Source organism: Artemia franciscana, chromosome 4 (genome assembly GCF_032884065.1).
Source record: "Artemia franciscana chromosome 4, ASM3288406v1, whole genome shotgun sequence".
Classification (NCBI taxonomy): Eukaryota; Metazoa; Arthropoda; class Branchiopoda; order Anostraca; family Artemiidae; genus Artemia; species Artemia franciscana.
In genome coordinates this window covers 14,856,045-15,000,223 of record NC_088866.1, presented here as the reverse complement: position 1 = coordinate 15,000,223, position 144,179 = coordinate 14,856,045, and the positions used below count along the sequence as shown (strand labels likewise).

Genomic DNA, 144,179 nt, shown 5'->3' with positions numbered 1-144,179 from the left:
GTCTTTGGAAGCAGAAATTAAATCTAAAACAGCTAGTTAATTCCTCAAAACAAAAGGTGAGACAGCTCTGGACTGCATAGCTACTAATATGTCTCAGTTTTATAGGAAACCATCATCAGGCTGGTGACTTCACACTCGAGCTACAGCCTACAAGGTCATGTACACAACTAAAATAACAGCAAGTTGGCTAATCACAAATGATGGATTGTTTGGTTTTGGTAATTGGCTCATGACTGAAAACTGGGATGGCATAAATTCAACTGCAAATGCTGAGGAAATGGCCACTGCTTTTCAAAAAAATTTCTTGGCAAGTACAATTTCTATTTTCTTGAAAAAAAATTAACAAACATTTTTCAGCATATCGTCCATACATCATAAAAGAAATCAAAGCATTAAGCAGGAAAATGAACGACTTTTAAAAAAGAAACACAAACACAAAAAAAGCGACTACCCTGAAGAATAAAATCAGAGGAATTACCTTGCAGGGTATTACTAACGAAAGTAAGTATCTCATTTACTGGATTCTAAGCCTGGAGAATGGTACAAAAAGATAAAGCAAATGACAGTAAAACGCAAACTGAACTGGATTTTGGCTATAATGAGCATGATAAACAAACTGCAGATCGCCTAAACACTCGCTTGGCAGCAACTGTTCGGACGCTTCCAACATTAAACTTGGAGGATTTTCTATCTCCGTTTCCAGATTTTAAGGACTACCTAATCATCACAGAATCCTAAGTTTGTCTCAAAATGAAGAAACTGAAGAGGACCAGTATTACATCACTCAATATTCCCGTCCACCTCATTAAGGCCTATCCGGAATTTTGAGTGCTCTGGTAACTTCAATATTCAGCAAGATTAAAATAACAGGCAAGAACTACTTCTTGCCTGTTATTTTTAACGTTTACTACTTACTACTTACTTTTAAATCTACTTACGACGTTCTCATTTTGGATAAGATAAAATTCAGTTTCTCCTGTTTTTAGACTATTTTGTTCAATCCTAACTAGCTATCTATTTCTACGGCATCCAAAATACAATATCTAGACAGATGGAGATTTTTCTTATGGTCATCAGGGGCAAGGAGTGGCTAAGCGCTCTACCCCAACAATCAACAACGTTACCTCACTCTGAGTAAACGTTACCTCACTCCTTAGCAACGAAGAGAAACTCTACAGAATTTGGCTAATGTACTCGCCATTGAAAAATGCAGTATTTTGTTTTGCCTGCAAACAGTTCGGCAGAACAAACTCTTCTCTTGCTGGTGACCAATGTTATTCTGATTGGCAAAATTCGGCCAAGATATTGAACAAGCACAAGGAGTCCCGGCCCACAGAAAAAATTTTCAGTTTTGGCGAGAATTATTCCTACGCTTACGTTTGAACAAAACTATTGATAAAACGAATGAAAGAATTATTAGTGCTGAAACCGAACATTGGAACCAAGTTCTCAAACGTTTATTATGTATAATACAGTTTTTAGGAGTTCAAGGGCTTGCATTTCGAGGGGAAAATGATACTCTTTTCCAGCGTAATAATGGGAATTTTTTAAAGCTCGTAGAACACGTTGCAAAGTTCGATGGTTTTATGGCCGAACATATCAGAAGGATTAGTTCAAAAGAAACAAATATTCACTACTTAAGCAAAAATGTACAGAAGGAAATTCTTTATTTCCTTTCAAAAAAGATCCAATACCATATTTTTGAGCAGCAGTGGCATGCAAAATATTATTTTATAATATTAGACTCCCCTCCCGATGTCACTCACGCAGAGGAAATGACATTGGTGGTAAGAATATCCAAAATTGCAGTAAATGAGGATGTATTCATTAGAGAGCATTTCTTAGGCTTTGTTCCTATTGCCAATTTTTCTGGTGAAGGCCTCACAGAAGTATTACTAAAAGAGTTGCAAACACGAGGCATTACTTTAAAAAACATGAGAGGCCAGGGATATAATAATGGTTCTGCAATGAAAGGAAAGCATGTTGGAGATCAGAAGAGGATCTGTGATTTAAATCCTCGTGCTTTTTACATACCATATGGAAACCACTCACAGAACCTTGTAATTAACGATGCTGCTCTCTTTTGTAATGCTGCAGTAGACTCTTTCAGAACAATTTAAGAAATCGCCATTATTTCAAGTTCTACTCACAGATGAAGTATTTTGCTTAATAAGGTTTAGAATCTTACAGTAAAACCACTCTGTAACACATGATGAGAGAGTACCATTGAGGCCTTGTTGCCATTGAGGTACCATATTGAAGAAGCATATGATGCCTTCTATAAAGCTTCTCAAGACCAGAAACTCAATACATTTGGTAGTGACTCCGCATTGGGACTTGCTAAGAAACTATAAAGCTTCAAATTTCTGTGTTGTTTAGTAAAATGGCATGAGATCCTGTACAAAACAAATATGGTGAGTAAGTCATTGTAAATCTGTCAATCACGAATGATTTGCAAAGTTCGATGGATCTAATAAAAAGTGTGCAATTACTTCTAACCCAGATAAATCTAACGAAGTAGTAAACAACGTGATCACCAATGCTAAGGAGCTTGCAGAAAAGTCGATATTGTTTATTTTAAGAATTAACGACGCTTCTTGACTACTAAGGTCCCTGCGTCGGCCCTGCAGTGCATTCCTGCAGCGTGATTCGATCTCTGGGTCCCGTATTACCAATCTAAGGTCAAATCCACTGCGCCACCGCAGGACAGTCGACATTGTTCCTAAGTTTGAAAAAGAAACCACAGTCTACCAAAGGAAAATAAAAAACAATTTTAAATTGAGGGGGAAGATGAAACTGTAAATTCTGGAGAGCATTCATTTAAGGTCAATTTCTTCTTTGTCATGCCAGATACTGCAATATCTTCACTAAAGGAGAGATTTGAGCTAATGGAAAACCATAGTGAAAGCTTTAAATTTCTCCGCTACATTCAAAGCTTGCAGAATTTTGCGGATAAAGAAGAATTGACGAAAGCCTGTTAACATCTTCAAATCGTTTTAAGTGAGGGAGAAGACTGTGATGTGAACAGCAACGAGTTGTTTGAGGCGTTGCAAATTTTCGCAGAAATGCTGCCCTCTAAGAGTCCCCCAGCCAAAGCTTTGTTGTAGGCTATACAACAAAACATGGTTATATGGACACATTCCCAAAGGTTTTTATTGCACTGAGAATTCTATTTACGTTTCCAGTATCAGTTGCCTGCGGCGAAAGCAGTTTCTCCAAGTTAAAGTTAATACAAACTTAATTAAGATCTATGCTGAGTCAAGATTGACTGAGTAGGCTTGCATCCATGGCCATTGAAAATGACGAGCTAGGTAAATTCAATACGGACAGACTGCTCTATGAGTTTTCAAACATGAAAGCTAGGAAAATTTGTTTTTCATTATAAGAAGTTGTATACTGAATTGTTTTATAAGTAGTATGTTCAACCAATAAATTGTGAATCATATTTTAACTCCCCATTTTTTATAAATCACCTTGTTGTTTATTGACATACTACTTTTTAATATTTAAATTAGAATTATACTACACAATAAAAGTTTATTTATTTTTGTTGTTATAATTTTTACTTGAAAATCCTGCACACCTTACTTTAAGGCCGTATAATTATATTCCGATCTACCAGGGGAGAGGGGCGAAGAATAGTCCACTTACACAAAATAAAAATGTCTAGGGCCGGCCCTGCATGACAGGTCTATTAGCTATCTGAATTCTGACAAAATCATTAGACCTTAATTTACAGGTTTCAATATATTTTTCATTGACTTTAGTTTTTGGAAATGTAATTTCTTTTATCTCAGTACAAGTTCTAGCCATACAAGGGTTTTTTTTCCTAAATTTTAGAAATAGACTTATATATCTTTCATCTTCTAAACTGAGATTGAGCTAAGATACGAGGCTTAAAACATTTTTCTCATTTAAGCAGAAGATCTATCTTGCAAGGTTTCACTTTTATTAAAAAAAAAGGTTGTTAAGGGTCATAAAAGGTCAGTGCCCTCTATAGAGAGAAGTGAAGGTACATGTTTCAAAATACATTCCCAGGAGATCGTTAAGGCTCTGTAAGACATTCCTGAGAATTTCCTTCACATAAATTAACCACTTTCCAATATAGTAAAAATCTCTTAAACTAGAACTTTAGCCATATGCCCCACCCCCATATGTGTAACTATAAACCCTGAATTCTACAAGTGCATAGAATTGTCCATTATTTCGACAAAATTTTAAATCAATTTGAAGAAAAGATGGACTTACGGAGAATTTGATGCATATATACAACTCAGGGTACATATTTTCACATTAGAGGGGGGAGGGTACAATGATAGTAATACTTATGCTCAAAACTATTTAGAGTCCCAGTAGGACCTGCCTTCTGTTCCAATCTCCAACTTAATACGTCTACCCCCAAGCTCCCTATCGCCAGTGAATCAATTCAGATAATCCCCCTTAACCTTTCACCATGCCTACAGTCCTGATTAAACATGCTGTCATCAAAAAGTTTAATGTCCCAGTTATCCAAGACAGAACAAGTTTTGAAAGAAATGAGCCAGCACGATCTAGATATCCTCGCTTTGTCCGGGGAACAACGGCCATGTTCAGGCTTCGGAAAGTTGCCAAGTGGACACAGCATCATATTCAGTGGACCAGAGTCAAGGAAAGAACACAGAGTTGCCCTTATGATGACGAGAAAAACCAATCTATCCCTTTTAAAGTTGCAGCCATTTTTATCGAGAATTCTTACCATTAGGTTTGCCAGCCAGCATGCAAAATTGTCTGCGGTGGTCTGTTACGCACCCACAAAGGCAGCAAGCGATGATGTAAAAGAATTTTATAGAACCCTGCAATCAGTTGCCAGTGATATACCTAGACATGACATAGCTTGTTTTGTTGGTGATTTCAATGCAAAAATTGGCGGTGACCGCAAATATTGCCCCCAGTCTATTGGTTATCATGGCTTACCCAGATGGCATCACCAGAAACCAGATCGACCACTGCGTAGTCAGTCGCAAACGGCGCACTAGCCTCATGGAAGTACTTTCACATAGAGGATCTGATGTAGGGTCAGATCAAAACCTGATGATTGCAGAATTTCAAGTCAAACTGAAAAAAAATGTTAAACAAATACCCTATCCAAACCCACCTTTTGACTCGGATAGACTACTTCACAGCACAGTAAAAAGAAACTTCCGCGAGCGAACTTTTTAACAGATTAAATAAAAAAAACAAGTTTTTTTTAACTGCAAGTAAGGAGCGACATTAAAAACTTAAAACGAACAGAAATAATTTCGCAGACAAAAGGGGCTGTCCCCTCCTCAACACCCCATTCTTTACGCTAAATAGACTATTTCTCACAATTCTACTTTTTAAAAAAATAAAAGACTGTAGCGTAAAGAGCGAGGCGTTGGGGAGGGGACAGCCCCTTTCATATACGGAATAATTTCTGTTCGTTTTAAGCTTTGATATCGCTCCTTACTTGCAGTTAAAAAAAAACTTGTTTTTTTTTAAATGTAATTTCTAAACATTTTTTAATTAATGCATGTTTTGATTTTGGCTCACCGCAGACGAATAATTAAAACGAAATTTGTATTATTTTTTTTGGCAAAATGGCTTTCTCATAGTTTTGATTGGACAATTTTGATAAAAAAAAGCGGTGGGCGAGGAGGCCTAGTTGCCCTCCAATTTTTGGTTACTTAAAAATGCAACTAGATTTTTTCATTCTTTACGAACGTTTTTGTTAGTAATAAACATACGTACCTTACGAATTAAGTTACGTAACGAAATTTCTTTACACTAAAGCTTAAATTGTGTCCCAAATCTTTAAGAATGACCCCTGAATCACAAAGGCCGTAGAACAAATAGTTGAAATTACTAAAAATATTTTAGCGTAAAGAGCAAGGTATTGTGGAGGAGACAAACTCCCTTATATAGGTAATAGTTTATGTTCGTTTGAAGTTTTAATGCTGCACATTACTTCCGGTTAAAAAAATTATTTGTTTTCTTATTGTTTTTTTTTAAATAATGCTAAAAAATCCTCCACCCCCTTCATGGAAATTCTCTTAACTTATGAGAAATTCCTCCATGGAAAGATCCTCCCGAGAAAACATCGCTGACCCACCCCACCCCACCGCGAAGAAGTCCCCCTGAAAACGTCTGTACACTTCATAATTAACAATTACTATATGTAAACAATGGTCAAAGTTTGTAACTTGCAGCCCCTCCCCCGGGGACTGTGGGGATTAAGTCGTCCCCAAAGACATAGTTACTAGGTTTTCAACTAATCTGAACATAATGGCTATCTCAAAATTTTGATCCGGTGACTTTGGGGAAAAACTGTGCATGGGAGGGGACCTCGGTGTGCTCCAATTTTTTGGTCGCTTAAAAAGGGCACTAGAACTCTTTTTTCCGTTAGAATGAGCCCTCTCGCAATATTATAGGACAACTGGGTCAACACGATCACCCCTGGGGAAAAACTTTCCGTGAATCACTTGCCTATAAAACGTCCCCTGTCATTCCTCTCTTGAAAATCTTAATCAAGAACCAGAATTTCCGTTTTACCGTTTTTAACCATTTCCCTTGTTTGGCTGGTACACACCCAATGAAGTCCAAAAAATAATCTGAATCAATTTTCAACACAACGGCTTGAAAGGAAAAGACTATCAAAACAATTAAGTGCAGTCAAAAAACTCCTGATTGGATCAAACAGATCACATGACAGGACTAACACAGTGAACATAAAGTTGAACTTCTGGCGATTAGTGTTAGTCAAATCTGGCACGTTTGAAAAAATACACGGTTATTCTGAAACATGCGGGAGTGATGGAAAAATATTGAAAATATTTTTTTCCCTTGTTTGACTGGTACACACCCAACGAAGTTCAAAAAATAATCTGAACCAATTTTCAACACAACGGCTTGAAAGGAAAAGACTATCAAAACAATTAAGTGCAGTAAAAAAAAAATCCTGATTAAATCAAACAGATCACATGACAGGATTAACACAGTGCACATAGAGTTGAACTTCTAGCGATTGATGTTCAATCAAATCTGGCACGTTTGAAAAAATACAGTGTTATTCTGAAACATGTGGGAATGATGGAAAAATTTTGAAAATATTGTTTTCCCTTGTTTGGCTGGTACACACCCAACGAAGTCCAAAAAATATTCTGAACCAGTTTTCAACACGACGGCTTGAAAGGAAAAGACTATCAAAAAAAATTAAGTGCAGTCAAAAAACTCCTGATTGAATCAGACAGATCACATGACAGTATTAACACAGTGCACATACAATTGAACCTCTGGCGATTAGTGTTTAGTCAAATCTGGCACGTTTGAAGAAATACAGGGTTATTCTGAAACATGTCGGAATGGTGGAAAAAAACATTAAAAATAGAAAAATAAACTTTGGATTGGCTTTAAAACAGATAAAAAGTAATAAAGTAGTTCATTCCCTGATTTAATAAGTAAAAACCTTAGCAACAACAAAAAAACTCAAATTTAAAAGTAAGGAGTCAAGAGAGTCAATTGCAGACTTTTTTAATAAGAGAAATCAAAGCTCAATAAAAAGGAGCACCAAAAATCCACACTTTTGGCAGCTAGCTGAAGGTCGCTGGCTGTCAGTGTGTTGAAAGAAAAGAAGTCTGAAGTATGAAAATGAAGTCTTCATTCACACTTTGATAACATGTCTCGCCCTCGGCACTTTTACAAGGAAACTGCCTTAAGCTTTCAAGTTAAATTTCAGACGCACTATGAAAATGTATGGTATCTATATCCTTTGGCTGGTTTTCACTCAAGCAAGCCGCATGATGTGAAGTCAATTCAGATGGTCGGTAAACCTCCCCACAAACATATATTATAAAATCACGGGCCTGTAGCAAGCCCACTGATTCAGACGCATTCCATACGGCTGGTCAAACGCAGAATATTGCAGAAGTTGCAACCTATCTATTGCTAGCAGCAGTTTTTACACCATGAAGTGGCAAAAACCATGAGACTAAGTTAGAAATCTCCCGAGAAAAAAGGAATAAAACAAGAGCTAAGAGCTCATATGGCACTTGTGACGAGGTCGGAAGAGCCACATATGGTATGAGCTCTAGCAAAATTATAAGAATTAATAGATTAATTTAAAAGGAAAATCAGAGGCTTAATGCCGGTCGGGATTTAAAATAAGAGCTCTGAGACACAAAGTCCTTTTAAACATCAAAATTCATTAAGATCTGATCACCCACTCGCAAGTTAAAAATACTTCATTTTTCTAATTTTTTCTCTCCCTACAGCCCCCCAGATGTTCGAATAGGGAAAAAAACTTTATCAAGTCAATTTGTGCAGATCCCTGACATGCCTATCAATTTTCATCGTCCTAGCACGTCCAGAAGCACTGAACTTGCCAAAGCTCTGGACCCCCCTAACTCCCCCAAAGAGAGTGGATCTAGTCCAATTTCGTCAATCAAGTATCTACGACATTTGCTTATTCTACCCGCCAAGTTTCATCCCGATCTCTCCACTCTAAGCGTTTTCCAAGATTTCCGGCTTCCCCCTCCAAATTTCCCCCAATGACACCAGAACTGGTCAGGGTTTAAAATAAGAGCTCTGATACATGAGTTCCTTCTAAATATCAAATTCAAAATTAACTCACGGACGGTCACCCGCTCTTAAGTTAAAAATACCTCAATTTTTGTAATTTTTCCGAATTAACACCCCCAACCCAACTCCCCCAAAGAGAGCGGATCCGTTTCGGTTATATCAATCACGTATCTAGGACCTATGCTTATTCTTCCCATCAAGTTTCATCCTGATCTCTCCACTCTAAGCGTTTTCCAAGATTTCCGGTCCCCCCAAATCTCCCCAATGACACTGGATTCGGTCGGGATTCAAAACATGAGATCTGAGTTACGAGGTCATTCTAAATATGAAATTTCATCCAATGAAATTCAAGATCCGATCACACCTTCATAAGTTAAAAATAACTCATTTTTTCTAATGTTTCAGGATTAGCCCTCCCCCCAACTCCCCAAAATAGAGTGAATCCGTTCTGGTTATGTCAATCAAGTATCTAGGACTTGCGCTTATTTTCCCACTAAGTTTCATCCCGATCCCTCCACTCTAAGCATTTTCCAAGATTTTAGGTTTCCCCCTTCAACTCCCCCCAATAACACCTGATCTGGTTGGAATTTAAAATACGAACTCTGAGATATGATACTCCTCTAAATATCAAATTTAATTAAGATCCGATCACCTGTTCGTAAGTTAAAAATACTTCATTTTTTCTAATTTGTCCCAATTAACCGTCCCCCACTCCCCCCACATGTTCAAATCGGGGAAACAACAATCTCTAATTTAATCTGGTCTGGTCCCTGATACGCCTGACAAGTTTCATCGTCCTAGCTTATCTGGAAGTGCCTAAACTAGCAAAACCGGGACCAACAGACTGACAGAATTTGCGATCACTATATGTCACTTGGTAAATACCAAGTGCCTTACCAAGTAATTTTTCTCTGGGGATGGAATATTTGGTTGAAAGTTGGCTTCAGTATGTCTTTTTTTGGAAAAGTGTTATTTCCAGGCTTTGGGCAAGCCATGGGTGGAAGTAGTTATAGGCCCTACTAAATTGAAGGAAAACTCGACTTCTGTTAAAACTTGAAACCCCCTCCCCCGCACCCTATTTGAGATAGATTTTATGATATCAGAGCTCGATATGAGCCCTGATCCTAGTCATCTTTGGTCTAGCTTTCGTTTGGATTCGTTGCTCCATTCGTAAGTTATACTAAATTAAACAAAAAGCTTGACTTTTTTCATTACTTAAAACCAACTCCCCCTCGTTCTATTTGAGCTAGGGTTTTCATATAAAAACTTGATGCCTGTCATGGTCCTAGGCATAGTTGGTTCAATTTTCATTGCTATCCGTCACTCCATTCGCAAGTTACACTGATTTAAATGCCTCCTCCCCCTAATTAAGCTAGGGTCTTCATCTCCAAACATTATGTGTCTTATGGTTTTGGCATCTTTGGCTTGACTTTCATCGAGATCCATTACTTCATTCGCAAGTTAAACTGAGTCAAACAAAAACTCAACTTTTTTAAGCACTTAAAGCCCCCCCCCCCTCGCCCTAATTAAGCTTGGGTCTCCATCCCAGAACTCAATGCATATCATACTGTTAGGCATCTTTATTCAATTTTCATCGAAATTCATCTCTCCATTTGCAAGTTACACTGAATTAAATGAAAAACTCAATTTTTTTAACACTTAAAGCCCCCTCACCCTAATTAAGCTCAATTTTAATCCAAATAGTTCAATTATAGCACAAAGCTGACTGGCGGTTCTCCCGCTGTACTCGATTGCACAGACGGGCGGACAGACAGACAGAACTCAAAAACCTATCTTGATGGATATTTTCCACTATCCAAATAGGTAATGATGCCTGGATGATGAAATGCTATTCTTTTCCTTTTTTGGATCCAATGAGCCGACATGGCTACCTAAGACGTTGCAAAATCTGTCTATCCGTCTGTTTGTCTGTCCGTCCGTCTGTGTAATCAAGTATAGGGGGGAGAGCCGCTTGTCGGATTTGAATGAAAATTTGGTTAGCCGGAATTGGTGCAAAGGATCATGAGACACATAAAGTTGAAAGATGAAGACCCTAGCTCAAATAGAACAGGGGGAGAAGGCTTTACCTGCTAAAAACAGTCTTTCGTTTAATTCAGAGTAACTTGCGAATGGAGTGATGGATCTGAATGAAAATTGAATCAAAAAGGCCTGAAACCATGACACATATCAAGTTTTGAGATAAAGACCCTAGCTCAAATATAACAAGGGGGAGTGGGTTTTAATTCCTGAAAAAATTTAAGTTTTTTGTTTAATTTAGTATAACTTGCAAATGGAGTAACGGATCCGAATGAAAACTAAACCAAAGATGCCTAAGATCAGGGCTCATATTAAGTTCTGGTATCACAAACCCTATCTCAAATAGGGCGAGGGGGAGAGGGTTTTAAGTTTTAAGAAAGTTGAGTTTTCCTTTAATTTAGTAGGGCCTATAACTTGTCAATGGGGTGATAAGCCCAAATGGACTGCAATATGCAACATTTAGCACACATCAAGTGATTTTAGCTCACTGTCGACCAGTGAACTGTGAAGTAGTTTCAATTTTGAATGATATAACTTTTAAACAAAATTAAACCAAGTGTTAATCATACTATAATTTTTTTTCGTCAAAAACAAATACCTTATTTCACATCCAATAATAGGGCATGGAGCTATATTTGAGTTTACTCTAAATCTAAAAGTGATGTTTTCTTGCACATTGCCAAAGCACACACAAAAATTTTCGTGTCAAAGGTAAAGTATTTGAAAAAGAAGTACATTAAGAGTATCTTAAGTAATAAGTATTTCGTAATCTTACTTAAGTATCAAGTAATAAGTACACCCTAGAGTTTTTACTTAAGTACAAGTACAAGTAATGGAAAATTTTACTTAAGTAGTACTTCAAGTAAAAGTAATGCTTAGTATATTGTAAAACACATTAATTTGGTTAATAATATACCATATAAAACACCAAAATGAACATGCTGGAGTAGTCACTCGGTGAGAGCGGGTGTCAGAACGGAGAATGAAGGTCCCAGGTTCAAATCCTGGTTAGGCTAAAAAAGGTAAAAAACTAAAAACTAAAAAAAAAACTGAAAAAACTAAAAAAAGGCAAAAACTACAAAAAAAACTAAAAACTAATAAAAAAAATAAAAAAGCTAAAAAACTAAAAAAACTAAAAAAACTAAAAAAAAGTAAAAAACTAAAAAACTAAAAACTAAAAAAAACTAAAAAGAAGGAAAAAACTGAAAAATAAGCTAAAATAAAGGTAAAAACCAATAAAAAACTAAAAAGAAAAAAAGGAAAAAACTAAAAAAAATTTTCATCTAAAAAACTAAAAAAAAATAAAAAAGGTAAAAACTAAAAGAACTAAAAAAGAAAAAAATAAATGACGACACTCAAAGAGAAAGCGACCAGGACAAAAGGAATGTTCGATTAGCAATCAACAAAGCACCGGGACACAGGGAGTATAAATGACGACCAGGACATAAGTAAAAAAAAAAACTAACAAAACTAAAAAGAAGGTAAAAACTACAAAAAAACTAAAAAGAAAAAAAAACTAAAAACTAATAAAAAAACTAAAAAATCTAAAAATCTAAATAAACTAAAAAAGAAAAAAAAAGGAAAAAAAAATAAAGGAGAAAAACAAAACTAAAAAACGAATGTATATACAGACCGGGACACCGGGATACAAATGACGACCGGGACACAGGGAATATAAATGACGACCGGGACACAGGGACACAACTACAACGGGGACGCCGGGGGCACAGGGGGATATAAATGACGACCGGGACACCGGGACAGGGAATGGTCGATTAGCAATCACCATCAACAAAGCTCAAGGGCAATCATTAGAATCATGAGGTATAGATCTGAATACGGATTGTTTTCCCATGGACCATTATATGTTGCATGTTCAAGAGTCGGTAAACCTGACAATCTATTTATATGCACAGACAATGGGACAGCAAAGAATGTTGTATATTCGCAAGTTTTACGTAGTTAAAAACATATATATATATATATATATATATATATATATATATATATATATATATATATATATATATATATATATATATATATATATATATATATATATATATATATATATATATATATATCTATCTATATTCACAGGTGGGACATAGGGACACAACTACAATGGCGCGTAACTAATATGGCGCGTAACGACTTACGCGCGCGGGGGGGCTTGGGGGGGGGCGCGAAGCGCCCCCACCAACTAGGTGTTGGGGTGGCGCGAAGCGCCACCCCAACAGCTAGTATATATATATATATATATATATATATATATATATATATATATATATATATATATATATATATATATATATATATATATATGAAAAGAGAAATCACCAATGCAGCAGCACAAACACATAAAAAAAAAGACAGAAGGAGAAAAGAAAGACTGTTTTCCTACATTAGTGATTAATATAGATCAGCACTTGAATGAGGCCTTAACCCTACTCATCCATACAATCACATAGGTCAAACAGCATAGCCATACACAACCAACCATAAAGAATAATCCATGGACAGGCAGTCGTGTCGTCAGTAAGTATAATTCGTTATTTACCAAACATTAAAAAAAGGACAAATAATTCAGAGGCAACAACCCAACACAAGGGCTCATCAGGAGAATACACACTTGCCTATAGGGTTTCGGCACTTTAAATTCTCTACCCAGGCAAGTGGCGTGCCTACCATAAATTCCCTATGGTATCCCCGTGTTAGGTATCACCCCCAAAATATATGCCTATGAAAAAATAAGCAAATGTAGAACAACCAAGTAACACCAAAACAAGCTTATCCTACCTTAGTTCTGGCTCTCATGTATTTAAGTTACCAATTCACAATCTATATTAAAACTCAGTAACAAGGAAAATCAAAATTAACCAAAGATGTCGCTAAGTATTTCAAGATAATTCTTTTGGTATTTATTTAAAAGTTCGTTATAATGAAAACTAAAATTTTCAAATTGCCAAGTTAATTTATTTGCAGAAAAACCTCTTAAAATCAATTTTTGGCTTAAAATTTTACATCTATTTTTAAAATCAATATAATTACTACAAATCCTTGCATATCTAAGTAACTGTGAGAAAAATGCCAAATATGTGATATTTGAGTGTATATTATTTTCAGGGAACGGGAAATTAATCAATTCTAAAGTATCCTTCTTTTAGTAACTTCTTTTAGTATCCTTACTTCAATGAAATTCAACCAGAACTGATAAATAGAATGGAGGGAGATCATGTCCCTTTGTTCTATTTACCAGTCCTGGTTGAAGTAAGGATGCTAGAGCTGTTTTTAAAAAGTTTTTAAAAAACAATATTAGTTTTAATTTTCACATTTTAATGTAAGTTTGAATCATCAAACATTATATGCAGCTGATTGAAGGTGTATAAAGGAGGGCTACCAAGTGCATTTCTGGACTTGGCCAGAAACCATATAATGAAAGGCTATCTAACCTAAAACTCACACCTTTGACCTTCTGACGCAAGCACAGTGACATATTACCCATATATAAATTTGTCAAACAGCCCCAAAATAAGCTCTTTACTCAGTTATCTAACAAAAAAAACACAAGGTCATTCTAAGAAGCTCCATAAGCCTAGAGTTAACTGTAGAATTAGACAAGACTTTTTTAGCCAAAGGGTTATCAGTGACTAGAATTATTTAAACAAGGAGACAGTACATTCAACAGAAGCTGAAGTTTTTAAAAGGAGACTTGACAAAGAATGGGAAGTTAAACCTCCAAGATACAACCAGAGCTGCCCATCATCTGTGTCTCATAAATAGTGATTAATTTATATGTGTCTACAAAAGAGTTGTGCTAGAGTGCTGATGCTGCTTGTCACACCCAACCAACTTGTATACTCTATAAGAAGTTGACATTGTGCAGTGGTGTCTACTCTAAACTACAGAAGAATGGTCCCCTTGGTCATACCTATCTGTCGTTGCTGTTCCTAAGTAGGCTTAAATTGCATCTATCCAAGCACACTCTTAGTCAGAAGGCATGTCACAGCCCTATTTTTTTATATTTTATGCAAAGTTTTTTAATTGTCATATCAACACAGAGCTGAGCAGATCCAATATTGGACCTGATTTTGCTCCAAAGTGCAAATCAAGGTAATCTCATTAGTGAGTTAATTAAAAATTTACTAAGATCTCTACAATGTGATCTTGTAAACATCACTTATATTATATATATTTAAATAATTTCTTAAACCACGCTGCTTTTCTATTTTCACAAAAATTAAGCAACAGTAAAAGATTTTAATTTATACAAAGAAGTGACAAAAGTTAAAAACAAACAACACATTAATTAATAAATAAATAACTCCAAATATTTTGGCTCCACGACCAGGTTTTTTTAAGTAAAACCATCTAGAGAAAAAATCACAGCTAAACTCAAGTTTTTGTTTGTCTTTTTCCCATGTCTTTTGTTGTTGTTTTTGTTCTAGACATTTTTATTTAAAAAAAAACTCTTTTTTCCTTGTTTAAAGTTTTATTTTTGTTTTTCTCTGTTGAGAAAGGATCCTGGACATAGAGCCAAAATATTTAGATTTTTATTTATTAATTAATGTGTTGTTTGTTTTAACTTTTGTTGCTGCTTTGTTTAAATTAAAACCCATTTCTCTTGCTTAATTTTTTGATTACATATATTTGTGCCTGATTTGTAAAACCTTAGTTCATAGTAGGCTATATGTTTCAAGGTTTGATGTTGAAAGCTTACATGTTGTTTTTTTTTTATTCAAATATCAAAAATCAACTGCCAAAATATATACAATCATCTGTTATTACTTGTGATTTAAATGAGGCCACACTAGGTTTGCATTCAATTTAAACACTTTGTATGGAGCTTATTTATTAATGATTAATAAGAAAATTGCAAAAAATTGTGAATCAATTAGCCTTCTGTACAAGGCCTACATTAAAATATCAGTATAGATAATTTGTCAATCACTGTACCATAGCTTTGCAAAAAGTCTAGATATAGAACATATTTAAACATAAAATATGGTACAGGTCTATATTAGGGGCTACTTAGAAGAAAAAATGTTAAGAAAACAATCCTTACTTCATAATAGGCCCTAGGCCTTTGCAGAATAATCATGGCTAGCACATTTTGCCTGAAGCCCCATTATACTTTACCTTCAACCTCTCCTCACCCTAATGTTTGAATATCAGGGGCAGATCTAGGATTTTCTTTAGGGGGGAGGCATATAATAGATTGCTCAGAGAACAAAGAAATGCCTACAATTTAAAGGGAACCTCAACAACTATGAGTTGTAAGTAGGAAGTAGAAATGGTCATATATTCAATTCAAAACCTGGTGAGGGTTTAAGTTCTAATAAATCTGTTGAAATTGAAATGGTATAAAAATATTGATACTAAAAACCATTGCACAATAAAAAATAAAATAAAAAGCTGTTCACCATTTACAAAAAAATTATATTTAATGTTTTCTGCATAATTTTTTGCCTTTAAACTTCTGACCACTATAGTGAGTGAGTTAATCTTTTTATTGTCAAAGAAAAAGATCTTGAACCAACTTTTGGGGTCATGCACTCTTTGTGACAATTTGTATAGGTCATCCCATTTAGCATGTTGCCTAACTTTGTGGCATTGCTTAGTAAGTATGGTAGCAATAAAGAGTAAGAAATGAGGATAAAGATACAACTTGTATATTTGTAAAAGATATATTAAACATTGAATACTATTCATTTTAGGAATGTAACAAGAAAAACAGAATGTTTTTCTTGTTATAATGTAACAGATAGAAATACATAGAAAACATTTATAACAGGGGTTTTGAGAATAGGCAATAAAGCATTAACTAATCACTGTTTCTTTTAAAAAATAGAGCTTTAATAAACAGTGTCAACTTTGATGAAATCTCAAAAATTTTACTTTTCATAACAATGTAGCATATCTCTTCACTTTTTAAAGTTTGATATATTTTGCTTAAATTACAGAATTCACACTTTTATGAAAAAAAGTCTATTTCTCAATTTCCACTCCTGCCATTTATTACATGGTCAATGTCTACCTCAATATTTAGGTGAATGTTTATAATGGCTAGTCATGTCAGTTTAGAGCTCTTCATTAGTATTTCCTCTTTTATTCATCCTAAAATATACAAATAAAGACCAAAACTGTCAGAAAAACATGAACTCTAATAGAGATGCAAGTAGGTCTTTGCTTCAAACTAAGTATATGAGTTGAAATACTCCTTAAAAAACAAACTATTAGGTGCTTGTTATTTTTGTATTAGATAGGTATAGATTGGTGATTTAAATTCTCAGGGTTTAAAGCTGTGTTAGATTTCTCATTTTTTTAATCTTGAGATTTTTAGATATTCAATTCAAATGTTTAAATCTCAATACATCTGATAAGCACAAATACAAAAATTTGAAGTTTGACTCAGATTTAGCATTAAGTAAGAATTGTCCTGTAAAAATTTTGATTGATAAGCAACTAATCATGGAAATATGATTGCATGGAATGTATAAAAGTAAGCATACAAATCCTCAGTGGTATATATAGCAGTTTAGTCAATTTTAGGGACAAATATATGCACCCCATATACAAGGAATATAACAATATTTTGTGATTGGTTGGTATTGAGAAGGTGATAAATTCTGAAGTAATATTGTAGTTGCATTCAATTTCTGTGGTTAACTCAAGTTGTATGAATTTTTGCTTTTTATTAACATTTTATTAGTAAATGTTTGAAAAAAAACTGGCGCCATTCTTCTGATTCAAAATGAGAATTCAGAGACCCATCTATACCAGCTAGATAAAAAAAAAATAAACATATAGCTATTTGCCTTCTTTTATAAATAATTTTTTGAAAACTTATTTTTCCTAAATGATTACTCCAACATTAGAAGGAGTATTTCAACTCATAAATCTAGTTTTAAGCATATACTTATACAAACTTTTATTCAAGTTCTAAAGAGTTTGGCCTTTACTTTATTGTTTTAGGATGGACAGAGGAGGTGATATGTCATATAATGTAAAGCATTAACTAGGTGAAAATAGGCAGTAAAGTGGCCACTATTTCCTCTCCAAACTTAAATTAATAATTTTTGCACCTCTTATACATTTACTTTCTATTATACAAATCCCCTAAAAACAATATTGTTGAAAAAACCACCCTACTTTGCAAAAAAAAAAAAAAACTAAAACAGACAGCAAAAAAAGTAATGATATTAATTTCTTCACCCCAGTGTCATAGCAAGACTTGAAAACAAATTTTTGACAGTAAAAAGAAGCAAATATTCTACATTTCAGCCCTGTTGCAACAGCACAATCCTGAAATATAATTTCAACAGCCTAAATAAGTTAGGATTTTAAATTCCCTCTCCTTGTAATTACAAAATGAAGATTTTTACCTCCCAGTTGGCTTTTGTGCAATACAGACAAATTCCCTTGATAAACCTAAATTTAATTAAATATTTTTGAGTGGTATGCATCATTAGTAAAATCTAACAGAGACTGCACAAAGTGACTAAAACCTTATTTCAAACTAGTTTGCAAAAAGAAACAGCCTTAATAATTAAAACTTTATTAAAACCTCAACTATTAAAAACCAATATAAAAAAAAAACTTTCAACCCAACCCAGACCAGAGCAAGCAGTCCCAGCCATATATCTACCACCTCTTCAGGGGGGGGGCTGCACGCCCTGGCCCAGCTGGCCAGACAAAGAGAAGTGACAGAATTTACAAAAAATATATAATTTGGGCTATAAATTTGCATATTAGGGTCAGTTAAATTATTTGGAGAGTGTGAAGTTAGAAAACAATTCTTACTTCATAATATGCAGAATAATTGTGCTTAACATGTTAGGCATGCATACTTGCTATACTTAATCCCTGCTGCCCCCTAATTTGTAAATATATAGCCCAAATTTCTTTTTAAAGTATAGAGTATTACATTTTTTATCATACTTAGATATATTTCACTACACCTTCTTTTTTTACTATCTCTATTAGCTACAAGCCTTGTTTTGCATTGTGAACATGACATTATTTATAGATTTTTATCTTTTATTATGGTTTTTTTCCTTTTTTTTATGTCATATTTTAGTTTTTTTCTTTTTTAGTTTTTTGTTTTTTAATTTTTTTTCTTTTTTGTTTTTTTTTTGTTTTTAGTTTTTTATTTTGTTTTAGCTTCTCTTTAAATCTTTTAAGTTTTTTTTAAAGTTATTTTTTTATATATTGACATCATACTTACTGACAGACAGACAGTGTAACAATAAAGATAGTGTGATGGACAGACGGACACTACATTTTTATATATATACAGATTAAAATTGAGAGTCAGAGAAACATCTTCTACTTAGATGAAGAATATTATGTCACACTATATTATGCAAGTACAGAAAAAATATATAATTTTGGTTATATATTTGGACACTAGGGCAGGGGGGAGTCGACCAGAGCTGTAAGAATTGTTTTTTTAACATGTTTCCTTTTCACTAGCCCCTAATACAGGCATATAACTAAAATATGGTATAATATGCTAGACCTCTAAAATTTTTGACGCAGGAAACTGGCCAGAGAAGTATACAAGGCTTAACTTTTTCAAATTATTAAAAACCTCGTTATTCATAATTTGAATCTAAAATTCTACGTTGCGATTATAATCGGAAAATTCTTCACAGAACAGTGCGTAATTAATTGAAAAAATACGTACACATGCTTCGAAGGTTTTTATTAATGGTAAAGAAGAAAGTTTAAGTCAACTATGTTTACCTTAAATTACCTTAAATCGCACTGGCCGGCGAATAAGGTTGGGTGAACATCCTGTAGATTCGCCGGTTGAGTGATGGAGGTGGAAGTGCGTTGTCTAGTTCCGTTGAGTAGATCCACTGGCCTCCCAGTGTAGTTTCCACTCCATCGCTGCCCAGTCTCGGTCAATTGCTTTTTTGAAGTTGTCAACAGTTTTGGACTGAACCGTTTCTTCACTAAGGGAATTCCACAGTGGAACAGCACGAGTTGAGAAGAAGTTGGAACGTTCTCTCCATGAGCTTCTTTGTTGCTGGAGCTTCTTGGTGTGGCCCCGGGTGTGGCTAGAGAGCGACTTATTAAAAAGCCCTGGTGTGACACCATTCTCCAGCAGCTTGTGGGTCAGGATTGCATCTCCGCGTTTCCTCCTGTACGTCAGGGTTGGGAGCTTGAGTTTCTTGAGGCGTTCAGGGTACGAGAGGTTCTTACATTTGGTTGGTAGTTTTGTAGCCCTCCGCTGAACGCTCTCAAGGATCTTCTTGTCCACGACATAGTGGGGAACGGCAAGAGAGACTCCGTACTCAAGTTGCGGTCTGACCAGTCCTGTATATAGCTTCCTGATTGTCCTGGGAGATCTACTGGTGATATTACGTCTGATGAGACCAAGGGACCTGTTGCCTTTTGCAGCTAGGTATTTGCTGTGACTATGGAATTTCATTTTGTCATCAACAATGACCCCAAGGTCTCTTTCTTCGGTGACAGTTTCCAAAGTTATGAGCTTCCCAGTACGATCTGTCATTGTATATGTCATTCCTGGGTTCTTAGGGCCAAGATGTAGGACTTTGCACTTTTCAGCATTAAACTCGAGGGACCAGGAAGAGGACCAGTTGTTGAGGGTGTGCAGATCTGCCTGCAGAGCTGCGCACTGTTGGTTGTTTGCGACTGGGCCAAACAATTTCGAGTCGTCTGCAAACAGTTTAAGGTCATTTTGCACTGACTGGGCTGAGTCATTGATGAACATGTTGAAGAGGGTAGGTCCCAGTTTAGTTCCTTGCGGAACTCCGCTGAGCACTGGAGTTGGGTTTGACATGATTTGATTCCCCTCCTCATCATACATCATCACCCTCTGTATTCTATCCTTGAGAAACTGGATAATCCATTCCCTTACATCTTGGTGGAGTTGATAGAACTCTAGTTTCCTTTCCAGGTACGAGTGTACTACCTTCTCGAAAGCTTTGGCTTGGTCCAGCAAGAGTACGTCAACTGGAAGGCCTTCCTCAATCATCTTGGTGATTATGTCATATGATTGAATTAGGTTTGTCTCCACAGAGCGACCCTTCCTGAAACCATGTTGTCCATCGTATAACAGGCTGTTAATTTCCAGATGTGCAACGATTGCATCATTTAAGACGCCTTCCATGACTTTTGATGGGACAGAAGTCAGGCTGATGGGTCTGTAATTCTGTGGTTTATCTTTCTGTCCTTTTTTGAAAACTGGCATGACATTTGCTGTTTTCCAGTCAGAGGGAATAGTTTTGGAAGCTATTGACATCTGGAATATTCTTGTCAGGGGTTCCGCTATTTCAGCTGCGGTCTCCTTCAACAACCTAGGATGGATGCCATCGGGTCCCTTTGCCTTGGATGGGTCCAAAGTTTTTAGGCGCTTGTAAGTATCACAAGCTGTGAACTGGATCGGTGGCATAGGGTGTTTGATGTGGGTGGTTGGCATATCCGGTGGGGGGCATCCAGGGTCTTTAGAGAAATTTGACGAGAAGCATTGATTGAGGGTATCTGCCATTACCAATGGGTCGGTTATTTTGGTTCCATCGCTGGAGGTAAAATGATGGATCGACCTGCGGCTTGGGTTGTTTGAAGTGACATATCTCCAAAACTTTTTTGGATTGGTTTTTGCCTCTAGTGCTATCGACTCCTCATATCTTATGGTTGCTTTTCTGGTCGCATTTCTCAGTTTGTTCCTGGCCTTTTTGTACTGCTCTAGATGGGCTGCACTCTCACAATTTTTATACTTTTTCCAAGCTTTCTTTTTCTTATTAATGACTTTTTTTAGCTGTGGTGACATATACGGAAGGGTTCTGGGACGTTCTGAGAAGTAAGTTTTCGTATGCTTCAACTCAAGACTCAGTAGTATGTCCTTGAAAAGCTCCCAGGATGCTTCAGTGTCTTGTTGCAAGGAGTTTTCCCATTCAATCTCTTGTAGGTCCTGGCGTATTTTCTTGTAATCAACAAACGTTCGTTTGATTTTGTTGGTTGGTATCCGATTCAAGATTATTGCACTCAGGATACAAAGATGGTCGCTTGCTCCAAGGGGGGGTAAGTTTGCTGTTGACATAATTTTTTCGGGGTTGTTTGACAGAACGAGATCAAGGAGAGATGGAGTTTGATGATCTCTATGTCTGGTAGGGAACTCAACTGTCTGGACCAGCAGGTTATCAGCAAAGGCTTCAAGAGTTGGATTGGTATAGTTGTTTTGAAGAGTAAAGCCTAAACCATCGACCCACCTGGTGTCCGGCATGTTAAAGTCTCCTGCGATGATGACATTTTTGGGGTTACATATTGTCATTTCATTTATAATATTTGCCACATACTGAAATGATTCTTCGGAGTTGGGGGAGGAAGGGCTACGGTAAATCACGCCAATTCTAAACTTTTCAGACCCTACTGTCAATTCAACCAGGATAGACTCTACCCAAAAATAATTGGCACTTGTGAAAAGGTCAATGTTATTTACCTTCAAGGCTGACTTGATGTATATGGCAACTCCTCTCCTCACATTGGGTCTGTCCAGATTCGAAATGACTGTGTATCCTGGTATCTGAATATGGCTATCCTCCAGTCTATTTTGAGAGTTTTTTGGGCAAATTTCACTTAAGCACACAACGTCTATATCTTCGTGAGCCAGCAACACTTTTAGCTCATTCAGCTTGTTTGGCAAGGAGTCAATGTTTGTTGACAACACTTTCATCACTTGTTTCTGTCTGCTTCTTCTTCTTCCTGAGCCCGCTGGAACTAGCACGTCATCGTTGGATGACGGACTTTCGTCTGCTTCGCTAGATGCTGCGTCAGTTGAATAAGAATCTGGCGAATTGTATTCCGATTCAACAGAAAGAACGCAGCTAGTGTCAGATTTGGCAGTTTCAAAACTGCATTCCGATGAATGTTCTTGAGCTGATATGGAACTACTATATAATACACTGTTAAATGACACTAAACTACTATTTACATGTCTTTCGTCTGGCTGTGCATCTAGTGCTCCATCGCCCCCAATGCTGGGGGTGGAGCTCGCTGACCGTTTTTTGAAACGACTTTGCCGTTCCGTACTCCGAGGTCAGTCTCACCATTTGCAATCCGTCTTTTAAGTTCCTCTGTAGCGCTCTTACGTTTAGCTCTGTCCTCTCGGGACTCATCGCTGTGGAACTGTATGTTTACAGTATATTATCTATAGCAGTGGTTCTCAAACTTCTTTTTACTGCACCCCTTTTACCCGCAAAACAAATTAGGTGCCCCTTCTCAGTTACTGATGCTTAGCAAACTATAGCTAAAATATAAATGAATTTGCCAGGCCTAAAGATAAAAGGTCATTTTATATTTTTTTTTGTTGGCCGGCCATGTGATCCCTAAAAATTTTTCGTACCCTCAAGGATTGGCGTACCACAATTTGAAGTCAATAAAACGAAGTCTATTTTTTATTCTGATTCAAGCAGTGATGAAGACTTTTCTGTTGACTGTTTTCCAGGAGCGAAGAGGAACATTAATTTACAATTTTTGGAACTGGAGTTGTCTAGTAAGGCTAAACAAGTTATCCTTTGCCTTTGCAAAGTCTATTGTGGTCTAAAGCATCCTTGGTCTATTATATTTCAAATCACTTCATATTTTCTGTATTTCTTACTTTATGTATCTTGAGTCAAATTTTCAACTTTGTAATCGGCTTATGTTACAAAGCTTATGAGGCTTACGAACCTTAAGCACACCAGAGTAAAAGGCCTACTTTGTAAATATGACTTACCCAATTTAAAATCGGTATAAAAACTTCTGTAATAAAGAAAACACTGTGGTTGAACAAAAATATATCATCGTCATCATAAGAAAATCTGTTTTTGTTACTATTATGTATGCTATTATACACTTTCAAATATACTAAGATAAAACTTCAACAAAAAAAAAAAACATTACTTTAATGGACCGTTGTCTTTACTTTACTTATCAAGCCTTGCATTTCCTAACATTTTTTCTTTTCTTTTTGCGACGTGAATACGTTCCCTGTGCCAGAAAAAAAGGCGTTCCACAAATAAAGATGACGGTAAAAAGCCAACATATTTCCTATGCACTTTCCCAAAATATGGTTTGTCTTTTAGAGAGTATTAATTAAAAAAAGATTTTTAATGAAAGTAAGAAGAAACAGTGCAAGTTAAAACAAATAGAAACTATTCTGTATATGAGGGAGACTAAGGCCAAAGTCTTAATGTTTTTCGAAAACCCTTCCTTAAAGAATTGTGACTGAAAGTCAAACTTTAGTCTAAAGAATTAATGCTGAGGAAAAAAGTATCCACCTCATGTGCAGAAAAATTTTTGATCTTTTAGGTTCTAATATTGCTCTATGCTTTCAGACCAACAAACTTGTTATTTTATTATTATTATTCTCATCTGTTATTTAAATCTTGTAAGGAAAAGGTGCAGCTATTCAACATTTCAACCTGCTGAATTGAATTACAGTCTCAAAATTTCGGTCGAATTTCTTTGGGGAAAAAGGGATGTGGGAGGGGGATATTTGCCATCCAGCCTGTCTGGTCAATCAAAAGGGGTACTAGAACTTCAAATTTACGCTTGAATGATCCTTCTCCCAATTTTGTTTGAATGATTTACGTTCGAATGAGCCCTATTTCCAATTGGTTCAATATGATCACCTTTGGGAAATAAAAGAAATAAGCATCCATCCGTGACCTTTCTTCTGGAAGTCAATAAAAAATTCCAGATTTTTGTAGATGGAGGTTTTCGTTAAGATTGCTTGAATTTATGGGGATGTTTCCCCCTTTTCTAAAATCATGCAAATTTTCTCAGGCCCGTAGGTTTTAATGGGTAACATTAACTTTGATCAGATATATTCACAACATCCTTTACTACATCTTTGTGAGAGCTCCAGCGTGGAGCATTTTTTTAATCGTGGAGAAAATGGTACCCTTGCGTACACATATAGTAAAATTAAAGTATGGAATTCACAAAAATTAAAAATATGCGATAAACAGTAAGTTTTTCTGACTTCAGCGAAGTTCAATGCCATTTAGAAGGGGGAAAATGAAGGTAGGCACTTTAGAATACTGATGCGTGGGTTGAGGAGTGTTTTCTGAAGACTACATAAGAGGACAAGTAATATAAAAACTGGATTAAAAACTTAACATTTCGGGCGAGGGGTGTCAGGCTAAGAATGAATTTTGTACACAGTTCTTAAATAGTTTTCAATCAATTAAATATCTCATAACTTTTACTCACTCGAATTTTGGCTCTTTTTTGCCAAAATGGTGGTTTTGTGGCAGAAAAATGGCACTCCGCTGCGGCGTGATATCTTTCATTATTTAAAAATGGCAAACCCCGTCACGATTATCTACAACCTTTGGTTTAGTATAATCGCTCCTGGGAAAAAATAGAAAAAGTGGAGACACAACAGCTATATTACCCGTGCTAGATTACTATATCCGTCAATTTTCATGAAGGCGAACCATAAACCCCTAATTAAGGACTTTACATTATGGAAAGTGAATAGAATTTTTTGGAATTTCTATTCTTCGGTTTGTTTGGACCTCTTTGAGAAATAGATTGTTTTTGTCACAAAATGTCACAAAATGGCAACTTTTCTGTTGCGCAATCTCTTTTGTTGCTTAAAAAGGGTGTTCGAAAATGCAATTTTAGTTCAAAAGAGCCTCTCCCAATCATACGCAGTGGTATAGCGCTGCCTAAGTAAGAGTAACGTGGGCACAATATATTATTTATTTACTTATTTTTGTTTTGTACTAGACCTGGGAACTTCGTGTCGAAAGAAGGGCTTCTGCCCTTTCTAATAGTCAGAAGTGATTGGAGGACACATCCTATCAAAATTTTGTGATAGCCATTTTGTTCAACGTTGTTGAAAGCTTCGGAAATGATGTCTTTGAGGATGACAGCCCTGCCCCCCCTCCACAGACCTTAGAGCAAGGTTTGTAAATTATGCCCAGGGGGCATATAAGGTTATTTTTTTAGAAAGGATGATCATTATTGCTTACTGTTTGACGTATTAATAGATAAATAAATAAATACATTTCGGAGGAGGCTCGTTTGATTGGTAATGAGAAGTTCTATGAGATGATCGGAGGAAGGATACCCCCCACACCTCGTATTTTCCAGATATGCATCCGATAGAAATTTTGAGATGGCCATTTGGTGTAATAGAAACTTCGAAAAAGGCTCATTCATTTTGAAATTGACAGGGCTAGTGCCCGTTATATTATTCAGAAGTGATTGGATGGCAACAATCCCTTCCCGTGCCTCTCAGTTCCCAAAACACATCTAATCAAAATTTTAAGATAGCCATTTTGTTCAGTGCAGTTAAAATGTCTGGAAATTATCTCTTTGAGGATGACAATCCCCCATGACCCGCAGCTCAAGGGTAGTAAGTTATGCCCTGACGGCATATAGAGTTTTATGGAAAGGGTGGTCGTAAAAACTCGGGAACGGGCTCATTTGATTGGAAATCAAATCTTCTAGTGCCCTTTTTAGAGTCCAATTGACCGGGGTTAGCCACCCCCACCGCGTCGTATTTTCCACAAATGCGTCCTATAGAAATTTTAAGATAGCCTTTTGTTCAAAAGGGGATTGGCAGAATGCCCCAGAGTCTGGGACAAGGGCTTTAAGTTATGCCTCAGGGGGAATATAAGGTTTTTATGGAAGGAGTGGTCGTTTGAACGTTAGAAGGGGCTCTTTTGATTAGTAGTTTATAGCTCTAGTTCCCTTTTAAGAGTTAAACATGATGGAGAGCAACTATATACCCCTTGACATCCTCTTTTCCCGAAACACATTCAATTGAAACGGTGAGTTAGCTATTTTGTTACCAATAGTCCAAAAATTATATAACAATGTGTTTAGGATGGACACAATCCCCCAGAGCCCATAGGCAAGGGTGGTAATTTGTGCCGTGGGGTATATAATGTTCTTATGGAACGTGTGGCCTCATAAATTTCGGATCGGATGGACTTCATTTGATTCGAAGTTGGAAGTTTTAGTGCTCTTTTTAAGAGTCAAAAATGAATGGAGGGTAATATAGCCCCTCCAAGCCTATCGTTCCCCAAAATACATCCGATCAAAATTTTAAGAGATCTGTTTTGTTCCGTCTTGTTGAAAGGCCCATTAATTATGTCTTTGGGGATGTCAACCTCCCCAAATTCGTCGGGACAAGGGCTATAAGCTAGGCAATTCGTTCATTGTTGAAAACATAGTATATGTTATTGAGAACATGCATGTTTGAACTTTACTTTTCAAGAAGTCTAAGGGCATTCAGGTGAGCCTTTCATAGATTTTTGAGGGGAGTGTTGAACTAAATCAAAACATGTTATGTGTATAAGGATTGTCAAAAGGGTGTACACAGGAATAACTGAGTATATTAATTTGGAAAATTCAAGAAATGATAAAGGATATGATCAAAAGGCAATATTTGCATGCTACCAATACTACTACAAGTACTACTTCTACTGCAACTATTTGTAAGGTTAAGAGCATTGAGATGAAAATTTCATGAGGCATATGAAGAGACAGGTTATCAAAAGGATATATAAGCAATGTCATATCATTGGCTAATTGTATTAAGTTGAAAATTCCTGGACTTGATGAGAGGGATGTTCTACCGACCAAAAGGCAATATGTTAATACTACTGCAACTAATAGTACTACTGCTATTCAATACCTTTACTAGTAATGTCAATACTACTACTATGAATACTATTACAAGTAGGCCTAAGGGTATGAAGGTGAAATTTTCAAGGAATTTTGAGGGGAGAAAGAGAAGTGAATCACAAAATGCCATCTTTATGCAGGTTGTGAAAAGGGTGTAAAAGCAATATATTAGGAATAGTTTAATGTATGAAGTTGAAAATAACAGGGCTTGTTGTGATGGATGTTGAACTAATTAAAAGGAAATATTTGCATCCTAATGCTGCTGCTTCTACTCATACTACTACTGCTGTTACTATTATTACTATTTCTATTACTACTACTGCCACTAAATCTTAGGCTACTATAATTAATTCTACTGCTACTAATGCTACTGTTGCTATTAAAACCAAGGATATTAAGGCGAAAAATTTTGGATATATGGAATCTGAATTTAACTAATTCGAAACACACTGTGTCCACACAGGTTGCCAAACGGAAACATCAGAAATGCTTCAGAAACGATTGATGGTATTAATCTAAAACTTTCACTGTTTGCTGAAGGGGATATTAAAGAAACCAAAGTTGCTATGTGCATACTGCTACAACTATTGCTACTGCGCAAGCTAAGGGTATTAAGGTGAAGTTTTTAAGGAATCTTTTGGCGGATGTTGACCTCAATCAAAACAAAGTATGAGTTTGTGGACTTTCAAAAAGTTGACAAAGCAACATGTAAAGAACAAATTATAGTATTAAGTTAGACCTTTAAGGGTAAACTGTAGAGGATTTTGAACTAACCGGAAGGCACTATGTGTATTTTTTTAATACTGCATCTACAGTTACTGTAACTAATGACGCTAAAATTATTAAGGTGAAACTTTTAGGGAACGCTTAGGAGGAGTTTCAATTAAATGAGAAAACTCTATGGATGTAGGTTTTCAAAAGGGCATATGTGTGTATACACTATGTGTATTTTTTTAATACTGCATCTACAGTTACTGTAACTAATGACGCTAAAGTTATTAAGGTGAAACTTTTAGGGAACGCTTAGGAGGAGTTTCAATTAAATGAGAAAACTCTATGGATGTAGGTTTTCAAAAGGGCATATAAGCAATATCATAGGCAGCACCATTCTATAATAGCTAGAAATATCATTGAAACTTTTAAAGAAGCTACTTCGATCCAAAATTAAAAGTTCTGATGCTCTTCTGAAGACTAAGAAAGAAGAAAAAAGATTGAAGGGCAAGCAGCCTTTCTCTCAAGCCCATTTATTTTCCAAACGCACCCAGTCAAAATTTTAAGATAGCCATTTTGTTCAGTATAGTAGAAAGGCCAAGAAACTATATCTCTAGGGATATTGGGCATGCCAACCCCCCCCAATTGTGCAATTGACCCGTTATGATTTAAAACGAAATGTTACTTTAAATTAAATCAAAACACATTGTGTTTATGGTTACCAATAAAGACACCTCAGGAATATATCGATAACAACTGCGGGTATAAAGTTGAAACTTTTGGGGCTACCAATATTACTACTACTCTTACAATTTAAATAAATACTTAGAGTGTAAGGGTATCCAGGTCCTCAAAGAGCATAGATAGAATTTTTTGGGAATGGTATTTAGATTTATTTTCCAGGTCAACTGCAGGAGTTATAAAATTAAAAAATACTGTTTGTGTCGGGATTGAAAATTGATGAAAAAGTTTTTCCAACATACAAATAGCAGACCATACTATAAATTCTTGTACAAAAAAATTAAAGGATATAAAAAATTTTTCCCATGAAAAAGACTATGTCAATAAAAACGAACAGAAATTGATGTACAAACTTTTTCCAAAAGAAAAAACATGTTTTTCAAAGAAAATTAAAGATCTCTATTAAGCCAAAAATGAGCAGAAATAAAGTCAAGTAATCTTCCAAGAGTAAAACTACCACAAATCACTATCAATAAATAAATGAAACTCAAAACGAATATAAATTTCAGTAAATAGTAGAGTCAAACTCAAAATGAGCAGAAATTAACATGAGTAGGGCTGATAACCCTCATTCCTTCTAAATGCCAGAACATAATTTGCGCTTTACCGAAAACAAAATACATTAAACAAATTTTCTCTTTTTTACTTCAATAAATAAAAAACTATCAAAACTTTAAGGAATAAATATCAGTATATATCAATTAAACTGACAATCCACGGTCATTTGTTTTCTTTTTTTTCAGCAGTCTAAGCTTTTTTTTAAAGGCTGGTGACTGTAAGTCCCATGCATAGGGTTTTCGCGTGTTTCGATTCAATATCATTCGCGAGAGGCTTCAGGCTATTGTCTAAAATTACCTCAAAGTCAATTTAAAATCCTCAGTTTCAGCTGACCACCACGAAGACAAAGGACCTATGAGCAACTTCTCTTGGGGGAATAGCCACGTTCAAGAGCTATTGAGAATCTGTGGTTTGACTATGAAGTTTGATATAAAAAATGATGAAATTTTACTTTTATTTTGTTTGTGAAATTGTCAATAAAAATGGGTAGCACCACAGGGATCTCCCGAGGTTCCCTAATTGATCAAATATATTTCCTTTGAGCTGATACTAAGCATTTTTCCAGCAGGTATGCTACTACATTTTTAGGGACTGCCCTGTCCTAAACCTTAAAAAGAAAACTGCTCTGTTAAATAAAGGAAATAAAATTCACCCTTTTTGATGATGTAAGTTTCATTAACAGTGAATATTTCTATGTTTTGCACCTAAAGGAGAAGTTAATTGGTCTATCTAAGATTTAAGAAAAAGTTGGTGTTGGTTTTTAGTTTTTTTGTCGTTTTCAGATTTCTTATGAGAACTTTACAAGTTATGGCAAGACTGGCCAATCGGTTCTAAATTATCTGGTCATACCAACTAAAAGTTTTCTAATGGACGAGATAAGGGGATCCTTTACGGAGTAGCAAGCCCTCAAAGCAATTGAATAGGCACAAGAAAGTTTGTAGTTTTTACCTTTAATTTTGTTTTGTAATAGCCAAAATGTATTAAACTATAAATTAGCTTTATTACCAAAACGGCTCATTTAAAGCCATGCAACAGAAATGAGACTTTGATGGTCCTACATGAATTTTACCTTGACAGTGAAATAAAGTGTCTGCGTTAAAAGTAAAGCCAATTTCTTTTTGCCATTGTTCGCCTTTGTTGATAACTTTATTATGTTTTTATGTCCTCTGTAAATTAGTGTTTTAGAACATTTGTTCATGCAAGGAAAAATACTTGACCCATATTTTTCTATTTATTGGTATTTGATCAGAAGTGATAGCAGAAAAATACGAAACTGCCTATATTAATTTTTTTTATAAGAAGGAGAAATTATTTGTTTTGTCCTATAGGCTATAGGGTTTTATTTCATATTGCCTACGTTTTGGTATAAAATATTGCGATGCCTTGACTACGCTGAATTTCCAAGGGTAAGTGAAATAAAACTGAAACACACAAAATGGTTGATACTTTAATTAAAAAATTATAAAATATATACAAATAAATTCCCAAATGTATCGGCTACACGACTGGAGAAAACTTGACAAAAAAGCTAAAACATGCAAAAAATAACGTAAAGAGCTGAAAAGCAAAACAACAAAGAAAAGAAGGGAAAACCAAAGAACTCACATAAGTCCATTATGGTGACATAACTTTGCACGAATCGAATCAAAATCGGGTTTTATAACGTCTTTGTCCGAAATACGGAATATTGCCTTTAAATATGAGATTCTAACAAAATTAAATTAGCTTTTATTCAAAAATTTTATGCTTAGACTAGGCCAACGAAATTAATAAAACTGACTGAAATATGAAAAGGTCCAAGGTTTCGTAATATAACTATGACTCCGAAGTTAACATGATCGTATTAACCCTCATTAAGTACGTTTTAGGTATTTTTTGTATGTGTTGATTCTCAGAACTTCATTTTATTATTTAATTCAACAAGGTATTATTTAATTCATAGTATTAGGATTCAACGAGAATATAACATGTTTTTGCATTTTATGTTGATTTGATTTGAAAACTGTAATAGTAATTTTGACTTTTAAAGCTGGTTCACTAATGTAGATGCAGATTATAGATCCAAAATTTTAATTTAACGGATTTTCCACGATTACTATAAAAGAAGCGACATAGGTACTTCAAACCCCGCCCAACACTAAAACAAAACTCTAAAAACTATGCTAGATAAAAATTTTTCTGGGCCCAGAACAAGGCCTTATCCAGGATTATTGTTGGGGGTTGTTATTTTTTCTGGGGAGGGTTTTACAAAGAAAAAATTAAAAGACACATCAAAAATTTGTTTATCCAAATTTTTGTTGCATTTTTACGAGTCAGATAATTATTGGGGGGAGGGGGTGGGGCTAAAAAACGGTAACACTCTTTGATATGGCCTTGGTCTCTAGATTAACGAATTTAAGGATTTCCTCAGACAGAACATATTTTATGAGGACATCTAGATACTCACTTAGATACTCCGAATCGAGTTCTCTTAATGAAAATAATGGAGCTGATTTCGTTAACTTTTACTCCTATTCGCATGATGGTCCAAAATCTAGCCCACTTTCCTATTGTTGGATATCGATGTTTAATGATTTCCTTACTTGAAGTACGAGTTTTGTTTTAACCTAGAGGAATTATTAGGTAGTTCAAAGTTTTAAACGTTTAAAACACTTCTTAGAATATATTTTGTACTAAAAAAAAAAAAATATGAGAAGGTTAAGAAGATTTGATATTTTTAGACTGTGGCTTAAACTAGCTCATGGGGTATATCCAGAATTTACTGTAGTTGCAGCGAAGACTGGAACTTTAAGATAAAGAAGTTCTTTTCCAATTTTTGTTTTATAAGATGTTTTGTTTCATTTTACAATGAAAAAGGAATTTAAAATTATCAAAAATCCAAGTGGAAATCTTGACCAATACATATATTTTCTTCTCCATGAAAAGAAAGCCTGTTTAAATTTTGTTAATTCCCCCATGCATTTATGTGAAACGTAATCAAACAGTTCGTGGTAACGAACTGTAGTAAGGAGCGACCCGGCTCAATAGTAACCGAAACTCTAAAAAATGGTATTTTGATACTAATAATTACATCAAAAGAATTGCATTTTATTGCTGATTTTAAATATATAAGTTTCATCAAGATCAGTTATACATATCAAAAGTTACGAGCCAGAGAAAATTTGCCTCATTTTAGAAAATAGGGGAAAACACCCCCTAAAAGTCATACAATCTTAATAAAAATAACACCATCAGATTCAGCGTATCAGAGAACCTATTTGTAGAAGTTTCAAGCTCCTATCTACAAAAATGTGGAATTTCGCATTTTTTGCCAGAGGACAGATCACGGATGCGTGTTTATTTGTTTTTTTTTTTTTTCCCCAGGGGTGATCTTATCGACTGAGTGGTCCTAGAATGTCGCGAAAGGGCTCATTCTAACGGAAATTAAAAGTTATAGTGCCCTTTTTAAGTGACCAAAAAATTGAAGGGCACCTAGGCCCCCTCCCACGCTCATTTTTCCCAAAAGTCACCGGATCAAAATTCTGAGATAGCCATTTTATTCACTATAGTCGAAAAACCTAATAACTATGTCTTTAGGGACGACTTACTCCCCTGCAGATCCCGTGGGAAGGGCTGCAAGTTACAAACTTTGACCTGTGTTTACATATAGTAATGATTACTGGGAAGTGTACACACGTACTCAGGGGGATTTTTTTTTGGTTTAGGAAGGAGAGTTGAGGGGTGGGGGGTTACATGGGAGGATATTTCCATGGAGAAACTTTTCATGGGGGAAGAGAATTTCAATGAAGGGGGCGCAGGATTTTCTAGCATTGTTTGAAAAAACAAGGAAAAAAAAACATGAAAAGTTTTTTCTACTGAAAACAAGGAGCAGCATTAAAACTTAAAACGAACAAAAATTATTACGCATGTGAGGGGTTTACCTCCTCATTATACCTCACTCTTTACGCTAAAGTAGTTTTAGTAATTTCAACTATTTATTCTACGGCCTTTGTGATTAAGAGGTCATTCTTAAGGAATCGGGACAAGATTTCAGCTTTAGTGTAAAGAGCGAGGTATCGAAGACGGTTGAACCCCATTATAAACGCAATAAAAACATACGAATATAGAAGTTCGTTACGTAAGTTAATTCGTAAGTTACCTATATTTTTTACTAATGAAAACGTTTGTAAAAAATTAAAGGTTCTAGTTGCTTTTTTAAGTAATCCAAAAATTGGAGGGCAACTAGGCCTCCTCCCTCGCTCCTTTTTCTCAAAATCTTCCGATTAATTGCGATTAATTAATATGCAAATTTCGTTTTAATTATTTATGTGCGGAGAGCCAAGATCAAAACATATAGATAGATAGATAGATAAGTGTATTTCAAAAACCCGTGGGCCATATACACAAAAATATAAATAAATAACAAACAAGCAAGGAAATTAACAACAGTACGAACACGCACAAAAAACAGAATTCAACGCAAAAAGTACCTAATCTAACTACAAAAGAAATTAATCATATAAAACTTTTTCTTCTTATTAAAGATTTATCTATAAAATAAACTTCCTCCCCAAAACTAGGTTTTGCCTGATTATAATGCTGCAGGGTTGTAGAATCAAAAACCAGCCCTTGCCAATGCTTAATTTCCTGACTCTCTAATATAAATCGTACCTGGCTTTCTAAATTTGTTGGTACATCACGAGAGCAAAGACCATTATTCCATAAATAAGGTATTCCTACTTTTTCTAGTAATGATTTAATTTTGGATGGCCACGAGGTTTTTAAACCACATTTCAACATCTCTTCATATGCCGCTCTTACTAGTCTATCTTCATTACTCGTAGTTAACTTCAACCAGAATCTAAGCATTAAAATATACCTACGTAGCTTTAAAGAAAACAGGCCCATATCACCTTCCAGAATCTGTGAATGAGTTGTCTGATGTAGACCAAACACTCTTTTATAATACTGGAGCTGAAGGGACTCCAGTTGCTGCACCGTTTCTCCACCCCATATCTCTGCTCCATATTCTATCACGGGTAAAATTTTTGTGTTAAATATTCTTTTATGCATTTTTTGGTTTTTGATCCCCATTATCGTCGGGTTTCTAAATATAGCTAATATATTAAGCTATATTAACTATATTAAATATAGCTATATATTAAGCTATATTATAATATATCTAAATATATTAATTCAAAAATGTCCAGAAATTAAATATAAAAAAAACAAGTTTTTTAAAATGAAAGTAAAGAGCAACATTAAAACTTAAAACGAACAGAAATTACTCCGTATATGAAAGTGGCTTTTCCTCCTCAACGCCCCGCTCATTACGCTAAAGTTTCTTACCTTTTAAAAATAGAGTTAAGAGAAAGAGTCAAATTTTAGCGTAAAGAGCGGGGCGTTGAGTAATTTCTGTTCGTTTTAAGTTTTAATATTGCTCCTTACTTCATTTAAAAAAACTTGTTTTTTCTTATTCAATTGTTTGCAAGAGTTAAAACTGAAAATTTTTCATAGCCAAATTTTCATGCTTTTCCAAGAAAACATAAACTCTCTATCACAATCTTTTGGTATTTTACACAAAATTCTTAACGATTCTTATCTTAAATATTAGTTGTCGGCGTGTAAAATTAGTTTCGCATTGTTATACCATATCTCTGTGTTTCGAGTTTCGTTTTAACTTACCTTTGATTTTCAGCATTAAAATATCACTCCGAAAATTATGAACCTAAACGTTTTCGTCCCTTAAGAGATCTTAGGCCAATTCACAATAAGCTTTAGCTTGAATTTTATTCAATTCGAAATAAGGACCCAAGAGACTAGCACTCTAAAGTTATTCAATTTAAAAAGAACCTGGGTGGATAGAAAGCTATCCTCGAGAAAAAGAAAAGAAAATAAAATCTGACAAATTTATTTGGGAAGAATTTTTAAAGTAAGAAACGAGCATGATTAAAAGTGCTCCTGAAATAGTATATTCCTTGAAATTTATGACAACTAAAATTTTTGAACATTTAAGCCTTTCCAGTTTTTCGTTTTTTGATATTTTTTCTCCGTGTCATGGTTCATAGTTGTTGCCGTAACTGCAGCCTAGTAAAGAGCGAACAACAGCTTACAATCAAAAGTTTAAAAACATTAAAAAAAACTGTTTAGTTAGATTTTTTTTATTTAAATGTGAATTAGAACGATATTTGTTATAGATTTAATTTAATAGTCAAAGTTAATAGCAAAAACAAATTTTGAAAAACAGCTTGAACCTCCTCAAAAATGTCGGCGTATTGCAATGAAAAGTACACCTTTGATTTGCAATTGTCAGAACTCGTGGACTAGAGATTTACAGTCCCCCACGTCAAATAACAATCAAAATCACTGTTTTTTGTATTAACAGCACTGATTCTTGAAAATAAAACAAGAAAAATTGCTTTGTTTGCACATGTAACAGTTGTGCATCTTTTTTTCTTCTTCTTTCTATCCTAGTAGCCAAGATTACTAGGCTACTGAAAAATCTAAGGCAAGTTTTTATTGGGTTATTTAAAAGCTAAAGCTTGCATCTACGTTCTTTATGTAAATTAAATATTTTTTTTTAACTGAAAGTAAGGAGCAGCACTAAAACTCAAAATGAGCAGATATTATTATATGAATGAAGGGGGTGCCCCCCTCTTCAATACCTTGCTCTTTACGCTAAAGCTTTTAGCACTTTTAAAAAGGTTTCCTATTGCAATTAAACGGCCTTTGTGTTTCAGGAGCCGTTCAAAGAAAATTGGGACCAGTCAAACTTTAGCGTAAAGTGCAAGGTATTTAGGAGGGGGCTACCCCTTCATACACGGAATACGGAATAATTTTTGTTTGTTTTGAGTTTTAATGTTACTTCTTATTTTTAATGTTACGTTTTAATGTTACTCTTAATAAACACACTAAAACTCTAAAACGGTAACACTAAACTTGATGAATATTATATATATTGGAATCAAACAGTTCGTGGTAACGAACTGTAATAAGGAGCGACCCGGCTCAATAGTAACCAAAACTCTAAAAAATGGAATTTTGGTACCAATAGCTACATCAAAAGAATCGCATTTTAATGGTGATTTTAAATATATAAGTTTCATCAAGTTTAGTCTCACCCATCAAAAGTTACGAGCCTGAGAAAATTTGCACTATTTCAGAAAATAGGGGGTAACACCCTCTAAAAATCATAGAATCTTAACGAAAATCACACCATCAGATTCAGCGTATCAGAAAACCCTACTGTAGAAGTTTCAAGCTCCTATCTACAAAATGTGGAATTTTATATTTTTTGCCAGAAGGCAGATCACGGATGCGTTTTTATTTTTTTATTTTTTTTCCCAGGGGTGATCGTATCGACCCAGTTGTCCTAGAATGTTGCGAGAGGGCTAATTCTAACGAAAATGAAAAGTTCTAGTGCCCTTTTTAAAGGACAAAAAATTGGAGGGCACCTAGGCCCCCTCCCGCGCTAATTATTTTCCCAAAGACAACGGATCAAAATTCTGAGATAGCTATTTTATTCAGCGTAGTCGAAAAACCTTATAACTATGTCTTGAGGGACGACTTACTTCCCCAGAGTCCCCGTGGGAGGGGTTACAAGTTCAAAACTTTGACCAGTGCTTACATATAGTAATAGTTATTGGGAAGTGTACAGGCGTTTTCAGGAGGATTTTTTGGTTGGAGGCAGGGGTTGAGAAGAGGGGGATATGCTGAGGGAGCTTCCCATTGAGGAATTTGTCATGGGGGAAGAAAATTTCCATGAAGGGAGCGCAGGATTTACTATCATTACTTAAAAAAAAACAATGAAAAAATAAATATGAAAAGTTTTTTTCAGCTGGAAGTAAGCAGGAGCATTAAAACTTAAAGCGAACAGAAATTATTACCCATATGAGAGGCTCACCTCCTCCTAATGCCTCGCTCTTTACGCTAAAGTATTTTTAGTAATTTCAACTATTTATTCTGCGGCTTTTGTGATTCAGGGGTCATTCTTAATGAATTGGGACAAAATTTAAGCTTTAGGGTAAAGAGCGAGGTACTGACGAGGGGGCGAACCCCCTCATATATGTAATAAAAACATGAGAATATAAAAGTTCTTTACGTAAGCTAATTTATAAGTTACGTATATCTTTTACTTATAAAAAGATTCGTGAGAAATTAAAAGTTCTAGTTGCCTTTTTAATTAACCGAAAATTGGAGGGCAGCTAGGGTTCCTCCCCCGCTATTTTTTTCTCAAAATCATTCGATCAAAGCTATGAGAAAGCCATTTAGCCAAAAGAAAATAAATATACAAATTTAGTTTTAATTATTCCTCTGCGGAGAGCTAAAATCAAAACATGCATTGATTCAAAAACGTTCAGAAATTAAATAAAAAAAAAAACAAGTTTTTTAAAATGAAAGTAAGGAGCGACATTAAAACTTAAAACGAACAGAAATTACTCCGTATATGAAAGGGGCTTTTCCTTCTCAATGCCCTGCTCTTTACGTTAAAGTTTTTTACTGTTTTAAAATGTAGAGTTAAGAGAAAGAGTCAAACCTTAGCGTAAAGAGCGGGGCGTTGAGAAGGAAAAGCCCCTTTCATATACGGAGTAATTTCTGTTCGTTTTAAGTTTTAATGTCGCTCCTTACTTTCATTTAGAAAAACTTGTTTTTTTTTATTTAATCAGCATAATAAGATGGTTCTTTGAAGTATACATTGAAATCAAAATTAAGTTTTTTAGAGCTTTGATTACTATTCAGCTGAGTTGCTCCTTACTTACAGTTCGTTACCGCGAACTGTTTGATTCTTCTTGATAAAGGACGTGTTTTGTTGCTTTTTTTTGGGACGGAACAGCTGGGAAGTGTAATAAGCTTATCATTTAATCTCCACGGTATAAAAATCCTTTAATACGTTTAAGCCTTAATACCTTCCTCCCCAGCCCTGTTACTAAATGAATACTAAAAAGACATATTTAAAAAAAAGCCAAATGAAAAATTGCATTGATATATTTTTTGATTTTCTTTAAAATAATTGAACATTATCAAGAAAGACATAAATAACACTAAAATTGAATTGCTTTTTATGTCCAAATATGATCTCTTAGTCCAAGTGGGGTTGGCCTCACGGCAAGCCGAGTCCAGTTTGTGTTGGGCTCGGATCATCTTACTTGTTGAAGCTCAGAGCTTAACTAGACATTGAACAAAAAAAATAAAATAATCCCCCGCCTAGTCCATGTTTTTTTTTTGAATTTTAAATTTGAATTTGGCCCTTTGGGGTTTGTGTAGGAATTTTTTTTTTGCAATAATGTCTTATCTACTATCTATTGTTCACCATTTGTTGCTTGACTTCTACACATGAAAAATTTTTCCCTAATATTAAATAATTCAGCTAAAATAAACCCAACATTTTTCTCCTCCTTTTGTACCTTAATGACTTTTTTAATATAAAAGTTCTATTTGTTTTAACTTTTTAACGTGTCATAGCTTGTAAATCTATTTACATGTTTTTGAATTTTTTTGTTGAGTTTTTTCTTTACAATTGTGATAAAAGGACAGTTACGTTCTATTGCCAGTTATATATGCATAATTTTTTAAAAACCCATTTTAAGTATTATTCTGTTTTTTTTTACTCAAATACAAATTTGGCACAGTCAGGCTTGTGATAGCTATTTTTCCAAATAAATCTTATTTTTATCTTATTACTACACAGAAATGAAAAAATAGGGTTTAGTAGCAAGATAATTGCCGTTATTTTACTTTATCTTAATCTTAAACTGTAAAAAGTTTTATTCTCTGGAGATGCCTGACAGACTATCTTATTGACCTCTTAAGCTTTGGGAAATCTCATTGTTGACATTTCTTCGTAACCACTGAATGATTTTTGAAAGCTAGAGATCCTATTTTTTAGCCCTCGTCTTCTCAAGAAGAACCAAAATAAATGAACATGTCTAAATGTCATCCCCTTGAATTTCTGTCGTGTCTTATTTTCTGGGACTTTCGTAAAAGAGGAGAGACGACAAGAAGAATAGTCAATTAAAAACAGGCAAAGTTTTTTTATTTACAGCCTACTGTTAGAAATTAAAAACAGGCAAAGTTTTTTATTTACAGCGTATCGTTAGAAAAACCACCACTTGATTCTTTGTTTTTCTTTTGGTCTATTAAATGGGACATTTCATGACGGCGAAAACGACTTTTATGACCTACAAAATACTTGATCATTATTTCCGCCCTCTGCCGGTTACGCTTAAAATTCTGCCATAATAACACAAAATCAATGGCATAAAAAATCATGTCTCTACTTTGATGACTCCCCCTGCTGAAAAAACAGATAGCACCTACCCAAACAGTAACATATAGAACCTCCTGCTTAAATGTTTTGATATAGTATAGCTAATGTTAAACTTATGGTTACTCCCAATGGCAAAGAAGAATCATCCAAAAATCACTTAAAAGGTATAAAAATCACCTAATACCTATATTCGATAAAAACACTGTTCTATGGTCAGGAACACTTTGAGGGCTCTTGGTGGAATTTATATAAAGGGACTTGTCTTAATCAAACCATAAAACATTATCAAAAAAATGAGACTAGAAACAAGAGCTAAGAGCTCATATGACACTTGTGACGAAGCAAGAAAAGCTAAGAGCCAAGAGATCATATGGTATCAGCTCTAGCAAAATTCTATGAATCAATAGATAGATTTAAAAGGAAAATAAGAGGCTTAATGCCGGTCAGGATTTAAAATAAGAGCTCTGAGTCACGATGTCCTTCTAAATATCAAAATTCATTAAGATCCGATCACCCACTCGTATGTTATAAATACCTAATTTTTTCTAATTTTTCCTCTCCCTTTAGCCCCCCAGATGGTCGAATCTGGGAAAACGACTTTATCAGGTCAATTTGTGCAGCTCCTTGACACGCCTACCAATTTTCATCGTTCTAACACATCCAGAAGCGCCAAACTCATCAAATCACTGAACCCCTCCCCCAAATCCCCCAAAGAGAAAAAATCCGGTAGGGTTACGTCAATCACGTACCAAGGACATTTGCTTATTGTATCCGCCGAGCTTCATCCCGATTCCTCCACTCCAAATGTTCTCAAAGATTTCCCCCTCCAACTCCCCCCAAATGTCAAAAAATCTGGTCAGGATTTGAAATAAGAGCTCTGAGACATGAATTCCTTCTAAATATCAAATTTTATTAAGATCCAATTACCTATTCGAAAGATAAAAATATCCCAATTTTCACGTTTCCCGAGAACTCTGGTTTCTCCCTCTAACTCTCCCCAGTGTTACAGGATCTGGTCGGAATTTAAAATTAGAGCTTTAAAGCACCAGATCCTTCCAAATATCAAATTTCATTAAGATCTGGTCACCCTTTCGTAAGTTACAAATACCTCATTTTTCCAAATTACCCCCCATCCCAACTCCACCAAAGAGAGCATATTCGGTCTGGTTATGTCAGTCACGTATCTTAGACAGGTTTTTATTCTTCCTCTCCAGTTTTATCCTGATCTCTCCGCTTTAAGTATTTTCTAAGATTTCCGCCCCCCCCCCAACTGCCCCCACCCCAATGACGGTGGATCCGGTTGAGATTTGAAATAAGAGATTTGAGTTACGAGGTCCTTCTAAATATGAAGTTTCACGAAGATCCGATCACTCCTTCGTAATTTAAAAATAAGTCATTTTTTCAAAATTTTCAGAATTAACCCCCCCCCCAATAGAGCAGATCCATTCCAATTACGTAAATCACGTATCTAAGACTTCTGCTTATTTTTTCCACCAAGTTTCATCCCGATTCCTCCAATCTAAGCATTTTCCATGATTTTAAGTTCCCCTACCCCAAACTCCCCGCAATGTCACTAGACCCGGACGGGATTTAAAATAAGAACTTTGAGACACGATATCCTTCTAAATATCACATTTCATTGAGATCCGATCGTAAGTTAAAAATACCTCATTTTTTCAAATTTTTCAGAATTACCCCCCACCCTCCAACTAACCCAAAGAGAGCAGATCCGTTCCGGTTATGTCAATCATGTATCTAGGACTTGTGCTTATTTTTCCCACAAAGTTTATTCCCGATTCCTCCACATTAAGTGTTTTCCAGGATTTTAGGTTTTCCCTTCCAACTCCCCCCTCCCAATGTCAGCAGATCCGGTCGGGATTTAAAATAACAGCTCTGAGACACGATATCCTCCCAAACATCAAATTTCATTAAGATCTGATCAAACGTTCGTAAGTTAAAAGTAATTCATTTTTTCTATTTTTCCGAATTAACGGGCCCCCCACTCCCCTCCAGATGATCAAATCGTAAAAACGACTATTTCTAATTTAATCCGGTCCGATCTCTGATACGCCTGCCAAATTTCATCGTCCTAGCTTACCTGGAAGTGCCTAAAGTAGCAAAACCGGGAACGACAGACCGATAGACAGACAGACAGACCGACAGACCGACAGAATTTGCGATTGCTATATGTCACTTGGTTAATACCAAGTGCCATAAAAATTAGAATGGAAAAAAGAGTCATAAATGTATGTATGTGATCCTTGTACTTTCTATTAATGTTAACAAAGACAAAACGTTCCTCAGAGAAATCCTATTTCCTCGCTAGGGTCGGCAATTCGAGCCGTTGGCCCTCAAACATTTTGTCTTCCCTTTATCTTTGGGTGCTGTTTTTTCATCTTCCCACCATTGATTTTTCTATTATACTTTTATAGAATGGCGCTACAATATAAATTTCTCTTTACCGTATTAGGCGTAGAATTCTAGCCATAGCGAATCTTATTTAGATAATTTTACTGCTTATAAACATGGTAACTTTTTCTTACTTAAAGAAAAGCATCACTACAATATTGCCTTAATTTGATGCATGAAAATTTTCATAAAATACATAAAAATGTGACTGCAATGGCCTATTGCCTCAGGCTTCCAGTTCGTACATTTCTATTTAATCTTTGAAACCTAATTTTAAATTAGGAAAACCGCTAGACATAAAATAGACGGATAAACGCTTGAATTTGTTGATCTCCCAAGTAAATGGGTATTTCCTAGGATGTATATATAATGGTCACCCTTCTAAAATGTAGGCAGAAATTTTGTTGACTTAAATTGTTTTGTTTACTTAAATAGATAAGGTTTTTTTGGCACTGAGAACGGCTTGGTTGACGTCTTTTCCAAAATATCTCCCTTATTTTTTCGCCTTATTGACGGCTTTTGACTAGAGTTCCAACCAAAGTTGTTTTGAATTTATCTTAGTACTGTGAAAAAGACATGCCAACCTCAATTGTCCTTTCCATTTTCTACAAGATTACAAACAAAACGAAGTCTTCCTCATTGTCTGCAATTCGATCTAATTTTAGATCGAAACCCATAAACCTCCTAAGGCCCGAAGCGCTACTTACACTTTGTTGAAAACGTTGCTTGTTCGAACGATGTGTTTCAGCTATATTAATAAATATAATGCAACAAAAATTAATATCACATACCTAGTCCTCATTTACAAGCTAGAGTGGTGCTATCTCTTTGCCTCTCAGACCTTTTAAATGGCTTGAGTGACATTTGTAGTTAGTGTCAATTGAATGAAACAGTTTTTAACTCTTTTTGTGCTCTCTACCGCCCTTCCCTTTTCAATAAAATTAATGTTTTCTTGGCCTAGTCAGATTATCCCTAAAAGTTTTGATACAATCGGAGACCCACGATTCACCATTTCCCCCTTTCCTAATGTAAAACCTAACTGTAAGCAATTGGTAATTTGTACAATTCATTTCCATTGCTTCAAAGTCTAGGGGGGTCAAGTCTATGTGACTAAGGGTATTAGGTCTAAGGGGGACATTTTTGGAGAATTAAAAAAAAAATGGTCATGTCAATTTTTTTTATCTAATATAATGAGGTGCTACGGGGAGGGGGGGGGGAAGAGGAAGAAGCCAAAAAACTGCAAAAGGGGGCTAGTTGCGTTCTAAGTAATTTCGATGCTCAATAAGTACCTTAGGGCTTGAACTTGGCATCTTTACTATACTAAAGAGTTAAAAAAAAGGACTTGGACAGCGCTAGAGCATTGCCCTTGATTGGACATGGATGACCCAAGGCTAAAATCTTCTGAAAGGTCGTTTAAAATAAAATTTTGAAAATCGCTAGTACCTCCCACTCTAGAGTATTAAACTACATTAGACCAACACAGTGGCAATAGCTTATCCAGCGTTTGCCACATGCAAAGATCGTCTCAAACACTTATTATTTTAATAATATTATCATAGCTTACTAAAAATGCTAGGCTGGCTTGAGCAGACATTAGACCGACTATTATAAATTAGACGTTAGCAATTATTATTGTTTTAATTCTTCTTAAGAGGCGTTGAAATTTTTGTCGCACTCTAATTCGTCGTTGAAATTTTCCTCTCTCAGGCCTATTATTTTCGTCTGAGCCTAAATCGAATATTTGACTCAGTATGTTTATTTTTGCTTATGATGCTTGTTTAAAACAAATTTATGGGATACTACACTGTGGATTCAAAATCATTAGCTTCAATATCACTATCAAAACTAACTGGTTGTCATAAATACCCATTTTTATAATCTTCAAATCCTCTAAGAATACAATCCCTGCTATCATCAATGTGAGCACTACTCCTTGCCTTATAAAATGTAACCATAGTTATACACATAATGCAGACTAACAATGAAGTCAGAAAAAATAGAGGGAACATAAAAACATAGTCACTAATGCCAGACGAGCAGTTCTGCTCGTCCGTTGCGTTCTTACAGTGAATAATCCCATCACACCATAGAGAGTCACTAAGGCATCCTAAATCTGGACAGTAAGAATGACAGCGCTGGAATGCTTTTAGAGCTTTCAACTCTACCCACTGTATTGAAAAATTTATGCTCACAGCAACAACAACTTCTAAAATAGCAGCCACTGGATTTGATAAGTTTTGCATCCTTGGCGTTATCACAGTCACTGGTTTGTCGGTAATCCATTCGGGGCATATCGTATTTATTAACAAACCACTAGAAGCGTACACGTAAATTTTATTTCCTTTTGGACATTCAACATTGAATCCGTTTTCCTTAAGGACATCAAACCCTGGAATTCGCATAGTAAAATAATGATCTAGATGCGACGAATTGATTACAACCGTGAATTTTTTGCATGGTCCTGAGGCATTAAAGCTTAAAGTAGTATTTCCAAAATTAGAAGATAACTCTTTATTAATTCTACACTGAGCGCTGCTGTGGTATGAAAAATCGATCTGAAGGTAGTTACTTTCTGGGGTATCATTATAAGTCATGTTTATGACTTTGTATTGTAAGCGAACGGACTGTAAACTAAATTCATATGAAATGGTATATGAAGGTGGTTGAAATGAAAGCTTTTCAACCCAAATATTTCTCCCAATATCTTCGAACACTTTCAACTCACTTTTGTTTGAATTAGAACCAAATATTTGTAGTTTTAAATACTCATTTGGTAAAATAAAAAATTGATATTCACATATAAAATTACGACTACCACCAATTCCAAATAATAATATATTTTTCGGCGTCTTCAAAATTCCTCGCGTCCTTGAAGAATTTAAAAATGAATTACATTCATTTGAAATATCCACTATTTCAAGGTCAAACTTGAATAACAATTTATCTCTAAAGGTCCAATTGTAAAACTTGAAAGCTATCCCAACCTCACTAGAATTGCTAATCAGACTTTCTGAAGCAAGAGAGCATGGTCTTGAAGGACCTTTTAAATTTGCATGATGACAAGAGAAGTTCAAATTTATTTCACAGCTTTGTAGCAAAGTGTCACCGCCATCCTTCACAGATAAACAAACTTTTGAGCTTTCGGAGACAGAAGAAATATAGTATTTTCGAATTTTTAACCATATGGCTTTATCTCTATAGCTTTTTAGTTTGTAACCATATGTGAAGTTTCCAATACCTATGAAGTTTTGGGGATTATAGATTGTAATTGTGTTTTTTAATAATGGTATTGTTCTTATGGTATTTTTATTCATGGTTCTGATTTTATCTGTTTTCATCATATCTGAACTTTCGTTGTTTGCTCTTTCAGCTGAGATCATCAACATTTGATTCGAATTGCCTTCTTTTCCGAGAGCACTGTTTAATAGTAGAGAGTTTCTGTCTTTAAAAGTACCATTTCTTCGCAAAATCTCATTTTTGAATGCCGATTTTCTTTCGTTTGGAATTATATTATCGTTTGAATAGCTTGGTGGAAGTCCGACAATTTCCAAAACTTCATTTTTGTTCATCATACCACCTATTGTGTCCATATCCACAAAAAACACTTCCACTATTAATTTGAATCCCGGCGGATATTTTAAAGGAAGAGGATGATGAAAATTTCCTACTGGATCAGATGTGAATACAAGAAGGATTTCGTTTCCTGAGCTAACGAGTGAATGCATTTTTGATTCACCACAAAGTTTGGCAATTCGTTCATGGCTGGTTGTAGCTCCATTGAAGATTTCAAGAAAGTTGTTTCTGCATTTCAAGGTGGAATTCAAACTTTGACCAGTATTTGTATCTTCAGATGGGTCTAACTCTAAAAATTAATAAGAAAATTTCTTAGATTGGTCTAAAATCAATAGATCACAAATAAATTTCTTGCAGAAGTCACCTCATCTGTGCGATAAGGACGTAAACTAAAGAATCTAAATATCACAGAAGAGTGAAAAATTGGGTTTTGAAGTTGTGTCTGGGGAAGACAATGAACTTTAAAAGAAGTCAATTCGCCATGAAGGTCTTTTTTTTCTAGATCATAACGACAGAGTGCAAGTACCTTATAAAAATGACTTGGTAAGAAGCAAGATATGACAGATTAAAAATATAATACTCAAAAAATTGTATGAGAATGACAAGTACAATCCAGCAACTTCATACAAAAATACGATAAAGAAAATGGCCAGGCACACTAATTCCTACTACATCAACTGGGGACGTTAGTGAAACTGTTAGATGATATTTTACAATACAAATTCTAATTTGCACAATCAGTTTTCACCTCGTTTCCTTCTCCTATATCTACTATTAGTTAAAGTTTAAGATCGTTGTGTTTGATTGTAAAAGAGGTAAATAAAAGAATTAGGTTTATTTATCTGTTTTTTTCCTCTTCTGAAATTCTACTCGATTTTAGTTTTGTTTTTCTACATGGAGAGCCACATGCACAATAAAAATTTATCTTATTTTCTCTTTCTCTTACTTCCTTTTGTTATATTTATGCAACAGAAAATTGAGTGAAATACAGTATTTTCTAGCGATGGCTGTCTAGAGGAAAGAGAATCTAAAATAGTTTCGCCTTATAAAATTCAAAAACCCTTAAGATTTATAAATATAAATTCAGTGTAGCTTAACCCATCTCTAGTCAAGCTGCTTGGTGAAAATAAGGAATCGTCATGAAATACGTATTTGCTTATTTGGTTTTGCCTTCTCATCAGTCCTAACTTTTAAGAATACCTTTTTTTTCTTGTTTTTCAGGTGAGCGTGGCAAACGAATGAAAACTTTGACAGGGTAGAGAGTTAGAACTACCAAATTTGGAAAAACTAAGACATATAGCCGCCACATGACCAATGATCAATTTGGACATCACACGACATATTTCACGAGAAAAGAGTAAATAAACAAACTTAAAATAAAATTCAAAGCTTCAATTAGAATTGGCTGTAGGAGCTTAAATACCGCTCATATTTTATTAAGAATTGTGGTAATGAACTGTAAGTAAGGCCCAACAGTAACCAAAACTCTAAAAAGAGAAATTGGTAGCAATAGACATATCAAAGGAATTGGCTTTTTCCTCCTAATTGCAAATAAAACAATTTATTAAGCTGAATTTTACCCATCAAACATCTACAAGCCCCAAAAAATATGCCTAACTTTCGGAAAAGGAGAGAAACACTTCCAAAACGTCAAGAAATTGTAATGAAAATCACACCATTTGGCTCATCATATCAGAGAATACTATTGTAGGGGTTTCAAGCTCTTTTTCTACAAAATGTAAAATTTTGCATTTTTAGCCAGAAGTAAGATCACGGATACGCATTTATTTTTGGTTTTATGAATTAAAAAAAATATTACAAAAAGATATTATCAAAGGTCATATTAAAACTTAAGATCAGCAAAAATAAAAACCTAAAACAAAAACTAAAACTGACTATGCACTTCAATCTTAAAACGAACAAAATCAATACAAACAAGGGTTTGTGTACTGTCCCCTTTCCTAATCAATTCAAGCGAAACTTTCCGAAGAAGAAGTATTTCAAAGAACAGTAAAGGTTAGAAAGCTACAATAACTCAAACTCAAAACGACCAGAGATTACAATTAAAGAATAAATGTAACCCAAGACAAATAGAAACTAATTAAACAATCGTAGCAAAAAATATGCAACAGGTATTTATATAAATGAATAAATAAATCTTAAAACGAGTAAAGCTTAAATTGAATATCCGAATCAAGCTTAAAAAGAACAAAAATATGCTGATATTGAAATGTAAATAAAACCCAAAGCAACTTTATTTACATTTATTTATTTTATTTATTTTACATAAGTTCCTCCTCCATCACTGTAAAAGTCTAAAACCAGCTGTCATTGACACTTTACAGAAAACGACTTATATTAATAGTATTTTTATTTTTGCTTATTACAACATTGAAAATAAACATAAGAATTACAGTAAAATTAAATTTTGAACTGATGAGCTCACAGCAATTAATATTATTATATATTAAATATTCAGTTTAATTTTATTATTTCTTTCCCAGACTGTTCAAGACAATTTAGTTTCACTGCAAAAAAGTTTGGATACTGCCCCCCTCCCTAACTGTAATAGTCTAAAGCTTATTGTGTCATTGGTGCTTCACTGAATGCGAATTATATTACAAATATTGTCTTTTCCAGTTATTGCAGCATTGAAAATGAAAGTAAAAAATGTAGTAAAATAAAACATAGAACTGAAGATCTTTCAATAATTAATATCATTGTATATCAAATATTCAGTTTGATTTTATTTGTATTTTCCAAGACTGTTAAAGACACATGTGGTTTTCAGTAAAGTGTCAGTGCCGCATTAGGCTTTAGACTTCTGCAGTGAGAGAGGAGGCAATACCCAAAATCTTGGTTGTAGTTGTTTTTTGATTGTTTGAAGCATGATTTGCATATTCAATTTAATTTTAACTCGTTTTAAGATTCATTTATTTGTATTAGTACCTATTGTACTAATAACAAAAATATTCTGATATTGAAATGTAAATAAAACCCAAAGCAGTTTTATTTACATTTATTTATTTTATTTATTTTACATAAGTTCCTCCTCCATCACTGTAAAAGTCTAAAACCAGCTGTCATTGACACTTTACTGAAAACGACTTATATTAATAGTATTTTTATTTTTACTTATTACAACACTGAAAATCAAACAGTTCGTGGTAACGAACTGTAGTAAGGAGCGACCCGGCTCCTTTTTAACTAACCAAAAAATCGAGGGGCAACTAGGCTTCGTCCCCCGCTCTTTTTTTCTCAAAATCATTCGATCAAAATTATGAGAAAGCCATTGAGCCAAAAAAAAAAAATATGCAAATTTCGTTTTGATTATTCCTCTGCGGAGAGCCAAAATCAAAACATGCATTGATTCAAAAACGTTCAGAAATTAAATAAAAAAAACAAGTTTTTTCAACTGAAAGTAAGGAGTGACATCAAAACTTAAAACGCACAGAAACTACTTCGTATATGAAAGAGGCTGCTTCCTCATCAACGCCCCGCTCTTTACGCTAAAGTTTTTTACTGTTTTAGAAAGAAGAATTGAGAGAAAGAGTCAAACTTTAGCGTAAAGAGTGGGGCGTTGATGAGGAAGCAGCCTCTTTCATATACGAAGTAATTTCTGTGCGTTTTAAGTTTTGATGTCACTCCTTACTTACAGTTGAAAAAACTTGTTTTTTTTTTTATTTAATAAACATAAGAATTACAGTAAAATTAAATTTTGAACTGATGAGCTCACAGCAATTAATTAGTTTTATTATTTCTTTCCCAGACTGTTCAAGACAAATTTATTTTCACTGCAAAAAAGTTTGGATACTGCCCCCCTCCCTAACTGTAATAGTCTAAAGCTTTTTGTGTCATTGGTGCTTCACTGAATACGAATTATATTACAAATATTATCTTTTCCAGTTATTGCAGCATTGAAAATGAAAGTAAAAAATGTAGTAAAATAAAACATAGAACCGAAGATCTTTCAATAATTAATATCATTGTATATCAAATATTCAGTTTGATTTTATTTGTATTTTCCAAGACTGTTAAAGACACATATGGTTTTCAGTAAAGTGCCAGTGCCGCATTAGGCTTTAGACTTCTGCAGTGAGAGAGGAGGCAATACCCAAAATCTTGTTTGTAGTTGTTTTTTGATTGTTTGAAGCATGATTTGCATATTCAATTTAATTTTAACTCGTTTTAACATTCATTTATTTGTATTAGTACCTATTGTACGTTTGTTTGCTATGATTGTTTATCTAATTTTTGTTCGTTTTGGGTTTATGCTTCAGTAGCAAAATATTTTTGCTCGTTTTAAGCTTGATTTGCACATTCAATACTCGTCTTAAGATTTATTTATCCATTTATATCCGCACCTGTTTTAAATTTTTTTTTCTATGACTATTTATTTAATTTCTGTTCGTTTTGCGTTTCATTTGTTCTTTAATGTTCATTTGTGGTCGTTTTGAGTTTGAGTTACTCAAGGTTTCCATTTCCTCTGATCTTAAATTTAATATGGCTTCCACTTTTCTTTGCAAAACTTCTTTTTCGGAAAGCGGTTTTTAATTAATTTCTGTTCGTTTTTGATTTCCAAAGTTTCAATTTTTCCCTATTTCAAAATAATTTTTTATTCCAAAATAAAACTAAATTCGCATAGAAATAGTCTTGGCGATATAAAATCAAACAGATATATATACATATATATACATATATATATATATATATATATATATATATATATATATATATATATATATATATATATATATATATATGTATATATATGTATATATATATATATATATATATATATATATATATATATACATATATATATATATATGTATATATATATATATATATATATATATATATATATATATATATATATATATATATATATATATATAATGACGTTAATTACTGAAAGCTCACAAACTAAAGATTTTATTTCATTGCAATTTTCATTTTATTTTCTATGTTGTAACAATTACAAAAAAAAAACAAAAGTTGGGAGAGTGCCCGTTTCTCTAACGTTAAAAGTATAAATTGTACTGCGTATTTGGTGCTTAATAAACCGGATTATATTACAAATATTTTCTAAACCGGGGTAATTTCATTGAACAGAGAGAGGAAATATCAAAAGGCGACAAAAAGCTGCAGGCCAAGTCAAAGCACCAATTTGGTCACTATTGCAGTCATCAGTGCCAAAACGACGCAGTTACACTGATAGGAAATGCCTTGAAGCAAGACATCATTTCAGAAGTAAAATCAACCAATTACTAGGCTATTCTTATTGACAAGACAAAAGACATTTCTGGGAAAGAACAATTAGCGATCCTACCCAGGGACATATCAAATCCAAAAATAGTGGAGTGACTAATCGGCTGCTATTGGATGCAAACATTGGACGCCAAGAGATTATCCAACTCGATTTGTAAAACTTTAGATTTTTTTTGTAGATTTGATATTGTGTGCTGCCCAATGTTATGACGGGGTATTGATTATGAGTGGGGAATCCAACGGAGTTCAAGGACAGCTTAGGGAAAAGGTACCTTATATAATTTTTTTTAAGAATGTCACATCCACAGATTACACTTGTTATTACTGATTGCCTGATAAACATCTGCAAGGTTTCTGAATTTTTCTCTGTGGAGCAAAGACTCTATGTATTTATAGTATGCAGTAATAATTGAAATAAACTATTTGTGGAATCCCATTGTTTTAGCGCTCAAAAAGTTTTGCAGCTTGGGAAGACCGTCTAAACTCGCTGGTTTTACAAATGCGGACCTATTTTCAAGGTGAAGACCAGAATTGATTGCATTGTTGCTGTGCTAGCCACAGTCTGTGATAGGTCTCATGGCGAGGCAGCGTGTGAAGCAAAGTGACCACTGGAAAAAATCAACTCGGCCTCTTTTGTCCCAACTTTGCAGCAAATGGAAAAAGTGTTAGTAATTGTAAATTGTTTGTCAGATCAACTTCAAGCAGTAAGTTGGCTGATTTATAGGGCAATTGCACAGATTTCTGGGACATGTGAGATAGTCCAAACACTGAGAAATGATAACAAATAAATACTTCAGCAGAAACACGACCAAATTCTTAGCTTTACGCGATATCCAGAAATCTAAGTCTCGAAAATCCAAAACCAATACTCGGAGCAAGAGAATTCAAGCCATTTCTACTAGTCTCAAAGACTCTTTCAACTTCAACAACCAGTAAACGCAAAATCAGTCAGACAGTTCAATCAAAGTTCAGTAAATTTCTGTACTTCAAAGGGACAGACTATAACGAGCTAGATGGACCTACTTTTCCTGCAAAATATGCCTCTGCTCAACATTGTAATGTTTCTACCCTTCTGATTTCCTGATTTTCTTGAATTTTCAAAAAATTGAAAGGGTAATGTGTGATTATCAAGTAGGTTACCAAGAATCCAACCTTTCTCTTGCAAAGTTGCATCTTTTAAAGTGTGACATTTTTAAATGGACCTATTCCGAGGAAGTTACCAATTATGTAGCCATATGCTAGTTACCCATATGCAAGTTACCCATTGTCAATATATAACTCAATATATAACTATTTTTTTAACCCAAATACATCCAATCAAAGTTTTGAAATAGTCATTTGGTTCAAAATCGTTTCAGAGTTAAAAAACTATGCTTCTGGGATTGACAACATCCCGCTTCCAAGCCCTTGGGGAAAGGCCTATAAGTTATGCAGAATTCTTATTGTTAACAAATAAGCTTTCGTTGAAGAAGTTGTCTTTTTAAACCTTAGAGGCGGCTAATTCGATTGGATATCGGAAGTTCTAATGCCTCTTTAAGAGCTAAAAGTGATTGGAGGGCAAACAACCCATTAAACCCTTTCCTTCAATGCTCCCGATCAAAATTTTGAGATAGCCATTTTGTTCAAAATAGAATTTAGGTTAAATAGCTGTGCTTCCAGGTCTGACAACCTGAGGTCCCACGGGAAGTGCTCTAAGTTATGCAAGTTGCTCATTGTTAACATATAAGTTTTTTATGGAAGGGACAGTTTTACAGAATTTGATTGGGACTCATTCGATTGCAAATCAGAAGTTATAGTGTTCTTTTTAAGATAAAAATAATCAGAGGACAACTAGCCCCCCTCCACGTCTTTTTCTCCATATGCATCTGGTAAAAATTTTAGATAAGCATTTGTTCTAAATAGTCCAAAGAGAAACTAATTATACTTTGATGCTTGCCATTCCCCTCCCCCATAGCCCTCGGGGAAAGGACTGTAAGCTATGCAAGCTGTCCAGTGTTAACAATATAATTTTTTTAAGGGAGGATCGTATTGACTTGAAGAAGACTCATTCAATTTGAAATCGAAACTTCTAGTACTCTTTTTAAGAGTCAGAAGTTGTCGAAGGGTAACCAGCCCCCCCCCCACTCCACGTCCTTTTTATCCAAGTGTATCCAATAAAAAATTTTGAGATATCAATTTTGCACAAAATAGATTAAAGGTCAGCTAAACTATGCTTTCAGGTTTGACTCCCTCCCCGCTGATACAAACCACAGGGTAAGGAATATGAGCTGTACAAGTAGTCCATTGTTAATATATAAGGTTTTTACGGAAGGTGCGGTGGCTTAAACTTTTGATGAGGTTTATTCAATAGAAAATCTAAATTTAAAGAAATTTCCTTTTTTAGGAGTCAAAAGCAATCGTAGGGCAACCAGCCCAACTTCTTCTTCCCCGTGCACTTTTTACCGAATACATCTGACCAAAATTTCGAGATAGCCATTTTACTAAAATGGTTCGAAGGTCAAATAACTATGAATAATGATAACTATGAAATCCGCTCCCCCAACCCCCAGGACAAGGACTGTGAGATACACAGTCCTATAAATATACAGTCCTATATACATAGTATATATACATAGATATACAGTCCTATAAACTAATTATACTTTGATGCTTGCCATTCCCCTCCCCCATAGCCCTCGGGGAAAGGACTGTAAGCTATGCAAGCTGTCCAGTGTTAACAATATAATTTTTTTAAGGGAGGATCGTATTGACTTGAAGAAGACTCATTCAATTTGAAATCGAAACTTCTAGTACTCTTTTTAAGAGTCAGAAGTTGTCGAAGGGTAACCAGCCCCCCCCCTACTCCACGTCCTTTTTATCCAAGTGTATCCAATAAAAAATTTTGAGATATCAATTTTACACAAAATAGATTAAAGGTCAGCTAAACTATGCTTTCAGGTTTGACTCCCTCCCCGCTGATACAAACCACAGGGTAAGGAATATGAGCTGTACAAGTAGTCCATTGTTAATATATAAGGTTTTTACGGAAGGTGCGGTGGCTTAAACTTTTGATGAGGTTTATTCAATAGAAAATCTAAATTTAAAGAAATTTCCTTTTTTAGGAGTCAAAAGCAATCGTAGGGCAACCAGCCCAACTTCTTCTTCCCCGTGCACTTTTTACCGAATACATCTGACCAAAATTTCGAGATAGCCATTTTACTAAAAATGGTTCGAAGGTCAAATAACTATGAATAATGATAACTATGAAATCCGCTCCCCCAACCCCCAGGACAAGGACTGTGAGATACACAGGTTGTCCATTGTTTATATATAAGTATATTTATTGGAAAAGAGGGCATTTCGATCCTGGGTCTCCATAAAGGCTTAGGGTAATAAGGTGAAACTTTAAGGGTATGTTGAGCGAGATGCTAAACAGAAGAGTAGTGTGGCCGTAACAGGGACAGAAGATACAAACTGAGGTTCTTAAGATTATATCTTAAGCCTCATTGCATATACCCTAAGCCTCATTAGCACGATACGTATGGTACACCTCATTAGCATATTACACACGATACATACTAAATATTCAGTAATCCCATGACGATTATGAATAAATTTTCTATTCGAGTTGAATAAAACTGGCTTACCTTCTTATAGGCTTTCTACACAGAGTGAATATAAAGCGGGATCTTAAACAGATTTTATAATACGAACCGAACTGTATTGAATCAAAAAGCGACTAGTTTGCCATACTTTTTTGCTTATGACAAGCGCTTGGGTAAAGTAAATTGAAGAACTTTTGTCTCCAACGGACCAATTGCTATGGCATTTTTTAGAGGGAACTTAAGACCATCCATATACCACCTCCAAGAACCCCCACTGCCCTTCACCCTAATTTTTATCCCCCTTTTTGATTTTTTTTAAGTATGATTTTTTTATTTGTTTAAGTTAGAAATTTTTCAACTTATTTTTGGGGGACTTGAAAAAATTTTAACTTTTTCTTCCATGTCCTAAAATGGTTTTAAATATACTTATAAAAATTCACTTGTGATATTTTAAAAATATGAAATGAAGATGATATTTATATAAAATTATAATCTTATATAAAATCAAATATAAATATAATTATAAAATATATAATATATATAAATATATAATTATAATATATATATATAATTATAAAATTATAATATATATATATATTTCGAAAGTAAAACAGTTCAAAATAGGGATGATACCTTTTTATTGACAGTGAAATATAAAATTATTTAACTGGATATTTCGAACACATATACAGTGTTCATCATCAGCAGTAAAACTAAAAGACATGAATAAAAATAAACAGAATTTGTACCTAATAAACTAATTACATATAGTTTATTGCTCTTATTTTTTTTCAATGCAACAGCCGAGGCAAATCTCCTTGACCTTTTCGGTTCCGGTTCATTAGATTTAACTGACGTATTACGTGGACAGAGGTCATAGCTCTTAGGTGAAGTGATATTTACTTTATTTGACCTCAGTAAATTATCATAAATTGAGTTCAATCCAAATTCACCTGTATCTCTGTTTATGGAATTATTCTTGAATAGAATTTTTTTTAATTTCGATTGTTTCCCTGAAAGTTTGCTTTAAACCTTGGTCCCTAGAAATCAAAGAAACATTTTCAAACAAAATAAAATGATTTGGAAAATTAAAGATATGCTCCGCGAGGGCCGACGTGAAATCTTCAGGTTTGGTATTTTGCTTTAAAGACGATGAAATGGAATTATGATGTTGTAGCAATCTCGTTCTTAAATTCTGGTTAGTACGTCCCACATAAGAGCTTCCACAAGTACATGGAATTTTATAAGCCCCACTTTGTTGCTCTACGGAAGTCCGATCCTTTCCAGAATTTAAAAAACTTGCCAAAGTATTACTACCTCTTAAAGCTACCTTTAAACCATTATTTTGTAAAATTCTTTTAAGTTTTTCACTCAAACCTGGAACATATGGTAGAGAACAAAAGATATATTTCTTTTCTGTTGTTTCCAGAATATCGTCAGAACATTCTAGAAATTTTTTCCTTCTTTTCGAAAAAGTCATGTCAAGAGGAAACATAATGAAGTATTTTATGGAATGGGTTTAAAGCATTAATTTTTTGATGATATTCTACATGTCATTATTTCAATAAAAATGTTCCATGCATAACGTTGTTATATTTCAATTATTTTGGGGCACGCTAGCCAGCTGAGCATTCAATATAATTATTAAAAAGTCTAAGATGCAAGAAAAGGAATTTTCAAAGTCATATGTACTACTAGGGGGTGCATAGGAATATATTAGTATTTGAGATAGGCTAACAGGGACTCTTACCAAAGTCTGCGAGAGATGAGCTAGATTTTTCCAAAATCCACACACACACACACACACACACACACACACACACACACACACACACACACACACACACACACACACACACACACACACACACACACACACACACACACACACACACACACACACACACACACACACACACACACACACACACACACACACACACACACACACACACACACACACACACACACACACACACACACACACACACACACACACACACACACACACACACACACACACACACACACACACACACACACACACACACACACACACACACACACACACACACACACACACACACACACACACACACACACACACACACACACACACACACACACACACACACACACACACACACACACACACACACACACACACACACACACACACACACACACACACACACACACACACACACACACACACACACACACACACACACACACACACACACACACACACACACACACACACACACACACACACACACACACACACACACACACACACACACACACACACACACACACACACACACACACACACACTCACACACACACACACACACACACACACACACACACACACACACACACACACACACACACACACACACACACACACACACACACACACACACACACACACACACACACACACACACACACACACACACACACACACACACACACACACACACACACACACACACACACACACACACACACACACACACACACACACACACACACACACACACACACACACACACACACACACACACACACACACACACACACACACACACACACACACACACACACACACACACACACACACACACACACACACACACACACACACACACACACACACACACACACACACACACACACACACACACACACACACACACACACACACACACACACACACACACACACACACACACACACACACACACACACACACACACACACACACACACACACACACACACACACACACACACACACACACACACACACACACACACACACACACACACACACACACACACACACACACACACACACACACACACACACACACACACACACACACACACACACACACACACACACACACACACACACACACACACACACACACACACACACACACACACACACACACACACACACACACACACACACACACACACACACACACACACACACACACACACACACACACACACACACACACACACACACACACACACACACACACACACACACACACACACACACACACACACACACACACACACACACACACACACACACACACACACACACACACACACACACACACACACACACACACACACACACACACACACACACACACACACACACACACACACACACACACACACACACACACACACACACACACACACACACACACACACACACACACACACACACACACACACACACACACACACACACACACACACACACACACACACACACACACACACACACACACACACACACACACACACACACACACACACACACACACACACACACACACACACACACACACACACACACACACACACACACACACACACACACACACACACACACACACACACACACACACACACACACACACACACACACACACACACACACACACACACACACACACACACACACACACACACACACACACACACACACACACACACACACACACACACACACACACACACACACACACACACACACACACACACACACACACACACACACACACACACACACACACACACACACACACACACACACACACACACACACACACACACACACACACACACACACACACACACACACACACACACACACACACACACACACACACACACACACACACACACACACACACACACACACACACACACACACACACACACACACACACACACACACACACACACACACACACACACACACACACACACACACACACACACACACACACACACACACACACACACACACACACACACACACACACACACACACACACACACACACACACACACACACACACACACACACACACACACACACACACACACACACACACACACACACACACACACACACACACACACACACACACACACACACACACACACACACACACACACACACACACACACACACACACACACACACACACACACACACACACACACACACACACACACACACACACACACACACACACACACACACACACACACACACACACACACACACACACACACACACACACACACACACACACACACACACACACACACACACACACACACACACACACACACACACACACACACACACACACACACACACACACACACACACACACACACACACACACACACACACACACACACACACACACACACACACACACACACACACACACACACACACACACACACACACACACACACACACACACACACACACACACACACACACACACACACACACACACACACACACACACACACACACACACACACACACACACACACACACACACACACACACACACACACACACACACACACACACACACACACACACACACACACACACACACACACACACACACACACACACACACACACACACACACACACACACACACACACACACACACACACACACACACACACACACACACACACACACACACACACACACACACACACACACACACACACACACACACACACACACACACACACACACACACACACACACACACACACACACACACACACACACACACACACACACACACACACACACACACACACACACACACACACACACACACACACACACACACACACACACACACACACACACACACACACACACACACACACACACACACACACACACACACACACACACACACACACACACACACACACACACACACACACACACACACACACACACACACACACACACACACACACACACACACACACACACACACACACACACACACACACACACACACACACACACACACACACACACACACACACACACACACACACACACACACACACACACACACACACACACACACACACACACACACACACACACACACACACACACACACACACACACACACACACACACACACACACACACACACACACACACACACACACACACACACACACACACACACACACACACACACACACACACACACACACACACACACACACACACACACACACACACACACACACACACACACACACACACACACACACACACACACACACACACACACACACACACACACACACACACACACACACACACACACACACACACACACACACACACACACACACACACACACACACACACACACACACACACACACACACACACACACACACACACACACACACACACACACACACACACACACACACACACACACACACACACACACACACACACACACACACACACACACACACACACACACACACACACACACACACACACACACACACACACACACACACACACACACACACACACACACACACACACACACACACACACACACACACACACACACACACACACACACACACACACACACACACACACACACACACACACACACACACACACACACACACACACACACACACACACACACACACACACACACACACACACACACACACACACACACACACACACACACACACACACACACACACACACACACACACACACACACACACACACACACACACACACACACACACACACACACACACACACACACACACACACACACACACACACACACACACACACACACACACACACACACACACACACACACACACACACACACACACACACACACACACACACACACACACACACACACACACACACACACACACACACACACACACACACACACACACACACACACACACACACACACACACACACACACACACACACACACACACACACACACACACACACACACACACACACACACACACACACACACACACACACACACACACACACACACACACACACACACACACACACACACACACACACACACACACACACACACACACACACACACACACACACACACACACACACACACACACACACACACACACACACACACACACACACACACACACACACACACACACACACACACACACACACACACACACACACACACACACACACACACACACACACACACACACACACACACACACACACACACACACACACACACACACACACACACACACACACACACACACACACACACACACACACACACACACACACACACACACACACACACACACACACACACACACACACACACACACACACACACACACACACACACACACACACACACACACACACACACACACACACACACACACACACACACACACACACACACACACACACACACACACACACACACACACACACACACACACACACACACACACACACACACACACACACACACACACACACACACACACACACACACACACACACACACACACACACACACACACACACACACACACACACACACACACACACACACACACACACACACACACACACACACACACACACACACACACACACACACACACACACACACACACACACACACACACACACACACACACACACACACACACACACACACACACACACACACACACACACACACACACACACACACACACACACACACACACACACACACACACACACACACACACACACACACACACACACACACACACACACACACACACACACACACACACACACACACACACACACACACACACACACACACACACACACACACACACACACACACACACACACACACACACACACACACACACACACACACACACACACACACACACACACACACACACACACACACACACACACACACACACACACACACACACACACACACACACACACACACACACACACACACACACACAGAGAGAGAGAGAGAGATAACGGTCTCAGAGAGAGATAACGGTTTTTTGAAATTGATTCAGAAGAGATAACGGAGGTTGAAAAGAAATCTTTAAATTCATTTCAGCCTTCGGTAAAAAGAGCGAGAGTGTGAGCAATAGAAGTCGTTGTAACGTTTTAACCGACCCAAATGAATGTGTTCAAAATCTTTCCCCACCCAAACTTTACATCATTTACCATCATAGACTCCAGTGTAATCCTCTTACATAGGAAAAAAAGAAACATTATTTTAAATAAATATATCGCCGCTGGTAACACAATTCCAGAAATCGATAAAAATAACTCATGTTGACATTCTTTGACAATGTGTACACAATTTCCAGTATATTATGGAGATACCGTTTTGCTAAAATTTAAAATCGAAAATTAATTAGAAGATTTGGAAAAAGTTAAGCACATTAGCTATTGAATGGACTTTATCAATCGGGACAAGTCCATTTAATCGGAGCTAGTGAAGTATCAGGCACCAAATAAATTATTGTTTTTAAAATCTGAGACTGGAAGCGACTTGATTTCCCATGGTGGGCTTGCAGGTTCGAAGTTGTACTGTGTATAAACATACAATGAGGAAATCAAAAAAGTCTGCAAGGGGATGCCTAGACACTATGTGAAAGAGAATTTTAACATGAGCTTTTTATAGAAATTCTGTGGAAACTAATCAAGCAGTTAGTGGTAACGAACTGTATTAAGGAGTGACCCGGCTCAATAGTAACCGAAACTCTAAAAAATGGCGTATGTGTGTATTTTGATACCAATGTATACATCAAAAGGATTGGATTTTTATGCTGATTTTAGATATATAAGTTTCATCAAATTTCATTTTACACATCAAAAGTTATGAGCCTGAGATAATTTGCCTTATTTTCAAAAAAAGGGGAAAACAGCCTCTAAAAGTCATAGAATCTTGCCAAAAGAAAGATCATGGATGTGTCTCTATTTGTTGTTTTTTTCAAGGTAGATCATGTCGACCAAGTGGGCCTAGGTGTTATGAGAAGGTTCATTTTAACGGAAATTAAAAGTTCTAGTGCCCTTTTTAAGTGACCCGAAAATTGGATTGCATCTAGCCCCCTCCCGTGGCCCTTTTTCTCAAAATCACCCGATCAAAACCTTGAGAAACCGATTTAGTAAAAAAAATAAAATTAATATGCATATCTTGTTTTAACTGTTCATGTTGGGTGAGTCAAAATCAAGACCTGCATTAATTCAAAAACTTTCAGAAATTAAATATAAAAAAAACAAGTTTTTTTAACTGAAAGTAAGGAGCAACATTAAACTTAAAGCAAATAGAAATTATTACGTATAAGAAATAATTAAACGGCTTGTATGATTTGGGGGTAATTCTTGAAGAATTCGAACAGAATTCAGACTTTAGTATAAAGAGCAATTTAGTGGGGAGAAGTTGGAAACTGCAAACCTCAAAAGTGGTATATAAGCTTATATATGATGAATATAAAATTAGTTTTAAAGAGTGTCAGTTTTGAGTAACGTAACTGGTTGGTGGTATTTTTCCGGACCTGAAAAATTTAATAGTATGTTGAAGGAATGTTGAAAAAAACAAAGGTGCTTTGCGCACATTGCTACTAAGGCTATTACTGCTACTACAGCTATTGCTACTAGACACGCCAAGGGTATTAAGGCGAAGCTTTAAGGAATATATAGGCGGATGCCGAACTAAATCGAAACGAACTATGATCATGTAGATTGTCAAAAGGGTGACAAAGCAATATTACAATAACGACTTACATTATTAAGTTAGACCTTTCTGCGTCATTTGTGACGAACTTACCCAGAAGAACTACTCAGAAGATACTATGTGCATACTTTTAACATTACTTCTACGGTTACTGCAACTAATGACACTAAGGATATTAAGTTGAAACGTTTAAGGGGAGTTTCAATCAAACGAAAAAACTATACGGATGCAGGCATTAAAAGGGCATATAAGTGAAATCATAGGTAGCGCTGTTCTATAAAAGCTAGTAATATCATCGGCATTTTGAAGGAGTTAATTTGATTGTAAATTCAAAGTTCTAGAACCCTTTTTAAGAGTCAAAACTGATTGGTGGGCAATCAACCCTCTTTTTTAGCTCATAGTTTTCCAAAGACTTCCAATCAAAACTTTAAGGTTACCGTTTTGTTCTTCAAGGTTGATAGATAGATACATATATAGATTTATTTATCATATAACAGTAAGATATTTACACAACAATCTACAAATCCCCACAAAGGCTGCATGGGCTATTGTATCAGTCAAACCTCCACAGCTATGCAGCTTGCCCTTTATGTTCAAAAACTAAATGTCACCTTAAGATTAATCTAAACGCATTGTGTGTATGCTGGTTGTCAATGAGACATTTCAGCAACACCCCAAGAACAGCTGAGGTTATTATGTTCAAAATTTCGGTGCTACTTATATTTCTACTCCTGCTCTTAAAATTTAACTAAATCAAAAGAGTATAAGTGCATATAGCTGTAAAAGAACATAAATAGAATTTTTTTGTGGATGGTATGAAGTTTTACTTTTCAGGTCAGCTATAAGAGGTATAAGACTAAGTCCAATACTACTATTTGTGTGCAGATTTTAAAAAGAGTGTATGCTGGTAAAAATAGTTTAAAAAGTTTCTCCAGCATACAAATAGCAGGACAAACTGTATATTCTTAAATAAAAACCAAAATGATTTAAAGTATTATTTTCTTTTTCCCTGAAAAAGGACTGAGGGAATATAAAGCCAACAGAAATTAATTAATTTTTTTTTCACGAAATAAGTTTTTCAAAGAAAAGTAAAGAACTCTTTTTAACCAAAAATGAGTAAAAATAGAACCAAACGATCTACCAAGTGGAAAACTACCGCAAATCAGCATCGATAGCGAACTGAAACCCAAAACGAACAGAAATTACAATAAACAACCGAGACAAACTCAAAAAAAGCAGAAATTAAAATAAGTAGGGCTAAAAGCCGCTAGACTTTCCCAAGGTCAGAACATAATTTGCACTAAGTGAAACAAAATTAATTTTAAACTTTTTTTTTTATAACTTTAACAAATCAAATATTGCTAACATTCAAGGAATAAATATCAGCATATGTACATTAAAATGATAATGCACAATCATTTGTATTTTTGTTTTTTCGGTAAAGTGCAAATTATGTTCTGGTCTTGGGTAGGCATACGGGTATTCAGCCCAAATTATGTTAATATCTGCTCGTTTTGAATTTGATTCAGCTATTTATTGTAATTTCTGTTCATTTTGGGTTTGATTTATTTATCGATGCTGATTTACGGTAGTTTTGCGGAAAAAGTTTGTTTAATTAATATCAAATATAATCATGTTTTCCAAACTATTTAATTCCATCAAAATCAGGATCAAGTAAAGTTATGGGGATCAAAACTTTCTATGCGATAAAACTTTCCAAAGTCCCCCAAAGGTCAAAACCCTTAGAAGGGGAAAGGAATGGAGGTTTATACTTTTAAAGCCCTTTTAATGACACAATTTAGGTCAGGTAACCATTGATGGTAGTTTCGGTTGCCTAAACAACCATTCACGATAGAATTTTACTGATACTGAGATTTAACTAGTATTAGGAAGTCAATCAGACCTATAATGGAAGTTTCTGATTGGCTGAAAAATTCTATGAAAAATTCTGATTGGCTTAAATTTAGCCCTGGTTAAGTCTCAGTGTTAATAAGTCTTATTGTAAACGGGGCTTAATCCAACCGCTTTTCAAGTTAGAACAAATCACCTTCTCAAGAACTTTATACCAAAATCATCATTGACAATTTCTGAAGTTAGTATTGATTTTTTTGAAAGAGATAAATCATTCATTCTATTCCTCTTTATCCTTGAATCCTCTTTTGTTAGAAGAGTTATGGAAGTTTAAGAAAAAGGCTAAACAATAGATCAACAAGATCAGTTGACCGAGACCGGGCGGTCAGTGGACTGCAAAAAAGTCTTATACAGAATGTCCGCGCCATCTCAAACTCCCCACACCCACCTACAAAAAAGAACGAGAGGATACTATTTTATCCCCTTAAATTATATTTAAAGGACATTTCCAAGAGAATCCATTCTAAAATTTAATTTCTGCAAAAACTACGAAACATAAAAAGCAACTTCTTCTAGGTTAAAAGAGTTAAAAAATTGTCTTTTGTCTACAGTAGTATGCTAGCAAAGCCTTTTAAGGCTTATATTCTTAACAAAAATTTTCATCTGACAAGATTTAATAGCCAATTACACCTTTAGCCATCTAATATCGGAGACTAGTCCAATAAACATAGATTTATTGCTGGCAATCCTGCTAATATCTTTTTACTCTCGTCATTCTGACGCCAAAAAGTTTGAGAGATACGAAGAATTGATTAATTTCTGGTTTTTCCTATTTTTCTCCAAACATCAAGCTCAGAAAAAGAATAAAGTTGCATTGCAAAGGAAAGAAAACAAGCTGGAAGAAACTGGCATTGCTAAAACAATTCACAACTGATACAGGTATAAAAATGTGTTTGCTAGTTTTTTGCCCGGTGCAGATGTTTCGTAGAGATGATATTTAAGCAAAATCTAGGAGCAAAATACAAACTTCTATATGAAAACCAGATTTCTAGTTAAGAAGCTTTCTCCAAGGTATTTGTTCTATGCATAAAAAAAAGACCTGATACAGTTAACGACATTAAAAATGGTACCTCAGGATGCAGGCGGAACTGCAAGGAATTACTTAAATAAGGAAAGAATTTTTTTGTTTTTGCACCACAAAAATTTATCAGAATTTTCTGTAAGCCACAAGACCCTCAAACAGTTTAAAATAAAACAGCAACATCATTTAGAAGAAGAGCTTTATGCTACAAACTATCATAGCTATGGCGATGGCTACAAAGTACAAAAGAGTCACGGCCTATAGTAGCCGAAAGTCTTATAACTTGTTTGAAAAAAAACGTCTAGTGAGCAAAATTTGTATAGGGAGCTGATTAATCAATGAAAATAATAGTCTTACTTTCTTAGCTGATAGTCTTAGTCTCCATAGTCCTAAATACAAAACAGAAACCCAAAACACCCAAAAGAAGGTTTTCAACCCGCCCCCTTCTTGAAAAACGGCTTTACAGTGTGATGTTAATGCAGTAACAACCTCTTTGTTTATTAATAAAGCATCAGCTGATTTGACATGAATACTGAAGGTATTAACAACATTCTTGGTATATTTTCAGCAGATGACAACCTTTTTAGGTAACAAAAGAAATCATACCGAGTAAAGTGGTGTTTTCCGCCATTGTGTCTCATTATACATAAGTTTTTTTTCCCACAGAGGGTCAAATGTCATAGAATGCAAATTTTATAAAGTAAATCAACTTCTTAAGGTTTATAATCCTTAACAGAATGTTTTCAGCCCCCTCTCTCTTTTGAATATGACTCTTCAATATATAAATCCCTCTTATAGCATGCTCTGAATGCCACAGTGAAATCTGTCCTTATTAACAAATCGGTAGCTAATAATGACATGAATGTCATTATCAAGGTTGTAGACCGGACACCATCAGATGATGGCATTTTTAAGGAACAAAAGGGGTTGTACCACAACAAAGTGGTGTTTTCTGCGTATTGAGCTGCAAAACATTGGTTTTGGCCAGAGAGGCTCCAAATGCCGGTGACTATAAATTCGAAGATTATCAGTCCACTTGTCATGTTCTAAAATCCTTAACTAGAAGTTTGGTTCTTTCCCCTTGAAAAACAGGAAAAATCACTTTTTTGCAAAGTTTGCATACATCACATTATTTTTTTTTATTCTTTTTTTTCTTCCAGGGTTTGCAGGCTACCTTAAGATCCCAAAGAGATGTTTAATGGCTCAGTAGTAGTAGTACTTCCAAAGATCTACACGAAATTTACTGCCTTGGACACACTCTCATCAATGTTTTTCTTAATCTTTCCCAACAACAGGTATACTTATTTAAATGTGTCATGCTTTATCTTGTGGAGGCTGTATTGTATACCACATCACCCTATTTAACACAAACTCAGATCCGTTTTATTCTTAATGATTTCCAGAGTCGTTTCCAAGACCTTCCAACCACTCTCATCCATAACCTTGGGGTTAAGGAGATATTTTTTTGTTTCGTTTTTGAGACACCTCTTTATTTTCAAAAGCCTCCACCGTTTAGTGGGGAGGAGCCGGAAATTTCAAACCTCAAGAGTGGTATATAAGCTCTTACATGATGAATATTAAATTAGTTTTGAAAAATTTGTGCTTTACTAAAAACATAAGAGACACACTGAAAAGTATTTTGTTTTAAAAGCAGTAAAGTCCTTAAGTAGCCTAAATAAAATAAAAGATTAGTCCAGAATCTATAGAAATAAAAAGGAATGTTATTTTTTTCATTGAAGCAAAGAGCTTTTTAAAGCTTAGAGCAGAGAGAAATAATCCGACTATACTTTAAGCCTTTCATTCTAGGTTTCTAGTATGGTTATACCTATATACTTCTGATACAATTTATAGTTATATACATAACAATGGTTAGACAAGTAAGAAAGAATGTTATCAGAAATCAAAGTTATTATTGTAACTACCATCATTATTTTTTATCAGACTCCCATTGCTTGGGCCTTACTTAAATGAGAATAACGTGCTATTTTCTGTCGACTGTTTAAAGACAGGAGTCGTGAGAATCGTGCCTAAGTGTTAAATTCTTTAAAACTCTTTAAGAGTTAAATCAAACTGCTTTGAAAGACACAGCTGTTACAAAAGAATTAGGCCGCAATGCAGTGAAACTATTTTTCTTGAAGAGATTCTAAAATACTAGTACAAGACAAAGCTTACTTTTTTTTGTCAATGAATTTCCCTGTTCCTCTAATTTTGTTTATCGGTTTTGAAAGTCTAAAAGTCTATCCCTCTTTGAAACGACAAGTCAATATATTTCCACATGCCGTATATCAAAGATGAAAGGGCTAAGTACGGTTGTCTGATAAGCCTTCGCATATTCTGTTGTGTTATAGGAGGAATTGACACAGAAGATCGCTAGTTTATCCTAATATTTAGAGAATTTATAAAAATCACGTAAATATAAGAAATAGCTTTTGAATTAGCCATTAAACATCTCTTTATGATGTTCGGGTAACCCGTTAGCCCTGAAAAAAAAAAAAAAAAGGAGACCGATCGGTGCTAGCCATGCAAAAAAAGGGATTTTCCTTGCTGGTCAAAAAATATATTTTTAATCGATGCTGATTCAAATGGTATAGTTTTCGTTTTGATTGGAAGCCATTTTTGAGGGATTTCAGGCTGTTTTCGAAATCGCCATAAATTTCTTTTTGCAATAAACTTATGCTTTTTAGACGAACCGAAATAATAGCTATTAATCTTGAATAAGGGTCCAGTGGCAACTTTTTTTCCCTCGGCATTTTTTTTCAAAACGCGTTATTCAGCTTTTGGTAACTATGGGCTGTGGTGCAGCTACTGCTGCAACCATGACCATAAAACCGAGTTTTAACTGCCAACCACAACTAGTCCTTTTATTTTTACCATGTGGCATATGGAGATATGTTGACCCGTCAATATAAAACGGATAAACTTTCAAGGCTTAATAACTTCTCTTCTTTCACAGTTCTGAACTACACGATGCGCACATATTTTTAGCTATTTCAGCTTGGTTGTTCTCTATCAAAACCTAGTAACTACTTTCTTCAAGCTTTCAAAAAAAATCTCAAAATATGTATTTTCTTTCATTTTTGAAACGAGAGAAAATAATGGAGATACAGGGTTACATCAACAGGCTTTTCAAAAAACGGTTACTTCCTACGTTTCGTCTCTCCGTTTTCTACTGGACGTAGATGAGATACTAAGATTTCAGGTTTTGTTACAGTATGTCTGTATTAGATTGTTTTTACTATGGAAAGCCTGTGAAAACTCTCTTAACTCCCTTATATACTAGGTTTTAACTCAGAAAGTAGAACAGATATAAAAAAGCTTACTTAGCCAATGAAATGTTGTATCAATAGTACGGGAGGTCTATCCATAATACGAGATGAAAATATTATATAGATATTAGGTTTTGGTAGGAAAGAGCTGAACTGTGATGTAACTTGAATTTCAAAATCTTTAATTTTTTACTCAAAATTTCTGACATTATCAATATGATTCTCTATTTTGGGAGCTCTTTATGTTTTATCCCCAGTTACATATATATAGACCCATATCAAAAGCAAATCCTATTCACCTACCTGCCTAACTATCATCAAAATTATTAGGTTTTTGAAAACCAGGAATTTTTCTGAAAGAAGTAGCTCGCCTACAATTAAATTACTCTGTCATTAATGCCAAAAGGGGGAGGCTGGTGATCCAACATGATGCTGGGTACTTACCTATATTATCAAAAACTCTTGACTTTAAGTAGATCGAGTCACCTTGTTCCTGCCTTATTCTTATAAGCGGTGTTTTTCCTGGAGGAGACCAAGATTGCTTGATATGATAATAGCACGAAACATTACTGAAATGAAAATTACTTTATGTGCCGCTTGTATTTTTAAAGCCTGAGCTTAGAAATTCTAATGTATTCATCGAAATAAATATGCAAAAGGCAAGGAAATGGATTCTGGCCATTGTTTAAATATGATAGATCTACTTTTTTTATATGTTCACTGCCTTTCTTTGTCGATAGATTATGAACGAAAAAATAATATAATAAGAAGAAAAGTAGAGAAGAAATTTAAAATTAATAGATAAGACACACTTGCACGATAAACTGACGGTGACCTAAATCTTGAGACTAAAAGCTAAGAAAAAAAGAAGAAAATTACAGAAAAACCACTCATATTATTGAGCAAATACAATATATATGAATTTTTGGTCTCCAAGCAAGTATTTAATTGACATTGGCAAGCCTGGTGATCGTATCCAACCACTAGCCTTTTGTAAAGTCCAATTCATGTGTATGCTTAGTTAAAAATCACTGTCCATCAGATGGCAAGATATGGCGCTTTTGCACGATTCTCGCACTTTTTTGAGGGGGTTGCACATTGAATTTTTCAAATCGGGACATTGTTTAGGGGGAAAACCATTCATTCGGTGGATTTTCACTAGAAATATGAAGCTTTCGGCGCAAATTCACTTTTAGGTGGTGCAACTTTAGACCATGCAACTGACAACACTGTAGTAAAAACGCATCATAATATACTTTCTCTTTTATAAGGAGCTCCGATTGCTCCAAATTGATGATAGCTAGAAGTCTATTTTTAGCTAAGTAGGCATGGGAACAAGGCTTGACACATGTTAACTAGGTATATTTGATGTCAAATAGTGTGGAATCATAGACTCGAGATACAGAATGGTAATCTTAAAGACTGGAAAAAAATCGTCCGCTCTGGAACTTTTTTCTACAAATCTCTGAAATATTACCAATACAAATATCAATAAAGTTTAAATTGCAACTCCATATACTGGGAGTAGTGCAGGCATAAGGCTTTCAAATGGATTCTTATCCCTTCGAACCCTGGTGCCGGCACCTTTTTTAAGCTAGTGAATATTTAACAAAGTTTCTTCGCTTGTTGTGTAATACTTTAGGGGAGTTTCTTCAGGATTTTTTCTTCAAGTTTGTTGCGTAAAAGGTAATTGTTCTACCTATGCAAATGTTTAAAAACCTAAAGAGGGCAGATAGGAAAAACCCCCAGGCCAAGGTACCAGTTATATTGGGATTCCCCAAGTGTAAGAAAATTGTTCCCCTAGAGAGAGGAGTGTTACCTAGTAAAACATCTAACAAGAACATTTTTTTCGATTTCTAGACATTTTATCTTAAAAATGGAATAGCAACCATCTCACACTTTTTTTCACATTAAGAGGTTTTTCTTCAAGACATTATGACTATCTACCTTAGTGCTGACCTAGTTATGACGCATGGACGGATGATAGATAGACTTATCTATTAACAAATGAAATGACATAATTTTTTACAATCCTAAAAAGACCTTATGCCAGATTTGCCTCTCACACACTCGGACTATCTGTCTTTGCCTTTTATATAACTAGCCATTGCTTGATGCCCACAACTACTTGATTTTAAGTCAAATTCGAGACGTTTCAAGACGTATTTAAAGAATTTTTCCTTGATGCCTGCAACTACTTGATTTTAATTCAAATTCCAGACGTTTTTAAGGACATTTTTCTTCAAGACTTTTTTCACATCAAGATGTTTTTCTTCCAGATATTTTTCAAGACATTTTTCAAGACGTTTTGCTTTAATAGCCCTTATGCGGTCGCTCCATTCGTTGCTGGGACTGCCGTTCTACCATGTTCTTCTTTAGTTAGTTGGCTTGGTCTGTGTTTTGGCCCAACACATTCCACTACCTGTTCATCCCTTGTGAATAAAGCCGTGAAAAACTTACGCATCGCTTACGGAAAAATATCCCCAAACAAAAGCCGTTACAACCGCAACGGTTTGTGCATGATTTATAACGCTTATTGCGTCCCTGTGCTTTTGTTTTTATCAGGCATGGCTCATCTGTTTCGTAAGAAAGATCGACACACTCTACGTGCGGCTTATTTCAGATATTGCAAATTCCTCCTCCGGCTTCCTAGATGGCACCGAAACAAAAAAATGATTTCTTTTGGCTTGTAAAACACAAGGCAATGGATTTCAAGCTTGATTTATATCAACAAAATTCATATCTGAAAATGTTTCAGGAAAGATAATGTGTGGCACAGAGTACCATAGGCTAGCTATATGGTGCTAATTTGGCATGAACTGCATTGGAGTATCATGATCTAACAATGGAATGGCAAGTCCTGCTGTTCAAATAAGACCATTTTTCAGAATACTCAAACGACTGAAAACGCTTAAGTGATAATGACGGGTGCCACAAGGTTCCAAGGGCCAGCCACAGAGTACCCCGAGTCATCAGAAGAAAAACTACTGGGAAGTTTTGTTTAAGTTTAAACTGTCAGTTTTAGTTTATATGGTGTTTACGGTGATTTTTGCTGGAAAATGATTGAAAATACTGTAAGAATGATAATATGTACCGAAAGCTTCTACGGGGCAGCCAAAATTGCGACGAAGGGGTGGAGGTGTTAACTGTGTTTATGCTCTAAAAGTGAAAAAAGTATACAAATCAAAAGCCCAAATTCTGATTTTGCTTGAAACAGGATGAAAATAACAAAGTACATGCTTCAGAATCAGTTGCGTTTGCTTAAAGTATGGATGTATATACCAAAAATGGATTCTTGCTTGAAATACTGTACAAATGTCCTTCAAAATAGCTTGTTGCTTAAAATATATTGAAAATATGCGAATCTATGCAAGGTTTTGCTCAATAATACTTGTTGGTTGCTAAGGCGTTCCGTCTGGAACTGGTTGCTAAGGCTTTGCTTAAGTAAATAGTAATATCCCCTAAACTATTACATAACAATCACGTATCTGCAATAAATCAATAATCAATAACACCTGATGGTTGCTAAGGTGCAGTGTGTTACTTAACCTGTTACGGTTTTTCCTATGGCAGCGGCTATTTCCTACAGCAACATATATAGACCCAAGATGATATTGACAAGGTCGTTTGAATTTCCTCTAGTAAATATTAGACTATCTTTTTGAAACAGATTGAAGAACGTCTTGAAGAAAAGCTTCTTGAAGAAAAATGGCTTGAAAAACGTCTTTAAATTTCTTAAGACGAATTGAAAAATATCTTGAGAACGTCTTGAAGAAGATGTTAACGAAAAACGTCTTGAAGAAAAATGTCTTAAAAAATATCTTGAAAATTTTTGAGAAATGTCTAAAAATCGCCTGATAAGTCTTGGAAATGTCTTGAAGAATGTCATGAAGAAAAACATCTTCATATGAAAAACATCTTGAAGAAAACTGTTTTCAAACGTCTTGAAAAACTTCTTAAAAACGTCTTGAAAAATTTCTTAAAAACGTCTTGAAACGTTTTTAAAATGTCTTGAAGAATGTCTTGAAGAAAAACATCTTGATGTGAGATAAAGTATGAGATTATTACTGTTCCATTTTGAAAATAAAATGTTTCGAAATCAAATTTTTTTTTCTTGTCAGATATTATACTAGGGTGCCACTCTTCTCTCAAGGAGATCAATTTTTTTACGACGAGGGTACCCACTTGACTGGCACTTTACCCTGAGGGTTTTCCTACCTGCCGCCCTTAAGTTTTTAAACATTTGCAGAGGTAAACAATTAAATTTCATATAACAAGCTTAAAAAATTTCGAAGAACAACACCCCCTAAATTATTACGTAGCAAGTATCTGCGTCTTGAAGAAACTGTCAAATATTCACCAGCTTAAAAAAAGTGCAGGGGGTTGGATTCAAAGGGAGAGGGCTCCCTTTAAAAGCCTTATGCCTACACAACTAGTGGCACGATCTAGAAGGGTGGTCTAAAGTTAGATTGAGCTTGTTGAATGCAATATAACGTTTTCGAGGGTTCAAAGTGTACCTAAAATACTCTTTGTGTGTTGTAGGACCTTGGGTTGACCATTTTCCACCAGCCCCTCCTTTGCTACCAATTTTTTACTTTACTGTGAAAATTAGAAAAGGATCTAACCTCTTGAGTCTTAACGAAAGTATTGATCTCTGACAGGACTTATGAATATGACATCAAATTTCTTAACGCTGTACAAAACTCCTGCTTAGAATAAAAAAAGACGTTGTTTTACTTGTCCCTGACTCAGAGCTTACTGCTCTTGGAACCGCTGATAACTTGTCCATTTAACAATTCTTATCTAAGAGGCTCAAATCATCTGCATTACATAAGTCTAGGAAGGTTTTACCTTCTCATTTGGTGCCATCTTCTCCCGTAGCCTTTGCTGAATTCATTAAGACAACGTAGGGTTCAATAATCCATAAAACAGGGACAGGATGCATTCCTGCTTATCTCAAGAATCTACAGCCGACTATTGACCTCATATCCTACCTTAGATACAATAGAATTATTCTTGTACATAGCACTAAATATTTTAACGCACCCATCTGATATTTTGTACAATGATAGGACCTTCACTAAAGCTTTTCTATACGCTGGGCTAAATTTATGTATATAATTTATAAACTTTATGACTAAAGGAATGTGATTCTTCAGACCCGTTTCAATTAGTAATTTAAGAGGGACAATTAAGTTAGCGCATTCTCTCCCCTTCCCAAAACGAATCTGTTCTTCAAGTTAAATTTTTAACTAAAAAATTTCTTATTCTTATTCGTACTATCGTTGTAAGTAATTTGCTTCCAAACAAAAATCATGGCGGGTTTTGCATCAAAACCCATGCATATTACCATAATTATGAATCTGTATGGTCTGCAGATGGAAAACCATTAGTCTGCATGCCAAAAAGTTATGTTTTCTACTTACTAGCTGCATTTCCTTTGTCAGAAATCATGACTGTTATCATTAGCACTTTTCTGTAATTTTGAAACCATTATATTTAAAGAAAGATTTACATAGATATTAGCACTCCTCCGCACAAAATAAATATTCATTCATTTCCAAATTTTCAAAAACTTAATCATTCTTTGCTGTTATTTCCTGCAACTAAGTCACGGTTTGACATCATTCAATAAATTTTCTACTCCTCTCTTTTTATGATTTTCCTACTCTCCAGGCTATGGCCCTATTCCCCTGGAAAGAGGGATTTTCAGTTCTATTACTCTCAACCCTAACTGAGGCCATTTCTTTAACTAGGAAAAGCCCAGACTGACTATGTCTTCGCAGTTGCTAAACACGCCACTGCAATATCTCACTAATAACCCGCCTGGCTGTGTCTTTTAGGTCTTTGGCAATTATATGTATGACCTATATTTCTCATATCCTTAAATCACATTTTAATAGCTTTTCTACTTCGTTTACTTTCCTCTTTTTCGTAAGATCTATCATTTGAAAACTCTCTGTGTAATCCTCTTTTTCTCTTCTACCAGGCTCAAAAACATTCATCAATCCAACCAATCTTTGATTTATGAGAACATGATCATTAAAGGTAGTCCTTATATCCACCAGGCAAGCACCATGCTAATTTTTGGGTTTTTTTTTATTTTGTTTTTATTTTTTACCGAGGCCGTGTTGGTCCAAACTAAATAATTGTATTTATGAAGCTGTCTCATTCCTATCCTTTTCATTATCATTTTTATTCTCTTATAATTGCTATTTTCCTTTTCTATACCAAAGTCACGTAAGGTATGGTACCATCTATTTCTATTTATACCATCCTTAGGATTAGAGTACTCTAATAAATGCACCATAGTTCTATCTTAGATTCCGTCAATTTGTTGTTGAAGCTGGAGGTGAAAATCATCCAAGTCACTACACTTTCTCTGTCAGTCGGTTCCACAAGGGTGTATACCAATATAACTGATAATTTGAACTATTTGACCATAAATTTAGTAACTAGAACTCTATTAATAATACCTTTCCGACCTAAAAGAGACCTAGAAACTTAAATATTTATCGTGGGTCTTACTCCCTGCTAATGGATGTGGCAGTTGCCCCCTAGACTTTTTCATCCCTCTTAGATTTTTAAAGATACTTTTTGGTATATTATTCAAAAAACATTTTTTGGGGTATTTTAATTCAAAAATAGAAATGCAGCAAAATTACCCCCTCCCTTTGCCTGGATTTTTAAAAATGGATTTTGCCTTACAATTTCTTGAATTAGCGCCACAGGGTACACAAGGGATTCCAAGCCACGCTAATATTAAATTTATGAACCAATCTATTTTGTTTATAAATTGATAGCTTAAAAATAAAATGCAGCAAAGAATCACTCACTCTGAGATGCGTAGGAGGATGGGCTGGGCTAATTTGTCCTGGAATGCCACGGACAATCTAAAATTAGGATAAATTGGCTTGATGGAAATTTTGATAACCTACTTCTTGGAATTCTTGCATCAAAAACTCCGGGAACGATCGTTATGGTGGAAGATTTTGTGCTGAAGGTCATGGAGGAGGGGCTCAAACCCCACAAATATAAGTATATAGTGTCTGATCTCAATTTTAAAGTGTTTTTAATTAGATGTATGTAATCACGACTTTGTGTTTAGCCCTTGGGTTTTACAAAGAAAATCGTATATTGTTATTATAGGAAAACATGAAACTACCTTAACTGAGCAGTTAACTGAGTTTAATTGCTGAAATTATACATTGGTAAGTCTGATAACAAAAATATTTACCCCGAGGGTCAAGTATTTACTGTCATTGGTCCTTGGTACTAATCATTCCTCCATATATGTGCCTGGATATGAATCTAACTTAATTAGACGCCTGACCTTTCAAGGGATAGAAACTATGGAAAAAAATAGTCTAGGTACACAGAAAATGCAAAATCTTGGAATCTCGGTGGATAGCATATGTCTACTGGCCCTTCCTACATGCGTCTGTGTTCGACTTCTATAATAGGTTTATTAGTCATCTGTATGTTCATTAACCATCTCCACCATCAAAGAAAGAACTGATGATCTATGGGATCTAAAAATAAATCTCTACAAGTCAAGAAATTGTGTCTACTGTTTGTAGGAAATAAAACTTTTGGGAGACGGTAAACAAAAGACATAGAGTGCAAACTGACAGATATAGAACTGATAGGGGGCTACAACATAGATTTTACAGGCAGTTTGATGAAGAAGCAAATGGAACTAAGTGCTGCAGGAAGGTTAATGTAGGAAGAAACGCAAGAATACGAAAGAGAATTACAAAAAAAACCAAAGTAGCAAGAAAAAAAAGGTTTTTCATCGTGGTTAACATCACGATTTGTTATTATACCATGGACAATGTTTTGGAAGCGTTCATGAAATAAGTTAGCGACAAACATGGGAAAGACAGAAGCATGATTTTAGTTCACAAAAGTGAAATTGACTTTAAGATTATCTGTGTAAACGTAGCTTAAATATTCCATAGCTTTAATTTGAAGTGCTTACCAAATAATAATATAAGCCATAAGCTACAAACTCCAACAGCCATAATTGTCAAGCAATTCTGCAAGGCAATGCAATGGCAATTCCGAAAGATCTTTTTGTGTGTGATCAGCAATCTACATCTCTGTAATTGTATAAGATATAACTTTGAACTATTTCAAACAGTTCGTGGTAACGAACTGTAGTAAGGAACGACCCGGCTCAATAGTAACCGAAACTCTAAAAAATCGAATTTTGATACCAATAGTTACATAAAAAAATCCCATTTTAATACTAATTTTAGATATATAACTTTCATCAAGATTAGTCTGACCTATCAAAAGTTACGAGCCTGAGAAAATTGGCCTCATTTTAAAAAATAGGGGGAAACACCCCTGAAAGTCATACAATCTTAACAAAAATCACACCCTCTGATTCAGCGTATCAGAGAATCTTCTTGTAGAAGTTTCAAGCTCCTATCTACGAAAATGTGGAATTTCGCATTTTTTGCCAGAAGACAAATCACGGACGCGTGTTTATTTGTTTTTTTTGTTTGTTTTTTTTTCCAGGGGTGATCGTATCGATCCAGTGGTCCTAAAATGTCACAAGAGGCTCATTCTTACGGAAATTAAAAGTTCTAGTGCCCTTTTAAGTGACCAAAAAATTGGAGGGCACATAGGCCCCCTCCCACGCTCATTTTTTCCCAAAGTCACCAGATCAGAATCCCGAGATGGCCATTTTATTCGTCATAGTCGGAAAACCTAATAACTATGTCGTTGGGGACGACTTACTCCCCCGCAGTCCCCGTGGGAGGGGTTGCAAGTTACAAACTTTGACCTGTGTTTACATATAGTAATGGTTATTGGGAAGTGTACGGGCGTTTTCAGGGGGATTTTTTGGTTTGGGAGGGAGAGTTGATGTGGGAGGGGATGGCGTGGGAGGATCTTTCCATGGAAAAACTTCTCATGGGGGAAGAGACTTTCAATGAAGGGGGCGCAGGATTTCCTAGCATTATTTAAAAAAAACAATAAAAAAATAAATATGAAAAGTTTTTTTTCTACTGAAAGTGAGGAGCAGCATTAAAACTCAAAACGAGCAGAAATTATTGCGCGTATGAAGGGTTTAACTACTCGTAATACCTCGCTCTTTACGCTAAAGTATTTCTTAGTAATTTCAACCATTTAATCTACGGTCTTTGTGATTCAAGGGTCATTCTTAAGGAATTGAAACAAAATTCAAGCTTTAGTGTAGAGAACAAGGCATCGACGAGGGGTGAACTCCCTCATATACGCAATAAAATCATGAGAATATAGAAGTTCTTTACGTAAGTTAATTCGTAAATTACGTATATTTTTTACTAATGACAATGTTAGACTAATAAATATGTTTTTACTAATAAAAAATTAGAAGTTTTAGTTGCCTTTTTAAGTAATCAAAAAGTTGGAGGGCAACAAGGCTTCCTCCCTCGCTCCTTTTTTCTCAAAATCTTCCGATTAAAACTATGAGAAAGCTATTTAGCTAAAACAAAAATTACTTTGCAAATTTCGTTTTAATTATTTATGTGCGGAGAGGAAGATTACAAACTTTATGTGGCTAATGGTTAGGTTAGGTTAGTTTAATGATCAAAACAATTAATGATCAAAACAACCATTAATTAAAAACGTCCAGAAACTAAATAAAAAAACAAGTCTTTTTAAATGAAAGTAAGGAGCGACATTAAAACGAACACTTAAAACGAACAGAAATTACTCCGTATATGAAAGGGGCTTTTCCTCCTCAACGCCCCGCTCTTTACGCTAAAGGTTTTTACTGTTTTAAAAAGTAAAGTTAAGAGAAAGAGTCAAACTTTAGCGTAAAGAGCGAGGCGTTTTTTTTCTGAACACCAAAAGAGGCAATCGGCATCCCTGTTTTTAGATATCTTTAATTTTATTAACTGTTGGACTGCTACCCTGACTTTAAATTCAGATGGGAATGCCCCTTCCACCTAGAACCGACTTTAGTTAAACCGAATGGTGTACTTTTCTATCATATGGTTTACGCTCGAGAAGTGAATTTAGGTTACTTCTAATGAAATATACAAAAATATGATGAAAATAAAATACTTCAGTAACACAATTATGAAAACTACAACAAAGAATTAGGGTAGGGGTGCCGCACAGAACCTACTATATTATATATCTAACCAAACCCGCCCAAAATACCACCTCTTCATATTAAATTTCTAATAAATTTATACGTACTACGTAGACTTCAACTGAGCCTAAACTAAGTCTCCTCAAATACTGACAGGCGTAAACCAGTTATTATCTGATGTGTAGATCCAAACTCTCTTCTGTGTACCGTATAATACTCTAGTACCCCGAATGAAATAGAAATTTGGAAATTCACACATTTAGAAAAGTTTTAATTTTAATTGGCAAAGTAACCGCTTCATTGGTAATTTTACATTTGCAGTGGATCGTGAATATTTCTTGAAAATAACTTAATATTTTGTTTGAAAAAAAAACACCAATTTTCACTAAAAATTATAGTTAGGGATAGTAAGTGTCTACCTATGCAATTGCAATTGCATTGTTATCGTTATGATGAACTTTAAGAGAACTAAGATTGGACACGGATCAAAGAGGATTTTGGTTATAAATCAAAATGATTTTATATCGGGATTAAAAGTCGAATTGTTCTTATCAAGCCTTCACACAATGCTGCCTTTATTGGACTACGACTATAAAATTGTATTGTATTTCAATAAAACCTTTATACATGTGGATTAACAAATTCACTACCTTGATGTGTTTAAATTTTCGTATAAGAACATTGTTCAAAGATAGATTCAAGGAACTACATCGCCTCTCTTTCAACACAATGGAATGGCAAATGCAAGTGACTAAAAACAATGATTGCAAGTGAAACATACTTCTTCGGCCTCTTTTGACGTCTTTGAATCTCGTCTACAGTATAAAGATCTGCTTGTAAAATACTATATTGGAAAAAGACTTTAGTTTTCGAGAGGAACTACCATGAACTCAATGATTTCGACGAAGAATGTTGCTGGGCTCATTTTTTAATACTCTGTTACCAACTTCTTTTAAGCTCCAGCGACTCAGGCAAGTGTGGTGGGGGAACTTAAATTTCCTATTTTATCGATATTTTCATAGTCTTCTTTCAAAATTTTAAAATTTGAGCCATTTTGAAAGCAAACGTGGTGTGAAGTGTCTTCTACCCTTTTGCATACTAATAGGTGCTGCATTAATATTAAGACACCTTCGTTTGATATCTTTTAAATCACCCCCCACTTGGCGTGCTAGTATTTTCCGAAAATGTTTGGAAATATCTTTTGATAGTTAACATTATTCTCTTAATCATTTTAACACGTGTTTATTCCCAATAAAAGTTTTTGGAAAGTTTGATTACTCTAAACTTCTTGAAATGACTATCAAATAGTTCAAGTCTTTTACGTTTTGCAATTAAATCTGATAGTAAATCAACAAGATTGTAGCTCTCGCCATGGATTATAACCTCACTCTTTTTGTAATCAATTTTTACATCCGCGTTTTCAGTGAGATAGGTCAAGAGTCTCTTACTTTGCCTCACGGTACGATTGGTCTAAAACAGGGCTTTAGATAAATCTTTTTCTTCCTGTTTTGGCGATTGTGCTGGCGAAAATGATGCACTTTCAGCTTTGGGTAATCTTTCACGTAGGGTTTAAGCTTGTCGATACGTTGAAGGAAATTTTGAAGCAAAATTAATTTTCCATCGTCAGCAACTCTCTCATTCTTTATAAATTTGTCAAGATTTTTTTTCAAAGTACTCTTTTGGAGAAAGAACAAGTTCAATTGCGTCAATTTGTAGGATTTAGTCATGTAAAGAATAGCGTTTACAAGTCCGGCGATTATTGGCAGTAACAATGAAACCACCACCGGCTGGAACCAGTTGATGTCTTTTCAAACCCTTTCCTTCCTTTTTGAAAGCTAGGGCATGTACAACTGAACGATGCTGCTTTGTCTGTTGCCTAACTGGTTCTGGCAGTTGAACATTGTCCTCAGTTAAATTTAAACAAAGCATGGATGGGAGACTAATGAATTCATTGTCAATACCGTGTTTGAGTATAGCTTTCCTAGGTCGTAGCTTTGATTTACCTAGGACAGAAACTAAACGTCTGTTTTCATGTAGTTTCTTCAGAGACATAATGGCAACTAATGACCTTCTTTACTATTCACGGGTAAATATTCAGTAATTTCACTGTGAAAAATATTCTTGACCGCACCTAACTCTTCGGGTTTGTTTTGATTGAGATCCAACAAAATATAACAATAAGGTTTATTAGTAAGTTGATTTGTGCCGAGAGTAAAAATTTCGGTTCACCCGGATATATTTATTTGTTTAAAGAGACAAGAGAACTTGAATCACGAACAACCCTGTAGATGATATAGTGAGCATAATTCAATGCAAGTGTTCTCATAAATTAGCTATGGTGAAAGAGATATTGGGGAAAAGCGGTTACATAAATTTTTATTGATGAGACTCGACCGCGAATAACTTTAACATCTCCTGAGACATTCTTCAATGGCTTCAGATAAATCATCAAAAGTCAACAACAAGCTTAATTCCATAATAATAGACACGCCGAGTCCCCCCTATGAATTTTATGTCCGGTTCAAAGTGCAATAGTCTTCATTCTATCAAAAGGCTCTTGCAACAAAATAGTAATAATAGATATTTTTCAGATTAAAAAAAATTATTGTATGCATTAAATAGTTAAAATTATTAAACACATTTGATTTCATCCTGAGAAAGAAGTTATATTAAACTGAAAGGGAATATTAGTCTGAAAATTTCTTTAGAGGGTAACGTGACCTTTCAGATGCATTAAGACCACATTACCAACTAAAGGTGTAAGGACTAGAGAATTTTCCATATATGTACCCCCAAAGTGATCCTTCGGGTCCATATACGCCATACTACCACCTGAGTTTGTAATAACGAGAAAATATTCCATAAATGGACCCCCTTAGTGACCCTTGGGGACCGTAGACCCCCCAAATACCAGTTAAGAATTTATTACCAGAAATTAGTCCCATTAATGTAGATAAGTTGTCTACCTTTTACCTTTCCACTACTATAATATTCTAAAAGTCTTAAAAATACATACGGCGGAATATTGTCGTCCATTTTTCCTTTTTCTTCACCAAAGAAATCTGTCAGCAGATGATCAATCCATCCAGGTATTTCTGGCACAGCCATAAAAAATATTAAATATTGCTATTGCCCTTAAAGGCTTACGATTTTAAGCTGTAAAAATAATCTATATTATGCTTAAAAAGAATATTAATCTATGGAAGAGAATTCTCAAATCTCTCTCTTAGAACCGTAGAACACAACTAAAATATTGTTCATACACTTAATTTTTCTTGAAAAACAACACGGAGCAATATTTTAAGATGCCCAATAGAAAGTAGAATGTTAAAATAGCTTATAGTTAATCTCCAGAAGACTGCATTTCTTTTTGGATCAATGGGTGCACTCAAAGACCCCTCAGAAACAATCGACAGTGCTCCCATATTTAGCTAAAAAAAAATGCATTACTTTTTAAAGATTGGAGATAGCTTCAATGTTCTAGTAGACTGAGAGATCTATCTCGCATGAAAGTTTAGTTTTTGGTATGAAGATATGGTGGAAAGTCCCTCAAAGCCACCCCAAAAAAAACTATTATAAAAAGGGCCTTTATTATGCCGAAAAGAATGGATTATCTTAGAACCAATAAGATTCAACTTATTTTTTCATGCTGAGAAATTAACCCTTACAAAAAATATCAATAAATTTACTTTCATTGCTTCGCATCTTGCATTGTGATCACAGTCTCTTCATGTTGGACGGCTGAAGGGAGCACATTCTTCCTGTCTTGTTATGGGGGCGTGGATGGTCCATTATTCTTGCCGTACATGATGACTGTTGGTCTTGAAGCCACCAGGGGCCATATCTTCGCCTGTCCTTGCCTTCTTTACGGATAGGGGACATTTTTCCAAATTTTCCTGAACTAGAAATAGAATTTTATTGGATAGGTTTCCAATTTACAGTTTCCCATTAAATTCACATCTGATGGATCATACCCTTTTCCCTCATAGCCCCTGGTGGCTCCTTAGTTTCGCCTTTCTGCATCACTGTCAGAATCCATTCGTCGAATCTATATCAGCTCACCAGCTTAAATTGTCAGCTTTGCATAAAAATATTTAAGCTTAGAAGTAGTATTCACACCCCACAAGGAAAGAAGAAGTTTTTTTGAAGAATTTTATGAAAAAAGCTCTATGGAAAAAACGGTTAAATCGAAAAAACAGAAAAATGAGGTATTTTGAGCTTACAAACAGGGGATCGGGTCATGACGAAATATAATATTTACAAGAATATCGTGTCTCAGAGCTATTATGTTAAATTCCAACCGGATCTCATGACATTGGGGTGAATTCGGGGAGGGGGGTTCCAAAAATCTTGGAAAATGCTTAGAGTGGAGGGATTGGGGTGAAACTTGGTGGAAAACTAATCAGAAGACTTAGAAACGTGATTGACATAACCGGAACAGATCTGCTCTATTTTGGGGGAGTTGCGCCGGAAGGTTAATTCTGAAAATTTAGAAAAAATGCGGTATTTTCACTTATGAAGGAGTGATCGGGTCTTAATGAAATTTCATATTTAAAAGGACCTCGTAACTTAGATCTCTTATTTTACATCCCGACTAGATCCAGTGTTATTGGGGAAGGGGAGCTGGAAATCTTGGAAAACACTTAAAGCGGAGAGATCAGGATAAAACTTGGTGGGAAGAATAAAAAATAGTCTAAGCTAACATAACAAGACCGGATCCGCTCTGGATCCGTTGACATTAGAGGGAGTTGGGGGGGGGAACTTAAAATTTTGGAAAACGCTTAGAGTGGAGGGATCGGGATGAAACTTGTTGGGAAAAACTAGAAGAAGTACTAGATACTTGACTGACATAACCAAAAAGGATGCGCTCTATTTGGGGGAGTTGGGGGGAGGGTTAGTTCTGAAAAAATGAGGTATTTTTAACTTACGAAGGAGAGATCAGATATTAATGAATTTTCATTTTTAGAACGACCTTGTAACTCAGATCTCTTACTCGAAATCCCGACGGGATACAGCGTCATCGGGGGGGGGGGGCTGGGGGGAGCCGGAAATCTTGGAAAACACTTAAAGCGAAGAGATCAGGACGAAAATTGGTGGGAAGAATAAAAACATGTCCAAGATACATGACTGACATAATTGGACCGGATCCACTCTCCTTGGTGGAGTCGGGGGGGGGGAGTAATTCTGAAAAATTAGTAGAAATGAGGTATTTGTGACTTACGGACGGGTTATTAGATCTTGACGAAATTTGATGTTTAGATAGATCTTCTACTTTAAAGCCCTTATTTTAAACCCCAACCACATCCGGTGATATTTGGGGAAGTTGAAGGGGGAAACTGGAATTCTTGGAAAACATGAAAATTGAAGTATCTTTATCTTATGGATGGGTCATCGGGTCCTAATGAAACTTGATATATAGAAGGATCTTATATTTTAGATGCTCTATTTTCAATTTGAATCGGATCCGGGGACATAGGGGGTTGGAGGGGGAAACCGAAATCTTGGAAAACGCTTAGAGAGGAGAGACCAGGATGAAACTTGATGGGAAGAATAAGCAAAAGTTATAGATACATGATTGATATAATTGGAACGAATATGTTCTCTTCGGAGGAGCTGGGGGGTGTTAATTTGGAAAATTTAGAAAAATTGAGGTATTTTTAACTTAAGAACGGGTGACCGGACCTTAATGAAATTTTATATTTAGAAGGAACTCATGTCTCAGAGCTCATATTTCAAATCCCGAATAGATCTGTTGACATTGAGGGGAGTTGGATGGGGAAACCGGAAATCTTGGAAAAAGCTTATGGTGGCAAAATCGGGATGACACTTGATGGGTAGAATAAGCAAATGCTGTAGATACGTGATTGACGTAACCATACTGGATCCGCTCTTTTAGGGGATTTAGTGGGTGGAGCTCAGGGCTTTGGCGAGTTTGGTGCTTCTGGACGTGCTAGGACGATGAAAACTGGTAAGCTTGTCAGGGAGCTGCACAAATTGACTTGCTAAAGTTGTTTCCCTGATTCGACCATCTTGGGGTCTGAAGGGAGAGGAAAAATTTGAAAAATGAGGTATTTATAATTTATGAGTGGGTGATCGGATCTTAATGAATTTTGATAATTAGACTGACCTCGTGATTCAGAGATCTTATTTTATATCCCGACCGGCATTAAGCCTCAGATTTTCCTTTAAATCAATCTATTGATTTTTAGAATTTTGCTAGAGCTCATGCCATATGAGCTCTTAGCTCTTGTTAAGATTTACTTTTGATTTGGAATTTAGCACATAATGCTGGTGTTAAAAGATACCCTTGTTTCGACAATTCACAAGCATTAATAGCTTTTGTGGACCACTTAAAGTAGAGCTAGTCAGAATTTAGCTCACCACTCTAAGAAAAAAAATTAAGAATTTAAATGTAGAAAACAACTCGTCAATTTAATCAGAAGAAATAGCATATTTAACTTTGCTCTGCTTTCCCTGGTTAAGTGCCAACGGAGTGTTTAATTTATGAGCTGGTAAGAATGCACCCTTTTGCACAATTTGTGCAACACCGGCTGTTCGTTTAAACCTCAGAATCTGACAGATATTAATTAAGTTGTGTTTAACCCTTGCTGTTGGTATGGGCTTCAAAGCGGTTTAATAGGAGCCATAGCTCTTACAATAAAGCATATTTTGACGTGATAAATATTAGATAAACTTACCTGCGATAAAACTATTTCATGAGGGAGGATATGGAGCTTCATTTATTTATCCATTATAAAGAGTTATACTAAATCAAATTTGGGTATGCCTACCTTTTTTTGGTGTGGAGGTATATAGAAAGGACCTTACTTGTTGGTATGTTTGAGAAATTTCCATTTTTTAAAGTCAAGTTGTATCACTTTCAAAATCTTATATAAGACTAATGGGGAGCCTTGTCCGAGACCAGGCTTTATAACCCGAAAATAAAAGGAATTATTCGGTTCTCACTAGAAGAATAGGTAGCCATTGTTCCACGAAAATCAAAAGCAGATTACGTGACGCTTCTGTTTCCCGGGAAATAGCAGAACACCCTTTGTTGGTCATGAATGACAAGCCTGTGTTCATATAAAAATCAATAGGCGTCTAGACTATGCGATGGATCCGGTCCTAGTATTTACGGAAATCCTCTGTTTGCAGATACTATGTTTGTGTGAAACAGGAAAATGTTGGACCACGATAAATTTGGAGCGTATCCTTGCTTCAGGGGGCCCCTGAAGGTTTTTTCCCGGGCCCCTTCTAAGTCCTATTTTATAGCAACTGACGAAATAATTTGCGTAAGTAAACAAAACCTATTACGTAACAAACACCTACATCCATTTGCACAAGTAAATAAACCGTGTTACGTAACCAAAAGAATCTTTTTACGTAACAACCAAAGAAATCCTGATTTGGGAGGGCCCTGAGGGTTTTCACCTTGCCCTCACAGGTTTTTTCAAACATAACAATCATAAAAAAAACACTCCCTCTTATTTAACATACAGATGTACTCTACCGTTACAGGTACACTATAGTATTACAAAATTCCCTGGTGTGTTTAGTAAAGTCTTGAGGGACTAGTAGCTCCCATTTTGCGCCCTCTATGGGTGTCTTGGTAGGTTAGGGCCGTCACTACTCCTAGACTTTTGAAAGCAACAATAAAAAACAGTGAACCAGGTAACTAGAGCATACAAGAAGTACACATGGCCCTTAGTTGTATTGAAAGAAGTATAAAGCATATTGAAGTAAATTCACCAATGGTCTTGGTGAAGCAGCTCCAAAAAGTTAGCAGAAAGCAAGGTATATCATTATTCAAATGAACAAAGTGCACGATTTTCCTCAAAAATTTATACGCACACTAACATTCCATTTTCCAAAGTTAAAAAATTTCAATTTACACAAGGCTGCTCGGGTAGAGTTGGTTAAAAACTGTCGTTTTCTGATGAATAAAGTCTCTGAAATAAACATTGTTGTGGAGTATAAACTTAAAGCAAGGCAAGGCACGTCTTTCACAAAAATGTTTGAGTATCCTGTGGTCCCAAAAATGTTGAAATTCAAACCTGTTATTCCCATTGAAAAAAAAAACAAAAAACAAAGATATGCAGAAAGTGTGCATGTTTATGTCTCCTCTAAATATGGAGTACTATAAGTGAGTTTTTTCAAGTATGGGTCGAGAGAGCAACCACCCATCCATTGCACACACAGCATTCCCAGAAGAAGAAGTGGCAATCCCCTCCCTCCATCGACAGAGCTGAAAAGGGGGAAAGCCAATAAGTAAAGACCTAATCAGTTAGCTTGCTTCTTTTTTTTTTTTTTTACCAAGTAATTGAAATTTCTGAAGTAGGGCTATAATCATATTAGTACGAAAAGGTAAAAACGCCACGTCTGAGCTTTAAGATAAGCCATGACTATTTCTAAAAAACCTTGGGGAAAAATTGTTACAAAGTTGAAAAGGAACCCAAGCGCAGTCCTACACTTTTGTCGTAACAATCTTAGCAGCAGAAAGAACGGGCAAAAATGTCGTATCCGGTTTTGTTTGACCTTTGGGCCTAGTAACTATCATCCAACACGACCAAAATTCAATCAACAGGTCTTCCTTAAAAGTAGCATTAAATTAGTTTTTCATTCGTTTTTCTATCCACCATACATTCAGCCCCACATATACTGAATTTTTACTCTGTGTTTTTCTCAATTTTAAAGGGCATGGATACGACATTTTTGCTTTATCAAGGCAATTTTTAGAACCCCAAAAAATAAGGTTTATGAAAGCTGAGCTTGCTTGAGATTCTTAGAGAATTACTTCAACATCATATACTTAATTTTTATGATTTCATGGCCGATAAAAGACTATTGACAGCCTTACATCTCCTGCAAGCTATTTTAGGGCTTTTCTGCTCCTATACCTTTTTTTGTTGTTGTGTCGTTTTGGTGCTTTCCGAAAAGCGCTAGTTTTTTTTCAGAATTCTAAAAATGCAGGACAGTATCACATGGGGGAATTAGGGACAGCATCACAATATTTATTTATGGGAAAATTTCCTACCATACATAAGTGAAAATTTAATCAATTGTAATAATTTCAAAACTGCGTTTCGTCTATTTTTTTCCCTTTTAAATCTATTCCTTTCAAATACATGGAAAAAGTACCGGCTATTAGAAATGTCCAATTAAAGTCATAAATTTAATTTTAGTAAATAATAATTAAGACAAGCGAGTAAACTGTGATATTTCAAAAATATACCTTGGATAGTGTCCAGGATAATTTGGAGACTCAAGGTAACATTTTCTCTCGTCACAGCCTTCATAGATTTTGTTACAGCGTGTTTGTGGGATTCTTTCTCCGTAATAGTTCAATTTCCCCTGACTTCGAATTAAAGAACGATAAGAAAACTTCAATGCAAAATTCCGTTGGTCCTGTTCTTGTTCCTACAGGGGTATAAGAAAAAAAAATTGAAAAAAAGTAGTTCAACGCGTATGTATGCCATGATCTTCAAACTGCTCATGATACTAATCGATAAGTAAAAAGTGACTCATGTTAATGGTAATAGGGACTCTAAGAAACGGTTTTTCGAAACTATTTACATTGTTATAGGCTTCCCCTAATAGAGGTTTTAAACTAAAGCCTATGTATAAATTTATGGAATTTTCCTGAGACGGGCATTTTATTTATTTATTTATTGTACACTCATCATTCGCATAACATGATAAGACGAAGTAGAGGGAAAAAGAGCAAAAAAAACAAAAACAAACAGAAGAAAAGCACAAGAAGAAAAAGAAACCGTTATTGCACTAATTCTTGTCACAGCAACGACATTTACGGATAAAAATAAACCATCAATTAATAACAAATTTAAATTTTACTGCACGATATAAGGTCATGAAACGGACATGCAAATATGCAAAGCTTTGAACAAGACGAAGCAAAAAAAAAATACAGAAGAAAAGGAAAACGACAAACAACAACAACATAAGTAAAAATAGCACAAAATACAAATAAGCCATTAAAAAAAAAGTCAGAGACTACTGATAAAATACAGAATACCACTCATTATTCAATCTTTTTGAATAGGTATCGAGTTTTGAATTTCTAGAGTAATTATCTAGTAACTTGTGGAGTTTTTTTTATCCAGGGGTGATCATAGAGCCAGTGGTCAGAGAATGGAGAAAGAGATCGATGGAAATTCTAAAAATGTTATCTTTGAAACAATTACACACCAAAAGATTCAAGTCAAAGTGGTTCTTCCTAAATGAAACCTACAAACGTCTAAAATTTTGTGTTTTTTTTCTGAGAAAACACTCCATTGTGACAGATAGACTATCTAAAATATCTAAAAAACTGTGATTGACAAGTTTGTTTTTGTTAAAATGATGGCTAGGAAAATGATCTAAAAGGTATAGTTTATTTACAACTAAGAAAATTTCAATTTCAAAAATAAATTTTGAAAATATAGCTTTGTTGGTCGGGGTTGTTGTTTTTTTCTAATTCCTTTTTTGTCTTATTTTGGATCCTGAAGTAAAAAAAAGCGTCGCAAAATTTATATAATGTTTAAATAACAGTCCATTAGGAAAAAATCCTTTGCTTGTCAGTAAAACAACAACAAAACCACAGATTCGATTACATATTGTTTAACGCTTTTATTTTCTTCAGAACACTTACAGATAAAAATCTTTTGATCTCCCAGTTTTTTGGTCCATTGACTTGATTTTAATGAGAAGGTTCATTATCAGGTAGGCAAAGGTCAACGGAGTTGAGAGAAACAAAATTTATTTTTATTTGACTATAATAAATTATAACAAATTGAATGTAAGCCAAATTTTTCTGCATCTCTGTAGAAAGACAGGTTTGTGAATAAGATTTTTGAAATTTCAGTGGTTTTCCTAAAAGTATGTTTTAAACCCCAAGAAATCAGAGGGACATTTTCGAATAAATAAAATGGTACGGGTAATTAAAAAGGTATTCAGATTGAGCTCACAAAAAACGTTCAGGTTTGGATTTTTACTTTCAAGTTGATGAAATTGATTTTTACGGTTGTATTAATATAGTTTACTAGCTGTTGGGGTGGCGCTTCACGCCACCCCAACGCCTAGTTGGTGGGGCGCTTCGCGCCCCCCCAAGCCACCCCGCGCGCTTAAGTCGTTACGCGCCATATTAGTTACGCGCCATTGTAGTTGTGTCCCTGTGTCCCACCTGTGAATAGAGATAGATATAAATATATGTTTTTAACTACGTAAAACATGCGAATATACAACATTCTTCGCTGTCCCATTGTCTGTGCATATAAATAGATTGTCAGGTTTACTGACTCTTGAACATGCAACATATAATTGTCCATGGGAAAAACAATCCGTATTCAGATCTATACCTCATTATTCTAATGATGTGTCCCTGTGTCCCGGTCGTCATTTATATTCCCTGTGTCCCGGTCGTCATTTGTGTCCCGGTGTCCCAGTTTGTAATTTCTCTTTGAGTGTCCCGGTCGTCATTTATATTCCCTGTGTCCCGGTCGTCATTTGTGTCCCGGTGTCCCGGTCTGTAATTTCTATTCGAACAATCCCTGCGTCCCGGTCGTCATTTATATATCCCGCCTGTGCCCCCGGCGTCCCCGTCGTAGTTGTGTCCCTGTGTCCCGGTCGTCATTTATATTCCCTGTGTCCCGGTCGTGATTTGTGTCCGGGTGTCCCAGTCTGTAATTTCTCTTTAAGGTTCCCGGTCTTCAATTATATTCCCTTTGTCTCGGTCGTCATTTGTGTCCCGGTCTGTAATATCTCTTTGAGTGTTTTTTCTTTTTAGTTTTTTTTTAGTTTTTGACCTTTTTTCTTTTTTCAGTTTTCTTTTTCTTCTTTATTTTTCAGCGTCACTATGAAGTACATATCGACGAACCTTTGTTTTTTTAACTTAAATCTGGTAGGCATTGATGACCTTATCCAAGTCAAAATCCCAAACCCAATCATCATCGCTATCATTTTCAGTTTTGATATGTTTTGACTCTCGCTGTCCAGGTGGATCTTCATCTAACTGCGCGGCTTTGCGTTCTTTAGCCGCAAGCCTATTTTCTTGCTGTTCTTGTGATTCTCCGGCACGCTTTCTTTTCTTACTTTCTCTATCAGCTGCAAGCCTGTTTTCTTGCTGTTCTTGTGATTCCTCGGAACGCTTTCTTTTCTTACTTTCTCTATCAGCAGCAAGTTTTTTGGCATAAACTCTTTGAGCAGCTTCCTCGGCTGTTGCCATTGTAGGTTCTTCAGTCATTTTACAATTAAACATTTTTCCGTGAACAAATGTCTTAAATACCGTTAATGACGTCACCGTCATAGCAAAAATGACGACAACTAACTTCATGACGTCAGTCGACACAGAAACATGACGTCACCTGACAGACAGACACACAGACAGACAACTTATTTTTATATATATAGATACATTCTGGTTAATGCTTTCCTCATAGGATCTTCCGCAAGTACATGGGATCTAGCAGACTCTACTTTGATGCTCCACTGAAGTTCAATCCTTTCCAGAATTCAGATAACTACTTAAAGTATTACTACTTTTTAAGCTACCTTTGAACGATTACTTTGTAAACTTATTTTTTGTTTTTCACTCAGACGTGGAACATATGATAAAGCACATATAGCATCCTTCTTCCCAGTTGTCTCTAGGAAGTCCTTAGAAATCTAAGAAAACTTTTTCCTTCTTCTTGAAATAGTTTAGTCAGTTAACCAACTTGGATAATTGTTACTTATTACTACTTCTCTCAGAAAAGACAACTCCTCTAAAAATCTTGGAGAGCAGATACTAAAGACACGGCCTGTTAAAGAAATGATTAAGTTGGCGAGCATGATTTGGGTAAAGGCAAACGTCTATTGTTGTTAATTGGTTTTCTATAGATTTTAAAGTCCAGATTATTTTCACTGTCTAAAAGAATAACATCAAGAAAAGGAATTTTTGTATTTTCTTCTATTTGAACTATAATTTTATATCCCCAATCCAAAAGAATTTAGATATTAAAAAAAAAAACATCTAGTTCTTCCGACCCATAATTCCACACTGAACTTTTATTATCCATATAACGTCCGTAGAATTTATATTTCAAGGAATATGAGTCTAACGCTACTGTCTCTGTATTTTCAAACAAAAATATTTGCAAATTTTCAGCTAGAAATAGATATATTCAGATTTAATGAAAATTACATTCTTGGAAAGTGTGTATTTTTTTTAAATGGGGAAGGAATTTCTTCTTAAAACAAGGAAAGCACACTCCCTAAATACTTTAGCAGATCAACTAGGAAAACTTAATAATCAGCTTAAAGAAAATATTGTTCAAGCAATTTGAAAGCTTAGGGAGTTTCCTGTGGTGAAATCCACTTTGATTGGAAACTTTACAAACCAGGGAACGTAATAATTATGCTCTGGACCCACTCAATAGAGAGCGCTTTGCTCAAGAATTGATAAGACAAATGATAAGACCAAATTTAAACAACCATCGCATTAGATTTTTGAACCGATGATAAATTCAAGATCTCCTGTAAACTTCTACCAAAATTTTAGGAAATATAATTTGAGTAATTAATTTGCTTTTGGAGTTCCCATGCCGTTGAAAAAATATAATAAATAGCCCATTGCTTTTCAGATGGTCGGCTAGAATGAAGAACTACAAACCAATTTTTAGAGAATGGAATTCCCTTAAAACTCATATATAGATTTAATTTTACAAAAAGCAATTTATTTTGCCTCTAAGTTTCAGAAGTCACGCTGAAACGAAGTGGCATTTTGGTTGCCAAGCACAGTATACCTTTTATTCCGTTTGACCAATATTTATAAAGAAAATTTTTGGGAAGGATGTGGGGGCGGGTTCATTGAGGCCGAGAAATTGTATTTCTAGACCTCAATTTCAAGATTTAACGTGAAAAATATTCCAGATCAGGGTGAAGGGTCTTCAACCAGATAATATGTCCTACTAGGATGGAGCTTTTGATTCCCAGCTGTGAGGCCATAATCCTTTAAAAAAAAACCCATGGCCACTACTCTTTTTTTCTTCACCATTAATAACGAAGATATTTAACGGCGATTCCCTCAAGACACAGTGTAATTGATTTTCTTCGATATGCAGGTGTTTGTTACGTAATACGAGTTGCATCTGAAAGGGAGTTTTTTTTCTTTGATTCTTTAGTTAATTACTTTAAAAACCTAAGGATGTAGGGGGAATCACTTTAGGGCCCTCCCATCAAGATGTGGTTTTGTCCCGCAAGCGTAGGTGCTGCGTAATAGTTTTCTCTTTAATTGTTACGTTAATCACTTAAAAACCTAAAGATGTAGGAAAAACCTTCCCTCCCCAAGTAAGAACAGAGTCCAAATTGATCATAGTCCAATATTTACGCAGTTTCTTTTTGCCTTATACACGGGCCTTTTGTTCTCATTTGTGCTAGTAGACAAGGGTATTATGCGCTATTTATTGATTTCCAAGAACAAAGCAAATCTTTATGTGGTAATTCGCTTCCCTTTGTTCTCTGGATATAAAACTCAGTGCCAGAAGGGAAATTTAATCAGTATTACATTTTAGATGGCTCGTGACACAAGACGTTTTAAAAAGGATTAAGTCTCTGTTTATATGCAGATAAGCTTCTATGTATAATAAGGATACCCCATCCTCCACTGGAAAAAGAGAGATATTATACTAAAATAAGATCTAGTATAATTATCTATCTGAAAATAACAACTAAAACCCAATCCTATCCTATATTTGCATGGTTATCTCGAGGATAAATTATTCTTCTTTTCTAGCCTCAAAATATGCTTTACTGTCAAAAATCTTATCCCCCTATAAGACCCCTTTGAAGCATCGGGAAATATTCCAGTGGCAAAGGTTAAAAGTAACTTAATTAATTTCTGTTATATGTTGGGGTTAAGCATTTAGTGATAATTCCAATCAGGTGAAAGGTTAGCTTCCGGCAAACAGCCGCCGTCGCACTAGTGATTCAATCTTGACAACCGGTATAATTGAATGCTCTTATATTAAGAGTGCTTTCACAATAAGGAAATCCTCTTTCTCATCAAATTAACGAGTTATTCTTCTACATTAAATTTTTGATTTGAAATAGGGGTGTCTATTTTCATATTAAAACAAGGCTAGCTCTAATTTAACAAGTGAACATCTATTTGAGAATGGGGCATAGACCGAGTGTTAGTTAACGGAAAAAAGAGTTACTTTTAATACCTGGTTTGTACGGTAAAGTGTCTGCCTTGCCTAAAAAAATTGAATCCTTGCTTCAAATAGCTTTGTCAAGGCATTTTATATTTAAGGATAAACATTGGACTAGACGGAGCGTAAAAATATTAATTGTGTAAGAAAACGCAGCTTTTTATTCGATTGAAAATGTGCTTGCTCCTAAATTACTGTCAAGTTGACATTTTGTTATGATTATTATCCTTTATGTTTGATTATTTCCATATGTTTAAGGAACCGTCAAACAGGCAATAGCGAAATAAGTTACTTCCGTCCCTCAACTTTTCTCAATTCTTCTTTTTCTCCATAGTTTACCAGTCTTCGGGAGGGGTGATACACTTTGAAGCCTCCCCTAAAAGAAATTGCTTGACTGCGCCTACATTCACCACTTCAGAAAAATAGTTATACATATTTTAAATTTGACACTGCAAGAACTATGTTAAATCGCCATCCGTTCTATTTTGCTGCTCAAAGCAGTGTACTCGTTCTATCAGCCCAAAAAATATCTTCTAATCAAATTTCAAATCGCATTCTAGTCCTTCCCCTACCTCCCCATCCCTATTGATGTTAACCGCAGGCTCTTATTTCAACGTTTTGAAAATAATTATAAAAAAACTAATTTCTATTTCAGGGAGCCAGGAAAATTCATTCCCTAAATACTTGAGCAAATGTACTAGAAAAAGAATTAGCTGAAGGTAAATAACGTTCAAGCGATTCGAAAGCTCCGGGAGGTCCCTGTGGTACTATCCAATTTGATTGGAAAGTTACCGACACAGGAGGCATATTAATTATACTCTATGCCGACTCAATAGACGGCGCTTTGCTCAAAAATTGGTAAGATATAATATTTACTAACTTTAAACTAGCCTTTCGTTGGCTTTTTGAACTGCTGAGACATTCAAGATCGCCTATCAACTTTTTCTAAAATTTAAGAGAGATGTAATTTGTGCAATTCAGCAGTTTTGGGAGTTCCCTATGGTATTGATAAATTTCGTTAAAGAGCCCTTTGTCTTTCAGATGGTCGGCTAAAGTGACGAATTACAAAAAATAATTTTGGAGAATTGATTTCCGTTAATATTCGCATAAAAGATTAGTTTTACAAAAAGACATTTTGATGCCTCTGAGTTTCAGAAGTCATGTTGACACGGAGTGGCAATTTGTTACTCATACCATTTATTCCGTTTGACCAATATTTATAACGATCATTTTTTGGGAGAGGAAGGGGGTTTGAATGAGGCTAGAAAAAACTGTATTTCTAGACCTTAATTTCCATGTTTGACGTGAAAAATATTCCGGGTAAAGGTGAAGGAGGTTAAACCGTATAATATATCCTATCAGGATAGAGCTCTTGTTTGCCAGTAGTACGGCCATAATGTTTTTAAAAAGGTCCATAACCATTACTCTTTTCTTCTTTGCCGTTAATCATGAAAAATTTAACGATGATTCCCTTCAGACGCAGGTTTTATTGATTTTTTCAAAATGAAGTGTTTGCTCCGTAATAAGAGTAGATTGTTAATGAAAAGGGGGTGTTTTTTCTTTGACCCTTATGTCAATTACATAAAAACCAAAGGATCTAGGGGAAAGCTATCAGGGCCCGACAATCAAGGTGCCGGTATTATCAGGGAAACATAGGTATTACCTAACAGTTTTTATGGCACTTGGTATTAGCCAAGTGACATAGAGCAATCGCCAATTCTGTCGGTCTGTCGGTCTGTCTGTTGGTCCCACTTTTGCTACTTTAGGCACTTCCAGGTAAGCTAGGACGATGAAATTTGGCAGGTGTATCAGGGACGGGACCAGCTTAAATTAGAAATAGTCGTTTTCCCAATTTGACCATCTGGGGGGAGTGGGGGGCCGGTTAATTCGGAAAAAATAGAAAATTTGAAGTATTTTTAACTTGCGAACTGTTGATCAGATCTTAATCAGGTCTAAAAATTCAGGTCTCAGAGCTGTTATTTTAAACCCCGACCGGATCTGGTGGCATTGGGGGGGATCTGGGAGGGGGAAACCTAAAACTTTGAAAAAACTTAGAGTGGAGGGATCGGGATGAAACTTGGTGGGAATATTAAGCACAAGTCCTAGATACATGATTGACATAACCGGAATTAGGAAAGCTATACTCAAACACGGCATTGACAATGGGTTCGTTAATCTCCTATCTGAGCTTTTTTAAATTTAACTGAAGACAGTGATCAACTGCCAGAAATAATTAGGCAATAAACAAAGCAATATCATTCACTTGTCCGTACCCTAGCTTGCAAAAATACGGGAAATGATTTTCAAAAAAACGACTTGTTCAAGCGGGCGGTAACTTCTTTTCATTGTTACTATAAACCATCGTGGGATTTGTAAACAGTATTATTTACAAAAACGGCAAGACAAATTGACTCCAATAGAACTTTTCCTTTTACCAAAAGAGCACTTTGAAGATAATCTCGATAAACTTATTAACAATGAGACAATGGCCGACGATGAAAAATTAATTCTGCTTCAAAATGCCCTTTGATGTGTCCATAATAAAAACCCTATCATGAAAGATCACTCAAAATAAATGTAAAAAAATTCAAAAAAAACTTCAAAGTAAAAACTTCAAAACCACCATAACAAGAAAAAGACTTATCTAAAGCCTTAGCAAGTTTAGTAGACTTATAGTTTCATTCGTATCGCGAGTTGGCCTATTTTGCAGATAATGGACATGTGCAAATTGATGACAAAAAGAATCAAGTTATAATCAAAGGCAAGACCTGCAATCTTGTTGATTTGGTATCGAATTTGACTACAAATTGTAAAAGACTTAAATCATTCGATAGTCTATTGTATAAATTTTTTTCCATCATACTTCCCGAAAAATCTTATTGGGAATAAAAATATTTTAAATCGCTTAAGGGATCATGGTCAAATATCAAAAGATACTAGCACACCCAATGCGGGCGATGATTTAAAAGGTACCAAATGAAGGCGTCTTAATGTCAGTGCGTCAATTATTAATATACAAAAAGATAGTGGCCACTTGAAAACACATTTGCATTCAAAATGGCTCAAGTTTTGAAACATATTTATGAAAAAATTATAAACAGATCTTTTGACTCTAGACAAAATTCAAATACGTAACAATATTCCGTAAAGGCATATTTTACTTTCACTCACTGTTTTTAGTCGCTATGCATATGCCGTTCCATTGCTAAAGAAAAGAAAGGTGATGAGGTTGAGGTTGTTAGAGCCCTTGAATATATTCTTGAGCAAGATTTTTATAGAAAAATTAAAACAGATCGGGGAAGTAAATTTGTTGATCCACGTGTAAAAAGGGTTTTATTGAAATATAATACAATAGTCTATCATAGTCATAGTACAATAAAGGCAGCATTGGCTGAACGACTGATAATAACTATTAGACTTTTAATCTCGAGATATTTTATATTGAAAAATACTCCTGCTTTAAGTCAATCTATATATATAAAAATAAGTTGTCTGTCTGTGTGTCTGTCTGTCAGGTGATGTCATGTTTCTGTGTCGACTGACGTCATGAAGTTAGTTGTCGTCATTTTTGCTATGACGGTGACGTCATTAAAGATATTTAAGACATGCGTTCACGGAAAAATGTTTAATCGTAAAATGACTAAAGAACCTACAATGGCAACAGCCGAGGAAGCTGCTCAAAGAGTCTATGCCAAAAAACTTGCTGCTGATAGAGAAAGTAAGAAAAGAAAGCGTGCCGAGGAATCACAAGAACAGCAAGAAAACAGGATTGCAGCTGATAGAGAAAGTAAGAAAAGAAAGCGTGCCGAGGAATCACAAGAACAGCAAGAAAACAGGCTTGCGGCTAAAGAACGCAAAACCGCGCAGTTAGATGAAAATCCACCTGGAAAGCGAGAGTCAAAACATATCAAAACTGAAAATAATAGCGATGATGATTGGGTTTGGGATTTTGACTTGGATAAGGTCATAAATGCCTACCAGATTTAGGTTAAAAAACAAAGGTTCGGCGATATGTACTTCATAGTCACGCTGAAAAATAAAGAAGAAAAAAAAAACTGAAAAAATGTAAAAAACTAAAAAAAACTAAAAAGAAAAAACACTCAAAGATAAATTACAAACCGGGACAAAAATGACGACCGACACAGAGGGAATATAAATGACGACCGGGAACCTCAAAGAAAAATTACAGACTGGGACACCCGGACACAAATCACGACCGGGAATATAAATGACGACCGGGACACAGGGACACAACTACAACGGGGATGCCGGGGGCACAGGCGGGATATATAATTGACGACTGAGACACAGGGATTGTTTGAATAGAAATTACAGACCGGGACACCGGGACACAAATGACGACCGGGACACTGGGACACAGGGAATATAAATGATGACGACCGGGACACAGGGAATATAAATGCTATTTATATGCACAGACAATGGGACAGCGAAGAATGTTTTATATTCGCATGTTTTACGTAGTTAAAAATATATATATTTATATCTATCTCTATTCACAGGTGGGACACAGGGACACAGCTACAATGGTGCGTAACTAATATGGCGCGTAACGACTTACGCGCGCGGGGGGGCTTGGGGGGGGCGCGAAGCGCCCCACAAACTAGGTGTTGGGGTGGCGCGAAGCGCCACCCCAACAGCTAGTATTTAGATAAAATCGTATTGATTTGTAATCAGCTCCCTCATCGATCCCTTTCTAATCCTAGTACTTTGGAATTTTTCACTGTAAAAATACACTTGACATTTTCCGATGAAAGGCAAGTGAAAAAAAGGCAAGTGAAAGGCAAGTGAAAAATTTTGGTGATAAAGTTCGAAATTATCTAAACTAGGAATATTTTTGAAAATGAAATAAATAGCGGTCCAATGAACTTTTTAAAATGTCAAAAGTGTTAGACACTAAACCTGACCTGTAATGTATCGTCAAAGTGATACAAAAGATGAAGAGATACTAGACGGTTTTTACGAGTATGAATTGCAAAAAGTCAAAAACAATGGAATGCATCAAATTGAAAGGATATAAAGAGTCAAACGAGCAAGGGTAAGAGACAGTTGCTCATTCTTTGGCTAAGATACAACCCCAATTTTGATTCTTGGACTACGTCTGAGTAGGCTCACAATACTTAATGATTTCTGTGTGACATTCATGTCCAATGCTTCTGATCCCCGCTATGACGATTTGAATAAAACAAACAATTTTTGGAAAAAAACTCTCCCCTACAATCAAAACCGAGGGAAAGTATGAAGTTGCTCTTCTTGATTTTGCTCTTAAAAATACATATGATATCGTGAGAAAAGATCGTATGCATCACATAAAAGTTAAACCAAACGATTGACCAATGTATGGTGAAAAAAAGTATGGATAAAATAAAAGAACTATGATGAATATTGTTATTTCGCGCTAAAATGCAAAGAATGTGGTAGTATGAGTGATTTGAGTCCTGCTATAAATGGAAAATCTATGCATTCCACTTGGGACAATTTATTGGAACATGGTAGGGTTTATGTTAGCTCTCCTAGTCAGAATGAAAGTATTCATCTAAAAAAAAATCTGATAGATATTCTTGGTTTTAAAAGAAATAAAATCGAGGATAAAAGTGTTTGTACCATTAGTGGAATGGAGTGTGTTATTTTTGCAGACTATCCACCCGGGTTCTCATCGGACAATTATATATTTCCTTATAGGTTTTTTGTCGAGACATCTAGAGTCAGTAATATCAATGTCCCCCTTCTACATGATTTTGAATGAAAACCACTCAAGAACACACTCACCAATACAATATAAAGCACCTTCAATATATATCAGTAAACACTTTGTTTTTGAACTCTGTCAGTTAAAATTAAGAAGGGAATTGCGTGATCCTATAGCAGTAAAAAAGAGTTTGGCTGGGATTACATGTCATTTTCGACCCAATCAGTGTGATAGATAATAGAAAAAGTTTTTTTGTTTATTCTGATGTTGATTGCCATGTTGCTACTCTTAGACAAAGGCAATTGGGTCATGTACTATTACAGGAGTTGGTCCTCCATGTCGGGCTACGGTCCGAGCAATTGGTTTGTTAAGTTGTTTTGCTCTGCACTACCCCTGGCTAAAAAATATATTGAACCAGTTGCCATGGATTTTGCGTTCTTTTCACTACGTGATTTGGGCTCTGGGAAGGATTCTAAAGAAATTGTTCACAAAATTTCAGGTCCGGCACACGATCACTCACATTGTTTTTATGAATAATTTTATCCACAAGAACTGCTTTCTTAAAACGTCCATTTCATTTGTATTCCAGTGAAGGTTACTTCATCGATTTGACTTCCGTATTCATAGATATGCAAGCCATTGTAAAAAAATCTTAAAATGAAAAACCAGGTGTCGCCGCGGGGTTATCCGATTAAAATAGTATGCTACATAATTTTTTTAGACAAGTACGTCTCTACATAAATGGAACGTTGATGAATACAAGCAGCAATCTGTTAAACTATATAAGTTACATACAACTTTTGTGATGAGTCCAGAATCCTAAAAGATATCGAAATGCTTAGCTATTAGATATGAACCTAAAACGGACACTGACACCACCAATACAGTTAGAAAGACGGCAACTAGTGACTTAAGCTTGGCTGGGAAAATAAATCATAAATAGTTAATATATCTCAGTGGATGCTTCCCACTCTGAAGATTAAAATAAAGTTACAACTTGCTCCTTCCTTTTTAATTTTGTGAAAAGTACTTGTCGCTGCACGTTATGTAGCAGTCTCTCTCATCTTGACAATACTTAATGCACGGAATCAACAGGCTATGAGTTAAGTTGCTTTGGCAATTGAAAAATTAAGAGCTAGTGGAAATAATATCATGCTGAGCGTTCCACATACAATCACAGATCAACGACATATTGCCACGGGTTCACGTACATACACCAACTCTTTATTTATTAGGGGCGAAAATTCATCAAAATTCGCTTTGTTTTTTTTTTAATCTGCTAGTGCAATTGGATCATGGATAAAATTCTCCATTCAAATTTGAAATGTTTGGATTTTCATCTCTTGTATGTAAAGTAAATGGAATTCCGCTCTAAACCTATCCTTCAATAATACTACAAGACCCTATATGAATTGATAATGCAATCCATAGATCAAGATTTACAACTATTTGAAAATAGTATAATTGTTGCAATGTTTGCAAAAGCTGTACGTTTAGGGCACTGTAAGTTTAGAGTGTATCTTTGCCAAACTGTTGGCGGAAATTATAGGATTAATCTCGCTAAATCAATTTGAAACATATTGGGAAATCATCCCCCAATGCCAGTGTTCAATTAGACTTGGCACCATGAACACAAATCAAAAAATCAATGTATTCAACTTGGATCAGTACATGTCCAAATACAAATCGTATTGCACACCCTCGGATTTCTTCAAACATATTCAAAGGGTTTACGATATCCTTAACATTGTCAATAGTAGTACGTCAACTGTAAAAACGGGATATCGGCTATGTATCTTTCAAACAGCAGAGAATACTGAAATTTTCGATCCTCCTGGCCTACGATATGCATCGTATATGCCCCACATCAAAAACTTTCTTGAGCAAAGTGGACAATCCATTATTCAATATCAGATCTGAGTACAACATTTATAAGCAAGAAGGTGTAGTTTTCATGCGCTATTGTATTTCAATATTCGATGTCGTGGATATACTTAGAGTGAGTTCGTAAGGATTTATGTAGACAATTCTCGATTGAACAACTTTCTAGTTGAAAATACCCTTTCCTACCTGTATAATATAAATGTCTTTCCCCTAAGAGTACAGTTCCTTAAAATTATATTTGAATTTTTTATCAATAAAACTTGTATGAACAGAAAATACTTCATTCTTTAGATTTTTCTTCCATGTATAGGTAACCATCAACAGCGATAAGTGGCAGCAGCTAGTCAGGACTCAGCTTCTATTGATCATTTCATGAAAGGTCAGGCGTCACATTTTCTACAATATAATGTAACATCATTTTTATTATATCTACTTCTAAAGTCAATAATACTTTTTTTGTTTATATTATAAAATTCATGTGTTCCAATTTGCTTGTTTGAAGCACACACGATATTTTCATATGAAAGAATCACTTTTTGTAACATCCAAATAAAAATCAGTAGGCTTGTAATCGTAGTAGCCAGTAAATTTACAGCGATGTCGTATAAACCATACTTTCTTATTATTCCAGCAATTGAAGCGTAGACCATGTTCTTCCTCCCACAAGTGCTTAAAACCACGGCGATACCAGTCTTTTAAAAACAAACTGAAATCCCGTTTATGGTTTTTTCAATCATGACAGGGTAAGTATTTTCCCACTGACCACATTTATTGAAGTGACAATTGGAGGATAAGAAACCTCTAGTGTGAGAGTCATAAGCATCTTCAAGGTAGGAATTGCACTCTTTAATTTGCACTAGATATATTCTATGTAATTTACATTGATTGCATAATATACACTTTTCCTTATAGTCATCAACTATAGTACAATTCTCGCAGGCTGCCTAGTGTATATAAACATAATTTATATGTGTCAAACACTTTTTTTAGTGTTGCCTGTCTCACCTCCAAAAGTAAACTGACTTGCAATTGATAAAATGAATGTGTTCTAGGGGGGCTGGTAATCGAGTGACGCCATAAAGCTTATCCGACTCATTTGTTGTTACCATTCAAAATGTCCGTCTTAAACGAATTTCTAGGTAGTGTTCAAAAGCAAACCCACAATCTCATTTTAATTTGTTTCAACTAGTTTGTCAGTAAAATGAGTAAATGCATCTGGCCCAAGATGTAAAAGTTTCATACAATAGTCTAATGATGGAGAAGAATTTTTATTATATCGCCAATCATTCTTTGAGAGAATATTTTCCTTTGAAGAGATAACTCTCGAAAATCATCATTTAGAATATATATTTTTCCAATGCCACTAGATTCCGTATGATTTTTTACTTCTCAGATCCAACCATTTTTAATCTTGAAACTCTCACTGCCGATTATAGAACAACAAGGAATGAAGATTCTTTCTACCTTTTCATCCCTAGTAAAATATCCAACAGTAAAAACATTTGAAAAAGTAACAAACTAACTCCTTTTTTATAGATTGATTCAGATCATTGTCTTTAATCTGTCTTTTAATCTTTTTATATGCATTATATTCATTTTTGCTGCAAAGTATAACTGTTCTTCCGACTTGAATTTGTTCAATGATACCATATATCATCCAAACATCTCGCCCCATTCTAGGACTAGCCGACAGCCTCTTGAAATTTTTACGGATACGTTGTGTACTCTGGGCTTCATTTCATCACAGCTAGTGCCATCAATATTCTATTATTACTCCTATTCATTAGTCTATTATTACTAATAAAAATATTAAGAATTGTATCGTCAATGTTGACGCACTGAAGTCTTTTCAACACTGAGGTAAAAGAACCGTTAGATCTAACAAGTCACGTGCCATTGACCTTCAAAATCTGTTTGTTTTTTATTATATAGGTCCCCTGGAACCAAAACAATTGACTCAAGATTATGTCATCCTCATATGTAAATATTGGACTAAGATCAATTTGTATTATATTCCTACTTGGGGACGGGGGTCTGAAGGTTTTTCCTACATCTTTAGGTTTTTAAACACTACACATTGCAATCCACGAAAAAACTATTGCGTAACGCATAAGTTTGCAAGATAACACCGGCATCTTGATTGGTTGGCCTTGAGGGTTTTCCCCTACATCCTTAGGTTTTTAAGAAATTAACATAAGAATCAAAGAAAAACATTCCCTATTACCTATCAAGCAACTCCTGTTACGTGACAAACAACCGCACCTTGAAGAAAATTAATATTACCTGCATCTGGAGGTAATCATCATTGAACTTCTTCCTGATTAACTGTGAAGAAGAAAATGGTAGTGGCTATGGACATTTTTAAAAGCTTTATGGCCTCACTAATGTTCCCTCCTTCTCCCATCTTCATGCTTCTATTAATATTGAATCTTTTTAGACTACTTGCCTTTCAGAGAGCATTTAGGGAATGGTTCTAAATCATTAAGTGTTACCCATTGATAATATTAAACTGGATTCATTAAATTATCTTCATTGACATAATGATTAGAAATATGAGCCCTGGGGACAAATTCTTTATACCAAAAGCAACCAAAACACAGCAATAAAATTTTAGCGTTACAGAAAGCATTTAGCCCTCAGCGTTCTGAGATTACCAATACAGACTGAAATTACTTAACATGAGCTTTAGCAGATACTTCATGACTAATATTTGCCAATAATGATGGGCGATACAAAAAGGCGTCCGAGATCGATACTCGATACGATACTTGGTGGAAGTGTCGTTACTTTGATATCGATACCTTTTTGATTGCTTTATGTTATCGTCCTTTCGTATGGGTTAAAAATATAGACTGTCAGCTATCACGTCCTTGTAATTAGTAATGAGCTTTATATTTTAAAAAGATGCTTACAGGGTCACAGTTCCTCTGAACCCTTCATTTAACACAAGTCCTGGTCACTGGAGATCTTTTTTAATGCAACAAGCAGCTTGTTTTAATAACGGGAAGAGCTAGGAGAAAAGATTTTCCTCTGAAAGCCAAATTTTCCCTTAGACAATATACAGAGCTCTTGTGGTAAACTACTGATGAATAAAATCAGCAATATAGTCAAGACTGTGTAGCACAAAACTAGAAACGTTTGTTCCATCGGACAGACCCACTAGGCTCTATGATATATTATTCTTGAACATGAATAACACATCCCCATTTTTTCCGTATATTTCCTCAGTTTATATTATTTACTCATATTTTTCTAGCATAATGGTTTTAACAAATAACAATCTCATTGCTACCGGCGCATAAAAAGGTGCTACTGTTACTGAACTGATTTTCTTGAGCAAAGAATTTAGCAATCGATATCCCCGATTTTAGATACCTCTAAATATTATGGGAATAGAAATTACGAGCTCCTTCAAATTTAGATCCAGCGAGGCTTCACCTGGGTACCAAAGAGTCGATATCAGTTTTGCCAAAGTATTTCCTGCTGAAACTAAGGAGCGTCATTAAAACTCGAAACGAAAGTAAATAGTCCTATATATGAAAGGGACCGTCGCATCTCTGAACATTCGGTCTTAACACTGAAGCTAGATTTATTCCTTAGTGTTTGTATAAGAAATACCTATAATATGTTGAAACTTAAGCCTAAGGAACGGGTAAGGGGAGTTAAATGGGGGCTGTCATCTCCTTTTATATAGGCTAATTTGTGTTCTTTTTCATTTTTAAAGCTAACTATTTTTTTTTAAATCTTGGCTCGCAGCAATAATAAAATGAGGACAACAGAAAAGGTTGGACAAAAAAAATGAAAATAGGCTAAATGAATAGATTACGACGATAGGAGAAGTGCATTTAGAAATATACATTAGATTATGCATTATTGTTATTTTATACTAGCAAAACCAAACCTCAACCTTTACTAACAGTTACTTCTACTACCGCAACTACTACTATTAAAGGCATAGTACAGCATTGAGCCACCTGAGGCCAACACAGCTACCCACACTCCTCCTCCACCCCAGCTTATTCAAAGGTTTACTTCTTGCCCCTCCCTCGGGTTTTAAATTTCTTTTAAATCCTTTCTTTTGACCTCATCCATTCGGGGAAGACCTGCTTGTCTTTGGCCCCAGTGGGATAGCCTGAAAGAACAATCTTTGACAATCTGTCAACCTTCATTCGTAAAACGTGTCCTAACCAACCAAACATTTCTTTCATTATAGCCCTTGAAAGTGGAATAGAACCACATCTACTTCCATTACAAAACTGCTGCAGGGTTAATCCACATGAGGCTGATACAAACGAGTTAAATATTTATTCTCTCCCTCCCCTACAATGCTTAGATATTTGCCACTGAAGTCGCTTTGGACAAAACTCAAGACGAATTTGGCAAAAAAAAAATATTGCATAAAAAAGAATGAATAATGCCACAAGAGATAGAAATTAGTGTCTAGCGTAATATGAAAATGGTCCATTTTGTATTAGCAAAATATTGTAAATAATTTACCATATATTTCTCTTTTGTGCGTAATACCATACTTAGTCTATGAGACTCTGTATAATATGTCATGAAGCCCCAGCCATTTCCACACCAGCTACTAGAGGAATCTTCGTCAACCTCTGGTTCTTGCAGAACCAATTCTGCCATGTCACACTTTCCATTTTGTTGGTAACCCACGGAAAAACGCTCAAACGATATCTGAAAAAATTGAATATTGATTTCATGTTGGCAAGGAAATTATATAGATGGATCTTAAAAAACAAGTTTCTCCTTTGTTAAAATTGGGGGGGGGGAATTCCATCGCAAGCAATATTTGTCCGGTGTTAAGGGACGATATCAACAATCATTATCTGCCATCTAAATCTTGTTTTATCACATCTTCAGCATGGCTGTCACATACTTCACTGACGGAAATTGCTGACATCCCAAAAACAGTAGGCTACTTTTGGTGGGGTCTTTAAAAAATTGCATCTTTTTTTCTTCGAGGTGAAAAAGTTACTTTTCAAAATAACTTTTACCGGCTGCACTACAGTAATTAAACCACCATTGATTGAACAAAGGTAAATAAAAAAAAACGGAATATTATGCTTCGTATATGCTATGTATAGTATTATAGCACATTAATATTTTTGAAAACCCCAGCCATGCAATGTTTTCTGAAAACCCTTCCATCTTTAGTAATGATTTGGGTATTAAACAAGTGGTTGGGGGCGATAGAAATTAAACTTAAAGTAAATAATAACATTTCTTTAAATAGGGATTTGGAGGAGTACTCATTCAACGTCTTCTACATAAATATGACTTAACGAATTATGTTATAAAATCAATAACCAGTACCGACAAACTTGTTACAAAAATACCTACAGGTTGGCTGCTAAAAAAGCAAGAATTGCATTTTATAAAATGATCATGGTTTGTATCTACCTGAATAAATTGCCTCGTTTTTTGTTGTTTTATCTTCAGTTCTGGTTGAACTTCGTCGAATAATGATTTTGGGACTGTTTAAATCTTTTAATTACAGTTTTAAAGATCGTATTTTGTTGCAAGTCTTATTTTATTAATATATGTGGTTTGCCAAGGACGGCTCTTGGATATAAAACCGAATTGCTCATTTAAGGTTTAAACAAATTTTCTGTCTCATTTAAGTTCCCTTTTTTTTACTTGTTGTTGATTTTATAGTAGGCTTCTACATGTTTTGTGCGGTAGGCTTCAAGTTTTCGTATCATAAAACTCAAGTGGAGGTTGTTATTTTTAGAGGGTAAGATCAAATAGTTTTAAAAATAAATTGGATTTTTATATTAATATCTTGTTCCTCTCGGGAAATACTTCAGAACCTGTATATGAGAGCTATGTAATGATCAGGCGAGCAATTCTGGCAAGACCAAACAATTCAACTATTACTAATAATTCTTAAGTAGCTCTTTTATGATGGAAAATGAAACACTCTATTCAAACACTGCTCCATGTTTTGCAGCGTTTTCAATATAGCTGCAAGCAATGCAGGTTATAGTTGATTTTCTTTGCACCGCAAGCACCAGCGTCTTGAAAGATACTGACGGTCAGAGACATTGCTCTTATGGCTTATTTTAAAAATAATAGAATTTCAGCACAGACATATAACACTCATTCAATTGAAATCATAGCGCTGCCTGAGCAAAGAGCGAGTGTTCACAATATATTACTTTTTCACTAAGGCACTTCGTATAGAATGAGTTGTCGTAAAAACTTTAAAAGGAGCTCATTCGATTGATAATCGAAAGTTCTAGTGCCCCTTTTAAGAGTCAAAAGTGATTGGAGGGCAACTAGCCTACTCACGCCCAATTGTTTTCCAAACCCCATCCAATAATGATTTTGAGATAGCCATTTTGTTCAGCATAGTTGAAAGGTATAATAATACCCCCCCTCCCCCAAAGCCTTCAGGGCAAGGGCTATAAGTAATTTTAGTTGCCCGTTGTTTACATGTAAGGTTTTATGGAAGGAGTGGTCGTATAAACATCGGAGGGGGCTCATTCGATTGCAAATTAATAATTCTAGAGCCCTTTTTAACAGTGAAAAGTAATAGGAGGGCAACTAGTCCCCGTGGCCTCTTTTAACAAAATACATCCTATCAAAATTTTGATATAGTCATTTTGTTAAAAATAGTTTAAAGGTCATCTTCTGGGGTTGACATAAACCCACAGGTTTTGGGGGCATGGCTTGTAAGTTATGCCCCAGGGGCATGTAAGGCTTTTATGGAAGGGTTGGTCGTATATACTTTGGAGAAGGCTCATTTTGTTGGAAATAGAAAGTTCTAGTTAAATTTGAAAAGTCAAAAGTGATCAGATGGCAACCAGTCCCTCACACGCCCTCTTTTCTTAAATACATCTAAAAGAAATTTTGAGACAGCCATTCAATTCAAAATAGCTCAAAGATCACTCAACGATACCCCAGAGCCCGGGGCAAGGGTTGTAAGTATGCTCCGGGGCATATAATATTTTTTTGAAATAGAAAGCTCTAATAAGCCTATTCTTTCTAATAGTCAAAAGTTTTCGGGGGACAGCCATCCTCCCACGCCCATTATTTCCCAAAACACAACCAGTCAAAATTTTGAAAGAGCTATGTTGTTATGCAGAGTTGAAAGGTCCAGTAATTATGTCTCGGGGAACGCACCCCCTCCCATCCAAACAGCCCTGAGGGCAAGGGCTGTAAATTAGGCAAGTTGTTTATTGTCTACATATAGTATATGTTATTGAGAAAGGTGGACACGTTTGACCTTTACTTCCAAAAAAGACGAAGGTTATTCTAGTGAGCCTTTCAGACAGTGCTTAGGAGGGTGTTGAACAAAATCAAAACACCTTACGTGCATACGAGTTGTCGGAAGGATGTAAACCAAGATTGACTGGGCAAGGACTTTACTTATTGCAAGGGGATAGCGCTGCCTAAGTAAAGCATGGGGTTGGCGCAATGTATTGATCATATTAGTTTTTTTGTCTTTTGTTTTCAGACCAGAAACTTCAACAACTTCAAAAGGGGCTCATTCGATTGGAAATTGAAAGTTCTAGTTCCCTTTTTATTAGTCAGAAGTGACTAGAAGGCAACCCACCCATCTCCACACCTATCATTTCCAAAACACATCCAATCAATATTTTGACATGGTCATCTTGTTCAGCGTAGTTGAAAGGTCCACGATTATGTCTTTGAACCTGTCTCCCCCCCCCCACAACCATCAGGGAAAGTATTATAAGCTGTACTAGTTTCCTGTTATTAACATATAAGATATTTTTAGAGAAGGGTGGTCACATAAACTTAAGAGGGAGCTCGTTGGAGTGCCCTTTTTAAGGGTCAAAATTGATCGAAGGGCAACTAACTCCCCCTCCCACGTCCTCTTTTCCCCAATTGCCTCTGATATATATCTCGAGATAGCTATTTTGCTCAGAACAGTCTAAAGATCATACAACAAGGCCTACAGGGATGAAACAACCCCTCAGAACCTTGGGACAAGGGTTTTAAGTTTTGCCCCGGGAGAATGTTAGGTTTTTTCGTATACAAGGGGGTGGTCGCATAAACTTTAGAGTAAGCTAATTTAATTGGAAATTCTAGTTCCCTTTTAAGCGTCAAAATTGATAGAGGGCAACTAGACTCCCCCCCCCATACCTTCTTTTTGCCAAGTATATGTGATCATAATTGTGAGATAGCCATTTTATTCAAAATAGTCCAAAGAACATGTAGGAACGACTCCAGGGTTGACAAAGCCCCTCTCCCCCTCAAAGCCCTGGGGAAAGTGTTGTAAGCTATGCTCTGGGGGCATATAAGGTTCTTATGGAATGGGTAGTCGTATAAACTTAGGATGGGGCTCATTTGATTGAAACCTGGAATTTATAGTGTCCTTTTTAAGTGTCAAAAGTGATTTGAGGGCAACCAACTCCCGAACGCCCAACATTTTCCAAAACAAACTCCCAATAAAATTTTGAGACATCTATTTTCTTCAGTATTGTTGAAGGGTATAATTATACAAAAAAAAGTTATTCGTATTGCCTGTGTTCTTTTTTCCCCTATCTTTATTGATTAATCCGTCTATTGTATCTTTTCGATACGGGCAATTAATGAATAATAGTAATAATAATAATAATAATAATAATAATAATAATAATAATAATAATAATAATAATAATAATAATAATAATAATAATAATAATAATAATAATAATAATAATAATAATAATAATAATAATAATAATAATAATAATAATAATAATAATAATAATAATAATAATAATAATAATAATAATAATAATAGTAATAATTAGTTATTCTATTATCTAATAGAAGGGTCCCAGTAGGCAATATTTAATACAATTGCTGCTTCTAGAACTAGTTTTATTGCTATTATACTACACTAGTACTACTAATACTAATTCTACTGCTGTCACTACTATTAAAACTAAGCAAAAGGATATGAAGTTGAAATTTTTAGGGAATTCTAGGGGGGAAGTGAAACTGAATCACAACACGCCGTCTGCACGCAGGTGGTCGAAAAGCCATATCAGCAATATCTTAGGAACAGTTTTGTGTTTGAAGTTGATATTTACAAGGCTTTTTGTGGGGAGTGTTAAACTAACTAAAAGAAAATACTTGCATCCTGTTGCTACTACCTCAGCTCATACTGCTAGTACTGTTACTACTACCACTACTGCTACTATAATTACTACTGCTGCTACTACTACCGCTACTAAGGTTCATGCTACTATTATTAATTATTCTGCTACTACTACTACTGCTATACTATTACTAAAGGTACTACTTCTACTGAAACCAGAGACACAGCTATAGTATTTTTATTGGGGTAAGGGGGGAGAGGGGGGGCTATTGAAGTAATTGCTACCCAAACAGTGGTGAAAAAAGTAACTATTTAACAAACACGCTACTTGGTAAATTTATAATTATTACACAATATATTATAAACAATAAACACACATTAAACAATCATAAGTATAAGTGCTCGTGCTCGGCTTTTACTAAAATTGTCAGAAATGAGCTGCGGTAAACGACAGTAGCATAGCATAAACAAGCTTTCGGTTGGGGGAAGGTGAATGTCGTATGCACTCGGCTTTTTTCAGCCGGATTCAACACTAATGCTGCAGTATATATCCCCCTTGACTTCCCCTAGCCCCCCGCCCCTCATTTGCTGTACTAAGCTTATAATATATGTGATTATTGAAATATTATTTATGATTTCTTATTAAATTTATTTGTTCGTGGTTTCGACGATTTATGTCAATAAATAATATTGATATCAGCGGGCAGTACAATAGCGCTATCTAAGCAAAGATACACGATAAGTCAAAGTACTACCATAGATTGTTAAACGTTGTATTGTGACATACTCCCCACATTTGAATAACTATTGTATTTAAATTTGAAAGTATTCTACAACAAAATTGGAAGTATTAGCTTATGCAGGGATGCCAATTGGAAGGGAAAATTTACCCCTAGAGTCTAAAAATTACCTTCTCCTTTTATCCCTGTTTAAAAAAACGAATTCTATAAAAAATACACAAAAATTTGTGTATGTGAATATCGTTCTTATGTCTATAATTCCCCTCACAAGCAAAGCTTGGTCTCCTAGAGCTGCATGATGAAACTGATAACAATAGAAAAAGGAAATGGGTTGGTACCGCTTATATGCGCACACAGAATTTCTGAATTGTGAGATATATATATATATATATATATATATATATATATATATATATATATATATATATATATATATATATATATATATATATATATATATATATATATATATATATATATATATGTAAATATATATATATTCTTTGATTCACTTTATCGTACTTGTAGCACACATTTCGCACAGCATGCTGATGCAGAGATAAAGTCCTACAAGTAGCGCTGGCGTTATGTGAAATGCGAATAATTTTCAGTCATAATTCTTAGCACATTTATGTTTTTTTGAGCAGATTAAAAGAAATATTTAGAGAAGCCAAAATAGTGAGAAGTCAGTATAGTATTATACATAAAGGCAGTTCCACATTTATGAGTTTATGAGTATGTGAATCCGAAACGTAAGGAATATAACGTTATCATCGCTTATTGGACATTTCAATGAAAAATAAGGAAATGGGAGTTTCAATTAAATACTAGAAATAAAAATTAAAACAATTAAATAATTCCTGGGGCAGTTCCCCCCTCTACCAAATTGCATGGCCAAACTACAACCGATTAATCTTACCTAGTTATAGCACAAATATCCTTACAAAAATCATTGAGTCTTAATTTCTTTTTTTGATTTCTTTTTCATTCAGGAAATTATATTCATTGTATATTTATCTTCTGATTCTTCAATGATTCCATTTCTCTCCTATTCGCAGATATAGAGGGTGTACTTCATTTCTACTTTTGAAAGTTTTAAACAAGAAATTTATTCTTGAACTGATAGATTTTAGGAAGTAAAAGCACCTTAAATATCAGGAAAAAAAATTGACCTGAGTAAATGTTGCAAAACAGGAAGCATAGAAAATTTTTCAATTTTGCTATTAATTAGGTCCAAATTTTTACTTGAGGATAAGGTTTTAAAGGCAGTATTTTTGGAAAAATATTTATTTGGAACATATTATGAAGTGTAGTGGACCCCTATTTTACTCGTTTTCCTTCTGTTAAAAATAAGTACGGATTCATAAAACAAAAATTATCCGCTCAAAATAAAGAGCAGATTTGACACTTAAAATGAGCAACATTTTAAAAGCTACTTAATAAATTATATTTTTTTTTACAAATTATTGGGGGGGGGGGCGACTGTTCCCTCATCGGTACTACTGACTACTACTAAGGTTAAGACTTAAGAGTAGGCTATTAAAATGAAAATTATGGGTAATATTAAAGCTGTATTAAACTAAGTTGAAACAAACTATGTCCACACACATTGTAATGAGGGCTTATCAGCGACTCTTCAGGAGCTGTTGTATGTGCATACCGCTACTAATGCTACTACTGCTGCTTCAACTATTGCTACTAAACAAGCTAAGGATACTTAGGTGAAGCCTTCAAGGAATATTTTGGCGGATGTTGAGCTAGATCAAAACGAACTATGGCCTTGTAGATTATCAAAAGGGTGACAAAGCAATAACTCAAGAACGGCCAGAATTATTAAGTTAGACCTTTAAGGCCAGTTCTGGCGGAATTAAAACTACCCAAAAGGCACTATGTGTATACTTTTACGATTGCTGCAACTAATGACACTAGGGTATTAAGGTAAAACTCCTAGAAAACATTTCAGGGAAATTTCAATTAAACGAAAAGATTATATGCATACAAGTTTTCAAAACGACATATAAGCAATATCATAGGCAGCGCAGGGCTGTCATAGAAGGAATATCATCAAAACTCTTAAAGGAGTTAATTCGATTGGAAAATAAAAGCTTTAGTTCCCTTTTAAAGAGTCCAAGGTGATTGGAGGATATGCAGCCCTCCTCCTTAGCTCATAATTTTTCAAACAGTTTCAGTCAAAGTTTTAAAGTTGAACGATCCGGTAACTGTGTTTCTACACATATTGGGCATGTGAATTCCCTAAAGCTATGCAATTTGCCCATTATACTTTAAAATTAATGCTGCTATAAAACTAAATCAAAAGGCACTGCGTGAATGCTGTTTACCAATAAAGCCTCTTAGCACTAGCCAAAACACGACTGATGATGAAACTTTCAGGGCTACTACTTTTACTACCTTTGCTTTTCCAATTTAACTACATCAAAAGAGTTTTAGTGTATCATGATGACAAATAGCAGATAGAATTTTTTGTGAATAGTATTAAGTATTATTTTTAGGGTTAAGTAGAGGAGGTGTAAAACTAAATTAAACAATACTATTTGTGTCAAGATTTTCAAAAGGGTGTAAAATTGGCGAAAAAGTGTTTCCAACCTACAATTGTCAAGCCAAACTACGGATTCTAAAGAAAAAACGAAAATATATGAAACATCATTCTAAGTGAAATATAATAAATGCTTGGAACTAAAGGAGAGAGGATCTGAATTAGCGCCTGATGAATTTTACCTCACAATGCTTCATTTATTTCAACCACGTATTGATAGACAATGAATTTTGTCAGCCTAGTTTGTCAACCTATCAATGAATTGATAGGTTGTCAGTCACATTTGACTGACCTGACTGGGCTTGACTACCTTCAATTTTTTCAATTTTCTATTTCCTTGCCTTTTTCCTTTGCATTGTTTCTATGGCCAAGGGTTCAAGTGGCCAAGTGTTCGAGCTCTACTCTTGTTTTTGGATTTCTGTGTACACTTTGTAGTTTAGCATACAGAATTTTGAAATAAATTACATTCCATTCTTATGTGTTTTTTCATTCACACTTTTTATTCTACCATATCTGTTAGGGTAAGGCTGTAGCAGAGCAGGCTTCATGGGCTTAAATAAGCTATTTGAGAAGAGTGACTTTTAACAACTTTTTATACGGGATTGGAATCTTGAAATATTTATTTACAAGAATCCTGCCACTTTTTTTTAATATTAAGAAGTATTGAATTTATAAATATATTTGCTTCCAAGCACCCTGTCCGATCCTTTCTCGCTCAGACAGCAACGCAGACTTTTGAACACCGGTAAAAAAAAAAAAAAATGTTAACATGGCACACTGAGCTACCTTTTTTATATCTCTGACTCACTCAAACCAGACTAAAATTAATAATATGTCTCTATTCTATCGCATTGAAGCTAATTTGTTCGGAGAAAATGCCTTAGGAAAACAACCTCTCTATTGTGAGGAAGACTTCTTATATTTCAAAGTCAATAAAACTAGAGTTGAACGAGTAGATGAGATGGAAAATGGATTTTTAAGACATAACATTCACAAAAAATTAGTTTTTTCAAAAGAGCTAGGCAATCTTTCGTAGCTGGAATAAATTGATGAATCATTTTCTAGACTGGGGAGATTTAGAAAAACTAAATCAATCTTGTTAATCTGAATCGAAAAGCTGCACAGATGCAGCAAGAAGATATACAATGAAGAGAATAATAAAACGAGTTTGCTTGTTTCTTTCATATTTTAGCTTGGAACATTTTTCATGATGGAAAATTATCTTAAATAAAACATTTTGAAAATGTATAACTTCTGAAACAGTTTTTAAAAATAGAAACAAAAGAGAAAAAAGGAGTTTTATCAGCGTTTCCAGCTTTTTTTTGTTCCGACATATTTGTTTCCTTACTGAAATTTTACCTTTAACACAAATCTAAGGAATAGCTATCATTCCTGAATCCACATTAACGGCGAAATTTTCTTGTGAGAAACTGCTTTTTTTAACGTGTATTTAGGATTTTAGTACTATGAGCTATGGATTTCCATTTACTAGGACATAATGTAATCCTGACGAATGCTATGTCAAGGATAGGCTGGCTATAATAGGTTGGAGAGTTCCTGGTGCTGTGAGATGGTTTGGGTTCTCTGTTCCGTCATAAGTTCCTTTCTTGGTCCCTATTTTCAACAGGAAAGTTCTGCTTGTTTGGTCCAATGGTGGCATCTGGGTGAACCTTTCACAAATTTCACTAACCAGAATCGTGCCTACTAACAACGCTGCAAGGTGACCTTAAAGAGTGGCGCCTCTCAAGGATATTATAGCTTAACAAGTGACACAAGGTTTGAACTGAATCTGAGTAACGGATAATTATTCCAGGTTTAGTCTCTTTAGGTGGATTTTTTTTTGGGAGGGGGGGCTGAAAAACCTCTTAATGGATATTCTTTTTGGAATTGAGAAAGAGCGCGTTTTGTCACGTTGGCTTTGGGCAGCTTTGTGCTGCAGTGAGTAGCTAATAATAGTAGAGGCGGATGTTGCAACCATGGTGTCTTCGGGTTCTGGGAATAAAAATTTTCACTAATTCACAAATATATAAGACAGAAGGATAAACTGTTGTTTATTAGATGGGGGATAGTTACATATAGAAGCAGTGTAAAATAAAAAAACGGGGGTTGAGTTTCACAGGATTTGAATCGAATAAGGGTTCAATTAAACATGGGTTGGGTTGCACGAAGGTTCAGTTGCACAGGGACCAAAGGGACCAACTAATTTCTCATATGTAAATGTGTAACTATGAACAGTTAAATTTGAACTCGCCTCTTCTTCAAAGTGAACCACTGCTGGACAATCTTGCTTAAGTCAATGAAATCGGTGAGGCCTTTCTCATTCACCAAAAGCATTACAGAATCTTGCCGGGAATCAACTATGGATGTTCTCAATAAAATATTAAAAACTTGAGCTTGCTAAATGTTCTCCAGGCATCTGCAACAAGTTTTGTCACTGCCAATTTGCAAAGACGATTAGCTTGCTTGATGTTGCCAGAGATTTCGTTCGCCTAAGACTTTCCTGAAGCAAGTAGCGCTGTGGTAAAATTTAAAAACAACCTCAAGGTCTGCTTAAACAGCAGTATAATATAAAGTTTTCTCCTGTTTTTGCAACAACCTTTTCCTCTTTTTGCAACAACGCTGATGCTAGCTTAAAATCTGCAATCGGAACCTTTTTTTTAAGAAAGCTGAAATTGTCGAGAGGCTGAGAGGCTGAAATGACTTAAAGTTGACAAGGTAAGAACTGAGATTATATCCAGCATTGTGGTCAACCTATCAAGTAGGATTCTGAATTGCTATTAATAGAAATGATACATTCAGATCTCTGCTTCACTCTGAACTTGACTGTCAAAACAAGATGGTCCAATTCATCGACAACGATGTCTGATGAAATCTACCCTTGGTAGATTCTCTATCCATTCATCTGTCCATCTGAATGGTTTGAAATCTATCCATTCATCTGGAAGGCATTTATCTGCTCAGACGAATTCGTCTCTTTGACAATGTTCCTATTATAATTTTTGCCATACCCTGTTCAGTGTTGTCATTAGCTACGCAATAGTCTTTTTCTTAGATCTCCCTTCTGAGCTGATAGTGCGGTTACGACCGCAACCTTACATAAATTTGAAACATCAGGTGCCGTATCCACTATCACAGAATAAAATTTTAAATCCAAGACTTTATTGAGGATCTTCCCCCTGATTTTTGCTGAAAGCAAGTAAATGTATTCTAAGAACTGATAATCCTCATATCATGAAAACGCCAGTGTTTCAGTTTTGATATTGAAGTTAAAACTGTGAATACACTCAGCATTGATTGATTAAGACCTCATGAAATAAGGCAACGTTTGGTTTTGCCTTCCTTATTCCTGCGTCCTTAAGGACTATACTTTCAAAATAGTCACTACAACTTCCAACAACAACTTCACTAATTATTGAAATGTTAAGAAATCGTTCAGTGCAATCTACTGTCAGCTCTTTACCTTACGCAAGTAATAAGCTGATGTGGATTGTATGATGTACCGACCAAGATATCTCTTGAATTCAACATAAAATTTTTGCTGACGTTATTAACAATGGCATTAGAACTAGCAACTACTTACATAATGGAATACAGCCTAGCAATACATGTAAAAATACCTTGTTGGGTCTTTGATCCGAGACATCTTGCCCTGTATTTGAATCCTCATCATCTGTGTTAATTTCTGGCGTGATATAAACATTACTGTAAATAGCCGGAGGCAAACATTTGGAATAATAACAAATAATAAATAAAAAACGTGTACAGCATATTTAGGTTTTTAAGGCACTAGTTCCTACCAATCTAGTCCTTTTAAGCCTTGTTTAATTTAAACAACTCTGTTTAAAAACAAAAGCATAAAAATTATAATTAAACGATAAAATAAAACAACTCTATTCTATCTACCTGTGAATTCGGTATACGTTATCTACAACTGAAACTGAACATTTCTTTACCAAGAAGTTTACCGAGAACATGCAAATGTCCTCCCAGGAGAAGGAAAATACAATTTAGAGTTGCACTGAATTCAGCATCTGGGGCCACAATATGTCAAAATAAATTACTTATGTGAATTCACAAAAATAAGGGGGGATTACCCCTCTCCTCCCCCTTCGATCCACCCCTTGGTTTAGCTGCACAGTGGTTGAGTTAAATGGAGGGTTTTCAATTGCATGGGGGCTAAGTTACACGGGCTTAGCTGCAATGGAACCGACCAAACAAAATTTATTAATGAAACTCTTTTCCAGAGAAAGGTTGGATTATATCCAGACATCCAAATATCCGGACTATTATTTCATTTAGTTGGACTTCCAGAGGTTTCGATTGAGATCTGGTAATTCCTTTTAATTTGAAACTATTTTTTGCTTTAATGTCCATCAATGGGCCTTAGGTTTTGCTTGTCTTTGATAAGCTTGAAACAAATAGAACCAGAAGATCTCCTTGAAGAAAAAAAGCTATTGAGCACAATTTTGTGTACTGGATCGTGACGTCCATACTAGGCTCAAATTTATTTACGCGCTAGCTAACTTACAATTTGTTTAGCGTAAAGAGCAGGGCGTTGAGAAGGGAATAGCCCCTTTCATACACGGAGTAATTTCTGTTCGTTTTAAGTTTTAATGTCGCTCCTTACTTTCAGTTAAAAACGTTTTTATTAATAAAAAATATACGTAAATTAAGAATTAACTTACGTAAAAAACTTCTATACTTTTGTATTTTTATTATGTATATGAGGGGGTTTGTCCCCTCGTTAATACCTTGCTCTTTACACTAAATCATAAGTTTTGTCCCAATTCTTTAAGAATGACCCTTGAATCAGAAAGGCCGTAGAATAAATAGTTGAAACTACTAAAAATGTTTTAGCATGAAGAGCGAGGTATTTAGGAGGAGAAGAATCCCTCATATGCGTAATAATCTCGGTTTTTTTAAGTTTTAATGCTACTCCTTACTTTCAATTGAAAATAATTTCAACTTTTTTCATTGTTCATTGTTTTTTTATAGCAATGCTAGAAAATCCTGCACCCTTTTCATTGAATTTCTTTTTCCCCATGACATATTCCTCCCAGGAAACATCCTCCCACATATCCCCCTTCCCTCAACCCCCCAACCAAAAAAATCACCCTGAAAACGTCTGAACACTTCCCAATAACCATTACTGTATGTAAGCACTGGTCAAACCTTGTAACTTGCAACCGCTCCCCCGGGGATTGTGGGGGAGTAAGTCATCCCAAAGACATAGTTATTCTGGTTTTCGACTATTTGGAACAAAATGGATATCTCAGAATTTTGATCCGTTGACTTTGGGAAAAAGTGAGCGTGGGAGGGGGCCTAGGTGTCCACCAATTTTTTTAGTCACTTAAAAAGGACACTAAAACTCTTCAATTCCGTTAGAATGAGGTCACTTGCGACATTCTAGGACCACTTCGTTGATACGATGACCCCTGGGAAAAAAAACACGCACCCGTGATTTTTCTTCTGGAAAAAAAATACCAAATTCCACATTTTTGTAAATAGGAGCTTGAAATTTTTTTATAGGGTTCTCTTATACGCTGAATGCCATGGTGTGATTTTCGTTAAGATTCTATGACGTTTAGGGGCTGTTTCCCCCTATTTTCCAAAATAAGGCAAATTTTCTCAGGCTCGTAACTTTTGATGACAAAGACTAGATTTGATGAAACTTATATATTTAAAATCATCATGAAAATCTTATTCTTTTGATGTATCTTTTAGCATCAAAGTTCCGTTTTTTAGAGTTTCGTTTACTATTGAGCTGGGTCGCTCCTTACTATAGTTTGTTACCACGAACTGTTTGACAGAGGGCTTTAATGATACTCCATTTTGCCACAGTTTCTGCTCGTTTGGAGTTTTAGTAGGTTATTCATTATAGTTTTTGGTTCCATTAATTTATTGATGATGATTTACGGCAGTTTTACGTTTTAGTCTTTTTATTGTTTAAAAAAAGAACATTTGAAATCCTTTCGTTTTTTCCGATAACGATCCAAGCTTTGGCTCACGCAAGACATATGTTAATGAATCATCTTCCTGCACATGCCCTATGAGTTTCAACCTTAGTCTCATAACTTTTCCCAAGATTTCGCATATACACCATTTTGGCATCCTCGGATGAATGTAGTGCATTTTGATTCAGTTCAATTTCCAACTCGACACACCCTGACAATTTTAACCTAATACCCTTTGCCGTTCCTGAGATATAACAGATATGCACTTTGGAAAAGCTTTACGCACATAGTGTCTCTTGATTTAGTTTAACAAACCCCAACAAAGAACCCTGAAAGACACTCTTTGGGTAATCTGGATTCACAAGTTTGATTTTGACTTAATTATGCATCCCCTTCAACTTTCCTTGAAAAATTAAACTTCGTTCGACCCCTATTCGACTCCTGAGATATTGTATCTGTACCATTCTGACAACCTGCATCTACTTAAACTCTTCTGATTTAGTGTAAGATTCTGACATTCTGACAACCTGCATCCACTTAAACTCTTCTGATTTAGTGTAAGATCAGTAGTAGCAGTAGTAACTGTGGTAGTAGTAGTGGTAGTAGCAGTATAGTGGTAGTAGTAGTAGTAGCAGTCGTATTAGTAGTAATAGTAGTAGCAGTAGTAGTAGTAGTAGTATTAATAAAAGTAGTAATAGCTGTAGTAGTAGTAGTAGTAGTAGTAGCAGTAGTAGCTGTAGTAGCAGTAGCAGCGGTAGTAGTAGTAGTAGTAGTAGTAGTAGTAGTAGTAAACAAATACAAATTAGAAACAATACGGAAAATCTTTTCAAGACAGTGGAAATCAGTTCTATGAATATTTCGGCCCTATGTCCAAGGGCCGTCTTCAGCACAATACGAGAACAAGAGAGAAAATATGTATACATAAATAAACTTACATTAAATTGTGAGAATTAAAACTAAATAATGTTTTCTAAAAACGTTTTTAAAAACGGCCCGAGCATCCTTACTTCAACGAAGTTCAACCATGACTGAAAAAAGAATGAAGTGAGAATATAAATTCATTCAAACTAAAGATAACAAAGTGATTAAGTGCAATTTCTCAGAGCCAACCTTGCTTTTTTAGCAGCCTATCTCAAAGGCTTTTTCGTAGCTGGTTCAATACTATTATAAATCGGTTTACTAAATATTGTGTTAGATCATTTTTAATTAAATTTGAGTATAAAGAATTTAGTGAGTATTCCCCTATGTCCCTGTTCAAAGAAATATTATTATTTATTTTGAGATTAATTTCGATTGATTCTCGAAACGCTTGTTTTATCCTCAAATCATTACTGATGAGTGAAGATTTTTCAAAAAGTATCGTGTGGGACGGACCTAAAGCAGAATCAAAGGAGTTGTTGAAACAATTTGAAATTAATGCCTTGTCTATGTCTTTTTTATGCTGTTGTAACCGTTTTTCTAGATTCTGATGGGTCCTGCCGACATAGTAATTTCCACAATCACAGGGTATTTGATAGACCCCTCTTTGGCGAGTAACTGGGGTCTTATCTTTACCGGAATTTAAGAAATTAATGATTTTAAAATTATTAGTAAAAACTACGTACAGATTATTTTTTGTGCAAATATTTTTTAATATTGTTATGATTTTTGGGATATACGGAAGATAGACAATATTTGAGGGCTTATCAGTAGCCTCACATTGTGAAATATCTTCTTCGATTTTACAAGAATCTCTTTTTATTCTACGGTTAATTATTTTATTGGCAAAAAGAATTGGGTATCCATTACCAAAAGGAATATCTCTGATAAAGTTTATTTCTGCATTTATATACGAATCGGAGAAATTACTATGTCGGCAGGACCCATCAGAATCTAGAAAAACGGTTACAACAGCATAGAAAAGACATAAACAAGGCATTAATTTCAAATAGTTCCAACAACTCCTTTGATTTTGCTTTAGGTTGGCATATATTTAACAATCCGTCCCACACGATACTTTTTGAAAAATCTTAACTCATCAGTAATGATTTGGGGATAAAACAGGTGGTTCGAGAATCAATCGAAATTAATTTCAAAATAAATAATAATATTTCTTTGAACAGGGACTTGGGAATACTCACTAAATTCTTTATGCTCAAATTTAATTAAAAATGATCTAACAAAATATTTTACTAAATCGATTTATAATAGTATTGAATCAGCTACGAAAAGGCCTTTGAGACAGGCTGCTAAAAATGCAAGGTTGGCTCTGAGAAATTGCACTTAATCACTTTGTTATCTTTAGTTTGAATGAATTTATATTCTCACTTCATTCTTTTTGTCAGTCATGGTTGAACTTCGTTGAAGTAAGGATGCTAGGGCTGTTTATAAAACAGTTTTTAGAAAACATTAATTAGTTTTAATTCTCACAATTTAATGTAAGTTTATTTATATATACATATTTTCTCTCTTGTTCTCGTATTGTGCTGAAGACGGCCTTTGGACATAAGGCCGAAATATTCACAGAAGTGATTTCCACTGTCTTGAAAAGATTTTCCCTATTGTTTCTACTTTGTATTTGTTTGTTATGGAAAGGCAGTGTGGTCTTCGTCACTATTTTAATAGTAGTAGTAATAGTAGCATTAGTATTAGTTGTAGTAGCAGTAGTAGTAGTAGTAGTAGTAGTAGTAGTAGTAGTAGTAGTAGTAGTAGTAGTAGTAGTAGTAATAGTAGCAGTAGTAGTAGTAGTAGTAGTAGTAGTAGTAGTAGTAGTAGTAGTAGTAGTAGTAGTAGTAGTAGTAGTAGTAGTAGTAGTAGTAGTAGTAGTAGTAGTACTAGTAGTAGTAGTAGTAGTAGTAGTAGTAGTAGTAGTAGTAGTAGTAGTAGTAGTAGTAGTAGTAGTAGTAGTAGTAGTAGTAGTAGTAGTAGTAGTAGTAGTAGTAGTAGTAGTAGTAGTAGTAGTAGTAGTAGTAGTAGTAGTAGTAGTAGTAGTAGTAGTAGTAGTAGTAGTAGTAGTAGTAGTAGTAGTAGTAGTAGTAGTAGTAGTAGTAGTATTAGTAGTAGTAGTAGTAGTAGTAGTAGTAGTAGTAGTAGTAGTATAGAAGTAGTCAAAGTTGCAGATAAAGTTAGTCACAGTCGTATATACCCAAAGTCTCAGTTCTAGTCATAGTAGTCGCAGTAGCAATCACAAGTAGTCTCAGTATCAAGTCACAAGCAGTTGGAGTTGCAGTCATAAGTTTTCACTGCCACTGGTATTTACAAACGCAAGTTTGGATTTCTTTTTCCAAAAAAGTTTGATAACTGGTTACAAAAGTATCGGTCTAATGGTCAGCACACTAAAGACGAGTTTGCTGAATTTTGTCCCTCGGCAAGCAAGCAGCAAAGCAGTGGCCCTACTTATGTGACGGTTGAATAAATGAAAGTTTTCCCTGGAAATGCCATGAAAAACCTGGAAATAACTTACGGTCATGATATCAGAAGTTTTTGTCTACTAACAATCGAGAAAATTACCAAGGGTATTCGTTCAAGCTATGGGAAGCATGTCTCTCTGAAATTTAGCTTAAACAGAAAGATTCTTGTCAAGGCTTAAGCATCGGCTGCTCTCCCTCACCTGCTTTTTTCCTTTTCTTTTTTTGTATCACTCCACTTTTCTCTTTTTTATTGTAAGAGCAGGCAAAAATAAAATTATTATTGTTATTAGTGGTAGTAGTAGTAGCAACAGTAGTAGCATCAGCAGCAGCAGTAGCATTAGTTTTTGTAGAAACAGCAGCGGTATTAGTAGAAGTAGTAGTAGCAGTAGTAGTAGTAGCAGAAGTAGCTGTAGTAGTAGTAGTAGCAGTAATAATTGTAGTAGTTGAAATAGCAGAAGAATCAAAAGCTGCATGCAAAGATTGTTATTTGGTTAGTTCAACATCCCCCAAAACGTGCCCTGTAAGTTTCAACTTAATACCCTAAGTCAATCCTAAAATAATACTGATACGCCCTATAGATAAGCTGTATGGATGTAGTGTGATTAATTTAGTTCAACTTCCCACTCATTATTCCTAAGGATTTTACCTTAGTACCGCTAGCCTTAGCAATAGTAGGAGTCGTAGTAGCAGTTCTAGTAGCAGGGGCAGCAATTCACGAAATGGAGAGAGACGAAGGATTTCTTTTCGACTTTTTAATTGAGGTATAAAACAGCACGGTTATTCGACTGCAAGTTCCTTCCTGTTAAACTAAAAGTGAATTGAGAGACTTTAGCACAAAAGCCAGGTGGGCCAGAAAGGCAGACGACTCTGAGAACCCATCAACTCGTTTGTCTTTGACAAAAAATATTTGTTTTAGAAGCTTCAACCGGTATAGGATTCTAAAAAAGGGAATACACCCTGAAAATCATCCTTCTCCTGTCTCGTTAGTCCAGGGTCCTTGTCCCACAAATTTGCAGCAAATTTGTGAGAAAAAACAGAAAATGAATAAAAAAAATTTCCTTGCAATTTTTATTTCATAGCTACTTTCTATTTTAGGTACGTGCTGTTTTGAACCAGCAACACTAGCTAACTGGCGGTCTGTATCTGTCACCTCTCTGCTTCGTACCTTGACAGCTATTACATAGCACATTTTACTTTTCGATGACTTTTTTTTTGAAATGCCATGTCAACCCTGCTTTTTCAAAACCCTTTTTGAAAATTTCTAAAACGGCTCCTTGCCGTTGTTTTAATAAAACAGTTTTATTACTATTCGTTCTTTAGTACCACCAGTGCCACCACTGGTCTCCGCTTGAGCATAATAATGCTTTTGAGCAGTACCTGGGGTTCAACTACTCTTCCGCACTGATATTGTAACCATTTTGGGTACGAAAAGTGTTCTACCTGTGGGGGAGTAAGTGCCACACTACTGGACCCGAGGTGCCACAATAAATATATCCTTGGACGAAGACAGGTCCCCTGTTGGATGCTACAATGACGATAATTCTCGGTACTTGCTTCTTAGCCCCACCAGGATTGAGGGAAAATAAACTAATACAGTCGTAGAAAATACCTCACCTTTATTACCAACGTCAATTCCAAATACCAACTCTGAATTATACACACAAAGTCTGAACACCAATTCTGACCACGAGCTAACTTAAGATATATACACACACATAAAAACAAAGGTTGCCTCTGACTGGACTCAGTGTAAATTTTGACCAATCAAATGTATAGGAAGTCAAATCCGAACTTACTTTAAGCATAAATTATATTTCAATGGCGAGGATTAGCTAGATAAAAATAGAATTCCTTACCAATTTCTTCTCTCTTGTGAAATTACATTGAAAACGGGCTGGCTTCTCCAAGCTTTTTAACTTGTAAATTAGAATTATATAGTAGGTAAATCTATGCAAAAAGAAAAAGGGACATTTATGTCCACTCCCACTCCGGATTTTCTTTAATTTACCTCCACTCCGAGCTTCAGTCATAGTCAGTGATATGTCGGATTATTTCCCCCTAGGAACCGTTTTCCAGAAAAAGGCAGCAAGGTCATTTTCAAAAATTAGAGACAATGTGCCGATTTTTAACATAGGCGAAGAAAATTTAAGGTCACTAAATGATGAACAGGAGAAAACGAAATGGGATAGTGTTATGGGAAGAGAAGATGTAAATGAAGGTTTCGAAAAATTCCAGAATATATTCAAAACTCTATAAAAGGCAGATTGTTTAAAAAAAACACCAGATAAGCGTAGAAGAAAAAATGGACCAATAAACCCGTGGGCTACTGAAAGTTTACTGAGATGCATCAACAACAAGCAAAATCTATGGACCCAATACCGTAACGTGCCGAGTGTAGCTAGCCTGGAAATCTATGAATCTTACAAGAAGTGCCTACCGTCAATTTTAAGGAAATCCAAAAGAGACTACTTTAATAAAAAAATAAAAGAGTTGAAAGTGGTAAGCACGGAAGGAAAATGTGGATTACCATCAATAACGTGCTGCGCCCCAACGACCAGAAACCTGAACAACCAACAAAAATTACCGTTGGTGGAAAAACCCTGACTGAACCACTAGAAGTTGAAAAAGCACTTCATACAATTTTCAGCAGCATTGGAGAGAAAACAACGATGACTGCAACAACTGCAACCAAATCCTGCAAGGATTTCCTGAGCTCAGCGTGTGTCAAGTCAATGGCAGTTCTTCCAGTAACTTCCATGGAGGTCTCCATAATTATCAAACTTTGAAATTTAAATATGGATCTGGTTTCGACCGCATTCACACGAAAGTGTCTAAAGCAGTGTTTACACCCGTGTTCAAACCGTTAGCCCACTTGATAAACCTCTCTTTACAGACGGGGGTATTTCCATCCCTCCAGAAGAAAGCGCAAATTGTCCAGCTCCATAAAGGGGGCCCTCAAGATAACCTGTCCAAATTTCTACCCATCTTAATTCTCTCGGTGTTTTCCAAAGTCTTTGAAAAGCCTATGAAGAACCAACTTTACTCTGTTCTTAAAGTGAAGAGATTCCTGAAACAACAGCAATTCGGATTCAGACCAGGACATTCAACAAAAGACGCGTTGATGTCACTGAGCTTATTTGAGAAGAAAGCACTTGACCTGGGACTTGTTTCAGCAGCTATCTTGCTTGACATTAAAAAAGCATTTGAAAGTATTAATCACCAAATTTAATGAGTATTTTAAATTGCATTGGAGTTAGAGTAGATGCACTGGAATGGTTCCAGTCCTGCCTTAGCAACTGGCGTACTTAAATAGGAGAATATCTGTTGAGCGATATCGTAGTTAACTTTGGAGTGCCAGTGGAATCGATCCTGGGTCCACTGTCATTTCTAGTTCACGTGAACAACCTAAGTCGTGTCCTAAACCCCAATTTCAGAGCTTCAAGGTGCTGCAAACTATACTGTGGTGAAGACACTTCTAATGATGACAGTGACTCTGATGAACTGGTAGCATTCGCAGATGACACTGCAATGGTTTCCTGCGATATCAGCATGTCAGAACTCCACAGTAAAGTACAAGTCATCTTAGATGAAATTTACATATAGATGGACACAAATCAACTTTAATTAATGTTGACAAATCGTGAGTCCTCTTGTTTCCGAGGATCGGAACTCTTCATACAGAAATAATTGGAATTACGACTTCTCAAAGAATGATTAGGCGATCAGAAACGGGTTTTGCCAGGTATCTATGTGTACTTTGGACGAAAACCTCAACTTTTTACACGACATCCAGGCTGCAGAACTGACGACTTCCAACAATCTTGGTATTATCTGAAAACAGGGACACACATTTCCTCAAAAAACCCTTTGTCTACTTTACAACGCACTTCTGAAACCTAATCTCCAATAATGTCCAAGAATTTGGCAGTCAACGTTCAAATCACACTTGAGAAAACTTGATTCATTTCATAGGCGTGCAATAAAAATAATTGGAAGTGAAGATGACTGTCTCTCTAATGGTTCACTCTACTGTCTGTCATGCTCAGTTCTATGTTTTTAGGTTCTTTTCCGGGTCACTTCATCTCCTTTCTGCTATATTTTTCGGTTGACGTCTGAACAACATGATACAAAGACTCGATCTGCTTTCGACATCTGGGTGAGATAAACATTAACGGTGCGCTCGGATGTTTCCCCAGATGCGACTTGCGTTATAGGATGTAACATGCTTCCGCAAGAGCTGAAATGTAAGAGCTCACTTGGGTCCTTCAAGTGAAGGACCCCAGAGATCCGTTGATTTTTGAATTTAAAAAAAGGGAATAGTTGTGGGAAAAGTCAAAGTCATGGCCAATTGTAGAAAAAAGCCAAGACAGATTGTTCAATTAAGTGGGCAGCAGAGTCAAGGTTAATTTTACCCCTTTGATTGCCGTTGCTACTGTCTCCCATTTATGCTACACCTCTCCGTGCATGCGTGTCTCTTCACAAATGCCGAACTAGAGTCGTACCTGTTGGAGGTTCTCGCTGGGGAACACACGCAGGTTGACTACGGGTTGACTTACTTGAAAATTTTCCTCTCATGCATGTCACTCCACAATGCTGAACTAGAGTCAACCCTCTCATGCTAATTCACGGTGGGTTCAACCTGTCGGAGGTTCTACCTTGCCTTTTTGGCAATTATAATTGCCAAATTGACAATTGTCGATTATAACTGACGAAAGCAAATTGTTTATATACAGTCCAAATTTGCCTATATATCTAGCCAAATTTGCCTATATATTGGAAGATATTGTCAATATATCCATACTTTAAGCGGGGGGCATAGGCCAGATGGGATGAGGGTCTCACTGTCTAGTATTTATTAGTTCATTTAAAGACTTTGTAAAACCTTGGTTCGTGGCTTGTTTAGAGCAATGGTCTAAACGAGCCACGGCATCAGGCATCCGTGCCTCTGAGCAATGAACATGGACGTGAAAACAAGACTATATTGTTGGTATATGGTTGGCGATTGATTACCGCTAGAGAAATAGGCTAAACATTCAACGGCCTTAAGCATCCGTGCCTTAAGCAGTGAACATGGGCCTGATGGGAAAGGTGAATTAATTATAAGTTAATTTGGATTAAAACAAGTTTAATATTTGTGATTATTTTATTATTTTATAGTTAATCAGAAAAGGTGATTGTGCTTCCGGGGGAGGGGGAGGTAGGAGCCCAATAGCTAAGGCAATAATAAGTAATTGTGGGGAAGGCGTGTGGTTGTCTTGGGAGGGAAGTGAGAACCTTTCTGTATAATAGTTATAAATATATGTATTTATGGGTTTCAACGTCAAAAGTGTGGTAGAGCAGTTTATGTTAGTCTTTTATGTTATTTTATTTCGTTTTCTTTTTAAAATAAACCCGATTGAACTGAACTGGTCTGAATTATAAAAACAAGTTCGGTCTAATTGCCTCGTCTGAACCCGAGGCTACTAAGTAAGATATTAACCCGTTGGCTAACTATAAAAGCAAGAAGTTTACGTTTGACGTCGTTTATGGAACAATCTAAGAACTATTTTATTGGTAAAGCAAACACAAGATATTGTTTCAGCTCAGTTCCTATAGAAAAGAACTTCTGTTTTGCTTGGTAAAATAATAGCCGACGGAGAACTTGCTGAATAGAATACATTTTATAGAGTATGGATATCTCAATGACTTGTTTCCTTCCTGGGGAAATGATCTTGATTCTCAAACTTTAGCTAAAAGCAAATATTTTTTTTGGCCCAAGTGAATTATGGTGTTCGTTTGTAGGTGGCCAGGAATTATACTTAAAATAGGCTGAATAGAAGGAAAGTTTTCAAAGGAAAATATATTTTCTATAGCCTGAAATAACAGCAAACTAGCACTAAGAAAATCTGACTGATTTTAGGCTAATCCTTACTAGGTCAAATTTATCTTTTTCTGGAATTTAGGAGGACAAAGAGATGGCCACCCAGTCCTAGCCCTCTCTGGGTGGAATATGATTATCACGTTCCACTATTAAGAGTTTATACTTTGGGACGTTTGCCTTAACATAAATAGCATGCCCACCAAAAGAAACTCCATATTTTTCGAATTTCCTCTTTTACTTTTTATTTCATGACCATTTTCATTGCATGGTCTTATGATTTTATTATAAAAACCTTTTCGGCTTATAAAAATTAATTTTGCACACCGTCGTTTTTTTTTCCTTAAACATATTTATGGTGATTATATCTAAAGTCATTTTTCTACTTATTTTATATTTCAGTCAGATATACACCTGTGGGGTGATTGGCGCTCCGTTGAATGAAATAGCTAGTTATTTACCGGCGTTACAAGTGAATAGAAGTATGAATTCTTATATGTTGTACCTAGGAGTTAATAAAACTTGTGTTTATTCATACGGATTACGAAACAAGTGGTGTCAGAAGTGGGATTTAGAACCGGAAATGGTTAAACGGTAAAACCTGGGTTTTTGGTTAATTCAATTAAAACATAAAGCAAGGTAAAGAACCCAAATTTTCGGGACATTTAGCTCTGTTACAGCTTGGAAGACTACAGATGTGAGAAATATCTTCATTGAATTCATTCAATATTCCAGTTCATTCAATGTTTGATATTTTGTGTAATGGGTGCATGAGAAGATACCAGACAAAGAAAAAGCATCAGATAACCAAAGAACCAAACTTTTGATCCTTCTACAAAAAAAGACTGAAAAAGCAGCAGAGGCTTAAGGAATCTACCAGAGCAATTTTAAGGGATAAGAAATTGGGTGACACTATAGTATGTGACCAGATGCTAAAGAAGAAGCTATAAATGGAAGGAAACTGAATCAAGATATGTATGTATCTCTTTGTTTGTTCGTTGGTGTGTGTGAGTATGTGTGTCTTTGTGTGTGTGTGTGTGCATGTGTGTCTTCGTGTCTGTGTGTGTCTTCGTGTCTGTGTGTGTTTTTGTGTGTGCGTGTGTGTGTGTGTGTGTGTGTGTGTGCGTGTCTGTGTGTGTGTGTGTGTTTGTGTGTGTATGTGTGTGTGTGTGTGTGTGTGTGTGTGTGTGTGTGTGTGTGTGTGTGTGTGTGTGTGTGTGTATGTGTCTGTATTTGTGTGTGTGTTTCTGTCTGGATTTTGGGAAAATCCAGCTAACCTATCTCAGACTCTATCCAAAACCTATCTCAGACTCTAGTAGATTCCCCTACGAGCTTGGTAGTAGTACCCTTGCTACTGAAAATTCCTTTTCTTGCATCTCTGTCTTTTGAATACACATTCTAAACGTTGAAGTTTTTAGCATCTATTAAAAATAATGGAAAAATAACAAAGTAATGTAAGCGTATAGATGAAACCAAAATCTTGAAGAAAAAAATAAAGCTAATATTGAAGAAAAGGAAATCTCGAAGAAAAAATCTTGAAGAAAATATTTCAACGAAAAAAAAAAGCCTTGAACAAAATGAAATAAAAGAAAAAACATTTTAAAATATTTTGTGACGTTCCACTTGTGCGCCGTCCACTCACGTGTGCGCCGCCATTACGTAACATCCATATGTGCGTCGTCATTACGTAACATCTAGTTCTCCTCCGTCATTACGTAACACCCACTTGTCAGTTACAGGCTGGAGTTCCCAACCGGTCCTAAGTTTTAGCAAGTCACGCCAGATTATGTCATCCTTAATAAACCTAACAAGTCACTTGAGATTATGTCATTCTCAGGTACAAGCGAGGGTTCCCCACTTGACTAGCGGGCCTCCCATTGTAATTGGTTTCTAGGGGCCCAGTGGAATTGGATATTAAGGCTGAATTGGAGTTGACTGCTATAGCCCCCCATGGAAATTGTTTGCAATGACCCCCACTGGAATTGGATGTCCGGACCCTGGTTGAATTGGATGCCAGGGCCCGTGTAAATTGACTGCAATGGCCCCCATTGGAATTGGTTACTAGGGACCCCGGTGGAATTGGATGCTACGGCCCCGTTAAAATAGACTGCTAGGGGCCCCGGTGAAATTCAATGCTAGTTCCCCTTGGAATTGAATCCTAGGGCCCCGTTGGAAGTCGTTGCTAGGGCCCTGCTTCTTCAAGATTCCCCACTGGTGGGCCCTGAAGGTTTTTTGCTACATCCTTAGGTTTTTTAAAGAATCCTAGACCCCCGTTAAAATTGGTTGCTAGGGCCCGGCATCTTGAAGGTTCTCCAGTGGCCGGCCCTGAAGGTGTTTCCCTACATGCTTAGGTTTCTTAAAGAATCAATGAGAAAAAATTATTACGTAATGTCTACGTTTGAATCTTGACTGGCAGGCCCTAAGGGTTTTTTTCCTGGCCCTCGTAGGTTTTTGAAGTAATTAGCATAGCAAAAAACTGCATCTGCCCTATTACATAACAAGCACCTGCATCTTGAAGAGTTTTAAAAGAGTGTCGGGATTGGAATTCAAAGAGATAGAGCCTCTTTTGAAACTGGCACCCCCTCCCTACTGACATAGCAGAATACTTTTGCAAATACCAAAACAAATGATTTTAGTCATGTGAATTTCTAGGATTTTCCTTTTTGGAGAAAGGGAGGGGGTTGATTTTTTTCTTTTTTCTACTGATTCTTTACATTAATAAAATCATTCTTTGTTGCCCACTAGCCCTGGCCCTTGAGAAATGGCATAAGAAGTGCCTTTTTTGTGCCATATGACACTTACAGATGGCGGAATCTATATAAACCACGTGCATATGAGAAATAGCCATTAAATGAACTCTTAAGCGTCTCACTATGATGTTCTAGTAACCCACTAGGCCTAGAAAAAAGAAGAAAAAAGACCGTTTTAACGTATTTCAACTTTTAGTTACTATGGGCTGTGCTTCCCTCTTTACTATGTTGCAACTAATGCTCCAACCATGACAAAGAGTTCATTGCAAGTTCTCGCGAAATACATCTGTGAAATCTAATAGATGGTAAAATTTGTAAAAAAAAAAAGAAAAAAAAATAAATATAAGCAATAGCTTTTATTTGAGCCATTAAACATATATCTACTGCGGCGTGGAAGCCTGCTAATGTTGCAATAGCTTAATAAGGAGGCTGGTAGGGGGAGTGTACAGGAAGGGTTCTTGTCAACCTCCTGTTAAGGGTTCTGGAAAATTACTATTACAATAGAACTTGCTTGTGCTTCAGAACCTTTCCACTTAAGAAGTGGCTCCAAAAGTGTTGTTTTCAATGTTATATTGCACTTACGAAGGGCAGAATTGCTGCAAAGCACGTAGATATGAGCAAAAGCTTTCAAATGAGCCATTAAACATTACGCTTAAAAGTTCTGCTAGCCCAATAGCCCCAGCTTTTCCACATAAGACATGGCAACAAAAGTGCCATTTTTAGTGTCATTTGGAACTTACAGATGGTGAAATTCATCGTGAAAACGTAAATAGGAGTAATATCTTTTATATGAGCTATAGCAAATCTGTGTACGATGTTCTGGTAGCCTGCTAGCTCCACCCCTTGAGAAATGGCACAAAAAGTGTCATTTTAGTGCCATATAGGACTTGCACATGGCGAAATTTATAAAAAGTAGGTAAATGACAAAATAGCTTTAGAACGAGTCATTAAAGATCTCTCTATGATGTTCTGGTAACCCGCTAGGCCTGCTGAAAAAAAAATAACCGGAGACAGATCAGTGCTACCCATGCATAAAAGTGATTATCCTTGTTCTTTAAGGAGGGGACTGTAATTTCCCTGAACAAGGTTTTTGACCATGCATATTCCAATGGTACACTTTTTATTTTGATCTCAGGTCAGTTCCGAGGGGTTTCAGGCAAAATGTTTGTGCAATTCGTACAAAAGTAATAAAATAAACGTCTAAATAAACTTGTTTTGCTTTTTGTAGAACTGGTTTTGGTAGCCTCCTCCTCTTTTACGAACAAAAAATGCCCTCCTTCCCAGATAAAACCCTGAATAAGGCCCCTGGACTTTTGAAATACACTGATGTACCGATCAATCTATTACCAACAGATATAGGACGTTGAAACTGTACTTTTGTTTTTCTTTTTTTATGCAACTACTAAATTACCTGAATTATATCTCCATGAACGTTATTTCCTGAAACAAAATCGAGTGCACATTCGAAGTTGCTAAAATGGTCCGTTGGCAGCTTGATATTTAGTTCATAAGTAAACCCAATTTTGGCGTAGTAAGTCCGATTACAAACTGAAAAAAGAGACATTTCAAAGCAAGTACATAAATAAGTTTTATACAACTAATTAGTTACGTGGTTAGAACTTCAGGAACTTTTAGATACATAGGATTAAGACCAAATGAGATGACGCATTGGTCTTTAGGAAGATTAGAGGGTGGTAGCCCTACAGCGGTTTTTGGAATTTCCTGTTCGGTTAAGTTTGGCTTGATTTAATTTTTTTTTGGTTTTAGGATTCGTTTATTGATCTATAGCAACATTTTTTATCTTTATATATGATGGAATTATTCACTTTAGTTTTGGTTCATTTTGAGTTTCATTTATTCATTAATAATTGGTTCAGACTTTTTTATTTCAAATACTATATAAGACTTAAGTCCTCTTCGTCTTAGGTTTAAATATGACTCTTTACTTTTGTTTAATGGATGTGTTTTTGGGAAAAAATGTTAGTCAATTAAGTTTAAGGCCAATTTCATGAATAAGCCATCATTACAATTTTATTTCCTCCTCACATTCACAATTGACTATTAAGAAACAAAGCGAATTGAAGCCAACTAAGGAGGAACTTACTCGGGTAGCAAGACCAAATTTAAACAAGTTAGACCTAAATAAAATTATCAGCAAAATCTGTCAAATGGTAAGCGTAATAAAAACCTATTGTTTAGTCTGTCATGAAAATCAAAGAAACACTCTAACCTCCAATCCACAATCTTAAGCCACCTTCCCCCACCCCCTGTTTCTACAAGATATTCTCTGAATGTTTCAACTCAATCCCCTATCCATCACACAAAACAGGGTAGCCTTTCTGAAACTGTAACTTTGAAAATCCCTATTTACAAAGAGCCCTTTCATAAAATTTTTATCTATCTGCACCCGTAAAATAGTCTACTATTGATTTTTTACAAAATAAATGTAACTCATCCCCCTGCCCGGAAAAAACATCAATTGTGGGGCTTAAATCCAAAACCTTGTGATTGAGAGACTTAGTGACCACATGCTATATCAGCATCAGCTGGCCTAGCAGGGCATGGTTTTTCGGCCCTACTAGGCCAGTTGCAATAAACAAAAACTATGAATTTTAAAAATTCAAACATAAATATAGTCAATAAACTAGACTTTGATTAATTAATTTTCATGTAAAAGTATTATCATTTTCAAAACTCTACTGTTTTACATAAAAAAATTAAAAGCACAACTTTTTTAAAAACAGTTTCATATGAACAATCTATATATATAAAAATAAGTTGTATGTGTGTTATGTCTGTCGACTGACGTCATGTTTGTGTGTCGACTGACGTCATGTTTGTCGACTGAGGTCATTAAAAGGATTGAGCTGTATGTCGTCATGAAGTTGTTTGTCGACTGACGTCATGTTTGTCAACTGATGAAATTACAGACTGGGAAACCGGGACACAAATGACGACCGGGACACCGGGACACATGGAATATAAATGACGACCGGGACACTCAAAGAGAAATTACAGACTGGGACACCGGGACACAAATCACGACCGGGACACAGGGAATATAAATGACAACCGGGACACAGGGACACAACTACAACGGGGACGCCGGGGGCACAGAGGGGTATATAAATGACGACCGGGACACAGAGATTGTTCGAAGAGAAATTACAGACCGGGACACAAATGACGACCGGGACACAGGGAATATAAATGACGACCGGGACACAGGGACACAACTGCAACGGGGACGCCGGGGGGCACAGGGGGATATATAAATGACGACGGGGACACAGGGAATGTTCGATTAGCAATCACCATCAACAAAGCTCAAGGCCAATCATTAGAATAATGAGGTATAGATCTGAATACGGACTGTTTTTCCCATGGACAATTATATATTGCATGTTCAAGAGTCAGTAAACCTGACAATCTATTTATATGCACAGACAATAGGACAGCGAAGAATGTTGTATATTCGCAAGTTTTACGGAGTTAAAAACATATATATATATATATATATATATATATATATATATATATCTATCTATATATATAAAAATAAGTTGTCTGTCTGTCTGTGGATCTGTGGATCTGTGGATCAGGTTGACGTCATGACGTCAAAAACTACAAAAAAAACTAAAAACTAATAAAAAAAATAAAAAAGCTAAAAAACTAAAAAAACTAAAAAACTAAAAAACTAAAAAAACTAAAAACTAAAAAAAAAACTTAAAAAAAAGGAAAAAACTGAAAAATAGAAGAGAAAAAGAAAACTAATAAAATTAAGAATAAAAATAAAAAAAAATAAAAAAGATAAAAACTAAAAAAAAGTAAGAAGAAAAAACGAAAAAAAATTAAAAAAGCTAAAAAAAAAGGTAAAAACCAATTAAAAACTAAAAAGAAAGAAAGGAAAAACCGCGCAGTTAGATGAAGATCCACCTGGACAGCGAGAGTCAAAACATATCAAAACTGAAAATGATAGCGATGATGATTGGGTTTGGGATTTTGACTTGGATAAGGTCATCAATGCCTACCAGATTTTAGTTAAAAAAAAACAAAGGTTCGGCGATATGTATTTCATAGTGAAGCTGAAAAATAAAAAAGAAAAAGAAAACTGAAAAAAGAAAAAATGTAAAAAACATGACGACAGGGACACAGGGAATATAAATGACGACCAGGACACGCTGAAAAATAAAAAAGAAAAAGAAAACTGAAAAAAGAAAAAATGTAAAAAACTAAAAAATACTAAAAAGAAAAAACACTCAAAGAGAAATTACAGACCGGGACACTCAAAGAGAAATTACAGACTGGGATACCGGGACACAAATGACGACCGGGACACAGGGAATATAAATGACGACCAGGACACAGGTATTTAAGAATATCGTTCAAACACAAATTTTTAATTATAAAAAGACCGTTGAAAGAGAAATTTCTAATTTTAAAATGACTGAAGAACCTACAATGGCAACACCTGAGGAAGCTGCTCAAAACGAATGTATTCAAGCCGAAGTAGCTGAGTTGGTAAAGCGTTATGTTTCAGGTTCTAGGTCCGAGAGGCTCCAGGTTTGAACCTTGGCTTTAGCATTAATACAAAAGAAGAAAAAAACTAAAAAAGGTAAAAACTACAAAAAAACTAAAAAGAAAATATATATATATTTATATTTTATATATATATTTTCTATATATTGTCTGTCTGTGTAACGATGACTCTGGTCAAACATTTTCAGATCAATTGCTGGCAATTGGAAACGAAAAGCTCCCAGTAGTGGGAAAGCCAAGAATGTTGCATATTCGCAATTTTTACGTAGTTTGAAACACATATATAAATCTATCTATATTCACAGGTGGGACACAGGGACGCAACTACAATGGCGCGTAACTAATATGGCGCGTAACGACTTACGCGCGCGGGGGGGCTTGGGGGGGCGCGAAGCGCCCCACCAACTAGGTCTTGGGGTGGCGCGAAGCGCCACCCCAACAGCTAGTATATATATATATATATATATATCTATTCACAGGTGGGACACAGGGACACAACTACAATGGCGCGTAACTAATATGGCTCGTAACGACTTACGCGTGCGGGGGGCTTGGGGGGGCAAAGCGCCCCCACCAACTAGGTGTTGGGGTGGCGTGAAGCGCCACCCAAACAGCTAGTTTAAAATATTAACAACAATTAGTACGAATTTCCTATAGAAAATTAAAGTGATTTCCCTCCCATATACAAAATAAATCCAAAAACCCAAAAAACCTGCCTGTACATGAGTAACTTTAACCCCGTAAACAACAATAGCAAGCAATACAAATTTTTATCAATATCTGTTATGAAAATGGCACTTACGTATTACCTAGAACGCATCCGAGAGGTTTGCTCTGTTGAATCTGAGAAAAACCAGTTTGTCCGTCTGTAATCGGTTATAATTAGCTTAGTCTGAGTGAGAAAAACTACGATGTAGGTACATTTTAACTAAATGTTTAACATAGAGAAGGTTAAATCCTCCAACAATCCCCGAAGGTTTCAATTGAATCCCTCAAAGATGTTTCAATATACTGCGTATACACTATCTGAATTGACCGGGAGTTCACTTTGTTTTTCTGTTTATCTTGCCTATTTCACCATGAAACACGGACGCAAAGGGACTCATGGTGCCGCAGTTTTTTGATAGATTTAAGCAGGAATTGTTTCTTAGTCCCCGAATCCCTGCATAAAACCAGATTTTGAAGTCCTCTTAACCCTCCCTAGTATTACCCAAAAGTTTATACCAATCTCCAAATCTTTAATTAGCTCAATAAGCTCATTACCCCAATTGTACAGAATGTGAATTTGTTTCTCCTTCAACTGGAATTCTGGGTCCGTAACAAACGGTAGCATGTATGCTAGGAAAGCAAAATAGGCTTTGAAGATTGGCGACAGCAATATCTCCAGAATAGCTGTGGCTTTGGCTGGCTTGTTCCCTCTTCTAAATCTTTTATTCGGAAAGAAAAGTATCAAGCATTCCCATAGCTCGAGATAACGTAGAATTACAGGGAGGCAAGAAGGCCACCTAGTTGTGACATGGCGTAGAATCCTATACTCGTCAAGGTCCATGAATTTCTTCATTTTAAATGAGCTCTCCAGCCCTTTTGGGATTCTGCTAAAGTAATTATAAATGTCCCGACAGAATCCTTCTGTGTCTTCAGTAGCTTCTGATATGCTGCACTAGCACACAAATGAATTGAATGGCATGTGCAGCGAGGACAAATAGGTTCGGTAAGTTGAGTAAAAGCTTTGCTTGCTTACCACCTTCTCCTCCCATCATGACAGATGCATTGTCTGATGCAAAATGAATCAAATTCTGCTTTGGCACTGCTATTTCTTTAAACAGAATGTTTGTTAACGCTGTGTGTATATCTCCAGCTGTGCACTCCTTTACTTCAATCAACTTCAAGAATGAGTCTTTCGCAACTTTCTTCCATCCACCACGTTGATCTTCATTCACTTCATTGGCGTGACGAAATACAACCACTAGGCTTTCGGAACTACTCACATCAGTACTCTCGTCGATTATTATAGAAAAACATTTTTTTTTAAGAGGTGGCACAAGTCATCAAATGCAACTTCTCAAATATTCGAACTTATCACGTTTGTGGTTTTTTTGTGACCACACTGAACCCCCTTTGCAATTTCAGAGTCAGAAAAGGCCCTCTTCAAGGTTTCAGAAAGTTCCTTCATGATGTTGATTGGCAAGTTATGGTGCGCAAAAAAAAAAAAAAAACACTCAAAAATAATGCCGCCTGTCTGATTTTCTGGCTATTCAAAAGTCTGTCTTCGTTTGCTTCCAGAACATCCATATTAAACTAGTATATGGAAACTGCACGAAGAGTCCAAGTCACTTTTTTCCAATTTGTAGGATTGCTCAAATGGCGCCTAATGTAGAAGCTACTGCCTGACAAGTCAGTGTTGCGCAAAATGTAGCGCGGCTTTCCTGTGGGCCCTTTACCGATGTGACGTTTACCCTCCGGGTCAATATTCCAGTTAGATGTCAATGTTATCTTGTCTAATTTCTTACTTCTGGCACCCTCCTTTGCTACAGAAGCTTTTCTACTTTGAGCTTCTACAACCGATTCTTCAGCAATTGAAGGTTCTTTGACTTGAGAATTGCAGCCAAGACTATTAACAACAGCATCTACGGTTGAGGTCTCTGGGTGACCTTCTGTTTCTCTCTCTATGTCAGGATTTGCAGACTGCCTCACCTCTGAGTATGCAAACACTCTCCTCATAGCGAGATAAGAAGATGGGTCTTTAATGTTCGTCAAAATATCTGAGCTTTCATCTCCTTCACTGGTATCACTATTGTTGATCAATATGCTTTTTCTTTTTCCGACCGTTTCCGGAATCCTGTTCTGTGAGCTTTCAGTTTCTTGTCTGTTGCAAGAAGGCTGAGATAGGGCCTGTGGAGATGAGAGGCTGATTCTTACTAACATTTGCAGTTTTAGTCTGAGGTACATATCTCCCAAAAGGCTTGAACAAGCGGTTAATAGATGGCTATTTTTTACTCATCTAAAAGAAACAAAAAATCAAAAGAATGTTTCACAATAACTTATTTTTATTATACTCAGTAGATTCAGTCAGGAAATCTCCTGCTATTTTCAATTGAAATGCCACCTTGAAACATGACCAGTGTTATAAAGGTTATATTAACTCCATTGTTTTAGTTTTTGTGTAAGGAATTAGTTACATTGTAAAATTGGACCTGAATAGCCGTATAATATTGATGATTTGAGTTTTTGACCTAACCCAACCTAACCTTACTAGCCCAACCTACCCTAACCTAACAACAAATCATTTTGGCGCTGAGAAAACGCAGTATATTATTTTTCGAAAACGACCGAAAACGCATACTTTAATTGAAAATTCGGCGTCAAAGAAGAAGAAAACGGCATAATATTGTAGATTTATTGTCCAACCTAATCATGGAAAGCCAGGGTTTGTAAAACTCAGAGTTTTGCAGACTTCAAAACTCTGCAGAATCTGAATTTTTCCTTTTTATTATTCCAAGTTTTTACTTTTTGGGGGGCTAAATTTCGATTGCAGTGGATTTGGATTACTTATTATCATGACTATAAAGGTTGAAAGTTATGCTGTTTTTTATTTCATTTATTTGATTTGATTTTATGTAAGATTTGTATACAAGAAATCGGGCTCGAAATTGACCTACAAAAATTTATCCAGTCTACTTAAATTTTTCAGTATTGTTCCCTGAGTGAAGTTGAGTCAATTTTTCTGGAAAGGTGGAGGGCGTTAGAGGGTCGAACCAAAGGCCAAAAGATTATTGCATCTGATTGCTTTGAAATATAAACTTGAATGTCTTTAAGTCAACGAGGCCTGTATATCAAATCGACGATTCCCTGCCCTCCTTACACGTGGAAAGAGGGCAAAAAAGGCTAAACGGTTTTTTTCTCATAGGGCCTAGAAAATATTCCCAAAAGTTTCTGAGAGAAGTGTGCTCTAATACCGAAGCACATTTTTAGGCTTGGAAGATTGGTCTCCTTAAAAGGATCAGCAAATGGGCTAAAAAATATATTTTCCGATTAGCTTGAAAATTCCGCTTTTCATTCCTTGGGCTAAGATGACCTCAAATTTTTGTTGCGATGGCGTTGAAGGGTCTGAGAATAGTCCCAACAAGTTTGGGGTTGAGGTATAGGGTTTCAACCATGGTTACATCCCAACTTCAAGTAAGGAGGGACCTTATTGCCCTTTAACCTTACTTTAGTCCTAAGAAGGACTGAAAATCTGACTGGAAAGAGAAATGTTGAGAAAACACAAATAAGAGCTGGTAACGTTAATATTTGAAAACAGATCGTGCTTAGATTGGACGAAAGAAAACGCTTGATAATCGTTTTGGACCCCCTATTCGCTGATGGAAAAAGAAAGTATTTATCGACTAATAATCCCATGTGGAACAATTGGGATGGAATCTATCCCTACTCTAGCTGACTGTTTTGAATAATAGATAACCGTTACTAGGGAAAGAAGCATAAGCATTATGAATTCAGGAATGGTTCTAAATTCAGTGAATAGATTTACGCCGATATAAGAAAAGATAACAGACAGAGGTTTTTCTGTGCGTGGGTGGGTGTCAGCCATGATATTAAATCCACGTATGAACTTTATTGATATTTTCCATACAGTTCAACACCAAACAAATTATTAAAAATGAAAGAAAATAAAGGGTGTGTGAGACATGGGAGTTTTGAAACTACAAGTTGAACTTTCCATGAGCAAGTATAATCTGAGATATCTTAGATTTTACGTCATTTCTTTAGAAATATGTCTCACTTGCTCATTCCTTTTTTCTTTTTAGAACATAATCCATTGAAAATAGTGAAATTTGAATTTTCTACAAGCATTAGACAACCGTTCGCATTTGTGAAGGCTCATGAGAAGACAATTTCTTATAACCTGAGACTACACGCGACCTGATATAAAGTAAGATGATTAGACATTCATAGAAAACTATGAATAAACAGAAAAGAGAAAAACAGAAGAATTTAAATGAACACTACCAACAGTATAGTTGCAGTAATAATACAGTAAGAAGGAGGCAATATAGTTGCACACACTTGTACTTCACAGCAATCTACTCAAATAGTCACTCTTTGTCTCTCCAATGAAGTTCTAAATTCCTTGAGATCCTTTATTTTGACCTCTTCTCACCCAATTCGGAGAAGACACATTTTTCTTTCGGGAATAATGAACGGCCAAACATATCCATCTTTGTCACTGTCACTTTTTATCCCCAAAACATGACTTGGCCATCTTATTCTTACTCGTTTTATTACTCAAGAAAGTGGAGTCGAACCACGTTTTTCTAATGACTATTTGGTTGATATACACTACAATCAGTCGAATGAGTACCTAAGACTGCCCTTGGGCAATTCCTTTTGAATGAATGAATGAGAGGGAGTGATATGAATGAAGAAATAGAACCTAAAATAAGTAAAAATTAAAATCAATAATGACGTGAAACTTAAAACAGATAAAGTTTCTTAATTTGTTTTAAGTAATAAAGTCAGAATAAGAATGGGTCGTCACCCCTTAAATCCCATTTCTGACCAATATTCGCATTTGTTTTTCCTTTGACAGAGAACTTCAATTCAGTTTTTGAGCTGATCAAAAATATCATCTTTGCCCAACCTTAGGTCCTCTTTTCAGGTTTTTATTCTCGGGCCTCTTTCCAATTTGGTTTTGGCCCATTTTCAATAGCCTTCTATTCTCAAACTAAAGTATTTTCATTTTATAGCAGGATCCTTTTTACCAAAACTTTTACGTATATGAGTTTCAAAGAGTTCGGAAAACAGCTTCTTAGGTTTTTTTTAGGCTTTATTTTTGGTCGAGCCAATTTCTCCTTTTCATTATTTTTATTAGTTCTGCATTTGGGTACCTTTTGCCCAGAGACTTAACTCTAAGCATATTGAAGTTTTTTATCTCTATTCTGAACCCCAATTCTGCAGAGGTCCTTGCTTCTAACCTAAATTTTGGTTAGTTTATTTTTTAGAGTTACTTTTTCCCTATGAAGGTCTGAAATTGAGGCACTTTTCGTGCCTCATCTCCTGAGGCACGAAAAGTGGAATTTTCAAACTAATCAGAATTTTTTTTTTAGCCCTTTTGTTGACTCTTTTTGGAGACCAATGTTTCCACCCTAAAAATGTGCTTCCGTATGAGAGTACTCTTGACTCTGAAACTTTTAAAAAAAAGCTCAGCCCCTTTATGGTCATAAAAATACGTACAATGAAAATTCACCACAATCAAAATTTAGCCCCCCAAAAAATAAAAACTAGAATAAAAAAAGGAAGAAGTCAGATTCTGCAGAGTTTTGCATTCAGATTCATTCGTTAAGTTTTTTTCTATCGTTTTAGAGATCAATTTGAAAGTTCCAGAGCGTTGGGGGAGGGGAGAAGAGCAATAACATCTTGATTTTTGTGTACTTGAAAAGGAGGAGGGAGCCGAAAAACCAGTGCTCAAAATTCATCTTAAGGTTTTATTAGACCCTGTCAGACTTGGAATGTGTTGATAGTTAAGTAGTTAGCCAAATTGAAAGATACTGTATCTACCCAGGTTACCCAAATAGTGTATCAAAAGTATTAGGGGACTGCTTGAGGGACAGAGAGAATGGTGTTGGGGGAGGGAAAGCAGGAGGACTAAAATTTTTGTTCAGTAGAAGGGGAATAAAACACACTCTATAGTATATTCATTAGGACCCAGGCTATCAAAATAGTATATCTGCATTATCTCAGGAATGGCTTAGGGAATCAAGGTTAAATTTTTAAGGCATTTGAGAGGACCAGCAAACCTTTAAGTTTGACAAGGAGGTTTCGCAAAGGAAGGGGGCTTTAAAATATCGTGTCTCTGGTGCTTCTAAATATCCTACGCTACTAGCTCTTGTAGAACTTAGAATTTATGTATAGTGAAGTAACCAGGTAAATCGAAAGACATCTGTTGAGCCTAATTTAGACGCTTCTACAATATCTAAGTAAAGATTTGGAGATTGGTATAAACTTTTGGGTAATGCTAGGGCAGGTTAAGAGGACTTCAAAATCTGTTTTTATGTAGGGATCCGGGAACTAAGAAACAATTTCTGCTTAAATCTACCAAAAAAAAAACTGTGGCACCATGAGCCCCTTTACGTCTATGTTTCATGGTGAAATAAGCAAGATAAACAGAAAGAAAAAATGAGGTCCCGGTCAATTCAAATAGTGTATACGCAATATCTTG

The 144,179-nt window shown here is 35.8% G+C and overlaps 2 protein-coding genes across 3 annotated transcripts in view; both read right to left on the bottom strand.

The window, feature by feature from the left end:
* LOC136026036 (protein-lysine N-methyltransferase EEF2KMT-like) overlaps positions 1-19,289 on the bottom strand; it is a 63,370-nt gene extending 44,081 nt beyond the window's left edge. For both annotated transcript variants that reach the window (XM_065702194.1, XM_065702195.1), the window contains exon 1: positions 19,133-19,289. In XM_065702194.1, the coding sequence (XP_065558266.1) occupies positions 19,133-19,216 (84 nt within the window). In that variant the 5' untranslated portion in view covers positions 19,217-19,289. The remainder of the gene's footprint in view (positions 1-19,132) is intronic.
* A 21,850-nt stretch (positions 19,290-41,139) lies between these two features.
* LOC136025707 (uncharacterized) lies at positions 41,140-133,988 on the bottom strand. The gene is made up of 5 exons (XM_065701689.1): positions 133,836-133,988; positions 106,611-106,802; positions 88,567-88,751; positions 69,689-69,813; positions 41,140-45,794 (listed from the first exon to the last, which is right to left on the bottom strand). The coding sequence occupies exons 1-5, from the start codon at positions 133,986-133,988 to the stop codon at positions 43,789-43,791; spliced, it is 2,661 nt and encodes an 886-aa protein (XP_065557761.1). The 3' UTR covers positions 41,140-43,788.
* Positions 133,989-144,179: the final 10,191 nt, after the last annotated feature.

What these genes read in the sequence shown, in the direction of transcription:
- LOC136025707 (XM_065701689.1), bottom strand. Translation starts at nt 133,988, where the DNA reads ATGTCTCTTTTTTCAGTTTGTAATCGGACTTACTACGCCAAAATTGGG. An exon ending in TTCATGGAGATATAATTCAG is followed by an intron (nt 106,803 to 133,835) that starts GTAATTTAGTAG and finishes CAATTTTTTCAG; the next exon opens with ATATCGTTTGAGCGTTTTTC. An exon ending in TATCCTGGACACTATCCAAG is followed by an intron (nt 69,814 to 88,566) that starts GTATATTTTTGA and finishes TTTTCATTTCAG; the next exon opens with TAATGTTTCGTGCTATTATC.